Raw genomic sequence first — 111497 nt, 5'->3', positions numbered from 1 at the left:
AGAGGACAACCTTCCCCAGTTGAGGAGGACCGTTCTTTGATCAAGGATATGTGAGTACCTGCACCCACCTGCTAGAACCTCCAAACAAGCTCTCAAGGTCCATTTGTAGGAGAACATAGTGTATTCAAGCTTCCAAGACTCCAGACACATCCAAAAAAAAAACACTAACCCCCAAGGGAAAATAAGAGTATTTTGTCATCATGAATGTGTGTGTTTTTTATAGAGCCTTTCCTTCTGTTCTTTTTTTTTTTTTTTGACTGTACCAGGTCTTAGCTGCAGTATCTAGTTCCCCAACCAGGAATCGAACCCAGGCCCCCTTCATTGGGAGCACAGAGGCTTCGCCACCGGGGAAGTCCCTGTCATTTTGCATTCGTAAGGACTCTGTTGACTTTTAGGAATTGGAGGTTTGCCCCCAGCATCCATTTGATAACGGAGTGTGGATGCCTTCCTGCAGTTTATGTTTCAGAGTCTTGGTTTCTGACTCATATGTTCACTGTTATCCCCCCTGTGAAAACTCAAGCATTTACCCATCCCTCATCTTCCAGCTGGAGGACAGGAACTTTTTAGTGTTATGCCATTTTTAATACAGGTATTATCATGGTATAACCCAAATACTAAAACATTTACTTTAGAAGGAACTCACATTACAAATGAGAATCTTAAGTTATCAAGCCTCAATTAATCATTTTAAGGTGAGAGGGTAACAGGCAGGGAGGCCAGGGGAAATAGGCTGCAAGTGTCAGACGTTTTTTTCTCTCTCTTAAGGGGCAGGAGGAAACAAACTACAAGGGTTAAGATTTTTTCCACTTCTCTATCCAAATTTAAAAAGGTTTCCCTTAAAATTCTGTGTTGCCATAATGACACCTGGTTCCACCCGAACTTAACTTTTCTCAAACCTTGAGCTAACCAATGCATTTTTCTTATGGAAATAATTGTCTTAAGCTATGTTAATGTACTGTGTATTTACCCTAGACTCTGTCTTCAAGTCAGTTCCACCTAAAGGCCAAACCTTGAGCTAACCAATGCATTTTTCTTATGGAAATATTTGTCTTAAGCTATGTTAATGTACCATGTATTTACCCTAGACTCTGTCTTCCAGTCAGTTCCACCTAAAGGCTCAGAACCGACTTGACAAACCAGTATGTTTTACTCATACATTGTTCTCCTAATCTATGTTAATGAAACTGTATATTTGCTTGGAAATCTGCCTTTATTCAAGGTTCATGTCAATGGCTTTATGGCCGGAGAGGACTCACCTGGTGCCAGTGTTATCTCAAAATACATGTTGTGGGTGAGGGGCCTGGTGCCATTCTCTAAGTTTGAGACATTTCCTTTCTCTAATGAGCAGACTGCTAGTAGGTATATAACATCCGGCTAAAGACTAGCAAGGGGGCACTCTTTCTGCCCCCTTCCGATGTCTATGTCAGAAGCTTTTCTCTGTCTCTTTTATTCTTTAATAAACCTTTATTACACAAAAGCTCTGAGCGATCAAGCCTCGTCACTGGCCCCGGATTGAATTCTTCTGTGGAGGCCAAGAATCCCAGCGTCTTACACGGTTCAGCAACAACCTTTCAAAGGCATAATTTGCAAATTAAGCTGATTGAATAAAGGAAAAATAAATTGTTAGGAAAACTGCTTTTGTTGTAGGGTAGAGTGTGAACAGAACAAGGAAACACTGTGCCCCAGAGCACTGGTTGTTTGCACTTCAGTGAACGAGTTCCATTTTTTAGAGAACGATGGATTTTGAACAGAGCGGGAAAACTGGCCACACACACACCCGCAAGGCAAGCATCCACTGCATAACCTCCCATCACATTTTTACGTAACAGACACCAGAGTAGCAGTCACTAAGTGCGAAGGTCTGTGCTGGGTAGGGACATAAAGATGAAAAGGCTCTGTGGGGACCCTCACAGGAGAGAGAAAGGTATAAACAATAATGAAAAGAACAGAAGGGGTAAGGTGTGGGGACAAGGCGCCGAACACTGCGGTGAAAAGTCTAGAGGGTCCCCTGCAACCCTGGCCACAGCTGAGGTCGGAGGGTAGGGCAGGCACCAAACTTTGGGTTCAGGGGTGGCGGGGCCCAAGTCCCATCCCAGCACCTCCATCAGGATTGTGGGCCTGTGGACTTCGCAGGGAAGCTCCGCATCAGGAGCTCAGGCTATAGCAAGCCCTGCCTTTTCCCTTTTCCTGCAGATGACCTGGTCTCTGTACCTGTTCCCTCATCTCTTGAGAATGGGTCAGTTATGATTATTAAGTCAATATACGAAATAGTTTACATGGTGTCTGGCTTATAGAAGCACTGCATCAATGTGGCCCAAAGGGATGGTCCGAGTGAAGACCTCAGATTGTTGAGAGGGTCACAAAACTAATGCATTTTAGGGACTTCCCTGTCAGTCCAGTGGCTAAGACTCCACCCTCCCATTGCAGGGGGCCCAGGTTCGATTCCTGGTCAGGTCACTAGATTCCACATGCCTCAGTGAAGTTCCAGCACAGCCAAATAAAATAGTTTAAAAAAAAAAATAATGCATTTCAGTAAAGATGGTATCTTATACACAGTAAGCCCTCAAGTGTTTGGGTTTTTTCTAACTTTTTATTAAAACAAATTTGCCCCAAAAAATTTAACCATTTTTAAAGGGCACAATTCAATGGTTTTTAGTACATTCACAATGTGCAACTGTCATCACTAACTCCAGGATATTTTCATCTCCCCAGGAAGAAACCCCTTACCTGTTCATTTTAGTCCCTTGTATAGTTTCTTCACATTTTTAGTTGCTCAAGGAGACATTTGTCCTGGTATAAGCACTGCAGCCAAGGGTCCCAAGTGCCAGCCTGTCAAAGAAGCATGTGTAAGTACTTCCTTTTTAATGACTAATATATATTCCATTGTTTGAACAAGACCACCTTTTGCCTATCCAATGGACAGGTCCAATTTTGGGTTGGCCAGAAAGTTCCTTCGAGCTTCTCCCTCAGATCCTATGGAAAAATCTGAGCGACCTTTTGGCCAACCCAATGTTTCTCAGGTTCTATTATTTCCAAAGCATGGCACTGTTAGGGGAAGCACACTGATTGAAACCACCCACCCTGGCCAGGCACCATAGTAACCATTTGCATGAGTTGTTTTAAGGCAGGAGGTCCTGGTAAGGTCCTGGTAAGTGTACTAATAAGCCTCCACCAACCAGAAGAGTTCCGGAAAGGTCAAAAGGAGACACCACCTGTCCGACTGCCTCCCAGAATCCTTCTCTCTGGCATCCATCTCGGCTGAACAAGGCGTGCACCACCAGGAAGGACTCTGAGTCAGAATGATTGGCTAAAGACAACCCCGAAACTAATCCCATCACCATAAAACCCGAGACTGCCAGCCATATGACAGAGCAGTTCTCCCGGGTTCCCTTACCCTTCTGCTCTCCGCCAGGGCGCCCTTTCCCAATAAAACCTCTTGCTTTGTCAGCAGGTGTCTCCTCAGACAATTCATTTCCGAGTGTTAGACAAGAGCCAGATTTCGGACCCTGGAAGGGGTCCCCCTTCCTGCAACAGCACTGTGTATCTCGGGGACCAAGCATAGCAAAAACACTGCCTCTATTGTCCAGGATTCACTAGGGGTCTATCTGGAGGAGGGAGGGCGTGTTCTACACAGGTGGAGACCTGCTGAAGTCCCTACGGTTTAGGGGGAAACCAGGGATTTATTACTCCAGATTGAGGGGCCACCGGGCCAATCTAAGAAATCCAATGGGGTTTTTGTTTGTTTGTTTGCGGAGCCAGAGGCTCTGCACCATTTACTCCCGGCCCCTCCCAGGACCCTTGCAGGGAGCCAGGCTGCCTCTCCCGGACTCCAGGCCTGGTGAGTCCTCTCCCGGCGGGCCTCCCGCCACGTGGCGGCGCCCAGCCAATCAGCGCGGGGCGTCCGTAGTCCTGGCAACAGTTGCGTCCAAGCTCCGCAGGTCTCCTGTCTCTTGCAAACTTGGTTATTACTGCTTTTCAGATACCTCATACTCCCGCGCAAGCGCACACACACACACACACACACACACACACACACACATATTTACACGCGCTCTTCAGCGCCAGCTCCCCGCGCCGCGACCATGGACGACTCTAAAGAAGAGTACGAGGCTGCGTTCCGGTCGCTGCTCCGTAAGCTCACCCTAAGCTCCCGGGAATCAACGCCACCTCCGGGAAGCCCTCGACCCCCGAGTGGACGGGTGCAAGCGGGCTAGGACAGGACGGGTATCCCATTGTGCCGTCCCCTCTCTGGGTGCGGGGTTGCCAAGGAGTCGGGGGCAGGTCATGCATGTTTCTCAGATTTCCGGGCCAGGGCCGGAGAAGCCGGCCGAGTCGCCTTGGTTTGGAACCAGAGGCCCAACCCATGTGCCCGGGGAAAGGTGTCCAGGCCCTCTGGACTGTCCCTGCTTCCTCACCAGACTTTAGTACATTCAGTACTGGAAAAGCGGCATGGAAAAGAACACCAGTCTTCAAACTTTGCCCGGTAGCCTGCTGTCCTTGATAAGCACCACAACTTTAGAGGTGAATGACAGATATATGGATAAGCCCAGAAAAAGGGATGAATACTGGGTCCAAGGATGACACCCAGGAATAAGAGATCTGCTAAGCGCGGAGGAGGCGGGGGAGACGGGGAATGCTTCCACGGCCCTGGAAGAGATCTTTACACGGAGTCCTCCAAGCCAGGAGGAGGAGGATAGGCCTTCCAAACCAGGGGAAGAGCATGCACAGAGGCCCAGAGACATGGTGTCTTCAGAAAACTGCTCAGAGTTTAAGTGCTGCTGGAGATGAGTGGTGAGAGGGGTCAGAAGGGATGAGATCCCGAGAGATCTTGGGAGCCAGGAGATGGAGAAGCTACTGAGAATAATGGGATCAGATTGGGAGCATCAGCAAATGCAGAAATGAATTGGCAGACTTGGAATGTTGGGAGTGGGGAGCTGTTCCAAATACCCCGGCCAAAGAACCCGGGAGGCTAGGGAAAGGCGCCAGGCGAGAGGGGACTTCAGGGACTTGGGGGCTGATTAGATAGAGAACTTGGGAAGAGCGATCAAGGTTGACACTCAGGTTGGTAGCCAGGATGACTGGCAGACGGAGGTGCTTTCTACAGAGATGAGGAACCTCCCAGAAGAGTAGACAGGGACGTGGAGGTAAGTTCAGTCTTGGTTGAGTTTGAGATCTTTGTCAGCCATACAAGTTGAGGTGCTTTGGGGGCAGGTGTAGGTAGAATGCTAAATCACTTCAGTCGTGTCCGACTCTGTGACCCTATGGACGGAAACCCACCAGGTTCCTCAGTTCATGGGATTCTCCAGGCAAGAATACTGGAGTGGGTTGCCATTAGTCAGAGCTAATTCCAAGTCATAAATATTGGTATGAGAGTCCTCTGCATATGGAGGGCCAGAGAAATGAGAGTGGAGGGGATTGTTTGAAAAAAAACACAAGAGCACCCAAGTGTAAACCTGGAAGCCATCGACTTTTTAGTAGTGGATAGGAAACAGAAGCCCAAGAGTAAGTAGTCAGAGAGGTAGGATGGAATTCAGGGAGAGATTTGTAAAAAGCATTGGGTAGTTCTCAATAAATGCTGGTTGGATGAATGGCTACATTCTCAGTTGAACCCAGCATCTTGTTGTCAAAGGAATAATACATGGGTTGTTGAGAAGTGCTTACTTCTGTCCACATTAATGTATACATAGTCATTTTCTGACTATGAAAGGAACACATGTGCATCGTAAAGAGACTTAACAACTGTACTGACTGTTCACTTTGTGCCAGGCTGGGTACCGGGGATTCACAGGAAGTAAGACACAGTTCTTACCGTTGGGAGACTCACAGGCTGTTGGGAAAAAGTATCGGCATCAAGAAAAATATGGTAAATGCTATGAGGGGGCTCTGGGGGCTCTGGGACCCAGAGGGGCAGGAGGGAGGGGTTGGGATGCTTCTGGGGACAGGTGATGCCTGAGCTGAGCCTCTGAGGCCAAGTAGGGAGTGACCAAGTGAGCAGGGGAGAGGAAAGTGCATTCCAAAGACAGAAAGGGGGGCAGGGGCAGAAGGGGGTACCTTGGAACCACAGTCAGGTTAGCTTGGGAACCAATACAAGGTGAGGAAGCAGTGATGAGGAGGAAGCACTGGAGAGATTGGGGGGGGGGGGTTGGCAGGGGCGGGTGCGACAGGTGGGGCCCTGTTAAGGAGATTGAACTTTATCCTGGAGGCAGCTGGGAGTAACAGAAAAGTTTTAAGCAGGAGAGTTTTCATTGTAGCAGGAAAATGATGTAGCAGGTGGCAAGATTTTTTTTTTTTAAGATTTTTTTTATAATAATGCTCTGTTCCTTCTGAATTTTAGAACATTCCCACACCTGTTATTCATTTGCTCTTCATAACAGTTTTGGAAGGTTGCTAGAGCAGAGTTTTTGACATTTTAGTAAAAGAATTGAGACTCAGTGGGATTAGGTCACAGCCTGGAGTAATATCAAGAAATGGCTAAGAGCTGAGCTCTGGGGCCAGGAAAGCCAAAGTTCATGTCCCACCTCTGCTACTAATCAACTGTGTGTCCTCTGGCCTCGCTGAGCACAGTGTCTTAATCTATGAAATGGGTATAATCATGGTGCCAACTTCTTAGGTCCATCCACTTGTAATTCACTCACTTAGCAAAGTGAAAAGGAACTAAAGAGCCTTCTGATGAAGGTGAAAGAGGAGAGTGAAAAAGCTGGCTTAAAACTCAACATTCAAAAACTGAGATCATGGCATCTGGTCCCATTACTTCATGGCAAATAGATGGGGAAACAGTGTAAACACTGGCTGATTTTATTTGGGGGGGGGGCTCCAAAATCACTGCAGATGGTGAGTGCAGCCATGAAATTAAAAGATGCTTGCTCCTTGGAAGAAAAGTTATGACTAACCTAGACAGCATATTAAAAAGCAGAGATGTTACTTTGCCAACAAAGGTCTGTCTAGTCAAAGCTATGGTTTTTCCAGTAGTCATATGGATGTGAGAGCTAGACCATAAAGAAGGCTTAGCACTGAGGAATTGGTGCTTTTGACCTGTGGCATTGGAGAAGACTCTTGACAGTCCCTTGGATTGCAGGGAGATCAAACCAGTCTATCCTAAAGGAAAGGAAAGTGCAGTCGTTCAGTGGTGTCCGACTCTTTGTGACCCCATGGACTGTTGCCTACCAGGCTCCTCCGTCCATGGGATTTTCCAGGTAAGGGTATTGAAGTGGGTTGTCATTTCCTTCTCCAGGGGATCTTCCCAACCCAGGAATCGAACCTGAGTCTCCCATATTGCAGGCAGACACTTTACCATCTGAGCCACAAGGAAGTCCTAAAGGAAATGAACCCCAAATATCCATTGGAGGGACTGATGCTGAGGCTGAAGCTCCAATAATTTGGCCACCTGATGTGAAGAGCTGACTCATTGAAAAAGACCCTGATACTGGGAAAGATTGAAGGCAAGAGGAGAAGGGGACACAGAGGATGAGATGGTTGGATGGCATCACCGACTCAATGGACATGAGTTTGAGCAAGCTCCAGAAGATGGTGAAGGACAAGGAAGCCTGGCATGCTGCAGTCCATGGGGTCACAAAGAGTTGGACATGCCGGAGCAACTGAGCAACAACCACCAAATATCTACTGAGCTCCCAGTGTATGTTGGCACTGTGGAGGCGCTGGGACTCCAGCAGGGAACAAGAGAGATGAGATCCTGGTTCGAAGTGTACTGGAAAAGATAACCATCAACCAAGGGCTTCCCTGGTGGCTCAGCATTAAATAATTTGCCTGCTAGTGTAGGAGGCTTCAGTTCAATCCCTGGATCAGGAAGACCCCATGGAGGAGCAAATAGCAACCCACTCCAGTATTTTCACCTGGGAAACCCCATGGACAGAGGAGCCTGGCAGATGACAGTCCATGGAGGGCAGGGGGATCACAAAGAGTTGGACATGACTGAGCATGCTTGAGCATTATGAATAAACTAGATTCTAAGCATCTCTACCACACAGTAAGGCAGGTACCATCATTATCCCCATTTTACAGATGAAGAGATTGAGACCCAGAAAGAATAAGAGGTCATGCTGCCCATAAGCAGCTGGGCTAGGACTCAGGCCAGAGCACTCTGGCTGCAAAGCCTCAGCTGTTTCCAGCACTAGGCTGCCTCTGATGTTCAGACCATCAGAATGGCATTTCAAAAAGGTCATTCTGATTGCCAACGAGTAAGGTGCAGGCAGAGCCTGGTGGAGTAAGATTAGAACCTAAGATGGGTTCCATGAGAAAGCACAGAAATCCCTTAGCACAGTGCCTGCCGCGGAGAGTGCCCAGGCGCGTTAGATGTAAATATTTTCACCATCATTGCAAGGCAACAATGAAGTCAGGCCTGGAAGCCAGGCTCCCTGACACACAGCCCAGCGCTGAAGCATTTCTCCTTCCTGACTCCTTTGGTCCTCATCCTGATAGGAACTCACCTTCTAACCCTCTTCCTCCAAGGGTTCTACCAGTCTAAGTCCTTGTCTGACGATGAAAATGCCAGCAAGGAGCCGGTGTTCAACCCTGAAGCGGTCATCGCCCACTGCTTCAAGCAGTTCAAGCAGGACTTCCAGCCGCCCAGGAGCCGCCGGCGGGTCATCGTCCTGCCGCAGAAGGAGGCTCTGAGGCCCGTCCGCCCAACGCCCGAACCCCAGACTCCCACGGAGCCCACCCCCACCCCCAAGGCCCCGGAAGTCGACATCCAAGAACAGCCGGAGGACCCGAGGGCGTGGCTCAGAAAGAGGCTGAAGATGCGGAAAGACCTGGAATCCTTCGGCAACGTCGAGAGGTGGCTGCAGAACAAGGCCAGCCTCACGCTGTCTGAGGCTAAAGTCCTACGTGATATCCACAAGGTTCGGCACGTGGCTCGGCTGCCAAGCCAGCTGGTCATGAGCAGGGACACCGCGGTGAGCAGCCCGGTTTGCCAGGCGCGGACACTTCGGGTGTTAGGGGCTTGCTCATTCCCTCAGATTAGGAAGGGTGGGGATCTCACCCTAACCCCTACCATCCCCACTCCCAGTCCAGGGGAGTCCTGGGACAGAAGTCCTGAAAAAGAGGGGTACTTGTGATCTCTTGTTGGGCTTCCCTATTGGCTCAGACAGGAAAGAATCCGCCTGCAATGCAGGAGACCCGGGTTCCATCACTGAGTCAGGAAGATTCCCTGGAGAAAGGAAGGGCACCCCACTCCCATATTCTTGCCTGGAGAATGCCATGGACAGAAGAGCCCAACGGGCTGCAGTCTGTGGGGTCGCAAAGAGTCAAATGCGACTGAGCACATACACACACACACACACACACACACACACACACGTACACACACACCCCACCCCACCCCCCGCCATGTGTTCACAGGGCTATTATGAAGATCACAGTTGTGAGAATGGAAGGAAATCTTATAAATCTTTTCCTTTCTAAGAAAACATTTTACAACATTTGTATATGAATCTGTGTATATTATACATATTGTTCCCTCTATAAATATGAAGACAGAAGCTCAGTGAGGCCATATATTGTCCAAGCCCATAGGGATAGTACCTGGCAGTCAGTAGCCAGAGCCCTCATCTTCCAAATGCATCCAACCCAGACACCTGAAAATTCTCCCAGTTCAGGTAAAGCTGGCATAAGAGGTCAGATAACTTGGGTTTAAACCCAGCTCTGCTACTTCCTAGCCATATGATCCAGGCCTCAGTTTCCTCAACTGTTAAATGGGGAGAACCATTGTGCCTGCTTCCCACGGTTGCTGCAAAATCCAAATGGATTAATATGTATAGGGTGCCTGAGACATGCTGAGCATATAGTGAGCCCTCGTTCAATGTTTGTCATTTTTATTATTATTGCAGAATTACTGGTTTCATTTGGGTTAGCCCCCAAACTTCAGAGTCGGTCCTTGGTATAATCATAGTCAAAACCCAGCTTTCGTGGTTCTCACACACCCTTTCCGGCCAGCAGCCCAGCCTCTAGGTATAAGCACTGGACTTGGGTTAGAAATCCACTGCTTACTTGCTGTGTGACCCTGGGCAAGTCACTTCACCTCTCTGAGCCTATTTCTTCATTTGTGAAAAGGGAAGCTAATACCTAATATCGAATTCACGGCATTCTTCTTATCCATTCAGCAAACCATTACTGCCTGCTTGCACAGGGCTGGGGGCTTTGTTCAGTACAAGCATAGGAGGTGGGGAATGTAGCTGAGTAAGACGTGGTCTTGCTCCCAGGGTGTTCACATGTTAGTGGGGGAGGCAGACACAAGAGATTAATGACTCTGCAGTTGACTCCAGGTCACTAAGAGACTCCAGGCCGCTGAGGCGCTATAAGCTAGGGAACAAAAAGGCCTTTTGTAAACTGTCAAGGGCTCCACCACACTAAAGGAACGGTATTCCTAAGTAGTTTACCCTGCTATCTGTTGGGGGGTATCCCACGGATAACAACATCTGAAGATGCTCAAGACCCTCATATAAAAGGGCAGAGTATTTGCATATAACTCACGAGCATCCTCCCTTACATTTGAATCATCTCTAGATGACTTAGATTACCTAATATAATGTAAAGGTCATGTGAATAGTTATAAATATCATGTTAAGTATGACATAAACAGTTGACAGCCTGTGACAAATTCAAGCTTTACTTTTTGGAACTTTCTGGAGTTTTCAAATCCATGGATGTGGAGTCCATGGACATGGAGGGCTGACTGTATTCCCGTTTACCTGGAAAGGGAAGAGCAGTAGGATTCTGACAGATGGAAAAGGGAGAGGTATTCCAGGTGGGAGGCCCCGGGGGGCCAGAGGCTGGGAAGTGGGGGAAGCAGAGGCTCCAGGTGGCTTCAGGCAGGGGCTCATATTTTGATGCACTGAGAGCCCAGTGGGATTATAATAGTGACTGGTCTGACAGGAGAGATGGGGTAAGCATGAAGTCCTAGTTCTCATTTTGTCCAAACCTCTTGTGCCTGATGCGAACTTGGAGGCTCAGAGAAGCCAAGCGGCCCAGGCCTCCCGTGGCAGGACGCGCCTGCCGGAAGCCTGCGCCCTGTGCCCTCCACCCTGCTGTCTGGGTGGCATGGCTCGGCCTCTGTCTTTCCTGTCTCTAAATCTGGGGACCCAGCTCCGTGGTGTCTCCTGAATGCTCCCCTCTGCCCCCTTCTCTTGCCTCTTTCAGAAGAAAAGCCAGCGACCCTCCCGCCGGCAGGTGCCCCAGCTCCAGCTGCCCGAACCCCCCGCCCTGTCGACCTTGTTCCCCCACCTGCCCTGCCACAAGATGAAGATCCTGGAGCTGTTCCACAAGGCGGACCGGGGCGAGCACCAGATCTCCAGGGAGGAGTTCATCGCGGTTCTCAAGGCGGTAAGCGCCTCCCCCGCCCCTGCTGGCCTGAGGTGGGGTGGGGGTGCCCATGTACCTCCACAGCCCCACTACGCTATCCCCAGCCCTGCTCTGACTCTCCCCCGTATTACATGTAAAGCCGGATTGGAACATGTGGCTTAACCTGAGGCCCCCATCAGACCCCTAAGGCCACCTTGCCCCAGTCTGACCTTGAAAGGCCCTACCTGAGTGGGAAGTCTGTAGAGCCAGCCTTGTAACCAGCCTGCTGCTTAGGGAATCACTGTCTTGCCAGTGAGACCCCAGAACTGAGCACAGAGACAGCTGGATCTTCAGTCCTGCCTTTAGAACCTTCTAGAACTTCTGGAACCATCACTGGCATGTGACTCACACAGGGGTATTGTTAAACGCAGCTTCTGTCCCAGTACCTCTGTGTGGGGGTCCCAAGATACTGCCTTCGTTTTTTTTGTTTTTTTTTTTGATGGGGAGAGGCACCACGCAGCTTATGGGATCTTAGTTCCCTGACCGGGGATCAAACCTGGGCCCCCAGCAGTGGAAGCAAGGCGTCCTAACCGCTGGACCACCAGGGTAGCCCCCTCAGGATGCTGCATGCTAACAAGCTCCCAGCGATGCCCATGGTGTGGGTCCTTGGACCACACCTTGATGGGTTATTCAAAAATTCAATTTAACTGTAAATAAATAAAACCAGAACTCCAGTTCCTCAGGCATAGTGGCCACAGTTGGAGTGCTCAGCAGTTGCTCTGCTGCCGGACCCCTCAGACACAGCACCTTCCCATCATCAGAGATAGCCCTGTTGTTCTAGCAGAGCTCTGCTAACTATGCCCCAGAAGTCGAATCCAACTGGTCTCCTGTTTTTTTGTCAATAAAGTTTTATTGGAACACAGCCACACACATTTGTCTATGCGTCATCATGGCTGCTCTCATGCCAGGAGGGCAGAGTTGAGTAGTGATGACAGAGACCCACATGGCTCAGAGCCTAAAATATTTACCATCTGGCCCTTTCTAGAAAAAGTTTGCTGACTCCTGGTCTGGGTGACTTAAAGCTTTTATATATTTTGAATACATGATACCTTTAAAAAAACTTTAGGAAAGAAGGGGAATGCTACACTTTTTTCAGTCTTAAATTGCCAGCAGTTTTACGCTTTGATTTTATGCCATGTAGTTATCTTAACATTTCAAAGCATTTAAAACAAAAAATAAAGGGTCCTTAACATCATCAAAAAGATCAAACACGGGGTACTCTTTTGCCCCCTTCTGATGCCTATGTCAGAAGCTTTCTCTATCTCCTTTATATTTCCATAAAACTTTATTACACACACACACAAAAAAATGGCTGACTGGCTCCTGAACTGGACATGTAGGTACAGAAGTCCGGCGGGGGTGAAAATATCTAGATTAGTGTAATTTTGGACTGCCTCAGTAAGCCGTGAAAGAAAAAGGGCAGGATTTTCATCTTTTTCTTGAGTCACTAATCTTATCGTAGTTAACATGAATTTGAGAGCTTTTTAGCATTCCTTCTAGTAAAAAGGCGATCATATGATGCAGGTACTGGATGCCGGCATCACCTGCTTGATACGTCCACCGTGGCTCAGTTAAAGGGACTGCATCATCAGCCATCGGATTAGTCCTATCTTGGCTGTGGAGCTGATCATCATGAGTCTGGGCTGCCTGCCATATCCGTTCCTTTTCGTCAGGGGTTAAAGTGGCATTTAGGATGTAATAAAGATCATTCCAGGTTAAATGATATGCTTGTGTAAGGCGGAGGAATTCTTTTCTGTATCTGGTAGGATTTTCTGAAAAGGATCCCAATTTTTCTTCAATTTGGCTCATATCAGAAATTGAGAAAGGCACATGAACCTGTGTAGGGCCCTCCGGTCCTGCTACCTCTCTGAGGTCCTGGCTGATGGAGGGGGAGTGGGTGGATATCTCTTTTGGGGTTTTGGAGTCACCGCTTCCTGTTTTGGAGGAGGAAGGGCTAAAGGATGTGGTCCCAGGGCGGTAGGGAGGAGGCTAAAAAAAGAAAAAAAAAAAAAAAGATCAAACACTAAATCCTTTAGCACCAGGTGAGTTCTGATCATCTTTAAGTAAAGCTCAGCGTGTAAAGAAGCTGGCAAAGATACATTTCCTTTCACACTGTTTTTTCTTGAATATTCAGTATTGCTGGCAAGTATTGTATTTCTCCAAAGTTGCCCGTCACCCTTAAAAGAGTCCCAGGCATCAGATTTCCAACTCTATTTTACTTCAGTTAAGGGAGGCCTCTGTGTCCCTCACGGACAAGGATGACAGATGTGAGATCCTCCTTCCAGTCCGGCACAGGAAGGCTGAGATTGGAATGGAGTGGGCAGGGAGGCCAGAGGGAGAAGTAACGGCCTCTGCAAAGATGGGGGACACGTCTGGACCGGGGTTTGCAAGGAGGGATGGGAGATGTTCAGGCAGAAAGTGGGAAACGGCTGAGTCAAGGCAGAGGGTGAGAAATGTGCAGGGCCCCAGGGAGAGGCTCTGAGCTCCTTCGCAGGGACCCTGGAATGTGAGCTGGGGGCGGCTGAGGATGAAACTCAACGGGGAGGCGGGGCCAGGCTGGCAAGGCCTTGGCCATCCCAGCAGGACGTCTGGAGCGAGGCTGCCCACCTGGGGGCTTCTCTTGTCTCCTCAGAGTAGAGTCCCTCTGAAAAGCCAGGAGGTGGAGGACATTGTGATCTACCTCAGCTCTCTGGGGAAGCACAACAGCATCACGATGGATAACCTGGCCAGCACCTACAAGCAGTGGTCTTTGGCTCAGCAGCGAAGCACCCTGACCACTGCGACAGAGAGTACGTATCCGCCTCCGCCGCTCCCCGTGCAGGGGGGAAGCTGACGCTCAGAGAGGCTGACTGCCTGGCCACAGTCTCAAATCTAGAAGGCGGCAGGGCCACGATCTCATTTCTGCCCGGGGCCGCAGAGGCCTGAAGCAGGCCTGGAAAAGCAGGATGCTAGAGGATGGGAATGGCGCCAGGAAGGCTGGGGCCGAGTGCGGGAGAGGGAGGAGAAGGCCACAGAGGCACTGGAAGAAGGGACGCCTTCTAGGTGCCCGCTCGGTGACACTGGTCACTGCCCGAAGGGCTCCGTGGCCAGGCACCCTCTCAGCTCCCCCTTCCTCCGCCTCTTCCCTCCGCCCCTAGATTCCAGATCATCCTCGGACGGTGGCTCCGCACAGAGTCCATCCCCGAAGCAGAAGGCGGATGTATCCCCAGAGGCTCCCAAGATGGACCTGCTGACGGTGCCCGTGGTCGACACGGAGATGGAGGCACGGCCCATGACGCTAGAGGAGATGGAAGACGTGGGCAAGCACTACCGAGACAGGAAGCGGCAGAACAAGGTGCCCCCACCAGCGGGAGGGACGGGGCCCGGGGAGCGGGCAGGCTGGGCCCACCTGCCCACGTGCCCCAGCTTCTGGCCGGGGGAGCTCTGGGGGTCCCGGCTTCCTTACCTCCTCGCTCCCTCCTCTGTGTGTATGAACAACACCTGCCTCCCAAGGTTTCTGATAAGATGAGTTGATAGGATGTTTCTGAAAGTACCGAGTTCCCTTCCTCCAACTGTTGAATCATGACTGAATCCTGAGGCCAGGACTGCACATGCATCACAGCTGGAGTCCAAGAACCTGGCCTGGGGCCTGGCACTGAGTAGGCACTCCAGAAACACACGTCGAGTGAAGGAAGGGAGAACTGACCGGATGAATTAATTCGCCCGATAAATATTTATTGAGAGCCTGTGATGCGTCATGCACTGTTCTAGGTGCCTCCCTGGGGGTTCAGATGGTAAGGAATCTGCCTGCAATGCAGGAGACCCAGGTTCAATCCCTGAGTCGGGAAGATCCCCTGGAGAATGGAAATGGCAACCCACTCCAGAATTCTTGCCAGGAAAAATTCCACGGACAGAGGAGCCTGCTGGGCTACAGTCCGTGGAGTTGCAAAGAGTTGGACAAGACTGAAGCGACTTAGCACGCACGCACCGGGCTTTCTGTGTGTGTATACGGTCGCGTGTGCGCTTCTGTGTAGGGAGCCGTGCACACAGAACCTTGTGCCGGGACCATTCACATGTTATTCAGGGGTCACCTTGACCACGGGTGATTTTTCCTCCCGAGTGGCTGACATCAACACCTGCACTCACGGGGCCTGGGGGCAGAGGCGGCTGAGGCTCCGCGTCTGCCTTGGGCCCGGAGGGAGGCGAGGAGGAGTGAGTGCCCGCCTCCGCTCTCCCCACAGCTGGCCCTCCCCTCCATCCAATACGCGGAGCAGTGCCGCCTGGTGCGCAGCGGGGACAAGCACTTCGACGAGCACTGCCTGCCGTCCACCGTCCACGGGGAGATGGAGGGCATCCTCAACAGGTCCCGCATGGACACCTTCCTGGTCTACCTGCAGTGCTGGAAGGTCTGCGAGGCGCACGGCCTCCCGCTGACCGAGGACATCCTCATGAGAGGTACGCTGGGAAGGTGCCAAGGGGGGCCCCGAGCGGGGGGCCAGGGGGGCAGCCACCTGAGGCTTGTCCTTCCCCAGCCGACGAGCACCCAACCACACCGCGGGGACGCGGCGGAGAAGCGGGGCGGGGGGAAGAACAGCCCCACCGGGTTCGCTTGTATTTATTTGGGGCTCTGTCGCCACGGGGGCTTTTTCTCCAGGTGCGGGGGGCGGGGGCTGCCCTCTAGTGGCGGCGCACGGGCTTCTCAGGGCGGCGGTTTCTCTCGTGAAGCACTGGCTCCCCGGCACAGGCTCAGCCGTTGAGGCACACGGGCTTAGATGCTCCGCAGCACGTGGGATCCTCCCAGACCGGAGATCAAACCCGTCGTCCCCTGCACTGGCAGGCAGATTCCTGTCCCCTGCGCCACCAGGGAAGTCCCCTGGTTCGCTGTGAGAAGGGATTTTTACAGCTCTGCAGGGCCCACACTCTGCTCCATAGGCCCGGAGTCCCCGTTCCCCAGCCTAGGGAAGGGAGCACCAGGACTGGAGTTCCAGGTGAGGGAGCCAGCGGTGGGCCAGGAGGAACAGTCCCGAATGAGCACCGACTATCCTGTCGATGTAGGAAATACATTGGTGTTATAAGAGTGAATCTGTGCATGTGATGTTTCCTAGAAAAAGGAACTTGAAGACCTCAAAAGGCAGTTGTTAAGATGAAATAATGTAGTTATATCATAATTATTTGGTATTCACATTTACTGACAATAAGAGCCATTTCCTTAAGCAGATAAAACTATCGCAGGATCAGGGAAAAGATGGTTGAAGAATGAGACTTGCAGACAATGCATTGTTTCATTTAATATTTATGTCTGATATTTTTTTTTACAAATATGCTTTTGTCCTTGGGAATTGTGATTGCACGATAAAGGGAAACTATTTTGTTATTCCTAAGTATGAATTAGTTTGCTTATTAGAGTAGGCGATTTCAGACAGGAAGCCTGGCTGGGAGAGGTAACCGCGACGACACGTGGAGTGTTCCAAACCCACTCGTCTTGGCCAGGCCTGTTTCTCCGTGCTTCTGCCACACAGAGGGAAGAATGCACCGGGAGACCGGTTCTGCAGAAGCCCTTTGCCCTCTGCTGGGCCCACAGGTCTCAACCCTGAGCTCTGGCACTGGTCCCGCCCTCTGCTTGGGGCAGGACCTGTGTTCCCATATATCCAAGCAGATCTGAACCCTCCACTCCTGGGGGAACTGCATGCTTCTGAGACATGGGGCAGAGGAGTGGCCCGATAGGCCCCTGATGACCATGTAATGATGCTGGCATCCCACATTTATAAAGTATATATTTAACAGCTGGTCTCTGCTGCACTGGAGGGCAGAGGTTTTCCTGTAGGAACCTTGCAGGAAGGAGCTGTGGCCCTACTGGGCTGTGGTTTTCTGATAAAGGGACACACGGAAAGTGCCCTGACTTCCCTGAGAACAAGAGTTAGCAGTCACAGTTGGTGGTTTCCTTATTTTTCCCCCTGGGAGGGGAAACAGACGCTCAGTGTAGAGGACCTTGGGTCTTGTATTAGTTTGGTAGAACCGTTGTAACAAAACACCACGGACTGGGGGCTTACACAGCAGAAAGGTACTTCCTCACCATTGTGGAGGCTGGAGAGTCCAAGACCAAGGTGCTGGCAGGGTTCATGTCCGCTGAGATCGCTCTCCGTGGCCTCCAGATAGTCACCGTCTGGCTGTCTATCACACGGTCATTTCCATGCACACATGCGCCCCTGCTGTCTCTGTGTCCAGATTTCCTCTGCTAAGGACACCAGTCAGACTGGATGCAGGCCTTCCTTAGTGGCTTCATTTTAGCTTTATCACCTCTTGAAAGGCCTCTTCCCCAAATACAAATTCTAAGGGTCAGGGCTTCAATATATGAATTTGGGGGAATACAAGTCAGGCCATAACAGGTCTATACAGGAGGAAGTGGCTAACGGCCTTCAGGAACACAGGCCAACCAGCCTAAATGGTCACTGTCTCCCGCACAAGCTGCACGCCCCTCGCTTGGGCAGCTGCTTGCTGCCATCTGGGCTGAAGGGCAGAGATACAGCAGGTGACCCCACAGCTCTCGACCCTGACTTTTCACGAAATCATCCTTCCTCCCTCCTTCCTCGGGGAGTCTCATGCTCCCAGATCACCTGGGCTTGGCGCACGGTGGGGCTGCATGTGTTCTAAAACGTAGGGAGGATTCCCAGGCACACAACTGCTCCTGCGGGCTAGGTCTTGCCCCCAGACGTGCCGGCTGATCTGTCCCCACCAGAGGATCGAGGCTTTACTGATTCTCTCCACCACCGGCTTTTGCTGGCTCCTGGGCCCGCACACAGCTGAGCTTCACGTGTCTGCAGGATCCCTCACTCATGGGCACATAGGAGCATTTGTGGGTGGGCTTCCGTTTGCTTCTGACTGGTCCAAGTGGAAAAGACGCTAGTCCATCTCTGGCCACTGTCCTGGCCACTGTCTGTTGGCTGTCCATGACAGAGACCAGCACTTCCAGGTCTGTGCCTGAGGCTAGAGCTTGGTGGGCTCAGACCCCAGGCCTCAAGCTCATGGGCCAGACTTCTAGAACATCGAGGTATTTCCCCTCCCCACTGAATATAGCTTTATTGTTCTGCTCCCCCTAATTTTATAGATAAATCTTTCTCATTTACATTTTTGAAAACAAATCCAAACAAAATCCCCCAGCCTGAGTTGACCACCAATAATATTTAACGACTGTCCTTTCACAAATCTTTTTCCTATTTATTTGCTATTCACATGGATTTGTTCTATAAGTCATTTTTAAAAAGTCCTATATGTATATACATTAAAAAATGTAGTTTAAAAATCATGTAAACCTTTTAAAAATGTTGATGTTGCCCATCTCCCCCTTCCCTCCTCTCCCTTCTCACCTGTGCAATCCCTGCCCTCCACCCAAATAACCAACATGAAAAACCTGGGACTTCCCTGGTGGTCCAGTGGCTAAGACTTCATGCTCCCACTGCAAGGGGCCTGAGTTCAACCCCTAGTCAGGGAACTAGATCCCAGATGCTGCAACTAAAGATTGAAATTCCCTCGCAACTAAGACCTGGTGCCACCAAATAAATAAATATCAATAACAATAATAAAAAAAAAATCATGGACTTCCCTGGCGGTCCAGTTGTTAAGACGCTGAGCTTCCAAAGCAAGGGGCATGGGTTCCATCCCTGGTCGGAGAACTAAGATCCCACAAGCCTCTCAGCCAAAATCGATCATGTAAATAAAGAAGTAAATTTGTGTTGGCCAGATAAGGAGAAGGGGCATTCTAAGCAATAAACTGTAGTTGATTCACCAACTGAAAAAAAAAAAAAAGAAAAAAACCTTAAAAAAATTAATAACCTGGAGAGTAAACCTCCATCACTGTATCCAGAACATGAGATGCCAGGGCGAGCCCTGCTCAGTAGTTGCAGGAGGGTGGGGCCCCCAGCGCTTCTCCTGCACGAGAAAACCCACCATCCACCGAGTCTAAGTTAATCCAGTGACGTCTTGGGTGAGGCCTCCTTTCCTCCTTGAGGGACTCCTGACCAGGACTCCTGACCCTGCAGAGCAGGCTGTGGGGCCACGCTCCCTCCTACCTGCCTCCAGGCCTCGGGGCCACCGCCGCCCTGGTTCTGAACAGGCGCCCTCATCTCTGGTCCCCTGAGTGGTAGCCTGCCAGCCCCACTTCCCGACAGCGTGCTGCCAGGACGCACTCACCACCATGGAGCGGGGGCGGGGGCGGGCTGCAGAAGGGCTTGTGGACCCACTGCACTATTTTTTGCAACTTGCTGTGAACCTACCATCATTTAAAAATAAAAAGTAAAGAGACTTCCCTGGAGGCTTAATGGTTAAGACTCCAAGCTTCCAGTGCAGGGAACTGTGAGTTTGATCTCTGGTCAGGGAACTAAGTCTCCACGTGGGGGGAAAAAAAAAAAAGACTCCATGTGCCACTGGAGACCAAAAAAAAAAAGTCCAAAAAAAATGTATATAAGAAAAATCTTTTCAAACAAGAATGTGAATTTGTTTTTAAAAATAGCCCCCCTCGGCCCCAAAGGCTGGGTTGGGGAGGGGTCTCGGGCTGACAGGCCGTGTTTCTCCTCCTGCTCACAGCCCTGATGTACCCAGGGGACAAGATCATTTTCCAGAAGGACCAGGTGCGCCCGATCCGGCAGCCGGGAGGCTACTACTCAGACTTCAAGCCCTTCAGTGCGAACCTGGCCCCGCTCCAGCCCCAGGCCGTTCCCGCTCCTGTGGCTCAGAAGCCTGACAAGCTGAGTGTCAGCCCCTCCTCCCCACCCTGCGCTCCTGCCCACTGATGCCTCGTGGCTGGGGGGTGGTAGGCAGTTACGGGGGGGTCATGGGCCGGTGTCTGTGTCCTTGCCCGGCATGTCCAGCCCACCTGATCCCCACGGACTGGCCTCGTGCTCCCCCTGCACGCGTCTCCCCAGCCTCCTTGCCTCACCCCCACGCAGCTGCCCTCCTGACTACATCCTACGCAACCTTAAGGTCTCTGGAAAAGGTTAAAAAGAAGGACTTCTTCGAGAAACCGGGGAGGCCTCTTCACGAATCGTGGGCTGGGTGTAGGGCCCCTTCCAAGGACAGTGGTGGCAACCCCTCTTCTGCCTTCTCTAGCAAAAGGTGGGCGTGCACACCCCCGCCCAGAGAAAAGAACTCTGCCCTGGGGCCTCCCCCGACCCTCAGATCAGCCCAAGTCCCCTCTAAGAGAATGCCCTCCTTTGTCAGGAGGTGACCGGTGAGCAGGCTACCAACCAGCTTTGGTGGGCACTGCAGAGTGGAGGGGGGGAGGGGAGAAGGGGCCGCTGACCAGATCCCGTGACGGGGGAGGGGCTGAGGAACTGTCCACCCCATCCATCGCTGCCAGATGCCTGCTCGGGTGGCCTGGCCAGACAGCCGGGGTGGGAAGCAGTGGAGCCGAGTGGAAATCACAGACCAGGGATCAAATGGACAGTTACCTCGCTCACTGAACCTCAGCGTGTTCATCTGTAAAATGGGCCTAACAGCTCTACCACACACACAGTGAGGACCCTTAGCGCCTGAGCACTGATCGTCAGAGCCCATCCCTTCAGGCCATTCTTGAGTGTAGGAGTGGGCTTCGCCTGCAGGTGGCGCTGGCCACAGCCCCGGCGGGGAAGAAATGAGGGGGAGCTGGGCAGCTGGTCACCTAGAGAGTCCCCTCTGATCCCCTGCGTGGCTGCCACCAGTTCCCGAGCCATGAACCTCAAGAAGCTGAGAAAGTGACTTCTGTCCTGCTCCGACAGGCCCCAGTTATAAAGAATAGAGGTCCCCCCGGGGCAAGGGTGGACTGGTTTCATTGGCTCCTTAGCATGCCTTGTCAAAGATTCCGAGGCCAGATGCAGGCTTGCTGGGAAAGAGTGCTGTGGCGATTAAGTGATGTCTACCAGGCTCCAGGTTTGGGGCGTTAGCTTTTACCACACTTGTCCTCAAGGCGGGATTCAGCTCTGGAGGGCAAATGGGAGTCGCGGGTGCAAAAAGGATTCAGATGACTGAGCATGTCTCATAATGACTTGAGAAGTCTCCATGCCGGGGAACAGGAAACCCGAGGCCCCCACAAGCGGACTGACTTGTCCCAAGTCACCCAACCAGCCAGGCTAGGAGCCCAGGGCTGCCGTCCTGTCTGCCTCCCCAGTAGGGGCCCAGAGGTCTAGACACTCCAGTCCACTGTGTGTTCCACTGGAGCATGGCGGACAGAGTCAGGGCCCTGCCCAGGGGGAAGAAGTTCTCTTTCCAGGGCTCTGGTCTGGACTCAGAGGTGGGCCCCCGTCACCCTGACCTACTTACTCCCTGAGGCCCCACTGACCTGGATTTCCTATCTCCTGACAAGATACCTCTCTCTCTCTCCTCCACCAGGAAAATGCCGAAGAAAATCAAGAAAATCAATTTTAAGGAATTTGAGGACTTCACCAGGTCTGTAGTGATCATCTAACTCTGGGGGGTGGGGGGCGGGCAGGTGTGAGGAAGGGACCCGGGACTCAAGTATTGCAGGGTCCATGAGACCCAGCATCCAGGACTCAGGGCCCAGGAGCTGAGGATCTGTAAAGTGACTGTTAGGAGCACCAGGGGCTTCCCTGGGAGCTCAGCAGTAAAGAATCCACCTGCACTGCAGGAGCCTTTGATCCCTAGGTCGGGAAGATCTTCTGCAGAGGGGCATAGCAACCCACTCCAGTATTCTTGCCCAGAGAATCCCATGGACAGAGGAGCCTGGCGGGCTACAGTCCACGGGGTCACAGAGAGTCGGACACGACTGAAGAGACTTAGCACGCATGCGCACACAAGAGTGCCAGGCAGACCCTGCTCTCCACTCGTTAATTCACGTAAATCCTCTCCACAGCCCTATGAAGTTTTTCTTAACAGTCCCATTTCACAGACGAGGAAACTGCCGTACCGGAAGCTTAGCTTCCTTGCTCAGAGTCACGGATCGATTAAGTGGTGACGCAGAGATTTGGACCCACCAGGTGTGCTGACTCCAGCGGCTGCCCTCTGAACAGCACGTGAAAACGCCTCTACAGAACAGGTGCTGTGCACGTTAAGAGTCTGGATTTAGAGGCAGCCGACTGGCAGTCAAGCCCGCCCCCCGCCACTTGCCAGCTGCGTGGCCTTGGGGAAATGACTTCGCCTCTCTAGGCCTCCGGGTCCTCGCTGGTGAGGCAGACAGGACAACAGAGTACTAGAGTGTTTAGCACAGTGCTGCGCCTCCGCTGGGGAAGGAGCCCCAGCTGCCCCCTGTCTCCATGACAACTGTCTCTGTCTTCTCCTTCCCCAGGAAGCTGAAGGAGAAGAAGCCCAGCGGTCCGCAGCTAACCCATCCCAACTTCTTCTGGCCGGGTCACCTCCTGGACAAGCTGCGGCTCTACCTGCCCATCGTGACCATGGACCGGAGCCTGGCCATCTTCAGCTGTGTCCAACAGCAGCCCCACGTCTACTCGGCCACCTACCACCCCGACCGCTGGTGGCCCATTAAGGACATGAATTACGTGACCTACGCCCATTACGATGCCCACAAGATCTATCATATCAACTAGAGTGGCCCAGATGCCGCCAGACCCAGCCATCCTGGGGCCAGGCATCAGTGCAGCTAGCAGCCCAGAGCCGTAGACGCAGGGAGGGCGTCAAAGAGCCAAGCAAAAGAAGCCGTTTCAATGGGAAGGCCTGGGCCAGCTGTCTCCAGACAAAGCGTCTAGTGTCTCAGAGGGTGGATGTGTCCAGGGAAAGATGTGGTTTTTGAGTGTCTCCCTCTCCTAACCTCTGTCCTGTTGAAATAAAACCGGGTTGGAGTTTTCCTCATTTCACCTGTGATTCAGCTGATGTAATTTCTGGACTCAGGAGCTGTGACCAGAGGGGTGTTGGAAAGCTGGGGTCCAGGGTCTGGGGAAAACAGCAGGCACATTTCCTGGGGTGTTGATGGGGATGCCGGCATGACCTCTCCAGCCTCTCATCCCGGACCTCAGTGCCCACCAGCAAGCAGCAGGCAGTGTGGGTACCCTTGTGCCCTCCTCTTGAAATAAAATAAGCATGTCCCTCATACACCCTCAAGACAGAGCCCTTTGGGTCACTACTTCCAAAACTCTTGGGCCTTTTGCAACTGCAAGCATACTCTCTGGTTCATGAGCCCTTCCCCTGACTCACCCATCTGACCCCGTCAAGACCTTTTCCATCACGACACACACCCTGTGGGCTGCTGTTAGCTCAGTGCCTCTGTGCTGGGCATCCCAGCTGACTCCTACGGCCGCAGGACAAGCAGGATTCCTGAGGTGTGGTGCCGCCAGAGATGTGATTTTGGACAAGACATTCCCTTCACAACTCCCATCTCATGTCTCCGGGTCTCCTCACTCTCCCCCTCCACAGTCAAAAATCTCACCAAGGAGTTGTCAAGATTCCCTTACCTTCTCACCCATTACGCAGTCAACAACACAATCAATCCATCTCAGCTTCTGTCTCCGTCTGGCTGTGTAAGTACCAAGATCACTGAAGACAAGACATCCGTATTGTGTTCAGGTCTTGGAATCAAGGGCCATTTTCTTTTCTCTTGAAATTTGATTTTGACATTAATGTTAAAAACAAAAGGTAAAATTAAGCAAACCAAGAACAATGAATAACCAGACCGTCTAGCCTAATGGTTAGAAGTGTGGATTTGTGTGTGTGTGTGTGTGTGTGTGTGTGTGTGTGTGAGTGTGTGTGAAATCTCCAAACTTCACTCTATACATATGTAAAATCAGGAAAACTAATAGAACTATCTCATGGAACTGTGCGAAATCCACCGAATGAATGTTTTGATCGTCTCATTGCTGTTTATAAACTCACGTGAGAGAATTATTAGGAAATCTATGTTTTGCTCTCTCCTGGCCACTAAGAGGCGCACTTCGGGAGAAGAAACGCGGGCGGAAATAATCTAAAAATTGGATTATCCTCCGGAGGGACGGCTTCAATTCCTGGCGGAAGTGAGTGACTCCTCGCTAGGTCTTAGAAGCTCAAAAAGAATTTCAAATTTTTATGCGGCCCCAACTGAAGGCATGAAAATTTTTAGTACTACTGCTAGATATTAATAACTAGGAAAACACAGGCAGCCTCGGCTTTTTTTCAGTATTATTTCTCTGACGTGTCTTTAGTATCTTTGAAGGGCTAAACGCCGGAAGTGCTTGCCTTTTCTCTGTCAGGATGCGAAGTGACGTCCCATCAGCCCCCGCGCGGCCCCGTCCTCTCTCTTCCTCGGCGCTGCCTACGGAGGTGGCAGCCATCTCTGACTCGGTGAGTGTTAATCGGTGGCCATCCGCGTCTCTGCGGTCTGCGTCTGGCCCCTTCGCCGCCTGTCGGGGAAGCTCGTCCTTCTGAGCAGTCGTCTGGGTGGGCATTGCCCTTCTTGGTTGGCTGGAGCGCGTACAGAATCCGAGCGAAACGGCCCGGCGGGTGATGGAGGTTCGCTTCCCAGGGCCGCTTGTGCTCCAACGGAGGCCGCCTGGGGTCAGTCAGAGCTGCGGACAGCTTGTTTGAGCCCTGGGGGCGCAGGGCGCTGGTTGGGGCCAGACTATGCGGGGGTCCTAGGGGGCTGTGAAGCGACTGGGATAGTTGCGGCCTGATTGCCCTAGCTCGAGTTCTCGGATCACCTCGCTTAGCCCTGTCTACTCACGTGTATTTGTCTATTTCCACTGTTCGGCGCTCCTCCTCCAATTTCTGGCCCTGGGGTTGCTGCTTTGACGAGACCGCCAAAAAAAAAATGCTGAGCTACGACTCGAATAGTGTAATTAACCGAAATTCTGGTAGCGGGTGAGGATCTCTGGGAATGTGAAACTGCGTCTTGACCTTCGAGGATCCCCCTTTGGCGGCATTCTTTCTTGGCTCTGACTGTGCAGGGTGACCCCCTAAACCTCCCAGGATCGCATCTGGAGAATGGCTTGTATTCTGCCAGCTTCGGAGTCGGGAGGGAAAGCAAGCCTGGCAGAGGTACCCATTCCATTCCCAGTTTGCTCAGTATCTGGTGATTGGAAGACACTCTGCAACAAGAGTTCAAGCCTCCGGGCAGGGCGAGAAAGTCCTTCCAAGAAGTCATCTTTGACGTGGTCTCTTGCCTCTTTCTTGAAGGCATCATGGCCGCCCTCAGACCCCTCGTGAAGCCTAAGATCGTCAAGAAGAGGACCAAGAAGTTCATTAGGCATCAGTCAGATCGATATGTCAAAATCAAGGTATGTGGCCCAGGATGGAAGTGTGTGTTGGGTGAAAAGAAAATAGATGGTCCCTAAACAGGTTGCTGGGTTTCTGAGCTCTGCTAGATGACTGGTCCCTGGCTGGTGGCAGGGCTCTCTAGAACCCCAGGTGGCCCTGCCTCACCGGCACTCAGGCTCTTGATGTATGTGTAAAGTTGGAATTTAAATAACACGGGGCATGGGCCTGTTTTGAGGTATATAGAGGCTTATACTAGTTACATCTCAGGTGCCTTTGTGACAATATGAGGGTGAGATTATACTTATTGCATAGGTGGGAAAACTTAGGTGCTGAGTGTGATGTTGAAAGCCAGGCTCCTCATCTTTATACACAGGCCCCTCACGGTTCATGGGTATGTAGTCTGCTTTTCCTTTGCTTGGAAGACGTGTGAATGGAGGTGTGTATTTGTGCTGGTCAAATGTAGGAGCTCCTATGAAATCCTGTTACCCAAAGACAACTAGAGTTTGGCACATTTCCTTTTCATCTGGCCCCCTTTTTTCTCCTGAAGTCAGAGTAGGCACCTTCACAGACACTAACCATGTGTGTTTTTTTATCTTCAGCGGAACTGGCGGAAACCCAGAGGCATTGACAACAGGGTACGCAGAAGATTCAAGGGCCAGATCTTGATGCCCAACATCGGTTACGGAAGTAACAAGAAAACCAAGCACATGCTGCCCAGCGGCTTCCGGAAGTTCCTGGTCCACAACGTCAAGGAGCTTGAGGTGCTGCTGATGTGCAACAAGTGAGTTGGGTCTCACCTCTGGGTTCAGGTGTCAGAAGCCAGCCTGTGAGATCGGTTTGGGCGGGCGACTAGAATGCAGTTGGAGGAGTCTTGTGTCCTCAGGAGCTTGGAGGATGCTTGTTGGGGACTCCAGAATGTTTCCTTTGCTGGGGGGAGGGGGTGTCCTAAAAGTGTAGAGGCCTGGGACCTGAAAAGAGGTAATGGCTTTGCTTGGCACTGCGGCATCCTTTGGCAGTGGTTTCCAGAACATTACTTAAGTGGGGGGAGGGGCAGGGATGAAACAGAGCCCAAGACCCAAGGGATTCTTAGTGCTGTGGCCACAGGACTCTTCAGAAGGCTGCAGGGGTGGAGGCGTTGCTGCCTCATTTGGGGCCCTGATGGGAGGTTGAGAAAGGAGAGGCCGCAGGCAGAGGACAGCATGTGTTCTGAGGAATTTAGACACTTGGGGAGCTCTGTGTGTAAATGACCTGTGGTCTGTGTAGGGCAGTGGGATGAGAAAAGTTTTTTCGTGGGGGGTGATTTAGACACAATTTTAATCTGGATTGGGGGGAGGCGGTATTTCTTGGTTAAGTGGAGGAGAGTTTGTTTTCTTCCACTACCCATAGTAATTCTGGGCACAAGTAATAAACAACTAGTATTCTCACTCACTGTTGAGTTTCTCTAGGTCAGGAATTTAGCCAAGCATTAAAATACTGCAAGTATTTTGGAAAGGATGGGCTTAGGAATTAATGTTGGATGCCCAAACCGCACTGAGTTAGCAGGTTGGTAGAGAACTGTGACAGAATGGTGTAGTTTAATACCTTTTGTGTAGCAAAGATTGCACTGCATATGTTGCTGGTTGCCATAAAGATAAGTGTGTTTTTAATAGTACCTTGGTAGTTTGTTATCAATAGCCACAGAAATACTCTGAATCTAATTCACAAATTCTATTTCTGGGCATTTATCTTTAAATAATTGAAACTAAGTTGATCATTGCAGTAACTGAACAACACATCACTGGTGAATGGTGGGGGTACAAGCACCAGCTGGAATGTTATGCTTATATTAAAAACAGTGGTCATTAAAAAAAAACAAAACAAAAACCCAGTGGTCCTGTGTGGAAGATGCCCAAGCAGAGAAAAAAAGTATTTTAAATATGTGCACTGTGATCATGATTATTAAATACACATAGATGAGGACCTGGGTGGTGGTGTTTTTTTTAAAGATGGAAAGTGTGATACAACTTAAGTCTCCTTTAAGATACTGGCATGAGTAGACTTTAAAACAAAGCAGTTCTCTGTCTGGATTGGTTTGTCTCTTACTGTGAAGCTATTTTCCTGCAGAGTTCTTAATTCTGCCTGCTGCCTTTAGAGTTTGCTGAAATTTGTCCAGGGGTAGTGTGTCTAGTCTTAATCCGCTGTAATGGCTTCATAAGGCATTTCCTTGCTGAAATGTGCTCATGAGACCAATTTGCTGACAACCTGGGGTGGGATGTGACTGTGAAGGAATGGATAGACAGACCAGTACCTGGCGAGTGCTCAGGAATTGTTGGGTCTTGTCATTCACTGGATGAGTCTAGATAGACATTGTTACTTTTCAACTTGAATTTTGTCTGCAGCAAACAAACAATGTTTATGGTCTGGGCCAGGGAGCCCTTGGCTTAAACAGACTGTTGGATTTTGGTTGTTGGTTGCTTTGCAGAAAGTTTACCTAAACTTTTAACTGGCAAGGCCAAGCTCCCTGAGACTGCCTTGAGCTGGGAAGGTTGGCCCAGAGGACTGAGGGAGAACCTTCAGAAGGCTGAGCCATCCTGGCCTGGCTGTGACTTGGGAATTCACTTCCACCTCGTGGCCTTGGTTTCCTTGTCTGTAAAATGGAGGTGCTGCCTGGGTCACAAGGCCGCTGGGAGGACTCAGTGAGAGGGGTCACTACCAGGGAACACTTAGGAGCTTGCTGCTAGCACCATGGAATCAGGTGAGTCTGCAGCCCCTGCCTTCAGTGCTGTGGCTCTGAAAGCAGAGGAACCAAAGCTTTTGCCTTCCCAGTGGAACACAGTGTGCCTTCCAGGCAGGCCTCCTTACCCACGTACTGATCGTCTCTTCCAGATCTTACTGTGCTGAGATTGCTCACAACGTCTCCTCCAAGAACCGCAAGGCCATTGTGGAAAGAGCAGCCCAGCTGGCCATCAGGATCACCAATCCCAATGCCAGACTGCGCAGCGAGGAAAATGAATAGACAGCTCGTGTGCACATTTTGTTTGTGGTAATAAAAGCATAAAACCCGACCATCTGTCGTCTCCCCCTTGGTTCTTTTTTTTTTTTTTCCCCCCTTGGTTCTTGCTCTTCAGTATGACAGCTTGCCACAGATTGGTCTTCTGCCTGTTTGTGCTCTCTGGAACCTTCTGTCTGGAAGGGGTGGTTTGTAAAGGACCTGTGATCCTTCTCAGGGTGCACACCTCAAGTGCTCAGACCAGGGTAGGTTCTGAGACCCAGATGGAGGGTCCTTGCACTTGAAGCAGGTAGTCATTTTTAGCCTCACTTTGTAAAGTTAGAAGTTACCCTGTGCGGTTCTTACAAAGACTGAGGACAATCAGGTTTCCCTTTTCAACCGTAGCCGTAGATCTCAGGTAACAATAGCTAGAATTCAGCTGTTCTATGACTTTTTATGAACCATTTTTCCAACACATGGTTTAAGCAGCACAGGTCACGTGGGATAGGGCATGTGGCACTCTGGCACAAGACTGGGTTTAAATCCCACAGTTCTAGTAGATGGATGTCTCAGATTGGGTCCTGTTCAAAACCTAATCTAACAAAATATATGTTGAGTAAATTACTGGTCATCTCATTCCTCTGAAAGACTTGGGAAGCATTCTGACGGTCTTAACTACTGAGGAAAGGAATTGTGCAGAGAAAATAATGATTCAGGATCTGTCCTTTATTGACCTGGGATGGCAGAAAATTGTTTGGCCTGACATTGACTGTTTCTGTGTCCTTGATACTAAAAAGTAAAGAGGACGGGTTCACAAACCATCCGGTGACACATTTGCCAATTTGCTACATGAGAGTCTGGGAATTAGAAAAAATTAACATCTTATTTCCTACCCAACCCACATGGCCTTGCAAAACTATAAAGCATTTTGGATTCTAAAGTGTGAAGAGCTCATAGAGGTATCTCGCTTTTCAGATGCCCAGCCAAAGCACTAATTTTTCGTAGATCAGAACAGGTGAAGTAGAGAAAGGAGAAGGACAATATCTGGGACAGTGGCAGGGAGGAAGGCCGGCCCCCTGCCTCCTATGAGCACAAGAGTATTTATTTCTAAAGACTAAACACTGAGCAGGGACCCCCGGCTGGAGGGAGCCAGGCTAACCTGTGTGAAGTCACATCCATTTTCACGGGAGGCCTGGAAGGACTACCACACCCCCTCTGAATGACTGTCCTGAGTTAAAGGGGCCAACTGTTGGCAGCTCTGACAGAGCCTGTGAGTTGGGGGTCCCTGGAGAAGGTGCTGGAAGCCCCGAGCAGGAGCTGGAGGGCCCCCAGGGAGATGGAGAAAGGGCAGGAGTAGAGGCCTGCGGTGGTAGGAGGGTGAGGCTCTGGCTTTGACTCTGGTGGGCCTCCTTGCAAGCTGGGGTCCCCAAGGGCTGGGTGCTAGCTGAGTTCCATGGAGTCTGTGCTGGGAGCCGAAATGGAATCCTTCTGGATGCTTTCAAAGAGGGCAGCCAGTTCGGGATTGGATCGGATTTGAGATGAGAAGTCAGCCATGATGGGGCTCTTGCCCACTTCCGGGATGGTCAGCAGGGCGGCCACTGCCCTCATGGCTGAGCGCTTCAGTTCATCTTGCTTCTCAAACTCTTGTTTCACGGAACCAGCTTTGACCTAAAGTGGAAACGATGAGCTGGTCACCTATCATCTTGCTCAGCTCATGCCCCATCTCCTAGCTTTACGTGCTTAAAAGTAGGCTCTTGGCACCGCTGGACTTGATGAATGGCTTGTTCTGACAGCCTGCTAGCTGACCCCTTCCCCCCACTCAAGTGCAACCCGCTCTGCTCACCAGCCCAAAGTTGGCTCGCCTGCCTTCTGTTGCCTTATCCCCACCTGACCCGCCTATTCAGGGAATCTCGGGAATTTCCCTACTGTTTATGGAATCAAGTCCAGGTTTCTGGTCTGCTCTCTGGACACTCCATGACTCAACCCAGACAACACTCAGGCTCTTCCTGGTAGAGGTTAAGAGCCTGGCATTGGGCAGTGCTGGATTCAAATGGCTCTGCCCTTTTCTTGGTTAATTCAAACCCTTCCAAAACCCAAATTAGTTCCTGCACTTGGCAGGCATTTATTGGGTCCCCTGGGTGTGACAGGCTCTGTTCTTAACACACAGCTTTCCGTAAGCCTTCTGCTCCAGATCCTCCCAGGACCATGAGGCACTCCAGGGTGATATCAGGCACTGCCTGATAGATAGTGTCTGACTCAGTTTCCCCATTAGGATGTGAGAGGAGGGAGTCCACCATGTTCAGTATCACATGCCTGGTGGTACCTGCACAAGGCCTGACACTCAGGACATGTTTAATAAAGACAGCCAGGTTTGAATACCAGCTTTACTGTAGCCTTAGTCAGTAACCTCTCTGAACCTTTGTTCTGTGTATGTAATGATAAGAATAAGACAGTGATAATGACTGAATAGTGTTTCATATACCACCTGTATCTCAGGAGGTTCTCAGTAAATGGTAACCATGAACCGTCTGCAGGGGACCCAGCAGGTACACCCAGGGCTGGGCAGGGGGCTTACCTTGGCAGTGCAGGTGGCCCTGAGGGGCTCAATGAGCCGATCCACCCTCTGCAGGACGGGCACAGGACACAGGGTAGCCAGTCGGGCGAGCATGATGAAGGTCAGCATCTGGCCAGGGGAAGGAGACAGTTCTTGGTGAAATAGCCCAGGACGGAAAGGAGCAGGCCCTGGGGGAGAGCAGAGGTCTGGACCCAGCCCCCGGAACGCAAGTCCAAAGTAGCAGCCGGCCTGCCTGTCGCACTGATCTCTGCTGGCACTCACCAAATACTGGCTGACCAAGGAATGTTTTCGTGCATTTGCCCAGCAAACACTGAGATTTACAACACTGGCTCTTAAGTGTGTGGAACTTTTGGATGATTACCACTCCATTTATTCACTTTTATATTGTCTGCTGCTGCTGCTAAGTAGCTTCAGTCGTGTCCGACTCTGTGCGACCACATAGACGGCAGCCCACCAGGCTCCCCCGTCCCTGGGATTCTCCAGGCAAGAATACTGGAGTGGGTTGCCATTTCCCTCTCCAATGCATGAAAGTGAAAAGGGAAAGGGAAGTTGCTCAGTTGTGTCCAAGTCTTCGCGACCCCATGGACTGTAGCCCACCAGGCTCCTCTGTCCATGGGATTTTCCAGGCAAGAGTACTGGAGTGGGGTGCCATTGCCTTCTTCGTTTATATTGTCTAAACAAGCACAATTAATGACTTGATTATTTTACATTAGTTTTTCATTGTAAAAGGGATTCATTCTCATTGTATATATATTAAAAAGCTCAAGGACAGAAGGTGAAACCTGTCTCCCCCACAGGTAACAAAATGGCCCAAACTTCTACAACTCACTCTCCACCTGACGGGGGGTCTGGGCCACCTTCCACGCCAGCACACAGATCCCACTCCAACAGTGTCAGGATCCCGTGACGGGAGGGACCCGGTGCACTGAGCCAGCTCTCCATGATCAGACATTTTGGTGGCTGCCAGCGTTTCCCAACCCCCAGAAAGCTGTGGAGAACCACCTCTCGCCTAAAGCTCTTGGAACGTGTGTTTAGGAGTTCAAGTCCACGGAGTCAGTTCACGGAGTGAATTCCACATTTTGAAATGTGCTTAGGGCTTCCCTGGTGGCTCGGTGGTAAAGAATCCGCCTGCCAATGCAGGAGATGTGGGTTCATTCCCTGGTGTGGGCAGAGTCCATATGCCACAGAGCAAGTAAGCCCGGGAGCCACAACCACCGAGCCTGTGTTCTAGAGGCCCGGAGCTATAAGTACCCTGCACTCTGCTCCACAGCACGAGAAGTCACCGCAATGAGAAGCCCACGCGCTGCAACTAGAAAGTAGCCTCTGCACGCCGCAACTAGAGAAGAGCTCGTGAAGCAACGAAGACCCAGGACAGCCACAAATGAATCAAGAAGTAAATGCATACAACGTTTCTAAGTTCTACATTTTTGTAGTTCTGGCCAAACCGACCTCCCAAGGCCTTGCCCACTCCCACCAAAGGTGTGAGAACTGGGTTCTTTTTCTTACTGGAAAAGAACAAAGTGGGGGACTTCCCTGGTGGTCCAGTGGTTAAGACTTGGCCTTCCAGGGCAGGGAGGGGCGGGTGGGGGGGCATGGGTTTGATCCCTGGTCAGGGAACTAAGATCCCACAAGCCATACTGTGCAGCCAAAAAGACAGAACAACGCAACTACTTTCGTGGGGGTGCCTGGGGCGGGTGTGGGGGACAAACAGGCAGCGTGTCCGGCGGGGCCCCTCCTACCCGGATATCGTAGTGGTCCTTCAGGCCGTCCTCCAGGTGGTTCAGGAACTCGCAGACGTCCAGCTGGCCCAAGCAGCTCTCCAGCAGTGAGTACATGCACTCGAAGGCCGCCTTCCGCACGTCCAGCCCGTCGTCCACTGTGTGCTTAAAGGGCCCCATCTCCACCTGCAGGAGGAAGGGAGGAAGACGGGCTGGGCGCTGTGACCCCAGGCACGGAAGACACCTCCCCAAGCTCCTGCTGTGCACCCCTCCCTCATTCAGCACTGTGTCCTGTCCCCAAATCATGCCTTAGACTCTCCAGTTTCCACGCCTGCGCTCAGCCGGCGATGCCTTTTGATAATGATAATAGTAATTCAAATGACATTATAATCCACTGAACAGGTATGCTCTGCCAGGCACTGTGCTGACTGCTGGACAGATGACACCTGACCAAATCATCACAAGAGTCCCAGGAAGACAGTGTTACTATAAACTCCGTTTAATATATGAGGAAACTAAGGCTCAGAAATGTTAACTTGCCCAAGGAGACGAGCCCAAGTTAGTAAGTGGTTTAATCAGAATTAAAAACCCAGGTCTCTTTGACATTGTTACAACCACAAGGGTTTGCTTGTAGTGGTAAACTCCTACTCACCCCTCAAAGCCCACTTCAGATGCCTTCTCTGGGGGAACCTTCCTAACCTCTCTAAACAGAATTGTATCTTCCTCCGAGATGCTAGGTGGTTCAGACCTTCTCTTTGTATCATGCAAAGACTTGGCTATTAAGTCACTTTAACTCTGTACCTCTTACATCCTAACTTCACCATGTGGGCTCTAAGTAAGTTCAATAATCAGGAGGCCATTAGCAAACTGGTGGCTTGTGTCTGGGCCAGCTGAGTCCTGGCGCCCAGGTGCAGGGCTGGGGTCCCTCGGACACCTGCTGAATGTCAAGTGATCACAAGAGTTGCCCACATTTATTGAGCGCCGACTGTGTGCCAGGAGCAGTTCTGAGCACTTGCAAGATTTAGCTCATTAAATCGTCTCAACAACCCTACAATGTGGACACCATTATGTCTTTCCTTTTGCCCGTTTGGAGAAACTGAGGCTAAGAGAGGATTGGGGCTGCCCCGGCCAGGCTCACACCACCAGGAAACACAGGGGCAGACTGGACCCTGTGAACCCGCGCTTGCTCTGATGAACCTGACCCTAAGCCTCTCCCCAGCCCCAGCAGTCCGGTCTGGCTGTGTTCTCCCCCGGCTTCACCTCTCGGATGAGGTCGCGGCGGATCTTCGTCTCCTGGTAGAGGAAGGGCAGGATGTCGTCCAGCAGGTCGCGGACCAGAGAGGGCTTGTTGTGCACGGCGGAGTTAAAGAAAGCCAGTGTGGCCCGGCGCACATTCAGGTCCGGGTCCTGCAGGCTCTCCATGAATTCTCCTGGCAGCAAGACCAGAAGCCGGGGTGAGGGGCGGCACAGCCACAGCCAAACACCGGCCGTCCCCGCCCCACCTCGCTTATCTGGTTAACGGGGGCCACTCAGACCTGCCTGGGCTGGTATGGATGTGTTCCGAGCATCTACTTTGCACAACAAACTCCAGATAAGAAAGTGGACTTGCGTGTGGCCTGGGTTTAAATCTAGGCTTGACCATGAGGTTACTGTGGGACCTTGGGCCTCCTCAACATCCTCATCTGTAAAACGGGGGTAACAACTGTAGGACTGGTTTCAGCATTTAAAACGTGGTAATGTTGCACTCAATATGCCAGCAAATTTGGAGAACTCAGCAGTGGTCACAGGACTGGAAAAGGTCAGTTTTCATTGCAATCCCTAAGAAAGGCAATCCCAAAGAATGCTCAAACTACCGCACAATTGCACTCATCTCACACACTAGTAAAGTAATGCTCAAAATTCTCAAAGCCAGGCTTCAGCAATACGTGAACCGAGAACTTCCAGATGTTCAAGCTGGTTTTAGAAAAGGCAGAGGAACCAAAGATCAAATTGCCAATATCTGCTGGATCATCAAAAAAGCAAGAGCGGTCCAGAAAAACATCTATTTCTGCTTTAATGACTACACGAAAGCCTTCGACTGTGTGGATCACAATAAACTGTGGAAAATTCTGAAAGAGATGGGAATACCAGACCACCTGACCTGCCTCTTCAGAAACCTGTATGCAGGTCAGGAAGCAACAGTTAGAAGTGGACATGGAACAACAGACTGGTTCCAAATAGGAAAAGGAGTACGTCAAGGCTGTATATTGTCACCCTGCTTATTTAACTTATATGCAGAGTACATCATGAGAAACGCTGGGCTGGAAGAGGCACAAGCTGGAATCAAGATTCCCGGGAGAAATATCAATAACCTCAGATATGCAGATGACACCACCCTTATGGCAGAGAGTGAAGAGGAACCAAAAAGCCTCTTGATGTAAGTGAAAGACGAGAGTGAAAAAGTTGGCTTAAAGCTTAACATTCAGAAAACTAAGATCATGGCATCTGGTCCCATCACCTCATGGGAAATAGATGGGGAGACAGTGGAAACAGTGTCAGACTTTATTTTTTTGGGCTCCAAAATCACTGCAGATGGTGACTGCAGCCATGAAATTAAAAGACGCTTACTCCTTGGAAGGCAAGTTATGACCAACCTAGACAGCATATTTAAAAGCAGAGACATTACTTTGTCAACAAAGGTCCGTCTAGTCAAAGCTATGGTTTTTCCAGTGGTCATGTATGGATGTGAGAGTTGGTCTGTGAAGAAAGCTGAGGGCCGAAAAATTAATGCTTTTGAACTGTGGTGTTGGAGAAGACTCTTGAGAGTCCCTTGGACTGCAAGGAGATCCAACCAGTCCATCCTAAAGGAAATCAGTCCTGGGTGTTCATCGGAAGGACTGATGCTGAAGCTGAAACTCCAGTACTGTGGCCACCTCATGTGAAGAGTTGACTCATTGGAAAAGACCCTGATGCTGGGAGGGGTTGGGGGCAGGAGGAGAAGGGGACGACAGAGGATGAGATGGCTGGATGGCATCACCGACTCGATGGGCATGAGTTTGAGTAAACTTCGGGAGCTGGTGATGGACAGGGAGGCCTGGCGTGCTGCGATTCATGGGGTCGCAAAGAGTCGGACACGAATGAGCGACTGAACTGAACTGAATGTCTAAAAAGCACGTGGCAGAACTCCAAGTGAGGACTCTCTAAACGCTCCCTTGATTTTATTTCAGATGAGCATCCTGAAGATCAGAGAGGTAAAGAGACTTATACAGAGTCACAAAGCATTTCTCTGAGCATACATCTTTTTGTGTAGGTTAGACTTTTTAATGACTACATTCATGTTTTATATAGTCAATAAATAAATAAAATCAAGAATGAGAGGGGTCCCTAAAAAAAAAATCATAACTGTATTTCAAATGATATAAGTACCCAGGTTATGAAGGAGAACAACTCATGTAAGTAACTTCCAAAGTTCTGTGACAAGATGCCCCTCAGGCTAAAGATGAAAGAATTATAAACGAATACTGATTTTTCACAGATAAGGGTTAGCAATTCTCATGACTACCTTCTGTGGACTCCAGGATGAAGTGAATAAATATCTTGTGGAAAACAGAAGCTGGCATTCTCCCGTAACAGAAGGCTACATGGAAAGGGAGAAGGCAAGCATGAATCCTGTGGTGCTGGACTGGAACAGGAGGTGACCCGTGTATATAGGGGCTATTGTGTAATACACATAATAAGTACCATCCTCCACTAACAGGAATCAGGGCTTCTTGGAGAAATGGTTGATTCCAGGGACGAGACAGGAAAGGTTCAAGATGGGTCTGGAGCATCTTATTGTGCAAAAGATAAGGATATGTGAAAAGAATGACAGAAACATGTCAACAGAACATAGGAAACAGCTTGAAAGGCTCCCACTGGCTTAAGTGTGAGACAGTCTTGGGAATCTAAATAAAAGACAGTAATAGATTATAATCCACTGAGTGAAATACAAATCCCTGAGTCTATAACGATATGAACAAATCAGTGAATAAATGGGGGAAAACAAAAAGTTATTCCTGAGAATAAAACGCAAACTAATAAATATGGAAGGAATGCTGAAATTAGAAAGTTGTTATTTAGTTGTCATAACTGTCAGTAATCATTTATTCAGGCAAGAAACCACAATGCATGCAAAATGTAGTGTGCAAAAATTTGATGAGGAAGAAGATATTTCAATAGGCAGAAGAGCTAAAGACATTTCTCCGAGGAAGGCGTACAGATGGCCAAAAAGCACATGAAAACATGCTCCACATCACTAACAATTAGACAAATGCAAATCAAAAGTACAATGAGCTATCACCTAACACCGGTCAGAATGGCCATTATCAAAAAATCCACAAACAATAAATGCTGGAAAGGATACAGTGACCCTCCTACACTGCTGGGAGGAATATGAACTGGAATAGCTGCTATGGAGAACAGTATGGAGGTTCCCTTAAAAACTAGAAACAGAACTATTCCTACCATATGATCCAGCAACCCCACTCCTGGGCATGTAACCGCAGAAGACTCTAATTCGAAAAGATACATGCAGCCCCATGTTCACTGCAGCACTATCTACACCAGTTAAGACATGGAATCAACCAACATGTCCATCAGCAGGGAGTGGATAAAGAAGATGTGGTACATATACATATTGGACTGTTGCGTGTATGTGCGACCCCACGGACTGCAGCCCGCCAGGCTCCTCTGAACATGGGATTCTCCAGGCAAGAATACTGGGGTGGGTTGCCACGCCCTCCTCCAGGGGATCTTCCAGACTCAGGGATCAAACCCGCGTCACTTACAGCTAACCTGCATTGGCAGGTGGGTTCTCTTCCGTTAGTGCCACCTGGGAAGCCCATAATGGGCTATTACTCAGCCATAAAAAAGAATGAAATAATGCCACTGGCAGCAATATAGATGGACTGAGAGACTCATACTGAGGGAGGTAAGTCATGGAAAGACAAATATAATATCTCTCATATGTGGAATCTAGTTTTTAAAAGTGATACAAATAAACTTATTTACAGAACAGAAACAGACCTATGGATGTTGAAAACAAACATGGTTACCAAGAAGGAAGAGGGAGAGGAATAAACCGGGAGATTCATTGACATATACGCAGTACTACACATAAAATAGAAAACTATTAAGAACCTGCTGAATAGCATAGGGAACTCTACTCAATACTCTGTAATGACCCATATGGAAAAAAGAGTGGATTTATGTGTATGTATAACTGATTCACTTCGTTGTACACCCGAAAGTAACACAACGTTGTAAATCAACTACACTCCAATAAAATATTAAAAAAAAAAAGGAAGAAAAATCAAGAGCAAGAACAGGGTGGAGAGGACCAAAGTGGGCAGAGGGAGGGGGTGCTCACCGATGAAGGTCTTCAGGAGGGGATCGACGGGGTGGGGCTGGTCGGAGATGAGGTACTTAACTGCTGTGATGACCGTGCAGCGGGTGTGTGGCCGACCTGCAGGACGGGAGGGGTGGCATTGGCGGGGGCACAGCAGGTCCCGGACACCCCCGGGCTGGGGGACGCCAAGCTTCCCCTCGCCTCCGTGGGAGACAGGATCGGAACCTCTTCCCACGCAACCCCACACATCCATCTTCGAGGAAGTCATTACCACTTTCCTTGGCAGCCTGCAATCCCTCCTGAATTCCACCTGCAGCTGAGACAGTACAACTGCCGGTTCTCAAGCAGCCACCCCGAGGACACGAATCAAGAACGAGAACCCAAGACGGGGCTCAACCTGAAAAAAGACCTCTGCCCAGGCCTTGGAGCTGCGTTCTGTTTTTCAGATATTTTTTTAGACATATGATCTCAATTAATCCTTGTCATTGGTTGATAATAATATTAGTTAAAATGATTTCAAAAATTATTGTTAATCTCCACTTTACAGATGTGGAAAGAGAGACCAGCAAGGTTAAAATCAGATCAAAGGTCACACAGCAAGTCCAGAATTCACCAGCTGCTTCTGAGCTCTCTCTGGACCCCCCTGTAACCTGCATTTTCCAAGGAGAGAGCAGTTGTACTTCAGATGGGCTAAAATTGCTTAATTTTGCTTTTCTGCTCGTTGTCTGAATAAAGAAGCTGCAGAAAGGGAAGGAAATACACTTCCCATCAAGGTGGAGGAAATTAATTGGCCATCTCTCTCTCCTCTCCACCTCCCACCTCTCTAGTGCATAGCACTGAATGGGTTAAGGCTGTTTCCACCCACAGACTTTAGTTCAAGACAAAGTTTACAAGTTGATGCATGGGTATGAGGGAGTGAGTTACGGACTTCAGACTTGCAGCTTTTTCCCTCTTTCTCTTTCCACCCTGACTGGCTCCTAAGAAGATTCAGGGTAGCTGGTGAAGATAATACACGTAGAATAGGATTAAGTGAATTAAGAAAAATGAGGCCAAGGGCAAAGTGAGATGGAGACCAGAGTGAGGGGCGTGCAGAGACAGGCAGTCCCATGAACTTGCTGGTACCAGGCGGCTGATCTGGCTCGAAGTGTCCCACAGCCGGCAGTAAAAAGGAAATGTGGCCGGTTAGCTGGTTCAACAGTGGGCGTGAGGCCCAAGCAAATCTGAGTTATGAAAAGGCAGGGCTCAGACTTCCCTGGTGGTCCAGTGGTTAAAAACCCACCGTGCAATGCAGGGCACATGGGTTCAATCCCTGGTCCGGGAAGATCCCGCATGCCGAGAAGCAACTAAGCCCCACCGCAACTAGTCAAAGTCCATGCACTCCAACAAACACCAGTATGGCCAAAAATAAATACATTTTTTTTAAAAAAAAGGAAAGAAATTGCCCCGCATCCCGAGACCCTGGCCTCCCAAGGTTTCTCGTGAAGAGCCCTGTGGGTGTAACAGGCGATGTCCTCAACGTGCTCGTCCTGTCTACACAGCAGTTGAGGGCCAGAGCTGCAGCTTCTACACCAGCCACCCAGTAAGGGCCTAACTGGAACCACTAACACAGCAACGACAGCAGATACTAACAGTACAAATTAGGTACCACCCACCAGACCAAGCACTCTGCCTGCATTATGTCAACCAACCCACCAGAGACCATCTGGAGACCAGCAGACCAGCTCTGGGCCCAGAGGCCTTTCATTCCCAGGGGCTTTGATCTGCCCCATAGCCTACCATCCACGTGCTTGCCTTCTTCCTCCATGAGCTGCGGAACATCCTGACGCGCTCTGACCCCACGACATGACACCTGCCCTCCTGACCCTGTCCCTGGCCCTCTCCGGGCCACGGGGCCTGGCATCCACTCCGAGTCCACGTTTACACTTGCTACTGGTCCGTGCCAGCCCAAGTGAGCTGCATTCTGCACCCTGCCGTCTCTGGCCCCTCAGAGAACCACCTTTACCAACCTTCGCCCGGGGCACGTGGCCGCTGACAACACCCAGTGGCATCTTGAGAAGTTTACTTGTTGGAAGGACACGTCAAGGATTGTGTCTCCTCTGTCCCAGAGGGTCCCCCTGAGTCTCAGGAAACACTGATTTTAACGGGTGAGTCTTATCAACACCATGACGCTCAGACCCCCATCACCTACACGAGCTCACCCGGTGTGGACCTCCTGGGCACACTGCCCACTTCTGATCTGGGCTGCCTCTGCCCATCCCCAGGCCCCTACCTGCAGCGAGTTGCTTCCGGAACCGGGGCAGGAGGAAGGAAGGGTTTACGAGGACGAGCTTCCCGATGCACTCGGCCACCACCCCCCGGGTGCCCTCCTCGGCGCCCTCGCAGCGCTGGAACAGCAGAGCCCAGATGTCCTCGGCGTAGGGCTTCAGGCTGTCGGGCTGGGCGGCCCCCAGGGCCTCCCGCAGCGAGTGCAGCAGCAGGTACTGCCTCCGGGGCTCGGCCTCCATCTGCCCCAGCAGGAAGGGCAGGAAGTCGGGCAGGTTCCCCGCGCCCACGCGGCCCAGCGCGTAGGAGGCGGCCGCCCTCACGTCCTCACTGGGAGAGCCCAGGGCTTCCAGGAGCACCGCCTTCAGCTCCCGCTGTGGGCCCGGACCGGCCACCTGGCCCACCTCGGCCAGCGACAGGAACGCCAGGACCTTGACCCCGGGGCTCGAGCTGGGCGACCTGGCATCGCCGACCAGGCGGTTGGCCGTGCCCGCCGCCTCCTGGGGACAGGCCGCGGCAAGGGCCGCCACGCAGCGGGCCAGCGAGTGGAACACCTGCTTGTGCAGGCCGGGCCCGCCGTCCGCCGCCTGCTCGTACACGGGTGCGGTGAGCAGGCCGATGAGCTTGGCATAGTCCACGCATGGCGGCCGGGTCCCCACCAGGGCCTGCAGGAAGCCTTCGGTGGCCGCCAGCACCCCGGCCGGCAACAGGGGTGAGCGCAGCAAACGCAGCAGCTCGGCCAGCACGGGGCCACTGACCTCGGCCATGGAGGCCGGCTGGGCACGGGTCACAGTAGCAAGGAAGTCCACGGCCAGCTGGGCCACGTGCATGTCGCTCTCGCTGACCAGGGCGGGCAGCTCGGCCAGCACGGCCCGCACGGCAGACGGCGGGAGACCGGGGCCCTGGCTCTGGGCCAGCGCGGCCAGGGCCGCCAGCGTGGCCAGCCGCAGCGCCCGCTGGTTCTTGCGCAGGAAGGAGGCCAGGATGGGCAGTGCCTCGGCCAGGATGGGCTGCAGGTTGATCCGCAGCGGGGACGTGGCCACCAGCGTCAGGGCCTTGACAGCCGAGAGCCGCGTGATTTCGTTCCTCAGGCGGTCCAGGAGGAGCAAGAGCGACGGCTCCAGGTCGTCCCCGAGTCGGTCGCCCAGGTGACCCACGAGGTGGCCCATGCAGGAGATGGCCCGCTCCTTCACCTCCTGGTCCAGGTCGGTGGCCCGAAGCCGGGCCAGGGTGGCCGCAGACATCTCTCCAACATAGGGCTCGGGGTCCAACTTCCGAGGCGCATCCAGTGGCCACAGTGCCCTCACCAGCTCCTGGAGCACCAGCAGGGCCTCTGCTGCGATCTTGTAGAAAGGGTCGGCCACGCAGGCCATCACTGGTGGCAGGAGAGTGGGCAGGTGGGGCTGGAAGGCCTCGGCCGGCTCTGTGCCCAGCAGCCCCTGCAGGAAGGCCAGGGCGTCCATCCGGATGGTGGAGGAGCTGGAGCGGTCCGCCAGCGAGAAGACGATGCCTGTGGGGTGGGTGCCCAGGTTACCAGGACACGCACCCTGACCCAACTCAGCCCTCCCTGGATGCAGGGGTGGAGGACCCGCAGGCGTCTGAGCTGGACCCAGGCACCTGGGTTCTGAGAGGTCAGGGCTTGGCCGGGGCCAGGGCTGAGGATACAGGCCAGGAAACTTACACGAAAACAGGACAGAGGGCCTGCACCCCAGCCCTGTACTCACTGCTGGCAGTGGGGAGTCGCTGTAGGTTGTTGAACGGTGGTACCGGCAGGGAGCGAGGGCTGGGGGCTGGGTTCGGGGAGAAGCCCGGAAGAGCAGACCCCAGGTTCCAGGGCACCCTACCTGCTACCAGCACGGGCATGTGCTCCGCCAGGCTGCCCGGGAGGACGCCCGCCAGCTCGGTGAGGAGGCTGAAGCAGCCCTGGCGGGCCCTGGCACTCCGGTCTTTCAGCTGCCGCTGCAGGGCCTTCATCACAAGAGGCACCTGTGGGCAAGTCGGGGGCGAGGAGGAGGCCAGTGACCACCCAGGAACCCACATACCCCACCCACTACTGGGGGGCTCTGCCCAGGCAGCTGACAAGGAGGGACCCCCCAGCATGTGGAGGGGCTCATTCCACGCTGAGCTCCCCATCACTCGCTCTGTGCCAGACACCTCACTCCACACTCGCCCTCTGAGGCGGGCACGAGTCCTGAGCCCACCTGACACCTGGGAAACAGGAACAGAGCTGAAGTGAGCAGCTCAAGGTCACCAGACTGGGGGCCCCTCTCGCTTCCCCAGCTGGATTCCCTCCCTGATGAGCTCCCCCACTCCCGAGGTTTGGATCCCAGGGAAGCAATGACTCCCATATCTACATCTGATACCAGACTTGTGTGCTACCCGCCCACCTGACATCTCAACTCGGGCATCCAATGAGGCCTTTGAATAGAATAAATGTCCAGAACAGAACTCCACTCATTCCCCGCTCCACCATCTTGGGGACTGTACTTCATGCTCTAGCCAGAGCCCAGAAGTCACATGACATCTCCCAGCCCCTCGCCTTCCACATCCATCTGCAAACCCAAAAAACTACATCTCGGGGCTTCCCTGATGATCCAGTGCCTAAGACTCTGCGCCCCCAGTGCAGGGGCCCCAGGGTTCAATCCCTCGTCAGGGAACTAGATCCCACATGCTGCAACTAAGAGTTGCCACAACTAAAGATTCTGCATGCCACAACTAAGACCCAGTGGAGCCAAATAAATAGCTAAATAAATATTTTAAAAAAGGAAAAAAACTACCTCTCAAGTCCAACCTCCTGCCTTTCACCTACACGGCTGCAGTGGCCTCCAGCCCATCACAATCCATTTCCCACACGGCAGCCAGAGTGAACCTTTTCAAATATGAATGGGATACCATATTCCCCCTCCTGTGGCTTCTACCCTCTTAGAATAAAACTGAACCCCCTTTCTGCGGCCTGGAATCCTACTTGTGCTACTGGCTATCTGCCCGAGACTGTGCGGTCCAGGCACTTCATACAAAAGGCCAGGCACACAGCAGGTGCTCAATACACACACTTCCGCGAGTGAAGAGGTGGGGGGCAATGGGCGGAAGGAGGGCTGTGAGGTGGGGGGTGAGGGGGAGGGGCAGGCAGGCACACCTGTCCTCGCAGCATCTGGAGGTTGCTGCTGGTCTGGGTGGGCTCCTCCATGACCTCCAGCCACCCCTTTGGGGGCCGCGTCTGCCGCAGAAGCACGATGTAAGCCCCAAACACGTCGGCCTTGACGTTCTCCTCCCGCTCCTTGAAGCGGTGGATGAGCGCAGGCGCCAGGGCGCAGTGGAAGTCAGGCAGCAGGTCGGGCCGAGAGTCAATCAGGGCTGCCAGGCACTTGGCCGCTGCCCGGCGCACCTTCCAGCTCATGTCGTCGTCATCGCTGTATTCCTCCTCACTCTCTAGGGCAGGAATCAGGACACCCGTGGAGGCCTGTGCACCGAGGCGGGGAGCCGCCAGCCCCACCCAGCTGGTCTTCCAGGACAGAGGGGTGAGAAGTAAGGGGGCAGTGAGGAGGGCTCGGGTGGGGCTTCCCCTTTCCATGTAGCCCGCCAGGCTCCTCCGTCCATGGGATTCTCCAGGCAAGGATACTGGAGTGGGTTGCCATTCCCTTCTCCAGGGGATCTTCCTGACCCAGGGATTGAACCTGGCATTGCAGCCAGATTCTTTACCATCTGAGCCACCAGGGAAGCCTCCATGGTTACTACTTGTAACTATTAAGAAGTTGCTGCTTAGTCGCTAAGTTGTGTCCAACTCTCTGTGACCCCATGGACTCTCTGTGACCACCAGGCTCCTCTGTCCATGGGGATTTTCAGGCAAGAATACTGGAGTGGGTGGCCATTTCCTTCTCCAGGTTAATGAGGACCTGCTGTGTGCTGGGGATGGCGCCAGACAGGGAACTAGCTGGAGGTAAACCAGGGTCCCCCCATCTGCCTTCAGACCCTTGACTGTTGTGACTGCATCCAGGAAAAACTGACTCCCAAGTGAGGATTTAGGAAATCCATTTGGGGCACAAGACCTGTCCTTTGGCTTTAGGACTGGCTGTATGATGTTTTATTTACTCGGCTTTCAGAAGGGAGGCAACAGTTCCCCTGCCCTGGGTAGGGTCCTGACTCTGGCTTCCAAGCAGGACTACCAATGGGAGAAGCTGTGTTTGTGTGGCTCTTCGCTCTCCAAGCTCTGCTCAGAGGCCGGAACTCAAGTCTTCACCACCCCTCAGGAATGAAGGTGTCTTGAGGCTCTTCTGTAGATACGAGTAAGGCTCAGAGAGGGTGAGAGATTTTCCTGAGGACACACAGCTAGAAGCAGCAGAGCTGAGTAAGGCCCACCCATACACACGGGGGAGACATATATGAGGCTCAGAGGAGGACGGTCCTACCTAGGGACACCCGCAGCCACAGGCTCAAAGACCAGCGTGTGCCTACTCACTCTGCTCTGTAGAGAACTCAGACTCAGAGCACTGCATGGTGGGCCAGGGGGATGGTCCCCCAGATGTGCCTTGTCAGCTCAGCAGATGGTCCCCCTGACGGCCCCTTGTTTGTTATCTCCACCCCTCACCCCTTGTCACCCATGAAGAAACACCCAGAGCTCCTAGATACTAACAAGAAAATGTCCAATCTCCTTGGCCTGCGACTTGAGGCCCCTACATGCCTGTCCAATCTCATCTCCTACCACTGCATCTCGCTCCGAGTACCCCACCAGGACATAAGTCTCTCACTTCCATCAGTGCCTCCAGGGTCCAGGGGCATCCCCCAGAGTGACAGACAGGACCACAGGCACAGAAGCAAAGAAGCTATTGAGTCCATTTCCCACCCAGGCATCTCTCCCTGTTAGTGCCAATCAATCCATCATCAGAGCTTCACATGGCTGGGGTAAAGCAATGGCTCTTGGACGCCATAACTCAAAGGGTACAGAGGGACTTCCCTGGGGGTCCGGTGGCTAAGAATCCACCTAGCAATGCAGGGGATGCAGGTTCGATCCTTGGTCAGGGAACTTAGATCCCATATGACTTGGGGCAACTAAGCCCAAGCACTGCAACTGAGTCCACATGCTCTGGAGCCTGCACACTGCAATGAAAGACCCCGCATGACACAGAAAAGATCCCACGTGTGGCAACTAAGACGATGTAGCCAAATAAATTTTTTTTAAAAAAAGGTACAGAGATGGCAGCATGAGATGGGGGGGAGTCTGGCAGACATGGCTCCAAGTCCCAGCTATGCCACTTCCTCGCTGTGTGATCTCAGGCAAATCTCTAAGTCTCAGTTTTCTTGTCAGAAATATGGGCACAATAATAAATATCAGGTTTTCCAGGTTCATCGTAAGGAACACGAAACAAGAGGGCGCTTTGGACATCAGGAGATGCTCAATAAACAACAGCTATCACGACTCGCTCGTGATCTGTGCAGTCAGAGATTGTGGGGATGACAGAGGATCTAGATTTCCAAGGGTGGGACTGGAGCCCCAGGAAGAGGTGGGATCAGGATGGGGGCACCAAATGCTGCCCCTGACTTCGGCTGGGGGACTCATGGGGAGGCTGAATCTGTTCCCACCCACCAGCCCAAGGACAAGCTGGCTGCCCACCTTGCTCGCTGAACTCGCTGTCCTCGGTCTCCATCTGCTCCTCATCCTCGTCACTGTCGTAGTTATAATTGGGGTCATGCTTTACATACTGAAGGCAGAGGCTGGTCACGTTGGGCACGTGAGGGCCCATTTCCTTGGGGCACCTGTGGGTGGGGTGGGGGAGGCTCTGCTGGACCCAGGCATGACAGGCTGGGGGGATAAAGCCCAGGGGTAAGCCCCAAGATCTGACTGCTTTGAGGCCAGCATCTTGTGCCCACTCCATCCCTACCAACTTCTCAAAGAAACCCCAGGGCCCCCATTTCTAGGACCCCTGCTGCACCTACTTCCTCAGGAAGGCCTCAAAGGCCTGGAGGCAGGACTCCCGAAGTTCGTCATCATCCAGGTTGCAGAACTCCTCCACCAGGGGCACCAGGCGGTCCAGGTGGGCCCCTGCGGGACCAGATGGGTCACTGAGGCAAGGCCAGCCCATCTCCTGGGCTCCCCCAGCCACAGCAATCAGCCTGTGCCTGTCCCTGCCGCCTTGGCCACTGCAAACTGTACCTCAGAGGCTTCAGCAGAAGTGGGTTGCAGCCCCAACTCAGCCCCATCTAAGCTATGGGACCTTGTTAAACACAACCCTTGTTTAACCTCAGATCACTCATCTTCACAGTAGGGATAACAACACCCACCAGGCAGAGAGTTTGTCAAGATTATCAATAAAATGCAGATAAAGATGTGCCTGGCACAGAACAGGCGCTCGATAAGTGGCAGCTGTTGTCAAAACTATTATTCATGTTGATTATTTCCTGTGCTAGGCTGTAGCCCTGGGTGAGGAAAGTGAGGAGACAGGTACTGCCCTTATAGACCAGGCTAGAGGGGCCCCCTGCCTGGTCCCTGGGCTTCAGAAGGAACTCCAGCTAAGCCCTTCTCCAGCTACACCCTTCCCTACTTTCCTGCCCAGTCAACCCTGAACCTGTGTCTGGTCTTGTGCAGGTCTCTTTTCCAGGCCCATGCTTCTGAGGGTGGCCAAGGGGTGGCTGCCATTGGGGAGATGTCGACAGATTTGGACTGGAGGCTGGGCTCTCCATGTGTGCTTGTAAGGGCCCTTGCAGTGAGAGAGCCAGAGGGGTGGGAGGGCAGACTGTGGCCACTCTACTTACACTGCCTTGTTCTAGCCTAGACTAACTCCAAGGAGTTTGAGAATAAACTCAAACCTGATCGCTGAATTCCATCTCTAAAAAACTAACCTCTGGTGACAGAAAGGAGATCAATGGTTCCCTATGGTGTGGCCTGGGAAGGATGGGCTGCAAAGAGACACAAGGAAACTTCTAGGGGTGATGGAAATGTTCTGCATCTTGATTGCGGTGGCAGTTTCACTGGTATATGGAAAGGTCAAAACACACCGAAGTGCACATTTTAACTAGTGTGGTGTGTTGTACACACGTCACCCCTCAATAAAAATTTTTTGAAAATTAAAACCTTGTTAATCACCTAGGTTGTTATTAAGGTACAGTTGTCAAAATAGGACGACAGAACATATTTTACTTAAGTCTGGGGGCATGACTTACAGTTACCTGCGCGAGCCTCTGGGTTGGGCTCAGAAGCAGGTCAAGCTCGGGGCCCACCAGGCTGCCTCTTGAGACCACCCTTTCTCTTCCAGGTGCTCCAGCCCCACCCCAGCCCCGCCCCTCTCCTCCGCACCTCCCCACCCAACCACAACCCCTAACCAAGGAGGTAGGGCAACCAAGCCTCGCCCCTTAGCCCAGGCCCCACCCCATCCCAGCACCCCGGTCCCTCGCCCAGCCCCCTAGCCCAGGCCCCGCCCCTCTCCAGCAACCCGTCCTCCGCCCCGCCCCTCGCCGTGGGCCCCGCCCCCTCGCCGTGGGGCCCCGCCCCTCGCCGTGGGCCCCGCCCCCTCGCCGTGGGCCCCGCCCCCTCGCCGTGGGGCCCCGCCCCCTTACCCAGGCGGTGGCCTGCCTGGCGGCCAATGCTGCCCAGACACTGGATGAGGGTGCGGATCGCCGCGGGGCTGGCTGGCGCGCGTGGGCCGGGCAGCCGGTCCAGCAGGTGGTCGGCGAGCTCCACGAAGAGGTCGGTGCTGCAGGCGGCCGCCAGGTGGCCGAGCGCCCCAACGGCCCGCTTGCGCACGGCCAGGCGTGGACTGCTCAGCTGCGGCAGCAGACAGTGCAGGAGGCTGGCGTGGAAGGCGCCCAGCGGAGCGCCCAGCCTGGGGAGCCGGAGGGGGCGTCGGGCGGGGCCCACCCGGCGGACAGCCTGGGCCGGGCACCTCCCCTCTCCCCATGGGCTCCTGGCCTCCTCCCCATTAGGACAACCCAGTGGTTCTAGGTAGACAGGAAGGTTCCCTGCAACTGTGTGAAGTGATTACTTATTATCACGGGAGAGGAAGCAGAGAGGGGAAGGACCTTCCTCAAGCCCACTCTGCCCACCTGGGGAGGAAGCCAGATGTACTGGGGCCTGGGGGACTCCAGTGAGCTTTCCTGACTTCCCCCGAGTCTGGGCCTTGCCTCAATGCTCATCCTCACTCACTCACACTCACTGAGGGCAGACCGATCTCCAGTGTAGCTCTGCCTAATTCCTGCAGTGGCTTCCCAGTGCCCCTGGGATGAGCTGAGCTCCCGGCTCAAGGCAAGAGGGAACAGCAGAGAATGGTTTCTGCACACATAAACGCAGCCCGTTCCCACCCTGGCAGCTCCCATCCCTCCTTCAAGCCAGGCCTGTGCCTTTCCCATCCCATACGTGTCCTGAAACCTTTCCTCTCACTCCACACCTACACATTGACCTCACCCTCCCATCTCTCTCTGTCCAGCACAGACCTCTTTCCTGGGTTTCATGTATTCACCTACCAGAAAAGCTATCACCCCACATGACACCCCACAACCCCCAGAGACCCCATGTCTTCGATGGCCTCTGTCCTCTGAGCCGAGGGTCCTTCCCATCCAGGGTCCCCCTATGCCCACCCATGCCTGGCCAAGTCCTGCCCATCCTTGAAAAGTCAGCTGACTGGACTCGCTTTGGGAAGGTTCCCCCTTCCTCAGCCGGGGGAGGGTCTCCTTATCCGAGCTCCTACTGGCCCTGCTCTTAGCCATGCTGTTGCTCTTACTGCACTCACAGATTTACGTATCTTTGAGCTTTTCCCTAGAGGTGGCTTCCCTTGTGGCTTAGCTGGTAAAGAATCCGCCTGCAATGCAAGAGACCCTGGTTCGATTCCTGGGTCGGGAAGATCCCCTGGAGAAGGGAAAGGCTACCCACTCCAGTATTCTGGTCTGGAGAATTCCACGGACTGTATAGTCCATTGGGTCACAAAGAGTCAGACACGAATGAGCGACTTTCACTCACTCACTCACTCACTCACTCACTCACTAACTCAGTCGAGGCGGCCAAGACCCAGCCAACTCCATCCTCCCAGCACTGGTCTAGTAGGTGTTCAAATCTTGAGAGGCTGAATGAACACTTTAGAAATGTGCAGTGCAATTGAAAACACTGGCCCAGCTATTAGGTTCCTCATGTACAGACTGTAGTGAGGAGAACTCGGTGACAGTCAAGTTCTCCTGGACACTGCTGGGGCGATTAAAGGGCCCTGAGCACAGGGCCTGCGGTACAGTAAGTGCCCACTCTGTGAAGCTGAGTCCCTCCCTGTCCCCTTGCCACCCCTCCCTGTCATCCTCGTTGTTCAGGGTGGCCTCCCGCACCTGCTCAGCATGTCAGAAAGGATGTCCAGGGCTTCCAGCTGCACGGCCACATCCTCCTGCTGGGCGATTGCACTGGTGAGCTGGCCGGTGATCTTCCGGCACACGTTGGAGGCCAGGCTGGAGCCTGCACAGAGCGCAAGGTGGGCGCGGTGAGGCGCAGGATCGCCTCCACCTGTGGCTGACCTTTGCTCTGGTTGCATCCCTGAAGCCACATCCCCTACCCCCCAAAGGGTGCTGATCAAAGAAGCCAGGACTTTCAGGGTCCAAGGTGTGACCCAGGGTCCGGCCAAACTAAAGGAGACAGCTGGGGAGCTGAGGAACCGAGGGCAGACCTGCTGGCTGGCCCACCTCACATCTGACCCCTCTGCCCTCTGCCTTCCAATGAGGAGTCTTTCCCAGACTCCCTGGCAGCCTGGAGGGGCCAGGTGACCACGTTCTGGCCAGTAAGATACAGGTCAGTGTCTTCTGGGGAAACACGTGCTTTTCTTATAAAGGGCAAGAGACGTGGGTAGAGACTTTCGCCCTGTCCTAACTGAGCTTCTCGGTAAATCACTGCAAAAATGGAGTGGCTGATCCCTCCTGAGTTAAGTGAGAAAAGCAACTCCCCATGTCTTCAAGCTGCCATTAGTTAGACTGTGTTAACTGCAGCGTCTAAGAGCATCTCTGAAACACAGCCATGAAGTTAAGCAGACGTGAGTCTGAATTCCCTGCTACTTACCAGGCTGAACCGGGGTAAGCCCCTTCACCTCTCTGAGCCTCTGCTTCTTCAATCATAAACTAGGACAAGTAACAGAAGCACCTGGTCCCTGGGACCTGGGTACCTGTGGCTGCAGCGGGGAGCTCTGACAGGACGGTCTTGAGGCCGATGCCAGCGATGTCTCGGAGCTGCTCCTTGTCTGACCGCATGTTGGCACAGAGGGCGTCCACAATGGTCTCCACCTGGTACTCCTTCACTTTGCCCACCAGAGGACCCAGGCTGAGCAGGGAGGGAGGGAGTGTAAGAGCCCAGGCTCAGCCCGAGCTGGGGTACCCCTCAGGTCCCCTCAAGGCTGTGGGGCCACATGTGCTGAAGAAAAGACTCAGATCAACAAGGGACTCCCTATTTTGCCAGAAAGAGAGGTACCCTCTGGCTGTGCTGACCTCCTGCCTGACACCTCCCAAAACTGCATCTCCTCCTGAATTTTGCATCTCAGCACATGGCTAAAACATCGAACCCAGAACCTCAGCTGGAAACCAAGGAATGCCCCGGAGCAGGGTTCTCAAACTTCCACGTGTATCAGAATCATCTAGAGGACTCGTTCAGACACAGATTGAACCCCAGATTTTCACCCCACCCCAGATTTTCAGACTTAAGGGGTCTAGGTAGGGGCCTGAAAATGGACATTTCTAGCAAGTTTGAGGTAGATGGTGCAGGGACCACACTTTGAGAACTTCTGCCTTAGAGGCTTGCTTCTCCCAGTGTGGTCACAGATCAACCTCATCAGCTCTATCAGGAGACGCAAAGATGCAGAGCTTAGGTCCCATCTGAGAGTTCCTAGACTAGAATCTGCGCTTCAACAAAACTGCCAGGTGACCGGAAAGCACATTAAAGCTGAAGAACCACAGAGGGCTTCCCTGGCGGCTCAGGGGTAAAGAACCCGCCTGTAAACGCAGGGAACACGGCTTCGATCCCTGATCCGGGAAGATCCCACACGCCTTGAAGCAAGGAAGCCCCAGCACCGCAACCACTGAACCTGTGCTCTGGAGCCTGGGAGCTGCAACTACCGAGCCGGCATCCCCCAGAGCCCGTGCTCCACAATAAGAGAGGCCACCGCAACGGGAGAGTAGCCCCCGCTCTCTGCAGTTAGAGAAAGCCCGTCCCCAGCAGCAGAGACCCAGCACAGCCAAAAATAAAAATAAAATTATTTTTAAATTAAAAAAATAAAAACCGCACGAGACACACTGTTTCTCAGCCTTAAGTCTGCACTGCCATCACCTGGGGCCTTTTAAGAAACTGTTACCCGCGTACCAGCCCCAGAGTGTGAGTTAAATGGTGTCAGGTGTGGCCTGGACACTGGGGAGTTGTTTGTTTTTTTTTTAATTTCCCAGGTGATTCTAACAGGCAGTCAAGGCTGAGGACCTCTGACCTAAGAGTGGTTCCCAGACGATGGTGTAGATTAGAATCCAGATTCTTGGGTGCACAGCCTCACCTGCCTGGCCCGACCCCCTCCTGAATTAGAATCCCTGGGTGGGGAGCACACAGTTTAAACAAGGGGCTCACGTGTCTGCAGTGCACACGAGTTTGCAAAACTCTTCTTTCTCCATCTAAGAAATCACGGGTCCTCCCACTCAACCTCCTGTAGCACTGGTTCCCAGTAGGGGTAAAACTGCTCTGAGGGGTGTTTTGGAAATTCACTGGCAGGCCTTCTATTAGTTATGCTCATCACAGCTAATGAGATGGCACTTCTGGCTTTTATTGACGGGAGAGAGGGGAGGCCGGGTGTGACAGAAAGACAATATTGCAAAACCATGTTTCTTGTCCTGCTGGAGCTTCTAACATCCCACTGGGCAGTCACACAGGTAAAAAGTCTTTCTATAATTATCTGAGTCCTAAATTATATGTAATTTCGTTTTACATATAAACACAAAAATACTTTTCTGTACCATTTTAATATACTCTAAAATTTCCAAAAAATGCAGTTATCAAGTAACTTGAAGGAAGACTGAAGTTTGTTGTTCTGGGAAACTTTACTGGGAAATGGTCACCATTTCAGAAATCTCCTAAAAGCAATGCCACTGTGCTGGTATTTGAGTCCCCAGCATCCGTACCTGTCTCTACCTGCTTGCTGCCTCAGCGCTGACAGCAAGCCTACACTCTGGTGCAGGCTCCCCATAACTTTATTACATGTTGATGTGCCTGAGCATTTACGCACTGAAACACACACTATCTTACTAGCAACTGCGTTCCTCTTTTTCCTTTATGTGCCGGTTTAGGGCATCATATAAAGTGTTTTGTAATCATGGGTAGAGGCAGGTGCTAGTATGCATGAATTTCATTTCATGGTAAGAAAAGAGTATTTCAGATTTTGTGTTATAAAGAGGGGTTACTGCTTTTGCTAGTAGGAAACCAGTCTACCTGATCTCAATTCCACTGTCAGAGGGACGACCAGACCACAAGCCTGAGCACGTCTTGTTCCCCCGTGAGACTCTTTACTAAATTCCCCCGCTCTTGGGGTCAAGTTGAAATTCACATAACCCATCTTGCTTTTTCAACTCTGGGGGCAACCGGCGAAGGTCTCAGGATCACACCTCATGATGCCAGTGGCAAAGACCCCCGTGTTCTTTCACCCCCACCATTTCTGTACGTGCCAGCCTGACTTTCCAGCTGCCAGCATCTACAACTGTGTCTGAGGGTTTTCTCTACCCGGAGATGTCAAGGAATGCATAACCCCCTGCCTACCCCAGGAACAGCCCTCAACCAAGGAAAGCTGGCAGGTGGGACCACCTTGAAGGTCATGTCCTACACTGTGTTCCAGGGACACCCCCAGGGTTAAGCGCCACTTGCCCACAGCGGTAAGCTGCTTGAGAAGTCATGCTTTATTGCTTTTCTTCCTTCCCCATTGCCCCACCAGCTTCCTGGGATCTCTCCCCTAATAAACTTACATGTGAATCTCTGCCGCAAGGTGTAACTGTACCCTGTACTTCCGGGGGAACCCAGACCAAGGCACTGTCCCACTCCACTGGCTCTCTAAGGAGTCGCTCGGTCGTGTCCAACTCTTTGCAACCCCACAGACTGTAGCCCACCAGGCTCCTCTGTCCATGGGATTTCCCAGGCAAGAATACTGGAGTGGGTTGCCATGCCCTTCTCCAGGGGATCTTCCCGACCCAGGGAGGCGCTCCAAGAACTTCTCAGCCAGTCTTTCCCCAGTGGTTGGACCCCCAAACGGGCAGGGGCCCTCCGGCTCCCAGTGGGGCCGACACTCACCACTTGACCGCCAGGTTCTGCACCTCCCCGTTCTTGTCCTCCAGGAGCCGGAGCAGCATCTTCACCACCTTGCGCTCACTGTCCTCGTCCAACTGGATGGAGTCCTTCTGAAGCTCCGACATCAGGTCACTGGTGGCCATGAACCTGGGCAGGGAGGGTGGAGGGGCATTGCCGAGCAGGCTCTGGGCCCTGGTGACTTGGGCAGTACCCTTACAGTTCCTCCAGGAGCACACGTTGATACAAAGGAGAACTCAAGAGCAGGTGGATTATCTGGGCTGTGGGCACTGCTAGGCCATCACAAGGAGTCCTGTGTGTGAAAATGTACTGACTTCCAGATTCTCTTGTTTGAATACAGCTGCGTCTACAGTCTATGGTTTTTCCAGTAGTCATGTACGGATGTGAGAGTTGGACCATAAAGAAAGCTGAGCACCAAAAAATTGATGCTTTCGAACTATGGTGCTGGAGCAGACTCTTAGGAGTCCCTTGGACAGCAAGGAGATCAAACCAGTCCATCCTAAAGGAAATCAACCCTGAATATTCATTGGAAGGACTGATGCTGAGGCTGAAGCTCCAGTACTCTGACCACCTGATGTGAAGAATCTGACTCACCAGAAAAGACTCTGATGCTGGGAAAGATTGAAGGCAGGAGGAGAAGGGGACGACAGAGGACGAAACGGTTGGATGGCATCACCGACTCAACGGACATGAGTTTGAGCAAACTCCGGGAGATAGTGACGTGCTGCATATGGTGGCAAAGAGTAGGATACGGCTGAGCGACTGAACAATAGCTTCCGGTGACAGTAACTGGCTCGCGGCAGTGACAGCTGCCCTCTGGAGGTGGACACACACTCTCCAGGCCTGCAGGATCTCCCCAGGCCCACTGCACCTGCTCACTGGCTCTTGCAGGCACTTGATAGCAGCAAGGTGAGATGCTGTGAAGTCCAGATCACAGAGTGGGCGGCCCCAGAAAAAGAGTTAGGCTTTTGATCCCCCACCAGGCCACCTCATACCAGCCTGGTTTTCTAGCTTGAGTAAGTCAACCAAGAACCTCCTCCAGCCCTGCACCTCACAACCCACCAAGCCAAGCCTCCTAGGGCAAAAGTGGTCACAGTAGGATTCCAGCCTCATCTTTGCAGGCTCAGACCTACTGCTGGATGTCCCAGTGGGCCCCAGGGCCCCTCAGGCAGGAAGGTGCTTGTCAGTGTCACAGGTGTTTATCCCACAGCTGGGATAAGCCTCAAGCTGCTGACAGAAGGAAAGAGGTTGGGCTGGAGGCAAGGAGAGGGTGGCAGGGTTGACGATGCCCACCTCTGGGCCTGCCTGCTGCAGAAGCAGCAGCCAAGGTCAGATGAAGGAAGAGGTTTGGATCTGAGCCAGGACAAGGCCGAGGGTATGGACTCCCCAGGTGGCTCAGTGGTCAAGAATCTGCCTGCCAATGCAGGAGATGCAGGTTGGAGCCCTGGGTTGGGAAGATCCCCTGGAGGAAGAAATGGCAACTCACTCCAGTATTCTCGCCTGGGAAATCCCATGAACAGAGGAGGCTGGTGGGCTACAGTCCACGGGGTCGCCAGAGTTGGACACGACTAAACAACAACAGCGACAAGGCCGAGGGTAGCCACATGCACTCCTAAGTCTGTCCAGCTGAAGGAATGTTCAGAGAAGGCAGGCAGGACCCTGCAGCTGAGTTTCTGCTGCAATTCGTGGAGACCCAGCTCAGCCTGGCAACCCAAGGGATGTGCTCCTTTGCCCAAGATGGGCCTCCTGCCCCTTTCTTTCTTTTCCACCTACCGAACTCCTATTCATCTGCCAAGGGCCCAACTCAAATGTCCCAGTCTTAGGAAGACGCCTCTCACCATCCTGCCCTATCCTCCACCCACAGTCTCTAAGCACACTTGGTCTCCCTGGACAGGAACCTCTCAGAAACCCTGCACCCCTTCATTATAGCACCTCTCACACTGCACTGCAAGCTTGGTCACCAGTGTCTCCTCCATTTAACATGAACCCACAGAGGCCTGTCAGTTCCTCTCTGAGTCTCCAGGCCCAGCACACAACTGGCCCAAAGAGGCCCTGAGGAGGCAGGGTGAGGACAGGAGGGGAAGGAGGGTTAGAGTCAGCCCCTAACAGAGCTCAGAGCCAAAGAACTGTGTGGAAATCCAAACACTGAAACCCATTCGTCTGAAACATGCTCCAGCATTTCAGACACTGCCAAGTTCCTGCAAATACTCAGCTCTCAGAGATATATTAATATATGTGTATATGTGTATGGTGGTGGTAAGACGGGTAAAGAGGAAAGGGTATAACTTGGTAGATAGGAGCCTGGGCACTGAAGTTTGGCTTTAAGTAAATACACTGGTCATGTCATTTATCACCTGGGTGACCTTGAGCAACGGCTCCTCAGCCTCAATTTTTCCATTTACAAAAATGGGAATTTTCTTTGCCCCATTTCATAACATCCTTGGGAGGTTTTAATGGGACAACCAGCTCTTAACATGAGGCAGGTGAGGAAAGTAGGCTCAGAGAGGTTGCAAGAACCGCCCACTGTCATCCAGCAAGTTGGGAAAAGAATCAGCCCGCCACTCAGCTCTCCTGGCTCCTCAACCAATACTACTGTGTGTTTTCAAGAAATGATGTAGTGGGGACTTCCCTGGTGGTCCAGTGGCTAAGACTCTGTGCTTCCACTGCAGGGGGCCCCAGTTCCATCCCTGGGTGGGGAACTAGATCCCACATGCTGCAACTAAAGATCAAAGATTCCGTGTACCCCCACTGAGTGAAACCTGCCACAGCCAAATCAACAAAGAAATATTCCCCAAAAATGATGCAGGAATTCCTGCAAGACCCCTCAGTTTACTGGTTTCACTGCTGGAGTCTGAGTGGGAACAGAACAGCCCCTGCTCACAGTGCGGACTGGGAACAACAGGGATGCAAGATTCCCTCCACCTGCTCAGGACCCCCACTCGCAGTCACCACCCGCCTCCAGGAGCCAGAGGACACAGTCTCAGTTTCATTCCAGAGAAACCCTAGAGGCGACTCAGCTGAAACACTGGGCCACATGGGTGCCTGGACAGCTGGTCAAGCAGGACCCAGCCCCCCTGGTATTCGGACTGTAAAAATAGACACCATCCTCATATGCTTGGGGGTGGTTTTAAGTGTTCTCAGGACCGCTGGCAGAGCAGACTGGACGGGCTTCTCAGGCTCCAGTTGGCAAGGCCGATTCCCTCTCCTGGAGCCTAGCCCCGAGGCCCCAGATGGTGGGGCACATCCCCTCGGCCGGTGGCCGGCTGTGTGACCTTGAGCAAGTCACTCCACCTCTCCAAGCCTCTGGAGACCAGGAAGAACAATCACGACCATGCAGGCAGACGGGAGGACTGAATGAGATTATACTGGACAACAGGGAGCCCGGGACACAGAAAACCTTCACTGAGCACCTACTGTATACCCAGAACAGCCTCTGGGACACAAAAGCAGAGTATACAGTCCAGTGGTCCAGGGACTCCAGGTCTCGCAGGCTCCAGAAGAGAATGTAGCAGAAACATGGGACAGGCATTGGAGGCATCCCAAGGAGGTGATGACTGGGTAGAAGCTAGCCTGGTGAAGCAGGGAAGTGAAGGGACAAAGAACTTCCAGGTAAAGGCCCAGAGCAAAGAGACGCTGCAGCCTTCTGCTGCGCACAGAATCACAACAGTGTCCCTGAGGCTTCTCTGGTGGCTCAGGGGTAAAGAATCCGCTTGCCAATGCAGGAGATGTGGGTTCGACCCCTGGGTCGGGAAGATCCCCTGGACAACGGAAATGGCAACCCACTCTAGTATTCTTGCCTGGAGAATCCCATGGACAGAGGAGCCCGGCGGGCTACAGTTCACGGGGTGGCAAAAGAGCCAGACACAGCTTAGCCACCAAACAGCAACAACAAATGAAGCATTCACCTGGTGCCAGCATCCCACATAGTTAACTCTTCACACCAACCCTCCAGGTGGGTTGCTATTACTCCATTTCACAGAGCTTCTGAGGCTCAGAGGGATTAAGCAGCTTGTCCACAATCACACCACCAGTAAATGGCTGGAGGCAGGATCTGAACCCAGGACTGTGGCTCTGAGGCTCTACTAAAGCAGCGGGTCTACTAAAGGGGGGCTGTGAAGGAATGAGTTGCTGAAGGCGGGTGAGGGGCAGGGCCTCAGTCTCCTCCCCAGTCAAGAATCAGACAGCCTTGCCAAAATCTCATCCTCTGTGTTAGACTGACCTGGAAGTGGCCGCGGATTCTCCACTTCCTAACTCTGCGACGGCACCTGAGCCCTTTCTGCCTCTGAGCCTCACTCTCCCCATCTGTAAAATGGGGTAACCCAGACCGAATGCTCAATGGGTGGGCGTGGCTATCTCCTCTGAAAATTTCTTACAGCTCAAAGGGTCCAGAACAGGTTGTGTGATCATGGGCCAACCCTTTCCCCCCTCCCTGGGCCTCAGTTTCCCCAGAATAGGAGGAAGTTGGACCGAAAAAGGGAGTGGCCCAGAAAAACGTAGAAGCCCCCATCCGAAGCATCACCTACCCGCCTGCAAAGCCACTCAGCCCAGCCCCCTCCTGCAGGCAGGGTCGGAACAAACCCGCGAGGGGAGGGACGGGGAGAGAGTACCCCTCTGAAGTGCGGGGGTGGAGGCCTGCGGTGAAGTCGCTGAGACGGGGCAGAGCTGAGGGTCCCAGTGAAAAAGTCAGCCCTAGGGGGCTGGAGTCCCGGGAAGGGAACGGGTTTCAATGCGGAGAAGAGGAGGCAGGAGAGGCCGAGGGCTTCAGCGTGGGTTGGAGAGGAGGGCCGGGGCCCATGGCACGCGCGGAGAGATGCGGGCTTGGGCAGAAACGCAAGAGAAGAGAAGCTGAGAAACCGGGTGTCCGAGGGCCGAGCGGCGGGACGGAAGGCAGGGGCTGAAGTTTGCGCGGTGGGAGACGCAGCTGCGGGCTGGAGTCCCGGAGAGGGCCGGGCAGCGATCCGCGGACAAGGGGCGCCCCCCCACCCCGAGCTCCCGCGCGGGGCGCAGAGGCGGGGAGGGGGCGTTTCGGGGGGCGGGGTGGAGCTCCGGGAGGGATGCGGGGCGGGGGCTGCAGGGTCCCGGGGGGCAAGGACCGGAGCTCCGGGAGGGGGAGGCCGGGGTTTCGGGGCGGGGCACCCCGCCGCGGGGCCCGGCCGCGGGCGCACCTGAAGTCCTTGTCGCTGGACGTCATCTTCTCCAGGAGGCTGGAGATGTGGAAGGCGGCGGTGCTCATGGTGGCTGCGCCGCGGGCCGCCGGCGGGAGGGAATATGGCGGCGCGGGCCCCCTCCCCCGCCGCGCGGGCTGCGCTCAGCGGACAGAAATAGCCGCCCCCGCCCCGCCCCGCCCGCCGGCGCCGCGCTCGCAGCGGCAGCGGCCGCAGCTGCGGGAGGCTGGAGGCGGGAGGGGCCCGCCGAGGGGCTCGCGGATCCCTCCCCGGCGTCCTGGTCGCAGACGAGGGCCCATCACCGGCTTGCACACTCCCGCGGACCGGGAGCTCACCACCTCTCAGCGGATAGCTCCTCCCTACGATTCCCCGTGGTGCCCTGGATCCTGCTAGCGAGACACAGTCACGGTGACCAGAGAGTCTCCGGTGGGAGCCCCCACCTCGGTCAGTTCTGCTCCTGTGAGGCCTTGGCCAAGTCACTTGACCTCTCTAAGCCTCAGCTTTCTCATCTGTAGGCATTCCAGAAACAGGAGCTGCTATTATCGGTCAAGCCAACCAGTACACTTCCCATGCGGCCCACGCCAAAGCCAGCCAGGATATGAAGAGTAGTACCCTGTCGCACCAGGCCTTCTGCCTGCCTCATCCAACCCTCAGGACATCACGGCTGGTTTCTTCATCTTATACCCAACGCAGCTGAGTTGGTCACGCAAGTCACACAGCCAATCAATCTGGGATGGAATCAGGACTGACCCCAGACTGGGCAACAATTCTTCAATGAAGCCGCACGGTTTCTCCGCAGGTAGGTACAAGCTCAGGGTGGGAGGATCTATACGAAAACAGCTAGAGCCGCAAAACTTCTCCAGGGCTTTCCTGGTGGTCCAGTGGTCAAGAATCTGCCTGCTGATGCAGGGGGACGCGGGGTCCATCCCTAATCAGGGAAGATCCCACGTTCCTCGGAGCAACTAAGCCCCTGTGTCACAACTACCAAGCCCTCTCTTTTGCGCGGTGCTCTGCACCAAGAGAAGTCACTGCAATGAGAAGCCTGCGCACCACAACTGCAGAGTAGCCCCCTCTTGCTGCAACTACAGAAAGCCCAAGCAACAAGACCCAGCACAGCCAAAAATAAATAAATCATATATACATATGCATAATCAATTGTGTTGTTTTGGTTTTTTTTTTTTTAAGAATTCTCTAAACAGCCCGGAGGCTGTTGGCTCTTGGCAAAGGGAGTCATGTGTGCAAGACAGGCCTGGGTTCAAATCCCCTCGAAGTTGCTTCCTGACTGTGATGCCTTGGGATAATGACACAACCTCTCTGAGCTATGTTCTTCGCACGCTTGTAAGAAGGGGATAAAGAAATCTTTATTTTATAACACACTTCTTGGGTACCTGTTTTGGGCTTCTGGGCTCCAGAGCAGCAGTGTCCAACAGAACTCTGCAAAGCTGGAAATTTTCTGTATCCGCACTGCCCCATATGATGGCCACTAGTCACATGTGCGGCTTTCCTGGTGGCTCAGCGGTAAAGAATCCGCCTGCCAGTGCAGGAGACACAAGAGATGCGGGTTCAATCCCTAGGCCTGGAAGATCCCCTGGAGGAGGAAATGGCAACCCACTCCAGTAGTCCTGCCTGGGAAATCCCATGGACAGAAGAGCCTGGCAGGCTACAGTCCGTGGGGCCACAAAGAGTCAGACATGACTTAGCAACTAAACAGCAACAACCGCAAGCTATTTATAATACTAAATCACTTTATGGCTGTTTATAATATTAAGCCACTTCTTTCTGGGATGGAGAAAAATGGGCTTGAAGCATACAAGGTTAAACTCTTGTTCTGTCATATCTTTTTGTTCTGTCACATCTTTTGGGAAGTGAAACATCTTTTGGGAAGTGAACTAGGTGGGCAGCTTGCCCGGAGAGAGTGACAGCCCCCTCCAGCCCTGGAGGGGAGCCAAGGATCCAACTGGTGAACATTCGTCTGTGCGTGCTCAGTCATTCAGTCGTGTCCGACTCCTTGTGACCCCACGGACCGTAGCCCTCCAGGCTCCTCTGTCCATGGGATTCTCCTGGCAAGAATACTGGAGTTGAAGAAGGAATTCATAGGGCCTGGACTCCATCTCAGGCCTGTCCGTGCTGGTCGTGCGCGGCCACCTCTCCAGTGGACTCTGAACTCTGTGCTTAGGGCCTATGGGAATGACAATGGAAGGATAAGACCCCCCTCTGGGCAGGGGAATCTTGAAGAGTGCCTGTGGGAATGACAGTGGAAGGATAAGACTCCCTTCTGGGCAGGGAAGACACTAATCACCCCTGCCTCCAGACAGTATCTGTAACACATAACACGTGAATGATGGGGTTATTGTGATTGTATTTACCCTTCCTTTGTAAACCTAAAGGGATTTCGGCTGGTGGGTTTGGACGCGTACACATGGGGTATAAAAGATTTTCACATAATGCTGGTCGGGGCCCTTGGCTAAGAGGAGACTCTGCCTTGGGCCCGCCGGTGTAATAAACTGCACTCCACTATCTGCTTTGTCCTCCTAAGTGAGTTTGTTTCCCAGAAAGCGTGGCTATAACAGAGTGGGTTGCGATGCCCTCCTCGAGGGGACCTTCCCAACCCCAGGGATGGAACCCACGTCTCTTACGTCTCCTGCACTGGCAGACGAGTTCTTTACCACTAACTTCATCTGGGAAGTCCTGAGTTTTCCTGTCAGTATTTACCAAAGAGCCGGGCTGTGTGCTAAACACAGGGGTGATACGGAGGGAAACAGAGAGATGTGGTGCAGAATAACTAATAACTACTCTGTGAGAAGACAGAGTTGAATTTGAGTCGCTTCTAGCTGTGTGGGAGCTTCCATTGTGGCTCAGATGGTAAGGCGTCTGCCCGCAATGCGGGAGATCAAGATTCGATCCCTGGGTCGGGAAGATCCTCTGGAGAAGGAAATGGCAACCCACTGCAGTACTCTTGCCTGAAAAATTCCACGGACAGAGGAGCCTGATGGGCTATAGTCCATGGACTTGCAAAGAGTCGGACACGACTGAGCCACTTCCCTTTCTTTTTTTCTTTCTAGCTGTGTGACCTTGGGCAAGTGACTCAGCCCCTCTGAGCCTCAGTTTCCACATCTATAAGATGGAAATAATAGCACCCACCTGCCGGGGTCCAGCCTCGGCAGGATCCAGGGGTACCCTCAGGATGAACGGCATCGGCGAAAGAAAGAGAGAGAGAGAGAGAGAGAGTGACCAGCCGGGGGGTGCAGCAGAGTCTGGCAAATGCTTTATTTTTTACTGTGGCTTTTATACCCTAAATTAGTACATTTCTAAGGGGAAGATAGTTTAACATTACATCAGCTTGTTCTTCACGAAACCAGGGTGTTTTCTGCATACTTCTTTGTTTGTACGTTATCTTCTGGCCTTGGAGCCTATTAACATTTTATGACATAGGTGAATGCAAAACTGTTTTCCTGTAATCTATTCTTTAATGAACACAAAGGTCAGTCCTTTTGCAGAAGTTAAATTTATCTAAAAGTTTTACAACACAAAGACTCTGCAGCTCCGGTGACGCAGCCCCTGTTTAGCATTCCTGGTTAAAATGAACAATTCTAAACTCGTATTTTTCTAAATCTTTAACTCTAACCACTTTTAGAATAATATTTTTGTGTTCTCTAACAGGGCTTCCTCACCCCTCGAAGGGCTCTGTGCCTATTAGGGCCTTTTGTGTGATCAGGTTCTTTATGCTGTTTATGTTAAGGTGTTGTGAGCATTAGTACGCGTTTGCCAAGCAGGCTAGAATGCCAGCAAAGGGGTCTAAATTGAAACACTCCTTTCATCCTGGATAATCTTATAGGATACCACCGTCCGGGGGACATACTGATTAAAGTTCTAAGTTGGTTCTGTTTGGAGAGAGATCGGGGAAGGCCTTCTACCTGTGTCACAGAAATTAGGAAGTAGTCTAATACAGCAAGCATCAGAAAGACAGAGATCATCTTTAAGGTGAGCGCCGGGGCAGCTTTTCAAAATCCCTGAAGTCGTGATCTGCCTTGCTTGTCAGGTCTTCTCCTCATGACCTTGTCATGGGTGGGATCTCATGTGCTGGCTCCCGGCACCCACCCAAGAAGGAAAAGCTCTTGGCCGAATGCCGGGCACACAGCAAACCTGCAGTGAACTGTAGCTATTAGTTGTTTTTATTACTGTTACAGCTTGTGGAGGAGACATACACTGAATCGGATGGTGGAGGGAAGGATTGTGGGGACAGAGGAGAGAGATGGGAAGTGTGAGCCCAGCCTTGAGGAGCAGATACATCCTCCAGGCAGAGACTTGGGCCAGTGTTCCAGACACGCATGCTTGTATCCCCACAGTCTCAAGCTCCATCATAGCATGCCCTGCGTCTGCCCCTCATACCTGCAGGACAGGTGTGTCTTGTGACATCTACCTGGCTTGAGCCCAGTTAGACACTGTTCACAGGAGTGTCACTGCCCAGAGCTCTTAGGAGAATTCCCAGGCTGAAGGCACTGTGTCCTTCCAGCATGGGTGAATCTGTTTCAAACATCTGGGTCTTGGATCTGAAGATGATCTCAAAAGCTGTTTTTAAAGTCTCCTTCCCACTACAGTGTTGTAAAGTAACTAGCCTCCAATTAAAATAAACTAATTAATAAAAAAAAATCTTTCTCCCTCCCTATTTCCCTCCTCCCCTACTTCTCTCTCCCTCCCTCCCCCTTTCTGTTCTTTTTATTCATCATAAAGGTTAACAACTTGCACATTTATTAAAAGAACTTGCTGACTATCTCCTCAAGCACAGAACTATACTTGCAAACCCAACAGCAAGTATGGGACAGGATGACCAAGGCTGACACAATTCACAGCTGGAGATTTCGTAGCAGTGGTTCCAGCCAGGAGTCTCCTGATATCCAGTTGCTAAATACAGGCTTCAGACAAAGCAATGGAACCACAGTCTGGACACTAGGGTAGGACGAGACCACCTTTCTCCAGGTGAGTTCAGTAACTGCATGCTCAAAGACTGTTGTTATGGAAAGATCCTAATGTACACAGAAGTAGAAAGAATAATATTGATATAATAAACTCCCACGTCTGAATCCCCTAGCTTCTGCTGTTCTCCACATTGGTTGATTTGTCCTTCCTGTCTCCCCCTCCCACATTTTCCCCAAAGCTAGAGTGTTTTTAAGCAAGCAAATCCCAGACTCAATGTCCTGTCACCAGTAATTGCTTCAGCCTGCCATGCCAACGGATGACATTTTTACATAGCTGCTGTGCCAACATCATACCTCACAAAAATAACACTAACCTTTAAACAATCTAATATTTAGTCCATATTCAAGTTTCCCAGATTGTGTTAAAGATGTCTGTTGGCAATTCGTTTGTTAGAAGAGTGTTAACAAAATTCCCTGGGCTCCGATTTCTAGAACTATGGCACTTCATAGGTTTTGCTTTCTGGAGGGCCTGTTTGGGGCAGAGACACAGGAAATGCATCCTGCCCCTTCTTAAAAGCTCCAGCTGTGTGGTGGACACAAAGTAGCTCACAGTAGGCCCTCAAGACGGCCCTGCAAGGTGATGCTGAGCAGGTGCTCCCATCGCTAGCCCCAGGACCCCCACTTCAGCTAAAAAAAAGTCCACTCTGATCTGATAGAATGCCTTAAATTTTACTTGTCAAGGGGATCTTTCTGCTATAAAAAAAAAAATTAAAAGCCACCTAAATTGAGTCTGAATCCCTTATTTTGCATTTGTCAGAGTGTCCTAGGGTGGATTTTTTCACCACTCACCCCCCTCTTTAAATTTGTTTGACATGTACACACTGTTTTATTTATTTATTTGTTTTTGGCTGTGCTGCATCTTCATTGCTCTGTGAGGGCTTTCTCTAGTTGCAGCGAGTGGGGGCTACTCTCTTGTGGCTGCTATTGCTAAGTTACTTCTGTCGTGTCCGACTCTGTGCGACCCCATAGACGGCAGCCCACCAGGCTCCCCGGTCCCTGAGATTCTTCAGGCAAGAACACCGGAGTGGGCTGCCATCTCCTTCTCCTTGTGGAGCACGGGCTTAATTACTCCGTGGCACGTGGAATCTTCCTGGACCAGGTATCGATTTCCCCTGCACTGACAGGCAGATTCTTTACCACTGAGCCACCAGGGAAGTCTGCCCACCCCCTTTTTCTAAAAAAAAAAAAAAAAAAAAAAATTTAGCTCTTGTCTTTGTTTTTTAGAGGGGACATTGAGACACTGGCATCTGAGTCAGAGGGCTCTCAAGATGGCCAGGTCCAACTTCTGCCTTCAGCTGCAGAGGTTTTTCCATAGGCCCATTCCACAGTTGAAACAACTGAGGCCTGGAAGCCCAGGGTGAGTCAGGCTTAATTTAGATGTAGAAATATTTTCAACTCCATCTCAGATTGCATCAGGTACAGCCATTGTTTCTTAAAGAATATGGAATTGCAAAGGCCAGAGGCTACCTCTTCAAACATAGATTTAAATGACACATACAGGAGCTTCTAAGCTAGGTTAGGTTGGAGTTTCTCCATGGAGGAGTGAACAAAGTCCTGCCTTTGGAGTTGGGGAAACCTGGGTTCAAGTCCCGACTTAGACATATCTGTTATGTCACCCTGAGCAGTCCTTTACTCCTCTGGTTCTCACTTGTCTCATCCATGAAATGGGGCAATAGTCCCTGTCTACAGCATTCACTTAAGAAATGTTGGAAAATGATTAACACAGACCCCGCCGTCAGAGGCACCCATTTGGTGAGTAAATAAAAACTCACGTCAAGAACTGGGCTCGAGCTTCCCCGGTGGCTCAGTGATTAAGAATCCAGCTGCTGATGCAGGAGACACGGGTTTGATCCCTGAGCTGGGAAGATCCCACATGCCACAGAGCCGGCAAGCCCGGGTGTCACAAGTACTGAGCCTGCGCTCTGGAACTCACACACTGCAACCACTGAAGCCTGAACGCCCTAGAGCCTGTGCTCCGAAACAAGAGGGGAAGCCACCGCAGCAAGAAGCCTGCACACCACAGCTAGAGAAAAAGCCGCGTGGCAACAAAGATCCAGCACAGGCAAATTAATTAATTAATTAATGACGATGAAAAAAAAAGAAAAAAGAACCAGGCTCCAGGGTGTTCATAGTAGGGGCGCGTTCTCCACCGCCCCACACCCACAGGGCATCACTCTCAGACCAGACGCAGGAAGTCTTTGGGGAGCTCCCATCCGCCTGCGGGATCGCAGAGCTTCATTACGAGTGTGTCAAGGCCTAGGAAGGGCTGACTGTGTCCAGGCACCGCCCCGAACACTTCACACAAATAATCTCAGCATGGGCTGGGACAGCCGTCTCCCCCATTTTGACGGATATGGAGACCGAGGCCAAGCTGTCAAGCTGTGTAACTGTTGTCTGCAGAGTTCACGTGCCTGCTGAGTCAGGGGGCCCCCCACCCCGGCTGTCAATTCTGGAATGCAGGGAAGCCGGATGCCACCGCTCAGCTGCTGAGCTAGCTCCCCCGGACTGTCAGCCTTGTCCACAGGATGGTGGGAGGTTGTCCCATGAATCACTCCCCCGACATACACACAGCAGTGAGGTCACCTCAGCATGGAGCTAAGTTGGACTTCCTCATGCCTCTGGCAGCTCTGTTGTGGCCCTGGAGATCCGCCCATGGCAGAGAGGTGGGAAATGCCCCGAGGTCCTCCCTCCATCCTTTCGGAGGTCAACTCTTACGTGCTCGGAGAGGGGAAGTACCCTCACCTGGGCCTGCTCTGTACTGTGTGGTCACTCCATTGTGAGGGACGGGATGTCACTCCGTTTTTTTTTCAACCCCATCGACTGTGGCCTGCCAGGCTCCTCTGTCCATGGAATTTTCCAGGCAAGAATACTGCAGGTTGCCCCTTCCTTCTCCAGGGGATCTTCCCTACCCCGGGATCGAACCTGTGTCTTCTGCTTGGCAGGCAGTTTCTTTACCACTGAACCACCTGGAACGAGAAGATAGTAAACACAAGGTATTGACTGGGTCTTACGAACAGTACTACGTGCCAGTCACTGAAACCTTTCAGTGGTAGGAAGTATAATGTAGTCCATTGGTTCTTAAATGTGAGCAAGCACCAGAATCACCCAGCGTGTTGGGTGGCTAAAATGCAAATTGCAGTTCCCTACTCCAGAGTTTCTGATTCACTAGGACTAGGATAGGACTCAAGAGTTTGCTTTTCTAAAAAGGTTACAGGTGATGCTGATATTGCTGGTCCAGGGACCACATTTTTGAGGACAACTGATTAGTTCAACTTCCTTCCCCTTGCTTAATGGTGGTTCTCAAGTTTATTTTTCCAGGGACGGAGATCTCATTGCCTAGTCCATCAACCTATCTCATTTCTAGATAGTTTCTACTGTGAAGATATGACTTGTGTGTGTCTTTGTGTTGAGATGAAAACTAACCTTCTTGGCTCTCTCCTGGCCAATTCTCTCTGCCTCTGGACTGCATGGTCTCACCAGAAAGCAGCAATTAGAGGGGAGAGGAGACTTGCAATTAGACCAAAGTTCTCCCTCACCTTCACAGTCCAGAGCCACCAAGCCCTCTCAATTTTCCCCTCTGATTTAGAAGTGTCCAATAGGAATATATTGTGAGGAAATTCCCTGGTGGTCCAGTGGTTAGGACTCTGTGCTCTCATGGCTGAGGGCCTGGGTTTGATCCCTGGTTGGGGAACTAAGATCCCACAAGCTGCATAACCAAAAACCCCAAAACAAATACACACACACACACACACGTATGTATTCACTATATGTGTATATATGGATGTATATATTATATAATTATATAAATAATATATTAAAATATAATATATTATATTCTAACATTATATATAAACATATTATCTATATTATATTATATATAATAGCTATTATAATAATATAGATATTATATGTTATATATGTATGATACACCTATAATATATAATAATATATAATATAATATATTAGCATTATATTATAATATATACACTATATTATTATAATATATAATCAATACATCATAATATATAAATATATAAATATATTTACATAAATATATAAAAATATTTACATAAATATATAAAAATATAAATTATATATATAACACATATAAAATATATAATATATATTGATAATATCTACATAGATAATATATATAAATATATATATATAATATATATAATATATAATATATATAATATATAGATATAATATATAATATATAATATAGATATTATTTTATTATATAATTATACTAGTATATTATTATATTATATATTATAGATATTTATATATTAAGGATATTTATAAATATATAAATGTATATTTGTTATATATATATATATTATAATTATTAAAATATATTAATATAATATTAATTATTATTATACTTGTTAAATATATTATATATAAATTTATAACAAATAAATATATAATTTATTTGTTATAAATTTATAATATATATTATATATTATATAATTATAATTGTATCATATATATTATTTTATATAATAATATTGTTATATTGACATATATTTTATAATATTATATATTATAATATATATTACAATATTATAATATATAATATGTCAATATAATATATATAATATACATCAATATATCAATATAATATAATACATAGAAATGTATATATTTATATAAATATATAAAATGTATAAATTATAGATATATAATATATAATTACATATATACTATAATTAATATATAAATAATATAATATTAATAATTAATATATAATTATACTATATATTTTACACTCATAATACATCTCAACTGTGCCCAGCCACATTTCAAAGGCTCCAAAACCACACATGGCTTGTGGCCACTGTTTTGCACAGTGCAGTGCCCCTGTCCCTAGTCCTCTGTACGCCGCCACTGCTCCAGCTCACCAGGATCCTGCCCCTCGTGTTTTGCCGCCCAGTCCACAATAAGGCAGCCAAATCATTGGTCTGAAACATGAGATTTGATCGTATCCCCATCACCCTCAGGATAACGCCTGATCTCCTTGATGTGGCTTCCAAGTCCTCTCTCTCTTTCCCTTCTCCCCTCCTCTAGCCCCCAAGTCCCCCACTCTCCCACTTTACTGAATTCATTCGCAGATCCTCAACACAATACTGCCTCTTACCTCTAAACCTTTGCACCGTTGGAATGCATCTTGGGCTACCCTTTCAGGTCACTCTCTCATTCAACAAAATTTATCAAGTGCCTACTATGTGTTGGACACTGTTCCAGATCTTGAAACTAACAAATACATAAGAAGGAAGTATACATAACAAGAAAATAGCATGTCTGATGGTGAGCAGTAAAGTAGGATGCAAGGGAAAGATGGTGCTGGTGGTTACTATAATATACAGGGTGGCCAGGGAAGGCTTCTTGGGAACGGTGACATTTGGGTAGAGAGACCTAAAAAAGTGAGGGAAGGAGCAAGGTGGCTGTCTGGGAACAGCACTCTAGGCAGAGGGAACAGCCAGGGCAAAGGCCCTGAGGAGGGAGGGCCTAACCGGAGTGTTTGGGGCACATTCCTGGGTGGCTGGGGCAGAGTGAGAGAGGATGTCATAGGAATTGATGTCAGAGAGGGCAAGGAGTCGGCGGCACATTGTACAGGGCTGTGTAAGAACAGAAGTTAGTAAGGGGGGAGTCCTGGGAGGGTGCTGAGCAGAGAGGGGACGTGAGCTGACTTGGGTTTTAACCAGATCCCTCTGGCTGCCCTGATGAGAACAGATAGTGGGTGGTGGACAGGAGCAAAGAGACTAATGGATACCAGGGTGGTTGCAAGAAGATGGCATGAAGAGGCTGGATTCAGAATATGTTGAAAGTAGGGCCAACAGAGTTTTCCAGAGACGTCAGAACCAGAGTATGAGAGAGCAAAGAGTCAAGGATGATTCCAAGGATGACTCCTGAGCTTAGATGATTCCTCTTCCAGGAAGCCCTCCTGGGAACCCCCAGCTGCCTGGGCCTTGCCTTCATGGAGATTGTCATGGCATGTCTCCCTCAGGGTGCTACCCAGGGCAGGGTAGGACTTGTTTACTGTCCTTCTTCCAGAGTGTTTGAGAGGTGAGTGAGAAAGGCAGGTTGAGCTGGGGTTAATTCTGGCCTCAACTTTGAGAGGTCAGTCCCCGCCCCCCACCCATTTGGGACCCACAAGTCAGTAGATATTCTAGCCTTTGCCTGGTTTCCTCACCACCGGAGGGCATTGCCAGTCCCACTCACAGGAGTCTCTCAAGGCAACACTGAGCCTAAGGCCTCCTCTTCTGCTGCCAGCCTAACCTCCGTCCTCCGGGGGAGCATCAGGTTGGCCCACATGGCTGTGCCCTGAGTCAGCCTCAGCCATGGCAGGGAGAAGGCGGCCCTAGGACGCAGCTTGACACAGCCAGAGTGGTGCAACAGGCCCTGAAGTCAGACGGCATGGCCATGGCCCCGGCGGGAGGAGACAGGGGTCTCGGGGTGCAGCTGCCCCATCTACCCTCCTGGCACATCGGGGTAAGAGTCAGGTCAGACAGGAAGGCCGGGGGCCGACAGCACCGCAGGAAGGAATGCCACGCCGGTGAGCGTGTGAACCTGGGGCCCCCAGCACAGGGTCAGGCCCCGCCCCTGCCCAGCGTCAGGCCCGCCCCTTAGCCAGGGGGCGGGGCCACCTCTCCGCCCCCCCTCCCCCGCCCCTCCGCCGGCACCCGCAGTCCACGCTCGCCTCGCCTCCAGCGCGCACCTGCCTCCGGAGCTCAGGTAAGGGCCACGGGGCGCCTGAGGGGCGGGGTGGGGGGATTTTTTTCGGAGTTTTGGGGAGAAAGAAGCTCTTCAGCAGGCCTGACATTCTGTGGTTCCCGGCGGACCTGAATTTGAGTCCCACTTAGTGGTTTCTTAGTCAGATGAGCGCCTCCGTCTCCTCTGGAGAGTCAGTGGAGAATGAAGTTCTCCCCGGTGCTGGGAGGGTCCCGCCGGTCCACTCCGGGTCTGTCGCTAACTTGCTCTGCGGGGCCTTCAGAAACCTTACGACCTCAGCTTCCCCATTTGTGAGGTGAAGGCTCTGACTAACTCTCGGAAGGCTTTGCCCCCCTCCGCCCTCGTGGGACCCACAGCTTTGGCGGGTGTTTTCTCACACACGCCCTCCCCTTCCCCGCAGAAGCTGCCCTGGCCTCGAGGCTCGAAGGCATCTTTGAGGAAAAAGTACTGAACGGAGAGCTGGGGGAGGGGGGAGCCCCGCTGCTGTCAGAAGCTCAACGGGGCGGGGGAGGGCCGGGGGTGCGGCCGAGAGGGAGCCCCAGTCTCCTCATCTGTGCGTAGAGCATCCTGGCTTCTCTCCTGGGAGTCGGCTTTTGGGCCGGAAGCCAGCCCATTTTTCCTTTCACTGGGGACGGGAAAGATTATGGTCTGGGGCTTATCATTTTGACCTGGTTTGTTTAGAAACTGAGAGAAAAGTCACGTCAGGAGGGTGTGTTTGTCCTGTTTGGAGTCCAAGCAGATCTATACTAATGAACCCCCTCCTTTCTCCCCGTCTCCCTGAATTTGGGCTGGCGCAGCCTTCTGAAAAACTAGGGTCCTTGTGCTTTGAGATAGTTGCCAGGTCACCCTCTTAGGGCACCGTCTCCCACATGATGGCCACATACCAGGACTGGGGACCCTGCTGGTCATCGCTGATGAAGGCCTTCTTTCATTTTCATAACAGCTCTATGTGGGAAGTTCTCTTTTTTCAAAAAAAAAATTAAATAACTTTATGGAGATATCATTCACATGCCATAAAATTCACCTTTTTTAAAGTGTGCACATCAGTGGTTTTCAGTTTATTCACCAAGTTGTGAAGAAAGTGTGTTTCAGTTTATTCACCACTGTCTAATTTAGAACATTTTTATCCTCCCCAAATAAACCCCATACCCTCTAGCAGTCACTCGCCATGTCCCCTTCTCCCTGGCAACCACTAATCCACTTGCTGTTTCTATGGATCTGCTTATTCTGGACATTTCATGTAAATGGAATCATACAATAGGGGCTCTCTTCTGACTGGCTTCTTTCTCTGAGCATAATGTTTTCAAGGTTTATGCATGTTTTAGCGTGTGTCAGCACTTCATTCCTCACTATAGTTGAAGAATCTTGTATTGTATGATGATATCACGTCTGGTTTATTCATCCGTCAGTTGATGGACATTTGGGTTGTTGCCACTTTTTGGCTATTATGAATAATGCTGCTGTGGACATTCATGTACAAGTCGTTGTGTGTACATAGGCTGTCAATTCTCTTGGATATAATACAGAGGACTCGCTGGGTCCTATGGTGAAACTGTGTGTAACATAGTGAGGAATTCAAACTGTTTTCCAAACTAGCTGCACCATTTTACATTCCCACCAACAATATGTCAGGTCTCCAAATTTTCCACATCCTCCCCAAAACTTGTTGTTTGTATTTCATATTTTAGCCATCCTGGCAGGTGTGAAGTGGTATCTCATTGTGGTTTTGATTTTCACTTCTATAATAACTAATGATGTCAAGCATCTTTCCATATGCTGTTGTCAATTTGTACATCTTCTTTAGAGAAATGTCTGTTGAAAGCCTTTGGCTATCTTGAAATTGGGTTGTCATGTTATTGTTGAGTTGTAGATGTGCCTGTTCCAGGGGAAATTCTGAGGCTCTGAGACTGGGGGAGACTTGCAGTGATCTCACAGTTAGTGGTCTGTAGAAGTGGGAAGTGAGTCCGGGTCTGTCCAACATTCAAGAGGCAGCAAGCTCTTTCTCCTGCTCTGGATGCCTTTTGTCTGGTCTTTGCTGTTGCCAATTGTGTGTGTGTGTGTGTGTGTGAGAGAGAGAGAGAGAGAGAGAGAGAGAGAGAGAGAATGTGAGATACTGCTGGGAAAAGATAAAAAGAGAGAGAGAGAAGACAGAGAAACTGAGAGCATCTGGGATGAGAGAATGAGAAAGAGGAGCCTGACCTAGCTCTGGCTGTTTAATAAGACACCCACCTTGGAGGGTCAGAGCCATGGAAAACCTTTTCAGAGTTTTTGGTTTCTTCCCATTAATTTTCAAACATTGTGGTTGTTGTTGTGAACCTCAAAAAAGTTTACTTGGGAGCACAGTTCTCACTAATTTTTTTGTTCCTAAATCTGAAACAAGTCTAATTAGACCCCCAACCTAAACAAGGAATAGCATCCCCTAGTGTCTAGCTGGGCCTAAGAATCCGGAGCAGTGTTCATCAGACTTTTTGATAATGCCCTCTGCCCAAGAAAAATGTTTAGGCACCCCCAACATATATATATATATATATTTATAGATTTAGAAATTATATACAAGTTGTTGTTGTTGTTCAGTTGCTCAGTCGTGTCCATCTCTTTGCCCCATAGACTACAGTACACCAGGCTTCCCTGGCCTTCACTATCTCCTGGAATTTCCTCAAGTTCACATCCATTGAGTCAGTGATACTATCTAACCATCTCATCCTCTGTTGCCCCTTTCTCCTTTTGCCGTCAATCTTTTCCAGCATGAGGGTCTTTTCCAATGAGTCAGCTCTTTGCTTTGGATAGCCAAAGTATTGGAACTTCAACTTCAGCATCAGTCTTTCCAATGAATATTCTCAGGGTTGATTTCCTTTACCATTAACTCGTTTGATCTCCTTGCAGTCCAAGGGACTCTAAACAGTCTTCTTCTCTAGCACCACAGTTCAAAAGCATCAATTCTTCAGCACTCAGCCTTCTTTATGTTTCAACTCTCACATCCATATGTGACTGCTAGAAAAACCATAGCTTTGACTATACTGAACTTTGTTGGCAAAGTGATGTCTCTGCTTTTCAATACACTGTCTAGGTTTGTCATATACAGGTACTGCAACCATTAGTTAATATCTCAAGATATTAACCATTAGTTAATATCTCTGAATATACTATATTATATTATACAGAGTGACTTTCCATCACCAACAATAGTGAATGGAAGTTCACTTTTCACGGAGTTTTCTTATTATGATTTCAGTCAGCAACAGTATATGTGTGTGAGATCCTGTTCATTATTTTCAACATTAGGGTGCCTGCTATAGGACTTGAACTAGGAGCAGTGGTGGGTCTCTTCCACATTTTTCCTGTGTCTGGCTTGTACTTTCTGGATTAGCACTGTCTCCTTCCGTGGTTTCTTGACAGGGACTCTTTGAAGCCACTCGTCCACACTACAGGGGCTGATTCAGTTAAAGCTGCGTTGTGTGATCCTAACCCACCACCACGACACGGCAGTATAGGGCAACATAGGGCAATAGGCTGACCATGGAGGGATGGAAGATGTGGCCACAGCAGACCTGTCTGCACTGTGGGCTTCCCTACTGGCCTCTAGGGACCCCACTTAGTGGACATGGCGTTAGGTGTCTGATATATGGCCAAGGGTGCACATCAGAGTTGAACTATGTACTCTTAACTATTTTTAGCTAAAAGTGAAGTAGAAGTAGGGCTTCACTGGTGACTCAGTGGTGAAGAATCCATCTGCCAATGCAGGAGACACAGGTTCGATCCCTGATCTGGGAAGATTCCATATGCTTCATTGCAACTAAGCCCTATTGAGCCTGTGGTTGAGAGCCCGGAAGTCACAGTTACTGAAGCCTGTGTACCTTATAGCCTGTACTCTGCAACAAGAAAAGCCACTGCAATACGAAGCCTGTGTGCCACAACTAGAGAGTAGCCTCCACTTGCTGCAACTGGAAAAAAGCCTGCACAGCAACAAAGAGCCAGCAAAGCCAAGAATAGATAAATTAAATTTTTTAAAACTTAAGTAGTAATAGATGAACTGATATGTCCTTCCTGTGCTTTGGAGATTATTATTTGAGAGACTAACAGGTTTTGAGCTAAGGACATCTAAGCCCACCACTGCCACGCTTCAGCTTGCCACCTCTCATGTGGGGTGCTCATGACCACCTGAAGCAGCTATCATTTTTAGACAGTTCTTCCATATATTGAGCTGGCATCTGCCTTGGTGACTCCCTAAGATCCTGACTGCTCCCTCTGAGCTCACAGCCCCACCTGGGCCCCCTGTCCTGGAGGAGCCCTGCAGAGACCTGGGGACAATGACCAGGTCTGTTTATGCCGTGCTCATCCTTAGGCTGAGCAAGTCAGACATGGCTGAGCGACTAACACACCCTGTCCTTCATCCAGTTCTCTTGGATGTAGTTTCCACACCGTCCTAATCCTCTGAATTATCTTGATTTGTCCAGACTCTCTTCTGTTCAAGACCCAAGATTGAGCCTTAAGATAGGAGATGGTAACGTAGAGGTCACCTTTCTCACCATGGTCTCTGTGCTTCTATTAATATAAACAAAGGCTGTGTTATCTTTGCTTTGTCATGTCCAACTCTGCAACCCCATGGACTGCAGCATGTCAGGCTTCCCTGTCCTCCACTATCTCCTGGAGTTTGCTCAAACTCATGTCTGTTCAGTCAATAATGCCACCCAACCATCTCATCCTCTGTTGACCCCTTCTTCTTTTACCTTCAGTCTTTCCCAGCATCAGGGTCTTTTCTAGTAGTGAGATCATTTTACCGTGTACTGTCTTATCCACAGCCCCAGGTGAGCTCCAAATCCCTCAGTGAGTGACATTATTTTCTGTGTCAGAGATGAGAAAAAAGGGCCTAGAGAAGAGAAGCAATGTGCCCAGGGGTTGGTGGCAGGGCCCAGCCAGGCCCTCAGTCTCACAACAGCTGACTCAGTTTCCTCCCAACCCCTGCCCTGCGGGCACCAAGAGAATTTTCCACCCATACCATGGGATCCGGAGCTCTGAAAACACCATTTCTGTTCCAAGCCCCTGCTTGCCAGGGTCTGTTCCTAATTCATTCCGTTCCCCAACTGTCGTGCTTGAAGGGCGGACAAAACCCTGGACGCCAGAAGTTGACACTGTCCAGATTAGCCAGTGGGAGTGCCCTGGCCTGGATGCCAGGATGAAAAGACTGGCCCCAGTCATGGCAGGGATTGGAGCAGATGACATTTTCCAACACTGTGCCAAAAGACATGGAGCCACATTCTAGGAGAAAAGACTGTGCTCTTGTGTAGTCTTAGAAAGGATCAGATTAACTAGACTGAAAGAGCTTTCTCTCCTGCAGGCCTTCTCAGAGCCTTTCATATACAACTGCACCTTGTGCAGCTCCTATTGGAGCCTACGGAAAGCAGCATTGCCCAAACTTCTTTGAAGATAAAATCCATTTTTTCTTGGAGTATTTTAAGGGCCCCATTAGATGCCATTTTGTAACTTACTTTTAGAATGTACTGTTCTGGGCCTTTAGGCACGTCATATCAACCCTGAGTGCCTTTGCTGATTGAGTGGATGAACCTTGAAGGCTTTAACAGAAGCAGAACATTAGTTTCCTAGAATGTCAGAGCTGGAAGAACCTTGTAGTGTGCAACTTTTATGTATGAGGGAACAGAAACCCAGGGCAACCCAGCAACTTGTTTGGAAGAAGGAGGCCAGATGCAGGTAAGCCTGTTGGGAGATGATCATAACATTCAGGGGAGAGATTCTGGCTATCTGAGTGGACCACAGTCTGCCTAGCATGTGTTGCCTTTGTTAAAGATACAGATTTCTCTGAGCTGCACCCTATCCCTAACCTTGCTCTGAACATCAGACCCTCAGAGTGAGGGAGTTGGGGGATCTGCACTACCAACAGTGCCCCCCAGGGACATCTGACCATTAGCCAAGTTTGGGAGATGTTGAGCATGGGGAAGGAAGGGGAAACTCTCATTTACTGGGTGACAGTATTCTGGGCTTGTTGTGGGCATGATATCCTTCAATCCCCACAACACTTGGGGGGAGAGATATTAATACCCCATTTACAGAAGCTGAGCAGCAAAGGGACAGGGATGGGTACACAATAACGACTGGCTCCAAAGCCTTCACTGCCCTTGTAGGATCTCTTGGGAAGAAGGCAGTGGGAGTGGAGAAACCAGTTCCTCTTGAAGGTAAAATCGGACAGGCTTGGGCTTTGGCTGGCCAGAGAGGAAGGAGCTGGGTCATCCTTCCTGCGTTTGGAGCTTGAGGGCCCAGAAGGATGATGGAGTCAGAGAAGCTCGGAAGGAAGATGTTTGGCTTCTGAAAGCTCTGGGCTGAGCCAGGCACTGGGTCCGGGGAAGAATGTGGTAGGCAGAGTGATGATCCCCAAAGATGCTTGTGTTCTAATCTCTGGAATCTGAGACCCTGTTAGTTTATGTGGCAAAGGGGAATAACATTGCACATGGAATTGAGGTTGCTCATCTGCTAACCTTAACATATGGGATGATCATGGGTGGTCTGAGTGGGGCCCAGTGTCATCACAAGAGTCCCTAAGGGTGGAAGAGGGAGGCTGAAGAGGTCAGAACAGTGCAGCGTGAGGACTTGCCCTGACATTGCTGGCTTTGAAAATGGAAGAAGAGCCACTAGCCAAGGAATGTGAGTGGCCTATAGAAGCTGGACAAAGTCGGAGCCAGGAGAGGAAGGAGAAAAAGCAGCAGCAAGGAAATGGGTGTTCCCCTTGGGCCTCCAGAAAGGCAGGCAGCCCAGTGGACAACTTGATTTTAGCCTGGTGAACCAGTGCTAGACTTCCAGCCTACAGAATGGTGAGATGCTAACCATGGGTTGCTTCCAGCCACTGAGTTTGTGGGAGTTTGTTACAGAAGCAATAGAAAACCAGACAGGAGCTGAACCAGCTCCAGGATGGTCTCTGTTCTCAGCAAGTGTACAGGTCTCGAGGGCAAGGTCTTTAAGACAACTGGCTTGGATGGTTACCATGATGGGGAGACCCAGGAGGTCCCCAACCCAGCCTGGAGTTGTGACAAAATACCTCATATGGTGTGGGGGTCTCAGGGGCCCTGCCCATCCCACCCTGGCCCAGCCACCCCGGCAAGCCCCACTTTGCTCTGCCTACCCTTTCAGAACAAACCCCCCGAACCTCCCCCACCACCCCGCCACACACACACACACACACACACACACTTGTCTCAACTCAAGTGCTTTGGCTGCAAGTAACAGAAACCACCTCAGGCTACCATAAAAGGGCTTCTTTGGGAGGATATGGGTGTCTCACAGAACAGAGGGTGCATGTGAGGAAGCTGACCACGGAGAAGATGGTACCCAGGAGCAGAAACGAGAGGGCCCTGTGGCAAGGCAGAGCAGCGCCAGCTGATTGAGAGCTCTGTGTCACTCATGCTCGTCACAAGTCAAATCCCTGGGAGGAAGAGGCTGAGAGTCTAGCCTGGGTGGAGGGCAGTCACCCCTCAAGAACCCCCACATGCTTGTCCTGGAGCTGCGTCTGCCTGGAGGGATGTGATTGACGTTAGGGCGTGGGCTTGTCTGGGGTGACTTGAGCAGCCAGAGGAGATCATCCAGGGCTGTGACTTGCTCCTGGGCTAAGACTAGCAGGCGTGAGGTAAGATCCTGAGTACTGAGAATGCCCTGTTAGTCCAGTGGTTAAGACTTTGTGCTTCTGCTACAAGGGGTGTGGGTTTGATCCCTGTTTGGGGAACTGACATCCCTCAAGCCGTACCTCTGGGATCACACCATGTGCTCTCGCCTGTCACCAGAAGGGGCTTTGACGCCAGGTGGGCCAGAACAGTCCACCCCTCTGTTGGCTGTGTTCCCCTCCCAGCTGTTATTTCTGCTCCCAGCATCCCTTCAATCCCATCTCCTGCCCTGTGCATGTTTAACTGAGCTGGCCCACCATTGGTGGCCCCAAGGCACGACGTTACAGTCCACCTGCGGAAAAAGTTGGTCATTAGCTGAGCTTTCAAGGCCCAGGATTCCCCAACCTCATGGGATTCCTACCCCATCACCTCCCCGCTGCCGCCCACCCCTTCCACTCAACCTTCCTCCCACTCTGGCCATTATTGCAAATCCAACTGCAGGGACCTCCCTGGTGCTCCAGTGGCTAAGACTCCATGCTCCCCATGTAGGGGCCAGGATTCAATCTCTGGTCAGGGAACTAGATCCCATAGGCCGCAACTAAAGAACCCGCGTGCTGCCATGAAGATTGAACATCCTGTGTGCTGCATCTAAGACCTGGCACAGACAAATAAATAAAGACTTTTAAAAAATCCAACTCAGTCTTAGTCAGCCCTCTCCTCCAAGGTGGGACACCTGAGGAAGATAAGCAACCCGTGAATTGGGAGACAGGGTTCTGGAGCCAGCCTTGCCCCTGAATCGCTATGTAATCCTGTGCAAGTTCCTCTCCATTCCCAGTTTCCCCATCTGTTAGCTCAGACACCGATGCCCCACCCTAGCTGGGCGGGGAAGGCGCTGTGAAGCTGTAAAGGCTCCCCTTACTGTCCTTCCCACCCTTATAATAGCGGAAGCTTAGAAAATCTGGGCTGAACTGAAATGGAAATCCAGTTTAACAAAGCCTGTGGGTGCAGCGGCCCTGGCACCACCGGTGACTCAGCAGGGCTGGGGTTTGCAGAGGAAAATGCTAAGTATTGCATGTCCTTGTTGGACCAGCCTCAGAATGAGGGCAGGCACCTGAACGAGAGAAGCCTGCAGGCCTCTAACCAGGACCGGGGAACGGGGCGTCATGTTAGGGAAGGGAATGGATGCGAGTCCATCTGTAAGCTGGGAGACCTTGAAGAAGTCATTTGTCTCTCTGAACCTCGGTTTCTTCCTGCATAAAATAAGAGTAGTGTGTGTGAAATGAGATCCTGGGTACTGGGAACTCCCTGGTAGTCCAGTGGTTAAGACTCCACGCTACCGCTACAGGGAGCATGGGTTTGATCCCTGTTCGCGGAACTGAGACCCCCTATGTCATGCCTCTGGGATCACACCATGTGCTCTCTCCTCTCTCTGCTTTCTTCTTCCTTCACTTCTCCTGTATCAACTCCCTGTGCTCCATCTTGGTTCAAAAGAGGTCATAGGCTGTGAACTTGACTTTCAGAAGCCCCTGGCATCAATCCCTCTGTTTGATGTCCCACCCCTAGTACACTGTCCTTTTGTTTTAAGCCTCGCCCTGCACACTGATATAAGGGTTTTACACCTTTACAGTTCTGCTTATCCTTTCTTATTGCAGGAATATGGGCCAAGGAGGGATGAGTAAGGACATAAAGAGGAGAAACAGGGCTCCCTCAGGTCCTGCCTCCATGAGCGTTCTGTTTCCCCTCCTGTCCATTTCAGTGTCCTGAAAACTGCTTGAGGAAGTTCCTTGGGTTCTGGGGACACTTGCTCAGGGCTCCAGTGGGCTAAGTGTCAATAGAAGCCAAGCTGGTGTCGTTTGCATAACACTCCAATGACTGTCAGTGGCTTCTTTCCCTCTGCTAATGACAGAGGCCTGGGAAGAGCTGCCGGCATCAACATGGACTAAGCAACTACCCTTGCTCAACCACTTACTAGCTCCCCGGTCAAGTTTCTTAGCCTCTCTTTGCCTCCAGGTTCTTACGTGTAAAGTGGGCACAAGCGTGGTGGGCCCTGATAGAGCTGTGGTGAGGCGGACGTGAGGCACATGTGTCGTGTGCTCAGATCCTTGCCTAACAGATAGCAAGCACTTGCTTGTTACTGTCTTCATCATCATCCATGTCATCATTTTTGTTTTCTGCCAGGCCTTGTGCAGGGCGCAGGTGACACAGAGATGAATCAGCTGTAATCCCTTCCCTGGCTGGTTAGTGATCTAGTGCAGGAGACTCACCCTGGGCGTGTCAGACCCTCTCCTAGGCCCTGAGCAGGGATCAGAAAGTGAATAGGAACAGTGGCTCCAGCAGTTGTGCAGCAAGTCAGGGCCTCGAGAAGGAAGATGCTGAAATAAGACACGGCTAGCGTAGGCTCAGGAGAGCAATGTGCCCCCTAGGCCTCCCCCAGATCGTGTCCTTCTTTGGAGCTGCTTCCTGCCAACTGTTTCCCATGTGGGCCAAGGCCCCTCGACTCTGTGCCTTTGTACACTGCTCCTTCTGGCCCCTCCAAGCTCTCCTTCAGCATTCCCTTCTTCAGGAGCTCTGACTGACCCTGGTGTGATTTGGCCCCTGGGTTCCCATGGGACTACCACCCCTCCTCCACCCCCACCCTCCATCTACTATGAAATACCTTGAAGACAAGGATACAACTTATTCACCATGGTATCCCTGGTTGCTAGCACATAATATGTACTGTGTACTAAGTTGCTCAGTTGTGTCTGACTCTTTGTGACCGTATGGATTGTGGCCTGCCAGGCTCCTCTGTCCATGGGATTTTCCAGCCCAGAATACTGGAGTGGGTTGCCATGCCCTCCTCCAGGGGATCTTCCCAACCCGGGGATCAAACTCGTGTCTCTTATGTTTTCTGCATTGGCAGGCGGGTTCTTTACCTCTAGTGCCATCACCCTAGCCTAAGCAAACAGTCAATACTCAATTAATGTATGAAGGTAGGGGAGGAAAATATATCAGTCAGAATTGTTTTCAGCTACAAATGTTGAGACTCCTGACTAACGAGGCTTAAATAAAACAGGGTTTGTTTTTCTTAAATAACTAGAAAGCAGGCTGCTGCTGTCAAGGGCTCAGCAGCTCAATGTCCCTGCATTAACTTTGGGTTTCCCTCAAGGTCACAGAATTGCCACTGTGGCTCCTGCCATCACATTCGAGAAAGAAAGGAGAGGCAAGACACAGCACCAGTACTGTTGGCCTCTTTTGTCAGGAGAAGCAAAACTCCTTCCCAAAATCCCATCAGACTTTTCACTTCTTTTTGGCCAAAACTGGATCATATGGCCACTCCTCACAGGGGAAACAAGTATCTACTTGTTGCATGCTTGCATGCTAAGTCACTTCAGTTCAGTTCAGTTCAGTCACTCAGTCGTGTCTGACTCTCTGTGACCCCATGGATTGCAGCACACCAGGCTTGCCTGTCCATCACCAACTCCCAGAGCTTGCTCAAACTCATGTCCATCAAGTCGGTGATGACATCCAACCATCTCATCCTCTGTCGTCCCCTTCTCCTCCCCCCTTCAATCTTTCCCAGTGTCAGGGTCTTTTCCAGTGAGTCAGTTCTTTGCATCAGGAGGCCAAAGTATTGGACCTTCAGTGTCAGTATCAGTCCTTCCAGTGAATATTCAGGACTGATTTCCTTTAGAATTAACTGGTTGGATTTCCTTGCTGTCCAAGGGACTCTCAAGAGTCTCTTCCAACACCACAGTTCAAAAGCATCAATTCTTCAGTACTCAGCTTTCTTTATGGTCCAACTCTCACATCCATGCATGACTACTGGAAAAACCATAGCTTTGACTAGATGGACTTTGTTGGCAAAGTAATGTCTCTGCTTTTTAATATACTGCCTAAGTTTGTCATAGCTTTTCTTCCAAGGAGCAAGCATCTTTTAATTTCATGGCTGCAGTCACCATCTGCAGTGATTTTGAAGCCCAAGAAAATAAAGTCTGCCACTGTTACCATTGTTTCCCCATCTATTTGCCATGAAGTGTTGTGAGCAGATGCCGTGTTCTTTGTTTTTTGAATGTTGAGTATTAAGCCCTCTTTTTCACTTGCTTCAGTCATGTCCAACTCTATGACCCCACGGGCTGTAGCCTGACATGCTCCTCTGTCCATGGGATTCTGGACAGAGAATGGTACTGGGTACTGGGTACCCACTCCAGTACCTCCAGAATACTGGAGTGGGTTGCCATTCCCTCCTTCAGGGGAGCTTCCCAACCCAGGGGTCAAACCCCTGTCTCTTATGTCTCCTGCATTGGGAAATGGGTTCTTTATCACCAACACCACCTGTGAAACCCAAAGTGTTAGTTTCTCAGTCATGTCTGACTCTTTGAGACCCCATGGACTGTAGCCGGCCAAGCTCCTCTGAACATGGAATTCTCCAGGCAAGAATACTGGAGTGGGTTGCCACTTCCTTCTCTGGGGGAATCTTCCCAATCCAGAGTTTGAACCCAGGTCTCCCACATTGCAGGCAGATTCTTTACCATCTGAGCCACCAGGGAAGCCCATCTACTTGATATGGAGGAACAGAGTTCAGTTTTGTTAACAAGAAGGAAGTCCAGGGGTGATGGCAGGCAGAAGGATTAAGGGGATGGGGGTAAGGAGGGTGGTTTCTGGTTAGACCCCATCAGTAGAGGGTTCATGAACGAGGTGGTATTTGTGCTGTGCCTGGAAAGTCATGTACAATTTTGGCGACAAGAAAGACTGGCCTCAGTGGAGGTCTGGGGGCCTGCAAGTGTGAGTGTGCCCAAGGGCTACCACATGAGCAAGACAGCTAAAGCAGGCAAGAGGTAGGACCAGCTTGGCGAACTGTTGACATGTTTGGCATCATCCAGTAGCTCACTTGCCCACATACAGCTCTGAGTCTCTTCTTCCCCCTGAAATTCCACCATGAGAGATGATCTCAGCCTCTGAGATGTACTGGACACCTGCTCTGTACAAAGAATCCTCTTCAAAATATAGATACACCCCGGGGCTCATGGTCATCAGTCATTCATACCTAGATATCAGTTCATTTTATTGGCTAGTGACTTCCTAATGCTGAGCTGAATTCTGCCCTGAGAAATGGGAATTTTTATTCCAGAAAAGGGTAATGGAGCCTGGCGTCTAGGAGATGGGAGATGGGAGGGACTGGGGCTGGACCCCAAATGCCCAAGGGTCATAGGAGGTCTATGGAAGAGGGAACTCATGCCTATGGAGCCCTCCTTCGGGCAGGCACTGGCCGGCTTTCTTCTCTAAGGTGCTACCATCACAGTTCTAGAGGTAACTAGAACTTGGAGAAGGGGATCACCCGGCCAGGGTCATCCCGTGCACAAGTGATGGAAGTGAGGTTGAACCCTGCTCCACACAGCCCATGCCGTCTTCTTGCTGCCCGCATCATAGTAACGATTGTCATCTCAGCTGGCATTTATTCACTCCCTGCTCTATACCAGGCATTGTTCTGAGTGCTCTGTGGGTTTTAACTCATGCCATTCTCACAACAATACACTATGAGGTAAGCACTATTATTGTCCTCATTTTGCAGATGAGGAACCTAAGGTCCACAAGAAGTTAAGTCACTGGCCCGGAATCCCACAGCTACAAGGGTCAGGGTTCACACCCAGGCTGTCCGGCTTTGAGGCACGGGGAAAGATGCTGCCTTGTCTAGGTCTTGTAGTGGATTAAAAGTAGATTCTCTGCCCAAGACAAACAAAACCCCCATGAACTCATAGGTACAGAAAAGAGATTGGTGGTTGCCAGAGGTGGAGGGTGGGTGGGAATGGATGAAGGGGGTCAAAAGCTACAAACTTCTAGTTATACAATAAAAAAGTTCTGGGAGTGTGATGTACAGCATGGAGGCTATTAGTTCAAAATACTCTGTTGCATATTGTAAAGTTGCTCAGGGGATAGACGTTAACATTTCTCATCACAAGAGAAAATTTTTGTTTAACTATGTAAGGTGACAGAGGCTAACTGGACTTAGTGTGGTGATCATTTTACAGCATTTACAAACATAGAATCATTATGTTTTGCCCCTGAAACTAATATAATGTTATAGGAGCATTATACCTCAATAAAAATTTTTAATTAAATTGAAAAGAATTTTTAGGGCTTCCCGGTGGCTCAGTGATTAAGAATCCACTTGCCAACACAAGAGACTTGGATTTGATCCCTGGGTCGGGAAGATCCCCTGGAGAAGGAAATGGCAACCCACTCCAGTATTCTTGCCTGGAGAATCCCATGGACAAAGGAGGCTGGTGGGCTACAGTCCTTAGGGTCGCAGAGAATCAGACACAACTGAGTGATTAAACAACAACAAACATTTTTTAAAGAGTGCTTTCTCTTGGGGACTTCCCTGGTGGTCCAGGGGCTAAGGCTCCATGCTCCCAATGCAGGGGGCTCAGATTCTATCCCTGGTCAGGCAGGGAGCTAGATCCCACACACGGCAACCAAAGATCCCACGGGCCGCAAGTAAGACCCAGTGCAGCCAAATAAATAAAATACACATATTTTTAAAGTAGGTTCCGTTAAAAATAATAATAAAGTAGGTTCTGTAGACCAGCAGTTCCCAAGTAGGCATGATTTTTACCCCCAGGAGACACTTGGCAATGTGTGGTGACGTTTTGACTGTCACAACTGGGGCGGGGTGGGGTGCTCCCTGCATCTAGTGGGGAGGATGCTAAACGCCATACAACATGTACGCTGGCAAAGGAGCATTGGCCCCAAATGTGAGGAGTTTGGAGGTTGAGACCCGGGTCCAAGCTAGTCAGAGAGAAGTGAATCTACTCCTGTCAGAGTTGAATCCCTAGATTCAAACCTGGGAGGAGAAGAAATGGGGTGGGGTAGGGGTCTCCAGAACAAAGCCAGCACAGCTTGGCTAAGATGCTGTAACAAATACCGAATCCCAGTCTCAGAGAAGAGAGAAGCTGATTCCCTGTGCACGTGGTCAGCCAGAGGTAGGTCCAGGTGGGCAGGCAGCTCTAAGCCCAAGGCCTTGTGGGGCCCAGGTTCCTTTGCCTCATTGCTCAGGGCTTCCCTGGGGTGTTGACTTGGCTTGTGTGACGGAGGTTGGCCCCCCACCACAGACCAGCATACAAAAAGCAGAAAGGAGGAAGTGGAAGTTGCAGAAGTTTAGGAGCCCAGAACTGAAACCGGATTCCCACACGCAAGAACCTATTGTAAAATCTTTAGGAATTTGGGGAGCAGGTTGTTAAACACAACCAGTTTTAAATTAAATTAAATTCTATAAATTAACTAAATCCTACAACAAGCAAGGCTAATAAGTACTTAAAATGTATCACTTCCTAATGTATTTTACTACATTCTGCTGTTACATGGACACTTGAGGTTTTCGCAGGTTCTATGTATATGGTGGAAACACTGCACAATGCTATTTGTGTTCCACTGCCCACCTCTTCCCAGCTTTGCATTCAGTGACATCACGTCGATATCAGCCAGTGGGAGTGCTTATATCACAGAAATCAGTAACCTATACAAATCAGAACTTTACAGTTTGCTTTGTTGATTGTCTGAATTTAAGAAAGTGGTCAAGCAAATGTGAATAATGCAGATTAAACCTCAAAACTGTAGGCATTACATTCAACTTGTTGTATATGAAATTCACAGTACAGAGGACCTTATTTTTATTATTTGTGTGCTATGCATTCTTTTAAATTTTTTATTGTTTTTTTTTCTTGAAATATAGTTGATTTGCAGTGTTTCAGGTGAACAGCAAAGTGATTCAGTTATACATGTGCATTTATAGCTATTCTCATTTAGATTCTTTTCCATTAGAGGTTATTATAAGATATTGAATATAGTTTTCTGTGCTATACAGTAGGTCGTTGTTTATTTTACGTACAGCGGTGTGTATCTGTTAATCCCAAATTCCTAATTTACCCCCCCATCCATTCTTTACATCAGTAAAATGTATTGCAGATGTATGTGTGTATGTGTTTGTGTGTGTATTTCCCCCCCAGAACCACAGAACATCTTGTCAGCTCCCCACTGCACAGTTCCCATCCACTCTCAGTCTATCAGCAGGAACCTGAGTCATATGGTCCCTTGGCCAAATCTAGCCTCCAGGGATGCTGGGAAATATTGTCCTTGGCTGGATGGCCATGTGCCCAGCTAAAATCAAGGCTTTGAGGGGGCAGCCCAACCATGGCAGCTCCATATATTTCCTCTAGAGAAGGGCACCAGCTCACTGATGTTAGCTGTTTAGATTTTCTGAGGCCACACGTCCAGCCTTCTCAGGGCCTCACTTGAAGGCTCTCTTCGAGTTACCACCAGCACCCACTCAGAACTTCAGGAAAGCACAGGGTGTGGTGTCCTGAAGGAACAGGTTCCCAAATCTCATTCTGCAGCTCCAAGTGCCTGCTTCCTGCCCTGGCTTTCACCACTTATGTCTGTAATCCCAACAGGTATTCCAGCAGGGCCTGACTGCATGATGGCCTTTGAGCAGTTTTGGGCTCCAGACCAATGTTTGGGGTTGCATTAAACAAAATGTGGGTTCTGGAGTCTCAAGTTACTTCATCTCTTTGAGTCTCAGTTTCCTCCTCTGTAAAGAGAGGATGATAAGATTTACCTTGCAGGGTTCTAGTAAAGGTTAAATGCGACAATCTTTTGCAAAGTTTTATTATCTAGAAACTATAATTCAAATGTGAAGTAATCCCAATTCTCTCCAGATTGGTTTGTGATCTGGCTCAGGTGGAATTATGAACATATAAACCCTTTGTAAAACTGCTTAGTACTATACTGATGTAAGGTAGCATATAACATTTTAAGTTATAAAAAAAAGTTGTTATTTTATTGTAACAAAAGCAGTACTGTTAAAAATTTAGAAAATTCAAAGTGAAAATGAGAAACTAAAATTACCCACTCAGAGACAACTGTATGTGTATATAAGGTCTCAGAGATAACTATATATATTTATATATGTGGACCTCTAGGGAATTATATTTTGATATAGCTCCAACAGTTATTAACTTGTCCTGTTGTTGTATTTGGATTCCCCCCCACCATGCCCTCCAACTCCCTTATTCAGATAATCAGGTTATTTTGAAGCATGGCCCAGACATCATACAATTTCATCATAAATATTTCAATGTTTATCTCTAAATTGAAGGATATTTTAATTATTTTTGGCTGTGCTGGGTCTTTAGATGCTGTGTGGGTGCTCCTCTTTTTTGCGGTGTGTGGGTTTCCGATTACGGTGGCTTCTCTTGTTGTGAAGCATGGGCTGTAGGTTTTCAGGCTCCAGTAGTTGTGGCACATGGGCTTAGTTGTCCCACAGCCTGTGGAATCTTCCCGGATCAGGGATCAGCCTGTGTCCCCTGCATTGGCAGGTGGGTTCTTATCCACTGGACCGCCAGAGAAGTCCTGAAGGATATTTTAAATAAATATAACCTCAACTTAAATATCACACCTAAAAAACATAAAAACATAAGTTCTCTAATGGAGGATGTAGATAACAGGGAGAGGCTGTACATGTTTAGAAACAGAGGGTATATGGGCAATCTTTGTACCCTCCATTTAATTTTTCTGTATTGTTGTTTGTTGCTGTTTAGTCACCAAGTTGTATCCAATTCCTTGAGACCCAGTGGACTGCAGTGTGCCAGGCTTCCCTATCCTTTACCATCTCCCGGAGTTTGCTCAAGCTCACGTCTTTTGAGTTCATGAGGCCATCCAACCATCTCACTCTTTATCACCCCATCTCCTCCTGCCATCAGTCTTTCCCAGCATCAGGTCTTTTCCAATGAATTGGCTCTTCACATTAGGTGGCCAAAGTATTGAAGCTTCAGCTTCAACATCAATCCTTCCAATGAATATTCAGGGTTGATTTCCTTTAGAATTGACTGGTTTGATCTTCTTGCAGTCCAAGGGACTCTCAGGAGTGTTCTCCAGCACAACAATTTGAAAGGTACACCCAACTGAATGCAGAGTTCCAGATAATAGCAAGGAAGCATAAGAAAGCCTTCTTAAGTGAACAACACAAAGAAGTAGAGAAAAACAGTTTTGCTGTGAGCTGCTCTAAAAACTAAAGCCTATTTAAAAAATAAGTTCTTAATAGTATCAAAAGTTTATCATTACTCAGGTGTCCCTATTTTTGTGTTTCTGTCTTTGTGAATTGTTCTTCTTGTACCTTTGAATATTGGGTGTTCGTATTTTTCTTATTTATTTGCCAAGCTCTTTATATATTAAGGATATTAACTAAGGTAATATTAACTACTTCCTCCAGGGAAAGCCATGGAGACTTCAGGATCCCTTCAAGACCACAGTCGAGTTCATGGAGAATCAGAAGATCTAGACTGTATGTTTGCTCTCTAACCCTCTGGGCAAAGCTGCATGGGAAGGAGAGTCCAGCAGTGGCTGGAACAGAAGACCCTGCTCAGCTCATGTGGCTCAATGAATGGCCCAAGTTACAGTTGAAACCTCTGGAGAAGTAGTGATTTTATGCACTTGCACATGCGTGTGCTTGGTCCAGTCTGTCCCCCAGCACTCTCTAGCAGTGGGAACCCCAGTTGCTCCCCCAAATCTCAGAGGCTCTGGGAGCTTGGACTGGCATTAGGGAGAGTCCCCAGAAGAGGGGAGGGGTACCACATGGCCCCAGAATGGGAAGGTTTAGGGCTTGATTGGATCCCACTTGCTCTGTAATTTACAGAGAACTTTAAATTGGCAACTGTTCTGCAGTGTGGGCTTCCCTGGTGACTCAGTGGTAAAGAATCCACCTGCAATACAGGAGATGAGGGTTTGATCCCTGGGTCAGGAAGATCCCCTAGGGAAGGAAATGGCAAATCACTCCAGCATTGTTGCCTGAAAAATCCCATGGACAGAGGAGCCTGGTGGGCTACAGTCCATGCAGTGGAAAAAAAGTCGGACACAACTGAGCAACTAAACCACCACCACCTACATGGTGTAGTGGTCTCTTGGAAAGGATGACGGGCTTAGAAGCCCCTCTGTGGGCTCCATATTCAGAGAAATGTCTGTTTCTGGCCTTCTTAGAGCCTCTGGAGCCTCCAAGAGCCCTGATCTCCTGCACCTCCCATGGGCCCTAGGGGTTTGGGAAGAGTACCCCAGAGAATCCAGCCACTCCTGGATCCCCAAGTCCATGTAGACCCCTGGGAAGGCCTGGGTGGTCCCTGGGGTGGGAAGGGCAGGAAATACTCCTCCTTAACTACGTGTGCCTCCCAGATGGAGAGACGAATTTCCACAAGCAAGACCAGGAGGCCAGACTCGTTTCTCAAGGACAAGATGAGAGAGACAAGTCTTCCTCCTCTTCATCCTCCTCCTCCTCCTCCTCGTCCTCCTCGTCCTCCTCGTCTTCTTCCTCAGGTAAAGCAATGACTTAATTAAATACATATATACTAAAATATCATTGAAGACAAGCATTTACATGGAAAAAACAATCTCCTGTCCTCTCCCACCTCGGTATTGCAGTTCCAGTTTTCCACATTCCCTTCCTGAGCCTGCCTCTCCATACACATAACTTATACAGTTATAACTCCCACATAGACAATTTTGTCCTCAGTTTACAATGTCTTCACTATCTTATCCTAAGCATTTTGCCGTGTTATTCCATAATATCTTAGCAACTATTCTTTTGTGTTTCCCACATAGCCCCTCAAGTGACTGCATCTCATGTCAAGGAACATCTTAGTTTCCTAGGAGCACTTTGGAACAAGAGGCAATGCATGTGTGTATTCCAGCAGCCTGCCTGGGTTCACACGCTTTCTTTACCACTAACAGCTTTGTATCCTTGGGTAAATTGCTTAAACCTGTGTGCCCTGGGGTCCTCATCCATCAGATGGAGACCATAACAAAATTTATTATCTCATAGGATTTACTGTTGTTATCGTTTAATTGCTCAGTCATGTCCGACTCTTTTGCAATTCCATAGACTGTAGCCCACCCGGCTCCTCTGTCCATGGGATTCTCCAGGCAAGAATACTGGAGTGGGTTGCCATTTCCTTCTCCGGGCACTAAGAGAAAGCATCAGGAAAACAAACACAGAGTCCTGGAACCATCAAGACAGACTGACATTCAGGACCCTGGTCTCTGAGCCTGCCCTGGTGGCCTGTCACTCTATCTCAGACCCTGAGCATTCTTCAGACTGAGACAGACCATTCGTCTTCAGGGCCCGGAGCCTGAGTGTCTCCCAGCTGCCCCCAAGCCCCCTCCACACAAAGGACCCTAACTCAGAGTCTGGCATCCAACACCACTCTCCCTACGTATCTATTTGTTCTTAATGCAGCCTATTATTTTTTAATTAAAACTTTTTTATTGTAAAAGATTACACATGGGCACATTATAGAAAATGTGAAATATATAAAGAAGTAGCCAGAAGAAAGAAAAACATCCTTTGTTCTGTTAGATAATCACTAAATACATATTAGTGTATCTCCTTACATTTATTCAACATATATTAAATTGTATATGTATATATATTTTTTGTCCACACTACACGGCTCATGGGATCTTAAGTTCCTGTCTAGGGATCAAACCCAGGCCCTCTGCAGTGAAAGCATGGAGTCCTAACCACTGGACTGCCAGGGAATGCCCATCAATAAATATTTATTGAACATCAACCATGTGCCAGGCTCTGTGATGGTTACTGGGGGGATCAGCAACTAACTGTGATTTTTTTCTGCTCAAGTTAATTTTTTAAACAATTGAATTAACACATAGAAAAATTATCCTCATTCTAGACAGCGTACAATTCTCTAATACCTTTTATTAAAAATTATGGATAGGGAACTATATTCAATATCCTGTAATAAATCATAATGGAAAAGAAAAAACAATCCTTGAACAACTTTTAAAGATTATATATTATGAATATATCATGGAGAAAGCTAAAATAATTTTTGTTTGCATATTAACGGAGGTCATCCCTGTTGGACAGAATTTGGAGTAATTTTTGTTTTCTTATTTTCTGTATTCTTTGATATTTTGCAAAAAGTGATGAAAAAGCCTTTGGGGGACATTGATTAATGTTTATAAAATACAGAAAAGAAGAAAATAGAAGCCTCTCAAAATCTTATCTCCTGAGATAAATACTATTATTGTTATATTATTATTAAAAATATGTAGCTGCACCAAGTCTTAGTTATGGTGGCATGTGGGATCTAGTTCCTTGACCAGGGATCAAACCCAGGCTCCCTGGACCGGCAGTACAGAGTCAGTCACTGGACCACCAGGAAGGTCCCCCATTGTTATCTTGATGTACTTCCCGTTCCTAGTTGAGATCACATATGCACTGATTTGTAAGCACAGTTAGCTTCCTTTCCTGAAATTTAAAATTTTATCTGTGATAGACCGGAAGTTTCCCAAACACTGTGTGTGTTTAGTTGCTCAGTCATGTCCGACTCTTGCGACCCCATAGACTGTAACCTGCTCCTCTGTCCATGGGACTGTCCAGGCAAGAACACTGGAGTGGGTTGCCATTTCCTTCTCCAGGTAATCTTCCTGACCCAGGAATCAAACCCAGGTCTCCTGCATTGCAGGCAGACTCTTTACCAACTGAGCTACGAGGGAAGCCCTGCGCCAAGCACAGTGCGGGACATTAGGACTGCTGGGGCTCTGTTAATCATCCCAAGGGAAAGGGAGTCCCCTGGACCCGAAGCCAGAAACTCCTAGGCCTGAATCCTTGGAATGCTGACTGATCCAAGAGTGCAGATGACTCAGTCATTCTTCAAGGCTTGATCAAGTTCCTGCACCAGGCTGGGCAACCTTAGGACAGTGATGCCCTGCCTTGTCCTTCAAGAACGCAAGGTGGTTGGAGGGATGAATAGCACCATGGACCCTCATGCCCACTGTGTCAGGCTCGGACAGCTGACACTATAGAAACCCCAGAGGAGGGACTTCCTTGGTAGTCCAGTGCTTAGGACTCAGCGCTTCCAATGCAGGGATGCAGGGAGCACAGGCTTGATTCCTGGTTGAGGAACTAAGATCCCACCTGCTAGGGAAGGTGGGCAAGACGGTGTGCTGGGACAACTAGAAAAGCCCCTCTACAGGAGGTGTTACCCCAGCTTAACTTCAGGATAAGGGAGCAAGTGGAAGGGCGTTCCAGGTGGGAGACCAAGCACGAGCAAATGCACCTCGTAAGTGCCTTGTGGGCCTTGCCTTATCATCATGAAAGTCATAATAGAAATAGTAAGTGATTTGTTCAAGGTCACACAGAAAGTTTGTGACAGTTCCTATCCCCCAGCCCTCAAAGCAGACTTCTTTCCCCCAGACCACTCTGTTCACATAAACTAAATTCCAAGAACCAACACCAGAAGGAAGTATTTCCAGCTCAGTCCAGGCTGAGGTTCTCCTACAGCGTGTGTTTATTCCCTGCAGAGAACAGTGATGAGGACCAGCACCCCCGCGTAACCAGAGAACGTCGGCACAGCCAGGGGGCTGGACTCCCCCGCAGGGGCGGCTCACCCGGTAGGCAGCAGGCCTCACCATTTCTCCTTTGTCCGCTCAGTGGAACTGAGTGTGTCTGTGTGAAGATGTTCCTTACAGCATTGTTTATAGTAGGGCAGTCACAGAAACAGCCTAATGTCCAACAGCAGCAGCACAGATCAGTTATGCTCCACCCTGTCGTGGTCAGAGCTCTGGTCTTCATCCATCTCTAAAGCGAAAAAGAGAAATTCAAATCATAGGGTTGGTTTGATCTCATATCAGTTCAGTTCAGTTGCTCAGTCGCTCTTTGCGACCCCATGGACTGCAGCACACCAGGCCTCCCTGTCCATCACCAACTCCCGGAGTTTACTCAAACTCATGTCCATTGAGTCAGTGATGCCATCCAACCATCTCATCCTCTGTCGTCCCCTTCCAATCTTTCCCAGCCCCAGGGTCTTTTCAAATGAGTCAGCTCTTTGCATCAGGTGGCCAAAGTTGGAGTTTCAGCTTTGGCATCAGTCCCTCCAGTGAATATTCAGGACTGATCTCATTTAGGATGGAATGGTTGAATCTCTTTGCAGTCCAAGGGACTCTCAAGAGTCTTCTCCAACACCACAGTTCAAAAGCATGAATTATTTGGCACTCAGCCTTCTTTATGGTCCAGCTCTCACATCTATACATGACTACTGGAAAAACCATGGCTTTGACTAGATGGACCTTTGTTGGCAAAGTCATGTCTCTGCTTTTTAATATGCTGTCTAGGTTGGTCATAGCTTTTCTTCCAAAGAGTAAATGTCTTTTAATTTCATGGCTACAGTCACCATCTACAGTCACAATCTACAACAGTTATTTTGGAGCCCCCCCAAAATAAAGTCTGTCACTGTTTCCATTGTTTCCCCATCTATTTGCCATGAAGTGATGGGACCAGATGCCATGATCTTAGTGTTTTGAAAGTTGAGTTTTAAGTCAGCTTTTTCACTCTCCTCTTTCACTTTCATCAAGAGGCTTTTTAGTTCCTCTTCACTTTCTACCATAAGGGTGGTGTCATCTGCATATCTGAGGTTGTTGATATTTCTCCCAGCAGTCTTGATTCCAGCTTGTGCTTCATCCAACCCTGCATTTTGCATGATGTTCTCTGCGTATAAGTTAAATAAGCAGGGTAACAATATACAGCCTTGACGTACTCCTTTCCCAATTTGGAACCAGTCTTGTTCCATGTGCAGTTCTATCTGTTGTTTCTTGACCTTCGTACAGATTTCTCAGGAGGCAGGTATTCCCATCTCTAAGAATTTTCCATAGTTTGTTGTGATCCACACAGTCAAAGGCCTTGGCGTAGTCAATAAAGCAGAAATAGATGTTTTTCTGGAACGCTCTTGCTTTTTCGATGATCCAGTGGATGTTGGCAATTTGATCTCTGGTTCCTCTGCTTTTTCTAAATCCAGCTTGAACATCTGGAAGTTCTTAGTTCATGTACTGTTGAAGCCTTGCTTGGAGAATTTTGAGCATTACTTTGCTAGCGTGTGAGATGAGTACAATTGTGCGGTAGTTTGAACATTCTTTGGCATTGCCTTTCTTTGGGATTGGAATGAAAACTGAACTTTTCCAATCCTGTGGCCATGGCTGAGTTTTCCAAACTTGCTGGCATATGGAGTGCAGCACTTTAACAGCATCAACTTTTAGGACTTGAAATAGCTCAGCTGGAATTCAATTACCTCCACTAGCTTTGTTTGTAGTGATGCTTCATAGGCCCACTTGACTTCAGACTCCAGGATGTCTGGCCGTAGGTGAGTGATCACACTATCGTGGTTATCTGGGTCATTAAGATCTTTTTTTTTTTTTTTTTAATTTATTTATTTATTTATTTATTTTTTCCAGTGGGTTTTGTCATACATTGATATGAATCAGCCATGGATTTACATGTATTCCCAATCCCGATCCCCCCTCCCACCTCCCTCTCCACCCGATTCCTCTGGGTCTTCCCAGTGCACCAGGCCCGAGCACTTGTCTCATGCATCCCACCTGGGCTGGTGATCTGTTTCACCATAGATAGTATACATGCTGTTCTTTTGAAATATCCCACCCTCACATTCTCCCACAAAGTTCAAAAGTCTGTTCTGTATTTCTGTGTCTCTTTTTCTGTTTTGCATATAGGGTTATCGTTATCACCTTTCTAAATTCCATATATATGTGTTAGTATGCTGTAATGTTCTTTATCTTTCTGGCTTACTTCACTCTGTATAATGGGCTCCAGCTTCATCCATCTCATTAGGACTGGTTCAAATGAATTCTTTTTAATGGCTGAGTAATATTCCATGGTGTATATGTACCACAGCTTCCTTATCCATTCATCTGCTGATGGGCATCTAGGTTGCTTCCATGTCCTGGCTATTATAAACAGTGCTGTGATGAACATTGGGGTGCACGTGTCTCTTTCAGATCTGGTTTCCTCAGTGTGTATGCCCAGAAGTGGGATTGCTGGGTCATATGGCAGTTCTATTTCCAGTTTTTTAAGAAATCTCCACACTGTTTTCCATAGCGGCTGTACTAGTTTGCATTCCCACCAACAGTGTAAGAGGGTTCCCTTTTCTCCACACCCTCTCCAGCATTTATTGCTTGTAGACTTTTGGATAGCAGCCATCCTGACTGGCGTGTAATGGTACCTCATTGTGGTTTTGATTTGCATTTCTCTGATAATGAGTGATGTTGAGCATCTTTTCATGTGTTTGTTAGCCATCTGTATGTCTTCTTTGGAGAAATGTCTGTTTAGTTCTTTGGCCCATTTTTTGATTGGGTCATTTATTTTTCTGGAATTGAGCTGCAGGAGTTGCTTGTATATTTTTGAGATTAATCCTTTGTCTGTTGCTTCATTTGCTATTATTTTCTCCCAATCTGAGGGCTGTCTTTTCACCTTGCTTATAGTTTCCTTTGTAGTGCAAAAGCTTTTAAGTTTCATTAGGTCCCATTTGTTTATTTTTGCTTTTATTTCCAATATTCTGGGAGGTGGGTCATAGAGGATCCTGCTGTGATTTATGTGGGAGAGTGTTTTGCCTATGTTCTCCTCTAGGAGTTTTATAGTTTCTGGTCTTACATTTAGATCTTTAATCCATTTTGAGTTTATTTTTGTGTATGGTGTTAGAAAGTGTTCTAGTTTCATTCTTTTACAAGTGGTTGACCAGTTTTCCCAGCACCACTTGTTAAAGAGGTTGTCTTTTTTCCATTGTATATCCTTGCCTCCTTTGTCAAAGATAAGGTGTCCATAGGTTCGTGGATTTATCTCTGGGCTTTCTATTCTGTTCCATTGATCTATATTTCTGTCTTTGTGCCAGTACCATACTGTCTTGATGACTGTGGCTTTGTAGTAGAGTCTGAAGTCAGGCAGGTTGATTCCTCCAGTTCCATTCTTCTTTCTCAAGATTACTTTGGCTATTCGAGGTTTTTTGTATTTCCATACAAATTGTGAAATTATTTGGTCTAGTTCTGTGAAAAATACCGTTGGTAGCTTGATAGGGATTGCATTGAATCTATAGACTGCTTTGGGTAGAATAGCCATTTTGACAATATTGATTCTTCCAATCCATGAACACGGTATGTTTCTCCATCTGTTTGTGTCCTCTTTGATTTCTTTCATCAGTGTTTTATAGTTTTCTATGTATAGGTCCTTTGTTTCTTTAGGTAGATATACTCCTAAGTATTTTATTCTTTTTGTTGCAATGGTGAATGGTATTGTTTCCTTAATTTCTCTTTCTGTTTTTTCATTGTTAGTATATAGGAATGCAAGGGATTTCTGTGTGTTAATTTTATATCCTGCAACTTTACTATATTCATTGATTAGCTCTAGTAATTTTCTGGTAAAGTCTTTAGGGTTTTCTATATAGAGGATCATGTCATCTGCAAACAGTGAGAGTTTTACTTCTTCTTTTCCTATCTGGATTCCTTTTACTTCTTTTTCTGCTCTGATTGCTGTGGCCAGAACTTCCAACACTATGTTGAATAGTAGTGGTGAGAGTGGGCACCCTTGTCTTGTTCCTGATTTCAGGGGAAATGCCTTCAATTTTTCACCATTGAGGGTGATGCTTGCTGTGGGTTTGTCATATATAGCTTTTATTATGTTGAGGTATGTTCCTTCTATTCCTGCTTTTTGGAGAGTTTTAATCATAAATGAGTGTTGAATTTTGTCAAAGGCTTTCTCTGCATCTATTGAGATAATCATATGGTTTTTATCTTTCAATTTGTTAATGTGGTGTATTACATTGATTGATTTGCGGATATTGAAGAATCCTTGCATTCCTGGGATAAAGCCCACTTGGTCATGGTGTATGATTTTTTTAATATGTTGTTGGATTCTGTTTGCTAGAATTTTGTTAAGGATTTTGCATCTATGTTCATCAGTGATATTGGCCTGTAGTTTTCTTTTTTTGTGGCATCTTTGTCTGGTTTTGGAATTAGGGTGATGGTGGCCTCATAGAATGAGTTTGGAAGCTTACCTTCATCTGCAATTTTCTGGAAGAGTTTGAGTAAGATAGGTGTTAGCTCTTCTCTAAATTTTTGGTAGAATTCAGCTGTGAAGCCATCTGGTCCTGGGCTTTTGTTTGCTGGAAGATTTTTGATTACAGTTTCGATTTCCTTGCTTGTGATGGGTCTGTTAAGATCTTCTATTTCTTCCTGGTTCAGTTTTGGAAAGTTATACTTTTCTAAGAATTTGTCCATTTCATCCAAGTTGTCCATTTTATTGGCATAGAGCTGCTGGTAGTAGTCTCTTATGATCCTTTGTATTTCAGTGTTGTCTGTTGTGATCTCTCCATTTTCATTTCTAATTTTGTTAATTTGGTTCTTCTCTCTTTGTTTCTTAATGAGTCTTGCTAATGGTTTGTCAATTTTGTTTATTTTTTCAAAAAACCAGCTTTTAGCTTTGTTGATTTTTGCTATGGTCTCTTTAGTTTCTTTTGCATTTATTTCTGCCCTGATTTTTAAGTTTCTTTCCTTCTGCTAACCCTGGGGTTCTTCATTTCTTCCTTCTCTAATTGCTTTAGGTGTAGAGTTAGGTTATTTATTTTTTTTTCTTGTTTCTTGATGTAAGCCTGTAATGCTATGAACCTTCCCCTTAGCACTGCTTTTACAGTGTCCCATAGGTTTTGGGTTGTTGTGTTTTCATTTTCATTCATTTCTATACATATTTTGATTTCTTTTTTGATTTCTTCTATGATTTGTTGGTTATTCAGAAGCGTGTTATTTAGCCTCCATATGTTTGAATTTTTAACAATTTTTTTTCCTGTAATTGAGATCTAATCTTACTGCACTGTGGTCAGAAAAGATGACTGGAATGATTTCAATTTTTTTGAATTTTCCAAGACCAGATTTATGGCCCAGGATGTGATCTATTCTGGAGAATGTTCCGTGTGCACTTGAGAAAAAGGTGAAGTTGATTGTTTTGGGGTGAAATGTCCTATAGATATCAATTAGGTCTAGCTGGTCCATTGTGTCATTTAAGGTTTGTGTTTCCTTGTTAATTTTCTGTTTAGTTGATCTATCCATAGTTGTGAGTGGGGTATTAAAGTCTCCCACTATTATTGTGTTACTATTAATTTCCTCTTTCATACTCGTTAGTGTTTGCCGTACATATTGCGGTGCTCCTATGTTGGGTGCATATATATTTATAATTGTTATATCTTCTTCTTGGATTGATCCTTTGATCATTATGTAGTGTCCTTCTTTGTCTCTTTTCACATCCTTTATTTGAAAGTCTATTTTATCTGATATGAGTATTGCGACTCCTGCTTTCTTTTGGTCTCCGTTTGCATGAAATATTTTTTTCCAGCCCTTCACTTTTAGTCTGTATGTGTCTCTTGTTTTGAGGTGGGTCTCTTGTAGACAGCATATATAGGGGTCTTGTTTTTGTATCCATTCAGCCAATCTTTGTCTTTTGGTTGGGGCATTCAACCCATTTACATTTAAGGTAATTATTGATAGGTGTGGTCCCGTTGCCATTTACTTTGTTGTTTTGGGTTCACGTTTATACAACCTTTCTGCATTTCCTGTCTAGAGAAGATCCTTTAGCATTTGTTGAAGAGCTGGTTTGGTGGTGCTGAATTCTCTCAGCTTTTGCTTATCTGTAAAGCTTTTGAATTCTCCTTCATCTGAATGAGATCCTTGCTGGATACAGTAATCTAGGTTGTAGGTTATTCTCTTTCATTACTTTCAGTACGTCCTGCCATTCCCTTCTGGCCTGGAGGGTTTCTATTGATAGATCAGCTGTTATCCTTATGGGAATCCCTTTGTGTGTTATTTGTTGTTTCTCCCTTGCTGCTTTTAATATTTGTTCTTTGTGTTTGATCTTTGTTAATTTGATTAATATGTGTCTTGGGGTGTTTCGCCTTGGGTTTATCCTGTTTGGGACTCTCTGGGTTTCTTGGACTTTGGGTGGCTATTTCCTTCCCCATTTTAGGGAAGTTTTCAGCTATTATCTCCTCAAGTATTTTCTCATGGCCTTTCTTTTTGTCTTCTTCTTCTGGAACTCCTATGATTCGAATGTTGGGGCGTTTCACATTGTCCCAGAGGTCCCTGAGGTTGTCCTCATTTCTTTTGATCCTTTTTTCTTTTTTCCTCTCTGCTTCATTTATTTCCACCATTTTATCTTCTAGCTCACTTATCCTATCTTCTGCCTCCGTTATTCTACTCTTCATTAAGATCTTTTTTATATAGTTCTTCTATGTAGTCTTGCCACCTCTTCTTAATATCTTCTGCTTCTGTTAGGTCCATACCACTTCTGTCCTTTATTGTGCCCATCTTTGCAGGAAATGTTCCCTTGGTATCTAATTTTCTTGAAGAGATCTCTAGTCTTTTTCATTCTATTGTTTTGCTCTATTTCTTTGCATTGATCACTGAGAAAGGCTTTCTTATCTCTCCTTGCTATTCTTTGGAACTCTGCATTCAGATGCGTATGTCTTTCCTTTTCTCCTTTGCCTTTAGCTTCTCTTCTTTTCTCAGCTATTTGTAAAGCCTCCTCAGACAACCATTTTGCCTTTTAGCATTTCTTTTCTTGGGGATGGTCTTGATCACTGCCTTCTGTACAATGTCACAAACCTCCGTCCATAGTTCTTCAGGCACTCTGTCTATCAGCTCTAATCCCCTGAATCTGTTTGTCACTTCTACTGTATAACTGTAGGAGATTTGATTTAGGTAATACCTGAATGGCCTACTGGTTTTCCCTACTTTCTTCTATTTAAGTCTGAATTTGGCAATAAGGAGTTCATGATCTGAGCCGCAGTCAGCTCCGGGTTTTTGCGGTTTTTGCTGACTGTATAGAGCTTCTCCATCTTCGGCTACAAAGAATATAATCAATCTGATTTCGGTGTTGACCATCTGGTGATGTCCATGTGTATAGTCATCTCTTGTGTTGTGTGTTGTTAGAAGAGGGTGTTTGCCATGACCAGTGCGTTCTCTTGGCAAAACTCCATCAGCCTTTGCCCTGCTTCATTTTGTACTCCAAGGCCAAACTTGCCTGTTACTCCAGGTATCTCTTGACTTCCTACTTTTGCATTCCAGTCCCCTATGATGAAAAGGACATCTTTCTTGGTGTTATTCTAGAAGGTCTTGTAAGTCTTCCTAGAACTGGTTCAGCTTCTTCAGCATTAGTGGTTGGGGCCTAGACTTGGATTACTGTGATATTCAATGGTTTGCCTTGGAAACGAACAGAGATCATTCTGTCATTTTTGAGATTGCACTGAAGTAATGCGTTTCGGACTTTTTTGTTGACTATAAGGGCTACTCCATTTATTCTAAGGGATTCTTGCCCACAGTAATAGATATGATGGTCATCTGAGTTAAATTCATCCATTTGAGTCCATTTTAGTTCACTGATTCCTAAGGTGTCGACGTTCACTCTTGCCATCTCCTGTTTGACCACTTCCAATTTACCTTGATTTATGGGCCTAACATTCCAGGTTAGGACAATATTGCAATATTGTTCTTTATAGCATTGGACTTTACTTCCATCACCAGTCACATCTACAACTGGGCATTGTTTTTGCTTTGGTTCCATCTCTTCTTTCTGGAGTTATTTCTCCACTCTTCTCCAGTAGCATATTCAGCACCTCCTGACCTGGGGATTTTATCTTTCAGTGTCATATCTTTTTGCTTTTTCATACTGTTCATGGGGTTCTCAAGACAAGAATACTGAAGTGGTTTGCCATTCCCTTCTCCAGTTGACCACATTTTGTCATATATTTTGTAAAAAGGACCCATATGTGATTATAAACAAGACTGGAAAGCAAAATATCAAAACGTTAATAATGGTTATCTCTGGATGGTTATATTGTGAATGATTTTTCTTTTCTTTTTTTTGAACTGACTTTTACCATAGATGTTTTATTATAAGATTCTTTTATTTTTATAATAGGAAAAATATAATTTTGTGTTTAAAAAAAAACTTTAATAAATGTTAGCCTAAATTGATCATGGGAAGAAAAGAACTTGGGGGGAAGAGACTAGATTAATGCCTACTACAGATCCTGACACACACAAGGTGTTTAACAAATGTTCCCATGACTCTGCACCTGAGCTCTGGGTCCTATTTCTGGATACAAAAATGACCAGGAAAGCAGACCTCAGTGACAGACCTGGATCTGAACCTTAGAATTGCCACTTCCTGGCCGTGTGACCTTCAGAGAATGACAGCTTTTGTGAGCCTCAGTTTCCTTATCTGTAAATTGGGGAGGGAGAGGTACTAATACCTCCTTCACAGAATTTCCAAGAGGGTCTAATGAAATATCACCAAAAATTACCTAGTTCAGTGTTGGTATCTCGTAAGTGCTCAATAAATGGCGGCTAGCATTACTGACTTTGCACAAGGCCCAGGTCCTCTCGGGCTCCCAGTTCTTTCTTAGTCAATTGAACATGGTCACCTCAGGATGTGTGAGGGGTGTCAGACAGAGTATCAGGAAATCTCTTGTAAGGTCGTCTTACTTCTCAAAAACCTCTCACCTCACCCTCAACACAAGGACTCTGTTACTTTTTAAAGCTTCCAGCACCAGAAGAGGGAAGCCACTCTGGGGTGCTGTTACTGGGGGGAGCTAACAGGTTTTTGTCTCCACCCAGGTGCTGAGCATGGGGAACCTGACATTTTGAAAGATGAGCTTCAACTCTATGAAGGTAATTGTTTGGGGTGAAACAGTGGCTTTGGGCGGAACAGAATAAAGGAAACGACACGAAGGCTTAGGGCTTTGTTGGGAGGAAACATGGTGATGAGGGTATTTCATGAGCTGAAAGTTGTGGGTGGGTATATGAGATGTGGCAAGGTGAGTGGTTACAACGTGGGCAGCTGGAGGTGGGCACAGGCGTTTTCTACCATAGTCAGACTGTGCCAGAGTATATTCTGATCTATAGCCCCGACTTTCAGGGTGACTGTCACCAGTTACCTAACCTTTTTGGATCTCAGCTTTCCAACCAGCAAGATGGAGCTTGATCAGTACCCTCTGTCTTGGAATACTGGGTTGTTTAAGCATGCATGGGAAAATTAAGGACCTGATCCCTACAACACTTACATTATAGACTAAAATTGTCTCTAAGGATTGTCACTTTTACAGCAAGCAGATGTAAATATCATGCCACTTTGCTTGGTAGCACTGTGATGAGTTGGAGGAATTTGTAGGAATGAACTAGTTTACCAGAAAGCCTCACAAATGCACCCTGCCAGATAAGGAAGTCTGTTTTAACTTTGTTTAATCCAGCAGTTCCATAATCTGCGTGGTCTCCTAACTCCTGATAATAACCCAAGGAATACAACAGGAAACATAGACATTCAAAGAAATGTAAATGAGACGTCTTAGTGTTCTGCATCAAGCTATTACCAGTGGTTGCCACTGGGTGGCGGCATTGTACTTAACTGTCATACCATCTTCTTTGAGTTTTCTGATTTTTTCTTTTTAACAAAAACAGGCATTATCCGATTTAGGAAAAAAATGTCTCTAACTGCTCAGGTCATGCAAGAAAGTTTTCACTGGATGTAAAATGAGAAACTGTTTTTTCTCATTTTACACCGGAGAAGGCAATGGCACCCTACTCCAGTACTCTTGCCTGGAAAATCCCATGATGGAGGAGCCTGGTAGGCTGCAGTCCATCGGGTTGCTATGAGTCGAACAGGACTGAGTGGCTTCACTTTCACTTTTCACTTTCATGCATTGGAGAAGAAAATGGCAACCCACTCCAGAGTTCTTGCCTTGAGAATCCCAGGGCTGGGGGAGCCTGGTGGGCTGCCGTCTATGGGGTCGCACAGGGTCGGACACAACTGAAGTGACTTAGCAGCATACACACACACACACACACACACATATTTTAAATGTTTTTTTCTCTTCAAAAAGTAAGTCATATTCACTGTCGAAAACATAAATATCATCATGTATTTGAGAGTTAATTCCTCCGAGTAATGAATTGCCCCCGTGACATTGGCAGTACTTGGTAATTACACTATGGGGGTCGCATTTCATGCTGTCCTTGGTTGCCCTCTGTCCCCTCGGTGCCGGCCTCTCTCTGATCACTTGCAGACAGTGGTTCCTGTTTGCACATCAGCCCTGAAGACAGTCAGCATCCTGGATGTTTGTTGCCATGAGCTGAGTGCTCCTTCCAGGTGTTTGTGTCCTGAGGCTGACCTGGAGGAGGGAAGTGTACAGAGTGGGGGCTCCTGCCTGAGGGGAGGAAGATGAGAGGCGAGGAGAGAAGTCACTGGGGATAGGAGAGGCCCCAAGAACCAGAGGTGGAGGGCCGCCCAGGCCAGATTAAAGAGAAGGCTGCAGGTCAGCCCAGGAACAGGGCTCGACTCATCCTGGGCAGCCCCGACAAAGAGTTTGACACTGTAGTTGGGGTCCAGGGCCCCCAGCATACAACCCAGCTTGGCTTGTAAACTCTGGGCCTGATGAGGCTGGAGGCGCAGGCCTAAGTGTCCTCACCTGTGTCAGGAGAGCAATGAACAGGCCCAAATTGCAAACTGGTGGCCTGTGTGTGGAGATGTGTTTTATCCAGATCCCAGCGTGTCTTTATTATTATTCTTAATGGTGCGTCCATACTCAGTTGTGTCCGACTCTTTGTGGCCCCATGGACTGTAGCTCACCAGGCTCCTCTCTCCATGGGATTTTCCAGGCAGGAATACTGGAGTGGGTTGCCATGCCCTCCTCCAGGGGATCTTCCTGACCCAGGGATGGAACCCACGTCTCCTGCATCTCCTGCATTGTCAGGCGGATTCTTTACCACTGAGCCACCTGGCAACCCCTGTTATTCTTAATATATTTCATCAATTCAATTCTGCGACTAATAGTTTTTCACATCTGGACATCTGTGAAATCGGGGTCCATCTTAAATTCACTGGCAACCCACAGTTATAATTGGCTATAGTTTTCCTTCCGTAAAATGACGTCATTCTCACAAACCATGACATTTTTGGCTGGATGGAATGTGAGTTGCCAACTTTTTGACAGTCCAGAAGTTTGTGTGAAAGCCTGAATTTCTAGCCTCTCGTGGGAGGTTAGAAGACCTGTAATGCGGGGCAGGTGTTCCTGCGGCAGCTCTCAGGGCTGCTGCGTGGCCCCGGTCCCTTTAGATGGAAAAGGAGCCCGCCAGTTTGCTCCAGCGCGCCCTGCACATCACTGGAAAGCCTCTGGGTGAGAGAGTTCCACCTTCCCCGGGGCGTAACTTCTTACCCCCCAGAGCACACAAGTATACAATCACTGATTTCTGTTCTGTGCAGGTGCCCCCAGGGACATGGTGCCTTCAGGAGAATCAGGTGAGTGTCTCTTAGGGGCGGGGGGTCATCGGTGCTGGTGTTGATGAGGTCTGGACATCATCTTTCCCCCGAGACAGCCAGCTGCTGTCAGATGCATGACTGCGAAAGATGGGACCCCATGTCCACTCTGGGCAGGGGCTCCGACCTGGGCTCAGCAGACTGGCAGGGCTGGCTGTGGTATGAGGGGGGCCAGGGGAGGTGAGAAAGGGGGTCCAGGCAAGAGCAAAGGGATTACTGATAACAGTCTATAGGTAGAAAGATCCCCTGGGGACTGGAGAATCTGACAGGGGCATTTTCAGAGGTCACCTGTGACATCTGTTAAGGACCTAAGCTGGCCTGGGCACTAATGTTGAGTTTCTAATTTCCAGGACTCCGAAGGAGAGGCTCTACTCCCACGAGTGGTAAATACGCAGGTAGCGGGAGGTGGCCTGGATTCCAAGGCCTGGGACGGACTACAGACAGCCTGGGAGGTGGGAGTGGGAGTCGATTCCAGCAGCGATGCCATTACCACCCAGGCTGTCATGTGACCCAGAAAAGGGGCCTCCGGGCTCGGGGGCGTGGAGCAGAACAGACTCAGGCCTGTGGAGGAGGAGGGCGTCAGTGGGGGTCCAAGGACAGTCGCCCCACCTTCCAGCTTTGCCCTGACCACCCTGAAGTGAGCGCCCTCTGACCCAGGAACTAGAACCCGGGAGAGCCCTTCTCAGTGAGGCCTCTTCAGAGAGGATCCCCCGAGTTGTTCCATTAAACACTCATCTCTCTCTTGTTCCCAAGGAGAAGTGGAGGCCTCTCAGCTAAGAAGACTGAATATAAAGAAGGACGGTAAGGAAATTGAGGTTCTAGGGCTGCTGCCGCTGTCTGATTCCAATTTCTCTGGGGAGGAAGTCAGCTGGTGGCCTGGAACAAAAATAATCACAGCCCACCTCTGTCACCGGCCTTGCAGTTCACAAACTCCTCAGCTTGGAATCACCTTGAGAGGGTAGTCCAGTGATGCCCATTTTGCAGATATGGAGACTGAGGCTCAGGGTCAGCTAGTGAGGGGCATGACTTGGGCTTGGGCCCCGGCAGTGTGCTCTTTCTGTTGGACACAGAGTCACCAGGATGAGAACTGCCCTCCAGGCCTTACAGCCATGATGGGGAGCAGTGACTGGGTGGGCTGGACTCTAGGGAAGGAGTTATGAGACCTGGCGGGACCTTCTCAGCTATAGGCCTGCAATCATGGGGGTCTCAAGGAGAAGGGTGAGGGTAGGAAGGGAGACCATGGTTTTATTTTCGGCCACGCTGGCAGCACAAGGGCTCTTATTTCCCCAACCAGGGATCAAACCCAAGCTCCCTGCAGAGGAAGCTCGGAGTCTTAACCACTGGGCTGCCAGGGAAGACCCTGGAACAGCGAATAAAGCTCCCTTTGAGCAGAGATAAGAATACTTTCAGTTAATTAAGAAGAGAAAGAGGGAAACAGTAACCCCGCCTCTGCCTTGACAGATGAGTTTTTCCATTTCATCCTCCTCTGCTTTGCCATTGGGGCCGTGCTGGTGTGTTATCACTATTACACAGGTGAGTGGGGGGTGCGGCGTGGGAATCGGGGGCGGGGGTCTGGATCTGCAGGCTGATCATTCTCTCCCTTGCTACCCCTGCAGACTGGTTCATGTCCCTTGGGGTCGGCCTGCTCACGTTTGCCTCCCTGGAGACTGTTGGCATCTACTTCGGCCTGGGTAAGGCCCCATCACAGGCAGAGTCTGGTGTGGGGGCAGTGGCTGGGCCGGCCCCTCACAGAGGCTCGCCAAGGGCCGGAAAAGCCATGACCTAAATATTTTGTAAAGATTTCTTTATGATCGTGTTTGCTTCCTGACCTACCGCTCTCAAGGTCAATGAGAGGTCGTTGGCACCACCCCATGGAAAAAAATGGGCAGCTCCATGAAAATACAACAGAAACAGTTGAAAGTGGCAAACAAACAGAATTAGCCAGATACTGAAAACAAGGCAGTTAATGGAGTGGGGTGCTGAATTCGCCTCATTTCCTGGCATTGTTACTGCTGGTCAGGGTTGTTTTCAATAATAATAACTCAGGCCTATTATCTAAGCTTAGCCTGCTGCCTGAAATTCCATCAGAGCTTTGTTTGCATGGGTGAGGCCTTTGTCCAAGAGTGGGCAGCGGGAGGTCTGCCCCTGGGGTCCCTGAAGGGGGCACAGGGCACCATCACCTTTCTCTCTGTTTCTGGCAGTGTACCGAATACACAGCGTGCTGCACGGCTTCATCCCCTTCTTCCAGAAGTTTCGGCTGATAGGTAACATTCACTTTCTCCCTCTGCTCACTTTGTCTCTCCCCGCTGGGGTCTTCTGTTGCAAATGAGCCTTAGCATGTAGGAAAGAGGCAGAGCCTGGAGGTGAGGGCCTGGGTTCAAGGCCTGTGGCTGTTGCTGCTGTCCTTCAGCCGCTCAGGCGTGTCCAACTCTTCACCACCCCATGGACTGCAGCACGCCAGGCTTCCCTGCCCCTCACCATCTCCCAGAGTTTGCTCAAGTTCATGTCCATGTTCAAGTCCTACCTCCTCCAATCTCCTATTTCTGGGGAGCCTCTTTTAGCCTCAGTTTCCTCAGCTGGAAAAATGGGTGTCATCATACCTACAGCACAAAGGTGTTGTGAACATCAAGTGAGGAATAGATGCAAAAGTCCTTCGGTGTGAACCACTGTGGAAAAGTACAGGGGCCCTGGGTATTCCTCATTTGCTCAGAGAACTTTGAGCCTCTCCAAATGGTATCTTCTCTGTGATTTTATTTGCTTAACAGCAACTCGGGTTGGGAGTGGGTTTTAGTTCTCCTACACTTGACCGTTGAGGAAACTGAGGCTTAGAGAGGTAGAGTGACTAGGACAGAATCACACAGCTAGAATGGTTGGACAGGGCTAGAGGAGATCCTTTTTCTTGACCAGCAGTTCTGTGCCTACCATTACATCGGAAACTGACTGGCCAGGAGCTGTGTGTCTCTAGGTCGGAGACTTCCATCTCCTTTAATCTCTCTGATGCTAAAGGGGACACTAGCTGTAATGGCTGTGGGTCATGACTGCCTCATGTCAGCTGTTAGGGGCATTTGCGCCTCTGGGGTAACAGTGGGGAGGAGGCCTGGCTGCCTTCGGAATCCCATGCCATCCTGCGGGCTTTTCCTTCCAGGCGTCAGGAAGACTGACTGAGGCCAGGCCCCGGTGTGACCACCACCGCATCCTCTCCACCCACGAGGACAGAGTGGCATCCTGGGAGACACGCGGGCGGGCCACGCTAGAGCAATAAAGACAGCACTTTGCCTTCCATGTGGTGTGGACGTTGGCACCAGTGGGCTGAGGTGTCCCTCGGGCAGCGTCAGCATGAAACCCAGATGCCAGGATGATGGCAGGAGCGGGGAGGGTGCGGGCCTGTGCCCTTCACGGGGGCCTGGATCAGCAGGGGGATCCTGGGACATGACTCCTGTCTGGAGACAGTAGGAGCCCCTGCGCCCTGCAAGCTGTCATCTGTCTGGGCTTGTGATTTCTCTCAAGTACCCAGGCCATCCTGGCCCACTGCTCTGAGGCCAGGGAGCACCATGTTGGGCCCCTGGGGTGACCCTAATACAGGTGAGATGTTGGGGGACTAAAGCCACAGCATCAGGCGTCTTCCCTTGGCTCATCCAGGGCCAGCCCTGCTACCCTTGGACTCAATCAAGATTCAAATAGACTCTCTCTTCCCTAGACTACAAAGAGTCAGCTAAGTATTCCTTTGGGTTTCTCCAGTGTGAGAATACATTTGGGGTCTTCTCTGACCCCATTGAGTCAGAGGGTTACCTTTTCCCACTGAACAAACTCTAAAAGGGAATAAATGCAAAAAGCCTGTCATTTTAGGTCCAAGACTTCAATTGCACAGGTTTGGAATAGGAGACAGGGTTTTGCAAATGTTCTTGTGAAAAAAGATCTAGAGCTGTTAGGTATTCTTAGCTCAGTAAATACCAAAGAAGTGAGATAAGAGCACCAAAAAATCCATGGTAAACTCGGTTTCATTAATCAAGGTGTAGAGTCTAGATTGGAGGAGGTGAGTATGTTCTCTCGGGCACAGGCAGGCCACACCGATAGGATGTGTTCTAGACTCACATGTCAAGGGTGACGGTGACAAACTAGAGAAGACACAGAAGAAGAAACCACAGTGTGGATATAAAGAACAATCAGAGAACCGAGGACGCTTCAACTTGCAGAAGAGAAAAATGCGGACCTTCTCTGAGCTCATAGACCCTGAAGGACACTTTCTCAAGTGCTTCCGCAGGTCCCGGTCCACTGTGTTGGTTGAATTTTCACGACAGCCTTGAGATATGTGCATCCCCCTCTTTCTGCAGGTGGAGAAACAGACTCACGGACATGGAATAACTTGTCAGGTTCCCGCAGCAAGTCAGGGGCAGAGTGTGAGTGGGCCCCAGGCCTGTGTTCTCCTGCTGCCAGGCTGCCCTACAGAGCTCGGCAGGCCAGTCCCCACGGCAGGCAGAGCATCCCTGAGGCAGCTGCAGTTTTTCCCGGTATTTCTCAGCTTTGGGATTTCTCAGAGTTACAGAATATTTTTATCAAGTGAGAAAAGGAGGGCTACCAACTCCTTACTTTGCCCATTAAATTAAAAAAAAACAAAACAAAACGGGGCTGCCCTGGAGGCTCAGTGGTAAAGAGTCTGCCTGCCCATCAGCGTAGGAGATCCAGTTCGAGCCCTGATCCCGGAAGATCCCGTTTGCCTTGGAGCAGCTCAGCCCATGTGCCACAACCATCAAGCCTGCGCCCTAGAGGCTGTGCTCCGCAAGAGAAGCCCCCTCAGTTAGAAGCCCACCCCCGCAACTGGAGAGTAGCCCCTGCTCACAGCGACTAGGGAAAAGCCTGAGCAGCAACAAAGACCCAGCACAGTCAATAAATAGATAAAATTATTTTTAAAAAATAACAAAACAAAACAAAAAAATCAACTCTCAGCATTGTTTTATAACAGAAAGGATAGTAGTCCCAAATCAAAAAAGCAGGGACTTATCATCAGAAACAAAATGAGCCTTAAAATGAAAAAAAAAGTGAAGCTTTATGAACATCTTACTGGATATCCTTTGCCCTCCAATGACTGTGGTCTGGTGAAAATCTTTTGGAAATTGTGAGACTAGAGAATTCTTCAGGACTTGTACATTTTCTCATTTCTGGGATTTTCCAATTCAACTCCTACACCTCAAGGGAAGAAAGCCTTGCTGCCTCCCAGAGCACCTTGTCCTGCAAGAATTTTCCTGCTCTGTTCTAAGAGGCCTCTCTCAGTGAAACTTAAGGCCTTATTTCAGGAGAATAGTGACCCACAAGTAGGGAACGTTCCTGATAGTCACGGCTGTGTTCTCTCAACACTCAGCTCTCAGCTCAGCCCTGACAGCGTCACCTGGGGCCCAGCTCTCCGGCCATGTTCCTTCTTTCCAAGTTTGTTCGGGCTGTTCTGGGTCTCTTGCATTTCCACACAAGCTTTAGGATCAATTTGTCAATTTCTGCCAAGAAGCCGGTGGGAACTCTGCTGGGATCACTTTGCACCTGCAGATCAGTTTGAAGAGGATTATGCTTCTTTTTTGGGGGGGTGGGCTTCGCAGATGGCGCTAGTGGTAAAGAACCTACCTGCCAATGCAGGAGACCTATATTCTTGCCTAGAGAGTCCCGTGGACAGGGGAACCTGGAGGGTTACAGTGCGTGGTGTCGCAGAGTCAGACACGACTGAAGTGTCTTAGCACCCTTGCTTCTTTTTAGTGATATATTACTTTTAAAAAAAAATATATTTTGTTTGAAAAAAATATCTCCCCGAATCCCAGAACTAAAATGAACCACAGATGGTATTTTGGTGTGTTTCCTGTGAGCCTTTTTAGTGCATGAGTTCATTTGTTTTGATTTCAGGCCTTTTATTCTCTCATACATAATAAGCATTTTTCCGTTACTACATACTCTCCATAAGCATCATTTCCAGCCACTGGGCATTTCATACTTTACAGAATAATCTCTCTATATTTAGGTGATAGTATCAGCAGCTAGCCTTTGCTCAGTACTTGTTACGTTTCATTTCATCCTTACCATCCTGACGTCATTTCATCCTCGTCACTATTCTGAGAGGTAGCGCCTGCCCATGATCCCCATTGTACAGATGGGAAAACTAAGACACGGAACGTTGGCTTCTGAGGTTTAGATTTCAACCTCTTGTGTATAACTCACTTTCCTCAAAAGGGAGCCTGGAGTGCGCCAATAAGATATTTATCAAATAGACAAGCAGGACGCACGGTTTCACGGCAGAAGCATGAACCTGCTGACTGGCGGGCAGGGTGGTTGAGCCTTCCTTGTCCCGACCCCAGTTTCCCCGTCTGTACAGTGGGGCTCACAGTAGCAGCCACGTCACGGTGTGCAGCGACGGGTACGTGAGATCACCATGTTTCTGACACAGAGTAAAGGTACTTGATTTGGGCGGAAGCGGGGGGCACATCAGAGCCCTCAGGGGCAAGCAGAGTCAGCCCGGAGGAGAGAAACGGGGCACATGGGGACGTCCCTAGTGGTCCAGTGGCTTAGAGTCCACGCTCCCAGGGCAGGGGGCCCAGGTTCCCACAAGCCGCAACTAAGAGTTCACGCGCTGCAACTAAAAGATCCTACATGATGCAACTAAGACTCCGCACAGCCAAATAAATACTTAAAAAAATAAAAATGAAAGAAAAACGGGGAGCATGGGAGAGAGGGGCCAAGGGAGCTGACCAAAGTGAGCAGCAACTGTCCAGTTTTGCCATACGAAGTCTCTAGAGTAGTCAAGGGTAGGGGTGGGGGGAGAGAGGTTAAAGGGTTAGGGTTTAATAGAGAATTTTAGTTTGGGAAGATGAGAAAGTTCTGGAGCTGGTGACAGTTGCAAAACAGTAAGAATGTACTTTATGCCACTGAATGGTACACTTAAGCATAGTCAAGATGGTGCGTTTTATGTTGTGTGTATTTTACCACAATTAAAAATTTTTTCCAGTTATTTGTGGTCAAACAAATCTGGATCCTGGGACTTCCCTGGTGGTCCAGTGGTTAAGACTCCTCCTTCCAGTGCAGGAGGCCCGGGTCCGATCTCTGGTCAGGGAACTAAGCTCCCACGTGCAGCAACTAGAGAACATTGCTTCATGCGGCAGTGAAGTCTGCACAAACAACAACAGTGGATCCC

At 49.5% G+C, this 111497-nt stretch overlaps 4 protein-coding genes and 1 non-coding gene across 13 annotated transcripts; 4 read left to right on the top strand and 1 right to left on the bottom strand.

Moving 5' to 3' along the window:
* The first annotated feature begins 3967 nt into the window (after nt 1-3967).
* Nucleotides 3968-23117, top strand: EFCAB12 (EF-hand calcium binding domain 12). The gene is made up of 9 exons (XM_043442908.1): nt 3968-4131; nt 8467-8912; nt 11155-11337; nt 13988-14144; nt 14493-14689; nt 15576-15789; nt 19915-20074; nt 21694-21750; nt 22607-23117. The coding sequence occupies exons 1-9, from the start codon at nt 4083-4085 to the stop codon at nt 22863-22865; spliced, it is 1722 nt and encodes a 573-aa protein (XP_043298843.1). The 5' UTR covers nt 3968-4082; the 3' UTR covers nt 22866-23117.
* Nucleotides 23118-24501: 1384 nt separating this feature from the next.
* RPL32 (ribosomal protein L32) lies at nt 24502-28544 on the top strand. The gene is made up of 4 exons (XM_043443545.1): nt 24502-24588; nt 25420-25520; nt 26100-26281; nt 28366-28544. The coding sequence occupies exons 2-4, from the start codon at nt 25425-25427 to the stop codon at nt 28493-28495; spliced, it is 408 nt and encodes a 135-aa protein (XP_043299480.1). The 5' UTR covers nt 24502-24588; nt 25420-25424; the 3' UTR covers nt 28496-28544.
* On the top strand, nt 25203-25342 carry LOC122425224. The gene has a single exon (XR_006264768.1). It is a non-coding gene; the product is annotated as a small nucleolar RNA SNORA7 (small nucleolar RNA).
* A 632-nt stretch (nt 28545-29176) lies between the features above and the next one.
* Nucleotides 29177-59030, bottom strand: CAND2 (cullin associated and neddylation dissociated 2 (putative)). Its single transcript, XM_043443535.1, has 15 exons — nt 58830-59030; nt 53650-53793; nt 50507-50661; nt 49686-49809; nt 47937-48202; nt 46320-46425; nt 45997-46139; nt 43525-43817; nt 42233-42374; nt 40396-41898; nt 38148-38243; nt 34022-34191; nt 32783-32947; nt 31044-31151; nt 29177-30136 (listed from the first exon to the last, which is right to left on the bottom strand). Exons 1-15 carry the CDS (start codon nt 58895-58897, stop codon nt 29909-29911), a joined length of 3711 nt encoding a protein of 1236 aa, XP_043299470.1. The 5' UTR covers nt 58898-59030; the 3' UTR covers nt 29177-29908.
* An 83-nt stretch (nt 59031-59113) lies between these two features.
* TMEM40 (transmembrane protein 40) lies at nt 59114-107612 on the top strand. 9 transcript variants are annotated; one of them, XM_043443539.1, is made up of 14 exons: nt 59114-59255; nt 59345-59628; nt 63561-63806; nt 88394-88465; nt 89347-89487; nt 92497-92586; nt 101638-101691; nt 104279-104314; nt 104683-104727; nt 105086-105133; nt 105794-105865; nt 105949-106023; nt 106534-106596; nt 107478-107612. In XM_043443539.1, exons 4-14 carry the CDS (start codon nt 88402-88404, stop codon nt 107495-107497), a joined length of 708 nt encoding a protein of 235 aa, XP_043299474.1. In that variant the 5' UTR covers nt 59114-59255; nt 59345-59628; nt 63561-63806; nt 88394-88401; the 3' UTR covers nt 107498-107612. The 9 variants fall into 9 exon arrangements, with proteins under 9 accessions (XP_043299474.1, XP_043299475.1, XP_043299473.1 ...); XM_043443540.1 differs by having other exon boundaries at nt 59133-59273; nt 59354-59628; XM_043443538.1 differs by having other exon boundaries at nt 59138-59273.
* Nucleotides 107613-111497: the final 3885 nt, after the last annotated feature.

Source organism: Cervus canadensis, chromosome 22, assembly GCF_019320065.1.
Source record: "Cervus canadensis isolate Bull #8, Minnesota chromosome 22, ASM1932006v1, whole genome shotgun sequence".
Taxonomy (NCBI): domain Eukaryota; kingdom Metazoa; phylum Chordata; class Mammalia; order Artiodactyla; family Cervidae; genus Cervus; species Cervus canadensis.
This window is presented reverse-complemented; position numbering and strand designations above follow the sequence as displayed.

Excerpts from the sequence above, each read along its gene's own strand:
- EFCAB12 (XM_043442908.1), top strand. The coding sequence starts at position 4,083 with ATGGACGACTCTAAAGAAGAGTACGAGGCTGCGTTCCGGTCGCTGCTC. Across the intron at positions 8,913-11,154 it reads TCATGAGCAGGGACACCGCG|AAGAAAAGCCAGCGACCCTC; the intron begins GTGAGCAGCCCG and ends TGCCTCTTTCAG. Across the intron at positions 21,751-22,606 it reads GAATTTGAGGACTTCACCAG|GAAGCTGAAGGAGAAGAAGC; the intron begins GTCTGTAGTGAT and ends CTCCTTCCCCAG.
- RPL32 (XM_043443545.1), top strand. The coding sequence starts at position 25,425 with ATGGCCGCCCTCAGACCCCTCGTGAAGCCTAAGATCGTCAAGAAGAGG. Across the intron at positions 25,521-26,099 it reads ATCGATATGTCAAAATCAAG|CGGAACTGGCGGAAACCCAG; the intron begins GTATGTGGCCCA and ends TTTTATCTTCAG. Across the intron at positions 26,282-28,365 it reads GTGCTGCTGATGTGCAACAA|ATCTTACTGTGCTGAGATTG; the intron begins GTGAGTTGGGTC and ends CGTCTCTTCCAG.
- CAND2 (XM_043443535.1), bottom strand. The coding sequence starts at position 58,897 with ATGAGCACCGCCGCCTTCCACATCTCCAGCCTCCTGGAGAAGATGACG. Across the intron at positions 42,375-43,524 it reads TCCAGATGCTGCGAGGACAG|GTGCCTCTTGTGATGAAGGC; the intron begins GTGTGCCTGCCT and ends ACTTGCCCACAG. Across the intron at positions 34,192-38,147 it reads CCTCCTGAAGACCTTCATCG|GAGAATTCATGGAGAGCCTG; the intron begins GTGAGCACCCCC and ends TCTTGCTGCCAG.
- TMEM40 (XM_043443539.1), top strand. The coding sequence starts at position 88,402 with ATGGAGACTTCAGGATCCCTTCAAGACCACAGTCGAGTTCATGGAGAA. Across the intron at positions 101,692-104,278 it reads TGAGCTTCAACTCTATGAAG|GTGCCCCCAGGGACATGGTG; the intron begins GTAATTGTTTGG and ends TGTTCTGTGCAG. Across the intron at positions 104,315-104,682 it reads GGTGCCTTCAGGAGAATCAG|GACTCCGAAGGAGAGGCTCT; the intron begins GTGAGTGTCTCT and ends TCTAATTTCCAG.